This window comes from Rousettus aegyptiacus, unplaced genomic scaffold, assembly GCF_014176215.1.
Source record: "Rousettus aegyptiacus isolate mRouAeg1 unplaced genomic scaffold, mRouAeg1.p scaffold_m13_p_5, whole genome shotgun sequence".
NCBI lineage: Eukaryota > Metazoa > Chordata > Mammalia > Chiroptera > Pteropodidae > Rousettus > Rousettus aegyptiacus.
The window spans coordinates 11,823,039-11,953,931 of NW_023416308.1; the positions used below are offsets into that span (position 1 = coordinate 11,823,039).

General features: G+C 38.6%; 1 protein-coding gene and 2 pseudogenes across 3 annotated transcripts; 1 reads left to right on the forward strand and 2 right to left on the reverse strand.

The window, feature by feature from the left end:
- Positions 1–582: 582 nt before the first annotated feature.
- On the forward strand, positions 583–697 carry LOC118603112 (annotated as a pseudogene).
- Positions 698–8,105: 7,408 nt separating this feature from the next.
- SPPL3 (signal peptide peptidase like 3) lies at positions 8,106–104,293 on the reverse strand. Of its 3 annotated transcripts, XM_016127154.2 has the most exons (11): positions 103,776–104,293; positions 41,654–41,731; positions 32,407–32,495; positions 25,273–25,392; positions 24,457–24,535; positions 23,452–23,564; positions 16,565–16,671; positions 16,006–16,169; positions 15,087–15,286; positions 14,017–14,126; positions 8,106–9,825 (listed from the first exon to the last, which is right to left on the reverse strand). In XM_016127154.2, the coding sequence occupies exons 1-11, from the start codon at positions 103,796–103,798 to the stop codon at positions 9,754–9,756; spliced, it is 1,155 nt and encodes a 384-aa protein (XP_015982640.1). In that variant the 5' UTR covers positions 103,799–104,293; the 3' UTR covers positions 8,106–9,753. The 3 variants fall into 3 exon arrangements, with proteins under 3 accessions (XP_015982640.1, XP_036076098.1, XP_015982639.1); XM_036220205.1 differs by lacking the exon at positions 32,407–32,495; XM_016127153.2 differs by lacking the exon at positions 103,776–104,293 and having other exon boundaries at positions 41,654–41,784.
- On the reverse strand, positions 83,318–83,436 carry LOC118603084 (annotated as a pseudogene).
- Positions 104,294–130,893: the final 26,600 nt, after the last annotated feature.

The following is a 130,893-nucleotide window of genomic DNA, read 5'->3' on the forward strand; positions in this document are numbered from 1 at the left end:
AGGACTTATGTCAAGAACCTGACCCACTGTGTTTTATGGTTTCAGGTCTTATATTAAGTTTTTAATCCATTTTGAATTAATTTTTGTGTATGGTATAATATAATGGTCTATTTTTCCTCATACCATTTATTGAAGAGATTGTCCTTATTGTATATTCTTGGCTCCTTTGTTGTAAATTGATTAACTGTATATATGTGGATTTATTTCTGGACTCTCTATTCTGTTCCATTGATCTACGTGTTTGTTTTTATGCAAATACCATACTGTTCTATTATAGCTTTGTAATATAGTGTGGAATCAGGGAATGTGACGCCTCTAGCTTTATCCTTTCTCAAAACTGCTTTGGCTATTTGAGGTCTTTTATGGTTCCGTATAAATTTTAGAATTGTTTGTTCTACTTTTGTGGAAAATGACATCGGAATTTTGATAGGGATTGCATTGAATCTGTATGTTGCTTCGGGTAGTATAAACATAAACAATATTCTTTCAGTAAAGGACATGGTTCCATAGTGTAGTGGTTAGCAGGTCTGCTTTACACGCAGAAGGTCCTGGGTTCACACCCCAGTGGAGCCACAGTCTATGGTCTATGGCCATGCCACCCTGAACAAGCCTGATGTCTGATCTCAGAAGCTAAGCAGAGTTGGGCCTGGTTAGTACTTAGATGGGAGACCACCTAGGAAGATAGGTGCTGTAGGCGTAAATAATAATAATAAAATATATGTATATATTCTTTCAATCAATTAGCACAGAATATTTTTTCATTTATTTGTGTTGTCTTTAATTTCTTTCATTAATATATTGTAGGTTTCACCTCCTTGGTTAAATTTATTCCTAGGTATTTTATTCTTTTTGATGCAATTGTAAATAGGATTTTTTAAAATTTCTCTTTCTGATAGTTTTTTATTGGTATATAGAAACATCAGATTTTTGTGTATCGATTTTGTATCTTGCAATTTTATTTGCTGCTTTCAAGATTTTCTATTTTTAGTTTCCAGCAGTTAGACTGAAATTTCTAGACGTGGTTTTGTATTTATTCTGCTTGGGGTTTGCTGTGACTCTTGAACTTTTCCAGAATTTGGAAAAATTACAATTTTTCTGCTTGATTCTTTCTCTCCCCTCATTCTGGGACTACAGTTATGTGTGTGTTAGACTCATCAGTAAGGCTCTGATCATTTTCTTCAGATTAGATGTCTGTTGCTCTGTTTCAGAGCTTGAGAAACTGGACAACACCGGGTCCAATCTGTTTATCCCCATGCATTTACTGTGGCTGCTTTTACATTGCACATAATGGAGACCTTTGACCCATGAAATCAAAAGTATTTACCATCTGATCCTTTACAGAAAAGGCTTATAACCCCCACTTTTTCAAGCTTAATCATTCTTTAACCTCTCATCTTCAATGTGCTATTAATCCCATCTATTGAATTTACTTCAGGCATTCTATTTTTCAGTTCTAGAATTTTTATTTTCATTTATTTATTTTTCGTTACCATTTCTTTGCCGCCAATCTTTATTTGTTCATTGTAAGCATTTCTCCTTTACATTCTTGGGTATGATTATAATAGTTGCTTTAAAAAATCTTGAATGTTATTTCTAACATCTGGGTCATTTCAAAGTCAGTTTCCATTAAATACCTTTTTTTTTTTTTTGAGTATGGATCACTTTTTTTTATATGTATAGTAATTTGAATTATATCTTGGATATTGTGAATAATACATCGTAAAAATTCTGAGGAATTTTTTTAAGCAAGCAGTTCATTTGGCTGAACTCAGACTTAAAGCATCAATTCCCCTGTGGTGGGCAGTGCTGAAATTCTCTTCAGTTCCTCCAGCTGGCTGAAGTCTGCCCTGTAGTGTGTAGTTAAGGGTCACAGATTTGGGCAGAGCTTATACACAGAAGGTGGAGCTCCCTACCTGTTTCTGGGGTTTATTCCCTCACTTTTGAGGTGCTGGGTTCCTTCTGAACTCTTTCCTTTGGTTATCGAAGCCAGTAAAATTGCAGGTTTCTGTCGGTTTTATATACTTTACATGGTGCCAAAAAGCCATAAAATTGGTAATTCACTCAGTGCTCTTCCCTTCCAACTGTCAACTCCCTTTCAGTTTTCTCCTGTTTGGTCGCTCTTCACTGCCTTAACATTGTTGTTTTTTTGTGTGTGTTTTGTTGAGAATTTATAGTTGTCATTTGTGGGAGGATTGGTGAATAGAAGTGCCTCTACCATTAGCAGAACCCTCTCCACTGCTTTTCAAAAGATATCTATATTTTTAAGTTATTTATAGCAGGAAGGTTGGTTTGATTTACAGCCCACCGTTACTGGAGATCAGAACGGCAGTTGACAGTTGTTTTCATGGTTTACTGTTTTAATGACAGCAGTGGGGGATTCATAATTTTAGCACTGAAATCTGGTTGTTTCGAATACCTTGAAGAGTTTCCATTTGTTTGGTCCTGGCTTGCTGGGAGGCATGCATCCTGGTCCCTCTCTCCTAGGGACTCCTGATTTGTGTGAGGCAGTCCTCTTTTAGTGAGTGGTAGGCCTCATTGCTATAGCCTTACTGGGACAAAGGTTTCTGCCTGGCTCTCTGGGGAGCTGAGTCAGCACAAGGCTCAGGCAGCCAAACTCCAGCCCTTCCCTGTCTCCTCACAGGGTTGGCGACCCCCACTTCCAACAACATCGTTCACAGAGTCCTTCCCTGTTTGCAGAAACTCCCTAACTTTCGTGTAAGCCAAACAAGACCTATCTACAAAACCTGAGTGTGATTACCTTCTGATAACCTGGGCAATGACCTCAGGCTCTGGAGGCAGGAAGGCCTGGGCCAAATTGGCTGACCTTGAAACACTGGATAATAAATCTGCCTTACCTAGATCATATCATGAGGTTTTTCTAAAAATCTGGGATGACCGACCATCATTTTGACCCACGATGTAGACTATACACCCGATTTGAGAGGACCAGGGCAGAGGCTATTGCAACAAATCTTTATTTGCTACGAGCAGCAGCTAGATTTTAAATGTTTTGGAGTTCGTTGGCCAGCGAGTTATCCTGGAGTGTCTAACGACTTATCTGTGTTTCCGAGGGTGACATCTGCCTGTAATTCTGGGATGGGGAGGAGGTGTATAACGCTTAAGCTCATAGGCTGGTGTTTCGAGCTTATTCTGCCACTTTTACCAGTCGGTGGTCCAGGGGCTTGGTGAGGTCTGTGAACCCGGTGATGGTAGAAGCACCTCCCTTGAAGGACTGTTGCGAGGGGTTCCTGATGTCCGGCCGTCGCTCGCTGGGGCTCTCTCCATCACCTTTCCGTGTGTTGGATTTGACCCCATCTCAGCCCTCTGAGCTCTCTTTGGATCATGGTCATGTTCCTTCTCCTTTCTTCATGTCCTCCTCAAATTTGCTAGGCCTTGGGGTTGTGTCCTCAGCCACATTATCGAGAGTAAGGTTGGATAGGGCCAGGCCGAGGACAACCGTCAGGGCTATCCACACCGTTACCATCAGGCTGTTCCTCTGCTCATTCGGGATAGTGTCTTTCAAGCAGCTGTTAATCTACTTCATCAGTGGTACCGTGGCGCAAGGGATAGAGGATCCTCAGAATGCTGTCAGAATGCTGTGCTCAAGTCCACTCTTGCCCTTGGCCTGGCTCCTGTCCCTCTCCTGTCTTGTGAACCGACCTGAGCCAAGTAGCTTAGAATGACACTACTGTTTTTAAATAGGCTGGGAGTTCAGTCCATTCAGTCTTTGGATCCAACTGTGTTCAAGAACAACCTAAAGACTGAGGACTAACACAGGCCCTCAGATAGACTGATAAGGTAGCTTCTCAGTGTAGCAGTTACCTTTTCACTCAAAACACACAGCAGAGCTCTCAAGTATACCAAAGTAAAAGAGGGGAGAGGGAGCACTTATTGTGGGAAAAGATCAGAAGTATAGAAAAAAATATCATTTGTTTGCAGAATTGTGTTTGAAGTCATACTCTTGGCATTAAGCAATCAAAATGCTAAGGATCCAATTTGTAGAACCTACTCCAGTTGAGTAACTGCAAGAGCAAGCTCAGGACCTTCTGCAGGCTCAGGCTTCTGTTGTGAGCATTCGGCTCAGTCTCATTGGCCTAAAGTGACCTGTTAAGAAAGGCTGAGAGAAGGCGCTAAGGACTCTGGGAGGCTGCGCCTTAAACCCAACCAGGGTGTGCGCACTGGCCGGGGCCTTCTCGGCGGAACTGAGGTGGTAGAGGGACCGCTCAGACGTCCCAGGACACACTGACATGGGAAATACCTACATGCGCTTGACCATCATCCCCGCTTTGTACCAAGTTCTTCAGCGTGTTACAGCAAGATGTCAAGACCCCGGGCTGGGTTCAGCTTCTGGCGAAGAGCCAGTTGTCTCTGCAGAATCCACTTGTTTGGAAAGCCTAGACTGAGATTCAGTGCCGGCCCTCCCTTCACCCCTCCAACAGGGAGTGATAACCAGTTTCCTTAGCGATGACTGGAAGCGTTGGAGAAGGTATGGTCGTTCGAATGATACAGATGTGTTTGTTTAAATCTGATTATTTTCACGGTATTCTAACTCCATGAAGACTGGTAGATAGTGCGTGGAATAGAATTTTAGTAGTACTTAATATTTATTTGATACTTTAAAGTAAGGTACCTTTATCCCTATTTCAGATTAAGGCACTAAGGCTCAGAGAGGCTCTGTCGCTACCCCGAGGTCACACGTGGCTGTGCGAGGGACAAGTGCTAACAGATGCTTTCACACACACACACACAGCGTGATGGGAGCAATTTTCCTACCTCTCACTGTCGAGACCGTCTTGTACATTCCCCAAGGCTTTAAATACCATTTCTGTGCTTAAGACTCCCGTTTTTTGTTTGTTTGTTTGTTTTAGCTGCTCTACTGGCTAAAAAAGAACTCTTCTCCTCTGTTATCTCAGTTTTGGCAATTAACTGTCCCACCCTCCACGTCCAGCGTGGCCGCACGTTCCGTCGGTTCTTCTCATTTCCTAGCCCAAGCCATCTCCCTCCTCCAGGGCCACAGCAGCAAAAGGGTGGGGGTGGGACTGCTGGATAAACAGCTCAGAGTGGACCATGGTGAGAGCCGGGTGGCAGTAGGGAGACCTACTAGGTGACGATCAGTGGCGGGCCCCACGTGCACATCGAGAGGGCCCGGGCAGTGGAAGGTGACAGTGAGGGGTAAGGAAGGTGGGGTGAGTGGGGTCCGGGTGTTTCTCCATCCACAGAGCCGCTGGGTGGGCTGGGGCTCCTGGCCCAGCCCGCTGACAGCCTTGGGGAAGGCAGCACTGTCTACTACCGTCAAGCTGGCCAGGCCCTGGCGCATTCCGAGAATGCTTTGTCACCTTAGAGGCCAGGACTGTGCTTTCCCGTACTAGCAAGTCTTTAACCTCCGTTTCGAAATGAGGTTTCTGCTTCAACTATGAAGGTTATAACTTAGGTACACGTGCTGCACCCCAGAAAATCCAGGGGGCTGAGTAACTTGCCTGAAGCAAGTCTGTAGGCAAGGCAGAGGAACTGGCACCGAGACCCGAGGCTGGAATGCTGGCCAGTGGCCGCCTTGCTGCCCTCTCTCCATCTCTTTGTCTTCTGGACACCCACTTCCTGTCTTGCATTCTTCACAAGGCAGAAGCCCGGGGCCCACAGCCTGGCAGATCTCCCGTCTCTGTTTCAAGTCTTGTTTCCTCCCCCGAAACGACGCCTATTCCTTTGTCTTGTGGATCTAGTGAGAATCCCAGACCCCATGGGGTCTGGAGCCAGCTCTCAGAGGCCTCTATTTCAGGACCCCTCAGGCCTCCGTTCACCTGAGAACCAGTGGCAGGTTTTACAGATGCTACCGAATAGGGGACAGACTTATTGGAACTTAAGAAACTGCCTAGGAAGAGCTCAAACAAAGGGAACCGTGAACCAGAGCTGAGTCTGCCATATGAATTTTTCATAGCTGGCGTGTCAGAGAGCTCTGAGGCAATCGCTGCTCTAAAGCGCCCGCAAATTGCTGGCGCCAGGTCGCAAGACTTCCTTCCGAACCGTGTTCCGTAGAGGTCAGTGTGCTTGGTGCTTCGTTCAGTTGTCAGTCACACATTTGGTCAAGTGCTGGCCTTTGTCTTTCAGGAGCAGGGGCCACCAATGGTCCAGCCCCTGCCCTCAACCTTCTGTGTTAGGTGCACCCAGGCCTGAGAAACAGCATTCCCAGCTTTGCTATTTACAGCAAGCGCCAGAGTCGTGCGTGAACAGAAAGCCCCGATGGCACTCGAGGTCGGTGCTTGCATCGCTGAGTAACCCGGCGTGTGGGGGACCCGTGTCGCGTGTGCTAAAGCAACCCTTTCATTCGGTCGCCAGGGCAGGGTCAGGACGGTTGGTTTTGTTCACTGGAGCACCCAGGGCCTGACACAGCTTAAGCTGAAACCTGACCAACCTCAAGTGGACGGGAAAAGAGGAAACGCGTTGTGATGACGTAGTCACAAGAAGTGGGAAGTGTCCCGTTCTGGGAGAGGCTCCATTTACAAGTGTCTTGCAAATAGAAAGCAGTCTATACATTGCAGAGACACGGAAATACTTTCTAGATCTAAAATACTCTCCCCTGGCTCGTCCCTCCCAGAAGAGGGAAGAGGCCCGAGTCCCCAGTCCCATTCCCAGCTTTGTGGCAGAGCCTTTGTTCTCGGTGATTTCGCCGTTGGAAACTGCCAAAGAAACGCGACTTAGTGAAGGGCGGCGGTCGTCCGGGCCAGTGCGCGCTGGCAGACCAGAAGCAGAAGGGGCTGGTTTCCCTCAGAGCCTGCACCGCCCACCCTGCCTCTGTGCAGAAGTGCGCAGCTGACATTCCTGCTGGGCGCACTTCGTGTACATACAGAAGCGCTGCATTCTGAGGCTCTGACGTAAATGTTAGGCTTCACAAAACCCCAGTGTCTGCACACAGCACCAGATCTGGTTGGCACTGAGCGCTGCCATGCAGACACGGCAGATTCTGTTTTCAGCACTTTATTGGCAAAACAGAACTGCCTTCCCTCCGCCTTTACAGAGAACTGGTCCTTTTGTTTTTCTTGAGGCTAACGTCACTTACCTGCTGAACTAGCCAAGGCCTCTGCCGGCGGGTTACAAAGGCGTTTCAGATAGTGGCCTGCCCCTGCCCCAATCCTCCCAGTCTGAACTGTTCCTACGCAGGAAGCTATATAGCTCTCTTAGGCAGTAAAAGCTAGAATAACACCAACATGCGAGGCATTGGATAAACTTTGGTGTCAATATCCTTATTAGCTCAGGTTAGAAAGAAGTTACTGTGAGTTCCGACAGGCAGTCTCTTTGGGGAAGAGCCTCAGACCAGTAAGGAAGGGGGTCCCTGCCAGAACTCTGTACACGCCTTGCCTAATGCAAGACTTTCTAGAAAAACCAAACTCAGAGTATCCGAGAAACCAGGAAAAGAGGAGGAGGGCACAGTGTATCATATCAGGCAGGGGGAGGGGGAGACTGGGGGAAGAAAATGAGAGCATGCGCTTTAGCTGCGGTCCCGCCAGCCCCAATCCAAAGGGCACTGCTTCCAGAACAGGATAGTCTAGTGTTCATTTAAAATATTTGCAGTTCCTTTGCAAAAGTTTAAGGGCTTTGAAGACTAACAACTGGAATGCAAATTACATTCAGGGGTCTCTGTGTGGGTATCCACCCTCCCTGAACTGGCATGGAAGTGAGCTTAACAAAAAATTACATTCCTTCTGTCTGGAACTTAGTTTATGAAAAGTAAAATGAGAAAACTTGGAATGACCAACTGCCAGGATAGTATTCTAACAGTTGTTGGCACTTGCCCTTAATCAGAGTCGTTTTGGAGGACTCCCCTGCCCCCAACACGGTGAGCCGCTGGCATCCCCAGAGCCAAGAAGGGAGGAGGGCGGAGGAGCGGGGAGTGCACAACCCCCTTGGGTCACCACATCTGGAGGTCATTTGAGTGCTGTGGACGACAGAGGCTTCAGTTCTTTTCCATCTGTACGACTGACCCAGAGCTGCAGGCGACCCTGCCTGAGGACAGACAGTCTTGCCATCCGTCTTCTGGAATACAGAACAGGTAGGAGGTGATGGGAGCTCTGTTTGGTACCAACAACCGAAAGTGAAGATGAGGTGACAAAGGCTAGAAAGGAGTCATTTATTAAAAAAAAAACAACAAAATAGCCCCCAGCAGGATTTGAAGACACAACAGAGGAACGTACCATCCTGTTTCACCATGAGAGCTCTATACACTGTGCCTTCAAGTGTGGCAACCACATTACACGTGACCACAGAGGTCAAGACAGGTGGGTCACCTGATCATGGGCGAAGCCAGGGCACGGACCCTCCGCCAACCTTTGCTGTCGAGTGTGCAGGTCAGTTCCAGGCTTCCGTGCCTCCCAGCGGTGGGTGAGTTCTTAGCGGGCAGGGGCCGCTTGGACAGGGCCAGCGATCACTCATACTCATAACTGCGAGAGGCTGGCTCTCCAGCACGGCCCACGGCAGGCTCTAATGGCCCAGAGCAGCTCGCTCCTTCTGCAATTCCTGGAATGTAGGGTGTATCTCAGAGGGGCACCTGACATTTGTTCCCAATACCCAGTTGTCACCACAGGTAAACCAAGACTATAATCACAACAGCAAGGACAATTGTTTTTTCCTTTTTTTTCTTAAAGGAGTGAGGGCATGGAAAATACAGCACATCAATGAAACAAAATGCCAAAAAAAAAAAAAAAATACAAAAAAATAGAAAATAGAAAAATGTATTTACAAGTAGTACATTACTATGATCAGAAAGCACAAAGACACCTGCTGCTATAATACATGCATCGGTTCAGAAGAAAGTACTAAAATCCTGCAAGGGAGAAGCCTGTAAAAACAAAAATAGGGCCAAATGTTTTACCTTTTCATCCCTAATTTGCTACACTGATCAAAACCAAATGAGAGTCCCCTAAAGTCCATGAGTATATCAGTACAAATACTATACTGGTTTTTAACTGCACGTTCGGTTGTGGAGGGAAAGACAGCAGCTTATCCATATACAAGAAAGCCAGAGTAAACGGCTCTACATGCTAACAATTACAGCAAGCCCCTGTCTGCTACACAGCATGATCTTAGCAGATTTTAATTTTTGTTTATTCATATATATGTGCGCGCGCGTGTATGTATAAAAACCGTGCCCTCGTTCACTGCCAACACATCTGGGTGGACATGAACTCTTACGGTTCTTATGTGTATGCTGTAAGAAGTCACTCAATGTCTGTGGATTTAATAAGTCACTTCACACCACAGAAAATATTTAATAAATCCAAAAAAAGGAAAGAATATAACGACAGAAAAGCTTCTGTCTCAGTTCTCTGAAGCTGAGTCCTCCATAGGAAACTGGTCCCAAAGTTCTGGTGGGTTCACTGAAGAACCTTCAGTTTGCTCATGTTTTCATCCTTTTAGTGTTGAAAGGTGCAGAACGACTCCTTGCTGTTGTCAGTTTTAAACAGTCACATCTCCATCCCCCACAGTAATAGTCCGGTGCAGATCCATAAAAATGGGGGAGGAAGGAGTGCTGGGAGGGCCTGTCAGGTCAGGAAGGGCTCCACCTCTACGTCAGGAAGAGAAGGAACCAGGCAGGGCTCCAGCACCTCGCTCCTGCAAACAAGCCCCCTGCAAACGCAAAATCCAGTCCCACATCAGTTCCTTAAACAGGTACATCTCTGAGTACCAGGCCAACTCTAAGAGGAAACAAAACCACGCGTTGACAGAAAAGGACTAAGATGGCCATGCTGGTCACTCTGTGATCCATCATACTTCCAGGAACCGGGAGCTGCTGGACTTGGAGTGGAACGGCTCAGACCACATCCGCCGTAAGTCACCCTGGGAAGAAAGAACTTTACTAAGTTACAGGTTTAAACACGAGGCATACGTACCCACAAGTCTGTTCTGATTCCTGATCTCAGATGGCTTCGGTGGAGAATCAACATTCAAATGTTTCACTGAAAAGTAACCTGCCATTCTTTGAAGTCACTAGAAGAACTCTTAAAGGCCCCTTTGGCATGGAAGGGCTTTTTACCAACTCTATCCTAGTATAAGTTCTAGTATACAGTTAAGTGTGAGTCAGATGATCTAGACAAATTAACTTCTCTGTCTGTTCATCTGTAAAATAGGGATGTCAGAAATCTTGTAAGATAATGCTCTAAATCTAGTTTTTAATAATATCCTAATTCTAAAATGTGTGTATTCACTTGAGATTCCACATATAAGTGAAATTGTATGGTATTTGTCTTTCTGACTTATTTCACTTAACATAATACCCTCTAGGTCCACTCATGTTGTTGCAAATGGCAAGACTTGTTTTTTACTGAAAAATCATCACGTGTGTGTATACCACTTCTTTATTCATCTATCGATGGACACCTAGGTTGCTTTCATATCTTGGTTATTACTAGAAATGCTGCAATGAACACAGAGGTACATGTATCTTTTCAAATTAATGTTTTGGTTTTCTTCTGATAAATACGCAGAAGTGAAATTGCTAGATGTATGGCAGCTCTATTTTTAATTTTTTGAGGAATCTCTATACTGTTTTCCGTAGTGGCTACACTTAATTACATTCCCACCAACAGTGTAGGAGGGTTCCCATTTTTCCACATTCTTGCTAGCACTTGGTATTTATTGATGATAGCCATTCTGATAGCTTTGAGGTGATATTGTGGTTTAATATGTATTTCCTTGATTAGTGATGTTGAAGATCTTTTCATATGTCTGTTGGCCATCTGTATGACCTCTTGGGAGAAATGTCTATTTAGGTCTGCCCATTTTTTAAGGACTGTTTTTTTGGTGTTAAGTTGTATGAGTTTTTTATATATTTTGGATATTAACCCCTTATCAAATGTTATCACTGGTGAATATCTTCTCCCATTCAGTAGGTTGTCTCTTCATTTTATTGGTTTCCTTCATTGTGCAAAAACTGTAGTTCGTAGTCCCATCTGGTTTGTTTGTTTGCTTGAGGAGATACATCAAAAAAGATATTGCTAAGAGCGATGTCAAAGAATTTACTGTCTATGTTTCTTCTAGGAGTTCTGTGGTTTCATGTCTAACATTCAAATCTTAAATATATTTATTTTTGTTTATGGTTTAAGAAAGCGATCCAATTTCTTCTTTTGCATTTATTTGTCCAGTTTTGCCAACACCACTTATTGAAGAGACTGTCTTTGTCCCACTGTATATTCCTGGCTCCTTCGTTGTAGACTAACAAACCATATCAGTGGGGATTTATTTCTGAGCTCCGTATTCCACTGATACATACATACATACATACATATATGTGTAATTTTTTATTTTAATGTTAGTACCATCCTGTTTTGATTACTGTACCTTTGTAGTATATAGTTCAATACCACGGAGCATGATATCGCCCACTCTGTTCTTTCTCAAGATTTCTTTAGCTATTTAAGGTTTTTTGTGATACTGTATAATTCTTTGATAGGGACTGCACTGAATCTGCATATTTAGGTAGTAAGAACATTTTAACAATATGAATCCTTCCAATTTGTGAGCATGGTATATCCTTGCATTTATTTGTATCTTTTTCAATTTTTTCTTCAATGTTTTATGGTTTTCAGAGTATATAAGTCTTTCACCTCTTTGGTTAAATTGATTCCTAGGTATTTTATACTTTTTGATGCAAATGTAAATGGGACTGTTTTCTTAATTTCTTCTGATCATGTTATTGGTGTATAGAAATGCAACGGATTTCTTATCCTGCAAACCTTACTAAAGTCATTTATTCTTATATATTTAGGTTCTCCTATGTTGAATGCATAGATAGTTATGATTGTTATATCCTCTTCTTGGATTGACTCCTTTATAATCATTTAATGTCCTTTGTATTTTTTCACATTTTTTGTTTTAAAGTTGATTTTGTCTAATGTAAATATTGCTCTTCCAGCTTTTTATTTCTACTTCCATGGAATATCTTTTTTCATCCCTTCACTTTCAGTCTGTGTCTTTTGATTTGAAGTCTCTTGTAAGCAGTATGTTTTTAAATCCATTCAGTAACCCTGTGTCTTTTTATTGGACCATTTAATCCATTTAAAGTTATTATTGATAGGTATGTAGTTATTGCCATGTTGCTGTTTTTATAGCTGTCCTCTGTTCCTTCCTTCATCTCTTCCCTTGCTGTTTTTAGTGTTTTATTTAGGTTCCTTTCTCTGTGTTCTATGTATCTTTTGTAGGTTTTTGGTTTGTGGTTACCATGAGGTTTATGTATATCACTCTTTTTATCTTTGGCAGTCTATTTTAAGCTGACAGGTGTTTAAGTTTGAATAAAGACTACATGCTTTATGTTCCTGATATCATGTTTTAGATGTTTGTGTTGTGTATCTTCTATTTATTATAGTTTGAGTTCGATACTTTGCTGTATTTATTGAATATTTGGCTTTACCTGTGAGGTTTTCCCAACTTATATTTTGTTATTTTGGGTTGTGGCCTTTCCTTTTCTAATTCAAGGCCCTTTAACATCCCTTGTAAAACTTGTTTAATGGTGATGAAGTCCCTTAGTTACTGCCTGTCCAGGAAACTTTTCTATCTCCTTCAATTCTGAGTGATAACCCTGCTGAGTAAATCATTCTAGGTTGTAGGTTCCTTTTCTCCAGCACTTTAAAGAAGCCCTGTCACTTGCTGGCAAGTAATCAGCTGACAGCCTTACAGGGTTTCCTTTCTAACTCGTTTTTCTCTTGCTTCGAGATCTCAACTTTTGCCATTTTACGTAGACTACACCTTGGTGTGGGTCTCTTTGGGTTCATCTTGTTTGGAAGTCTCTGTGCTCCCTGGATCTGGATGTCTGTTTTTTTCCCCAGGTGAGGAAAATTTTTAGCTATTATTTCTTTAAAGTTTCTGTTCTTTTCTCCTCCTTCTGGGGTCCCTATAATGCAAATATTTAAGCACTTGATGTTATCCCAGAGGTTCCTTAAATTATCCAATAATTAAAAAAAAATTTCTGCTGTGTTGATTACCACTAGTCTGTCTTTCTAGGTCACTGATCCATTCTTCTGCGTTAATCTCAGGACGACTTCCTCTAACATGTTTTTTTCAGGTCTGCTTGGTTCTTTCTCTTCATTAAAGTTCTCCCAAAGTTCTCTATTCTACTCTCAAGTTTGGTGAGGATCTTATGATTGTTTCTTTGAATTCTTTATCAGGCAAATTATTTCCATTTCTACAGGTATTTTTTTCTTATTCGCTTGAGAGACAGCATTGTCTTTTCACTTTGTTTGGCTTTCTGTTTGTATGAATCCTTCTAGTCTTGGAAAAGTGGCTTTATGTAGAAGCAGGCCCTGTGTGCACTGTGTTCAGGGTGGTTTTGACAGGACAACAGGACAGTAGGATCCGAGGGGAGGCCAGGTGTGTGTAACAATGCCCTGCTGTTCCCTTTGTTCAGGCAGAAATGGGCTCGAGCAGTGTGTCTGGGAACACACTTTGGAGACTGTGCAGACAGGCCTAACACTGCCCCCCAACCCTATAAAGGTAGAGGGGATGTAAACAGTGGCGTTCACTGGCTCCTCAGACTCCAGAGAACTCCCACTGCTCTCCAGTCTTCCCTAGCATCTCTCTTGGTTTGTACCGTTAGCGGTCCCATGTAGGAAAGACCTCTATGGAGGCTTTATGTGCCGGGCAGCCACTTGGAGCCCAGGTGGGTATAGTGACACCATGTTGTTTGTCCTTGCTCCTGTTTCCAAGCTTTAATGCAGAGCATTAAAAGAGCTGTTAGGTAGCAACAGGGTGCTGCTTTTAAGAGCCAGAAGCCTTTGCAGCTGGGCTCTCGGGATTTCAGTTAACTCTCCAAGAGCAGGTGGTGTGGTGGTCTGACTCAATATAGCATTTTCTGCCAGTGGCTGCAAAAATCTGGTAAAGGTTGCTAATATCAGGTTAGTAAAACAAAAGAATAAAACCCTATTGTTAAGAGCTTAGGAGCTTAAGCAGAAACACCTCCAGCAAGTAGAATATATAGCCAAGTCCAGGATCAAAGCCAAGTTATTGCTTTCACAAGTTTGTAACTGCTTCTCTCACCTTTAAATAGGCCATCGTGAGGAGTGGCAATAAGGTAAATGGCACCAAATAGAGAAGGGCAGGCTGGGCTGCTCGGTGAATGCGAGATGCCACAGTAGCAGTGAGGAGACCTATAAGGAGAGAGAACCTCTATTACCTGGATGCATATTGGCAGTCTTGAAATTGTATAGATCTAACATGACATATTTCATCCAACGTTTAGGTATGAAATGCTCTGATTGAGAAGTTAAAGAAACATGGAACAACACAGCTTTAAAAAACCTAGAATTGCAAGGACCGGTGACTGGCCCAAGACCCACCTCGTGCTCAGGCTCAAGTCCTCACTTCAGCGCTCAGTGTGCCTAGTCTCCTTGTCTCCTGTGATGTTGGACTTCGAGGCAAAAGACCTGGGTTTAAGTTCCAACTCTGCTACTTCTAAGACCTATGTAACCTTGGTTTAGGCATTTCACCTCTTCGAGCCTGCGGCTAACAGCATTTGTCCTGTCCCTCAGTTTCTGGACTGAAAGGAACCCATGAATATCAAAGTACGGTGAAACTAGCGAAGTGCTGATATTGAGGAGGTGGCACAGAGGTGTTCCTTTTGGCTCACTGTGCTGTAGCCATCGTAGGTACAGGCACGTTACCACTATTCTGAGCCCAATGACAACTTTCTCTTCCTGTCTGCTTATAAGTGAGCTCACCAGAGAAAAACTAACTTAGGGAGAGTCAGAACAAATGAAGAGGAATATGTTTTAAAAGTGGGAAATAAACATGAATTCATTAAGCTCAAGCTGAAGATTTAATTAAGCCCACAGACTGACCCATGATCCTTATGTGGTAAGTGTTCTTGGCTCTGAGGCCGAACCCCACTCTTACTCAGTGTTCTTCAGACACAGTGGTGGACAGGGAAGTGGGCTGCCAGCAGACAGAGCATCTATCGTCTCATGGCCTTGTTTTTTCTTTGTGGCTGTTTATAACAGCAACCAGTTACTGCTCTCCTTCCATCCAGCATCTGCAGCTAGAAGGTCTAATTCCAGGGGGCGGAGGACAGCCAACGAGGGGATCACATGCAGCTTCTGGGTCTCACTTACCTACAAAATATCCGATGAGGGTGCAGTGAAAGTAGGAGACCTTCTGCATGCGTCCAGAGATGTTGGCGGGTCCAGAGGCACCACAGGAGTCACCATTGGCTTGTTTTTTGTAGTTGTCATAACGAAGGACAAAGCACAACAGGAGTCCGGGCATCACAATGTCTCCGATGCCCAACATAGAGAAGTGACTGCCAGTGGAGCTGAAACGTAGTGTCATATGTCAGAAATGCCACACTCTACAATCCCATTTCTCCTCCTCTTGTGCAAAGTCTGTCAGCCTTTCAAGAAGCCAAGGACCTTATCTGAGTGGTAGATGGAAATTTCTACTGGTTGAACAATACTATATTTTTTAATGAGTTTGGAGATTAAAAGCCACAAACATATTGGTAATAGAGGTCCTCAACCCAGCCCCTCGGTGCGCCTATTAGGTGACTGCAAGTGATCTGCTTAAGCACGGTTATCTCCAGAAGTGTCAAGCCGTTCACTATTTGTCACACAATCACCACTGAGACTTCAAATAAGCACCCATTATCAGACATGGGAGATTAAAGCAGCACATTAATTTTTCTAAGATTGCATTACCAGGGACTGTATAATTTTAGCATTAGGACATCTTTTTACAAGTATCTTAAAAGTAAAAAGATCCAGAATCTCCTAATTCCTTCCAGCCAATTATAAAATATGGTAATAGTAACACATGATTGTTTGATAACATTAATCAATAATAAAAAGCACCTGGATCACTTAGTGATAAATCTTTGCAAGTCAATATTCTCTTCCTCATTCGTAAGATGGAGATGCTGACTCACAGCCTTTTCCAGTCTGGGATCAGAATGTTGATGACAAAGACAGACTAATCAAAGAACAGAGGCCCAGTGTGTTCACTGTCATGCGATGAGGCGTAACACACCAGGCCTACCTTGGGAACACCAGTTTTCCAGGCAGAGACAGGCGAGGAACATCGCGCCCAACATTGGGCCCCAGGTGGAGCTTCCGGGAAAGAACATCAAGGGGATTGTCAGCTGGCTGCGTGGCCACCTTCACCATGACGTTGCTATTGAAGATGTAGGCGGAGAAAAACACCTGCCGAGCGGAGAGTCACCTTTAACAGATGGAGCTGGAAGCAACCTGATTTCACTGTCAGCCCTCTCTGTCCTTAAGAGCAGAGCCTCAGAATACACATCATGCTTTTTTGACTGCATGCTTTGAGTGGAAAGAAAAGCTTTGCTTCTGGGCAAAGAACCTTGTCTGCCTGCTCCCTCTTCCACCTTAACAGCCACATACAGACTATCTACTGTGACACATTTATAAGAAACAAAGGCTTGGACAGTTAGCTGCATGCTCACCTTTTAACACATACAGCTCAGGGCTGGAGGGAGTGTTCTCAGAGGGGAGGCGCTCTGGCCAGCCAGACTTTGGATACTCAGATTCCAATTAAACACAGAGGACCCAGCAGCATTAGGGAAACCCAAACTTACCCAGAAGACATCATAGATTAGAAGCCCTGAGAGAAGCAGGCAGGAGACCTTGAGGCTGGGCAGGCGGACGAAGGCGATCATGGCAACACAGAGACCCATGGCCAGCGCTGGGGAGGAGACAGCAGTCAGTATGAAGTATAGGCTCATCTGCTCTTTCCACAAGCTATTCAGTTCATAAACCTAACAAAGTTGTGAGTCCCCTCAAACATCGAGAAGCTCAAATCCCCAGTCTAAGCCATTTACACTCTATTGTGCCAAGTACCCACTTTACTCATTTTGACCCGCTGATAGTTGGGGAAATCCCTTTTCTCACACTATAGTTGTGCTCAACTGTGTAAGACCCAGGAGATTATTTTGATAGAGCTCCAAGCCAGGCTCAGTTCGGGACCTCCTGGCTGTTTCCTGCCTCCCCTCATTACTGTGGATGCATCATTCTTGCTCCCTTAAAGTTAACTCACACCCTAGATCACATCCCCTTTCATTTATTCAGGGACACTTCTGGCAATTCATTTTTCTCTATCCTTGCCTTTAAAAAACAAACAAAAAACCAACTTTCAAAATGTGACCTACGCTGCATTTTTTTCTCTCAACTAAAATGTAAGGTCCTTGCAGGCATGGTCCCCTGGAATTTAGAACAGGCCTGGCAGATGAATGGTCTCTCCCTGTCTTCAGCTCTTTCTCCATTCTTCTGAAAATACAGGACTGATCAGGCCATGTAGCTGCTTACAAACTTCCTGTGGGTTCTTGCTGAAGTGGGATGAAAGTGGAACAACTTGGCCAGGCACTGGCAGGAAGGGACAGGAGGCCATTCTCCACTGTGCAGCCCCTGCCCTCAGCGTGTGCTTCCTGCGGCTCTGTTTTGTAGCCACTGAAATATGATCACACTTCTCAACACCTACTGTTCTTTTACGCTCTGCACAGCAGGCCCTGCCCTGGGTTTCTTCCCCTGGAAAATGCATCCTCTCTCTTAAAGAGACAGGTCAAAAAGCTCTTTCTCAAGGAGTCTTTCCTGACCTAGTCAGATTAAGTTGTTCTTTTTCCTTTGTGATACAACAGAACTTTAAATCTCTCTTTTTATCCATTCTTTAACAGTGTGATTACTTATGTACAAGTATTTTATTTCCTAAACGAGGTGCTCCTAGTAGATAGAAACCATGGCTTACTCTTTCTGTGGATCCCCCAACACCTAACATAGCAGGCATTCAATAAATATTTGCTGAATGAATGAAAAACTGTTCTATCAACATCACATTTCAAATTATTCTAAAGTAAAGCCACATTACAGACATATACCATTTTAACAAAATTACTTAATTGTCAATATATGTAACAAAGTGGCCAAATACAGGCATAGCTCAGAGATATTATGGGTGTGTTTCCACCACAATAAAGTGAGTATCACAACAAAGTAAATCACATTCTTTTTGCTGGTGTGGGGGTCTTGCCCTCAATTAGTAAAAAAATGCAACATCTGTGAAGCTCAATAAAGCAAGCATAATAAAACAAAGTCTGTCTGCACAGCAGTTTGGCACGCGCTGGACACACCAACCAATATTTCATGAGTTCCTACTGTGGGCATGGTATTGCATAAATGAAAGAGGAGAAAAATAATTCCCATCCCTACAACAGAGAGGAGTTGGAAGGACAGCAGTAAAACTAGGAAGAACAAATTCTTTATTCCCCTTGTCATTTTAGTTATCGAGCATCCACTGAGCTCAACAGTATTTTGATAAGATGTGGTAAAGACATAATTCCTGCTCGTTTTGCTAGGGTCTTAATTTTTTAAATAAAATTATAAAAACAGAACCAAACTGGTAAAGTATATGCAAATTCACGTCATTTCAAATGAACTGCATTAACTAGTTAGGGTCAATTAGGCTTTGCAAAGATTGAAACACTTCAAGGTACAAAGGGATGACTGAAATATGACGGTTAAGGCATTAAGAGTTATAGTTAAGGCCCATGATATAATCAGACCACACACAGTTTTATATAATGGAACTGCCCATTATAATGATCTTAGGAAACAAATATTTGGCTCTACTGTGAATAAGGAAACAGGACAATGGCAGGTATAAGCTAAGCTGGCTCCAAGAACAAATGTGCTCAGTGGAGGGTGGGAAGTCCCTGGTAACTGATGACCACAGAACAGGTCAAATCCATGTTTGGGCAGAAGTGCTGGCTGGGTGACAGTAGGGTGGCAAGAGGTAATCTGTTCAGAAACGTCCAAATGAATACACGGAGTGCAAAGCACCACAGGAACAAAGGAAGAAATGAAGGCCTAAGGTGGACGGAGACAGGAGTGTGTAGGCAGTGAGGGTCAGAGGACCAACTGATGACAATGAAGAGGCAAAAGGGCAGGCGTCTGAGGTCAAATGTATGTGCACAACTCACACGTGCAGACGACGGGTCCATTCCAGGACTTTTCTATTTACCATACATTCACTGATCCTAAAATAGCTGGAGCCTTTACAGGTCACATGGTCTAAACATCCACTCGCTGCTTTGTCACTTACCCTAATCCTATCCCACCTGGGGTGAAACCAAACATGGATAAGACAGAACTGCTCACTGACAGAATTTTCCATCATTCTAGACAGTGTCACTCTATCCTGAATCTTCCCGACATGAAAGATGAACCCAGAAATGAAACCCTGGGTTCACTTTCAGTTTACCACGGTCTTTTGTCGTGTACACTCGGCGTGCAGCAGCCATTCCGGGTGCCGCTCTATTGTTACCGTACACCTGGGTCACAGCTTCCCTATATTTCCCAGTTTGCTGTGTGTCTTTTCCCACTTTCTCCCACTTACCCTTTCCTGCCATTATAAAAAAGATCAGTTCACATCATTTCCTGCCTTAAGGTCACTAGGTTCCCTACTCTGTGACGGATCAAATCTATCATAAAGTCACACACCCTTGGGCACAACTCACAGAACAGTGCTGTGCTTCATGGACTCGGCCTCAGAGTCTCTGTTTGTTCCATGCCATCCAAGTCTCCCCACTGTACGTGAAGTCCTATGTATGAAGAGGCAGAACGCACCCCTTTTAACTATCTCAGAAGGTTTTTAATATAAGTCTACTGAGTGAATATCGCTCCTACCCACAAATGAATATTGCCACACCTGTCTTATTCCCGAAACACACTCAATACTCATCTAGTCTGCCTCTCTTTTTCTTCATTCTTTCATTCAAGTAACTATGAAAAATCTTACCCTCTCCGAAGGGCTTTTTCCAAGCCAAAACAAAGACAGAAGATTACCTTCCCTCATTCCATGCTGCTTGAGAAACTCCCAAGACTCTCCTGAATAGTTTTACCAACAAACTTAGCCTCTGGTTAAATGTGAATTAAGCAACAGTGTTAGGGAAGTAAATTATTAATCTTAGCCATTTAGGTATAATTACTTTCAATATATTATTGATACAATTTCTGTATCACCTTGTCTTCCATAACCAGTAAGGCCAGGTACAAAGACAATGACAGCAACCTGAGCTAAAATGTTCTTGAAAAGGATTACGTAACCTGTAAGGTCTTAAGCAGCGCTGGCTTCTAAGATAAAGGATCTCTGGATAGCTAAGCCCTATGCGGACTAAGTGCCAGAGTCTAGCATGTTAAACCAAGAAAAATCAATTGCTAAATTTCTGGCATTGAACATTTTCTAATCATAGCTTAGTAGCAAGTGCTATATAATGAGGGGCTGAACTAGACTATCTGTCAAGACTCTTTTAGTCCTTGAACAGGTCGGGGGATGCAGACTGTGAAACTGCTTCAATGATCCTTGAACACCAGGTGTGTGTGCACAGATTTATTGGCTTCTAGCTAGCATACCACACCACCTATTGGTCAAATTCATTCAAGCTTTCTCAAATTTAAAAGATTAATTTGCCAGATCCAACAGCAGATTAAAAAAAACGCTCTACATTTAGTTCAAGAAAACTCTGAGGTTCCTTCTTAATATTAATGCTTCTTAGTATAATCCTGAAAATATAAAATATACTTCATGCCTAGCTCTAAAACGACCACATTTATCATTCTGTTTTCACTCCAATTTCAAAGAACAGGCTTTAATTAAAAAACACTAATTTAAATACTACCAAATTATCACTGCCTGCAAGATGACTTCTGATTCTGTAGAGAAATCTGGAAAGACAATTCCCATGTCAGAAAAGAACACCATTTCAGAACTTTTTAAAGATCATGGCTAGAAATATACATTTTCTGTAATAGCACGAAACAAGTTAAACACATAAACCACTAATCTAAGAAAAAATTTAAAAGCTCAAAGTCTCTTTTTTGAGAGAAAACTATTCTTGCTCACAAACTAGTATGAAGAAGAGATCCCTGGGTAAGTAAATATTGGGAAATAGCAATGATGAAAGAAATGATGAAAAAGTCTACTAGTTAGTGCCAGGTAGGGTTTATGGGAGCCTCGGCTGAACACTAAAAAAAAATTTCAACTATTAAGTGAATTTCACAATGGAAATGCATTTCTAACAGTGGTCCCTGGGGAAACAGTTTATCTTTTATGGCCAATTTTCTATCGACTCTAGAGGAAAAGAATTCCATGGTGGAATGCCCCTTTTAGCACATCTCACAAAAAGCTGCTCACCCTGTTCTTCCTTTGGTGAGTCTAACAAGCATATTCCCACCCCCTGGCTGCAGAAGTACAACAGAGAAAGTTCTGCCGACTTGCTCTAAAATATGTTTCAGATGACTGTGTAAATCAGTTTATCTTGAAAAGGATGTCATCTTCCTTTGTGCCAACCATTTCTTTCTTAGTGGCTTATTACTAGTAAATGGGTATTTTTCTGTTTTATGCTGTGCTCAGGTGGGGTAGAGATGATAGTATAAACAAAGAACAGATTGCCTGCCGTTTTGAGAGAGATCTGATCTTTTGTGGGTCGGCAGTTGGGTAAGCTTAAAACCCTTAGCAAAGCCTATAAATGGTATGTGTGTCTGGACACATGAACAGAGTTCCATGAAAGCAGAGCCACTAAAAGTTACTAGTAGGATAACAGAACCTCAGACCACCCGGGGGCTAAGAGACTTCACGGTACTTTAAACATCACTTGTCATCATACTGGAGGACTCTGAGGCTGCTAGCATCAAGACCTATCAGTCCACGTTAGGTGACCACTGCTTTATATTTAGTTAAAGCAGTGACACCTGGAGCTTTCATTGTCTCACTTCATGTAACATTTGTGTAGGTGGGGTTAAAAGCACTCAACTTATACATGTACTACTTTTAGTTAAATCGTTCTTCTGCAGAAATCAAGAGTTAATCTCAGGAACAGTCAAATGCACACACCTCCCACTTTATCACTCTTAATACCAAATATATATAGAACAGGCGTAACCCTTCTACTATGAGCCAGGCAAGCTACATGTGTGACTTTGGAAGTAATGTCTTTTTCTTAACTTACTCTTTATCCACCTCCAGAAGCACTGAAATATCAAACACCAATCCATAAGAATACTGAAAGCACTAATACTAGATTTGCAAAATTTACCAGTTCTGACAACCACGTAAAAATTCTAATAGTGTACTTCAGAATGCTTATATGCACAGTGGGCACTCAAGTGCTGAAACAAATGATCACAGTAAACGTTTTCTGAAGGCAGTGTATATTCTTAAAAAGAGACCAAGGCTGTCAGAAATCAGCAAAGGTGAACTACTACATGGACCAGGCACTGCTGATTTTGACTCTGCCTTCCCATTCAAGTACGTATGTAAGTCTAGAAGGAAACACTCTGTAATCTCGAGAAAACGATTTTGAGTTTCAATACTTGGTATATTACAGGCACTCAAGAAGAAAAAAGCACTGAACAACTATGACAAAAAATGTATGACATACACAAATAAATGACATTTATACAATTATAAATATGTTTAACACTTTCAAGATCATCAAACAGATGTGTAGAGCCACCATCACACTCAGCATACGGCACTATGAAGGTGCTTTCTTCATAGTCACACCTTCCCCACATAACTGCTGGCAACCACTGATCTTTTCATTATAATTTTATCTTAAGTCAAAAATATATTTAAAAATAACCAGCATGTGTTTTCTATGTTTTTTAAAGTGCTTTTTCTGTAATTATCACCTTTGATTAGAACAACATTTGCCATATATAATTTCACAGAGCTCGCAATTCACTCTATAGTTGGTTCCCTGATAATATTCAGCTTCTTAAGAGTTTTTCCACTAGTTAATTTGGTACACAGAAATTTCAAATCCTTATACTGGTTAAACTAACTCATGAGAAAAAAAACCCTTGAAACAGAAGACTAAGTTTTTAGTTTTCGTTAGGGTTTAAAATTTCCTCTTTCTTAAGACTGTATTAACTTATTCTGGAACATGGAAAAAAATAGTTAAAAAATTTTTTTTGTTAAATTCTTTATGATTTGACCATGAGCAGGACATCCTTGGTTTTGCGTTGTCCAGAAGAGGCAAATTCACAGAGACAGAAACTAGATTAATGAATGACTGGGACCTGGTTGGTTGGGGGGAATGGGGAAGTGATGGCTAATGGTATGAGTTTTGGATGGTGGGTGATGAAAATGCTCTAAAATTTATTGTTACTGATAAGTGCACAATTCTATTTAGTGAATGTACTGAAAACTAATGAATTATATACTTTAAATAGGTAAATTGTACAATATGTGAATTACAGCTCAAAATGACTTATTAAAAATATCTTATGAATGCGGATAAAAATTAACTCAATGGTCATACCATGTATCAAAAATAAACCCAATGATACATATTGGATACCTAAAATTCGAGGATAATCAGAGGTAGTATTACTAACAGTAAAGGAAGGAAGGACAATCTTAACTATCTATAAACTATATTAGAATTTCAGCTTGTCACATGTTACTCACCATCCATGAGAAGCCAGTGGCCAGTGAGAACCCAGATGAGGACAAGCATGACAGACAAGGAGAATGATAGTAGCTCGGCAGCAGTGAAACGCCCACAGCAACCAAAAGAAATCCTGGAAAACACATAACATTAATGGGCTAATGGGCAATAAATTTTATTCAATTACCAAACTCGCCTAAGTTCTTCATGATTAGTGATCATTAGGGCCAGATTAGAACAACGAGTAAATACCCAGATACCTGGAAATCCAAAATACTCTAACCTTTTTGGAGTAAACTATAAAGAGCTCAGAGAATAATACTTCTATACCCACTGATAATGCTTTTTTCCCCAAATTACCAACATGGGTGTTCAGAAGTTTAAAGAGATAATATGAATCTTTGAAGATTCTAAGTGTAGGGTAAATTCTATTCTTATGAAAAAAAAGAAGATGAAGAAATTAATCATTCAGCAAAGGTGAATATTTATAAAATAGTATATCTATCTGGTTATCGCTAATTCCTGGGAAAATCAGCTGCCCCAAGTGAATGGTTTCCTAAGTTCATACAGCATCTCCATTAGTATTTTGTTTCCATGGAGCAACAGTTTGAGGAGTTAAGATGTGAATATTGGGATTAAACCTAAGTGACTAGTCTATACTGTATGTCACCAAAGATGAAAGGCAAAGAATGTCTGAGTCAATCATAGTTTTCATATTCCATTATCTCAACAGTAAACGAATGAAAGCATTGCTTCAAAAGAAAACTTCTCCTGTTTCAATAATCTGAGCAGGAAGCATATTATAATGATTCCACCCTCCTAAGATGTCTGTTTCCTCTGGTATGAAAAGGTGCAAAGGAAGTACTACTATCTTCCAGGTTTGAAGAGTGAACATCTCACTTTCCACTTTTCTGGCATTGTGTGATCCAGTCAATACCAGAAACGTAGACTTCTAATACTGCCATCAAATATGAGAGAAAAAAATATACAGGTTCATAATTTAGAGGCAAATCCCATGTCCTTACTTGTTTTGAGGTGAACAGGGTCTTGTTAAATACTGGCACATCGGGAGAAGAAGAAAAGCAAAAGCTATCGTTGCGAGAACTATAGAAAGAAAATGCATGGTTAAATTTTGTTGTGTGTGTTTTTTTACATTATAAGAAAAATGGCATGACTTATAGCTTAATCATTCCCAGAATACTTCTGTCAATAGGTGGATACAATAAAATTAACTAGAAAAGAAAAATATCTTCCTTTAGCTTTGCACAGATAACTCCAAAAAAAAAAAAAAAAAAGAAAGAAAGAAAAAAGTGCTTTATTTGAAGTAGGTAGGTTTTCTCATTCTCCTCCGTCTTAATCAGAAAAGACAAATAGCACCCAGGAGATAATCTCCTAATGAGTCTAGCATTTTGTTCATGTTATACATTTCCATCATTGCTTAGCTTAAGAACTGATCAGAGAGCTGACAGTTAAATTACCTTGACTATTTACCAGTGTTTCTATTTACAGAAACACTGGCAGAGGCTGCCAATGACCACTCTGCTAAACCAGACCTGCAGGTAACCTATCAGACAAGGAGCCACAGCCAAAGTGATCCTGCTCTGCTGTTACAAAGCTCACACATTTTCAACCCCCTGGCCTTATGTTCAGACCATGTTGGCAGGTTTGAAGTGAGGACATGTCAAATAGTTCAAAGAAGGGATGAGGGGAAGTAAAACCAGACTCACGAAGAAAAACTTGCATGTCATGGTGTATAAATCTTAATTTTTGAATGATGATTTAAAAGAGGTGAAAAAAATTACTTTTATGTTAATGTTAAGAATAGGCAGAAATTCAATTACCTGCTGTACATATTGTAAAAACTACTTGAACTGAGTCAAAGAAGAAGAACATTACTAGGAGAGAGACAGACGCTCCAATTGGAAGGAACAGGGCCTGGGTAGAGTCAATAGTTTGGATACCTGAAAGAGAGAAAAGAGGACATATTAACAACTGAGGTAACAGGCACTGTGCCATGCACTTTAGAGGCCATTAACTCATTAAAATGCAGACAGTTCTAGGGATTAGTATTGAGATATAGATTATCTAGGCCCTCTGATTCTTTCCTTCCCAAAGAGATTATGAGCTCCTTGCTCCTCACTGTGCCTTCACTGTAGTAGTTGCTCAAAAAATATTTGTTGACTTGAACTACTATTTCCTGGTGCTAACCATCTGGATGACAGAGTGCTAAAAACAAATGACATCAAGAACATTTGAAGGTAGTAAAATTCAGTCAATTTGAGTACACTGGTGGTCTTGTGTATAGCCTTGGTAAAAGAAGTAGTTTAAACCCACTAACTAAAATAATTACTCCTCATTTGTAGATTTAATGTATTCATGTTCACTCTTTCCCCACTGTCAATAATTGCTGAGGGCTGACTTTGGGGATGGGAAGAAGAGAGAGAGAACAAAACATGTGAAAACAGCAAATCAGAAAAATTATTTTATGGGAACATTTTAAGGAACAAACAGGATTTAGCACAGCAGTTCTCAGTTCTTGGCTTCTCATCAGAATCACCTAGGGACCTTAAAAAAAATTACGGTGCCCAGGCCCAACCCCAGATCAATGAAACTGAAATCTCTGGGGGTTAGCAGACCTAGATGAAAACTCCCCACAAAGTTTTGTTTTGCATCCAGTGTTGGAAACATTAATAGAATACTTGGTGGAAAAGGTAAATACGACAAAATCTGAATACCACTGAATGAAAAGAAAAACTTAATTTTGTCTTGTATGCTACTACTTCCAAATTAACCCTGCTGAGAGATCATTAAGTGCATGAGAGGAACTAAAGAAGAAATTTTCATTGGTCTGTGTGTCTACTTTTTTTTTTTTTTTTTTTTGCCAATACCATACTGTATTGATTACTGTAGCTTTGTAGTATAATTTGAAGTCAGGGAGTGTGATACCTCTGGCTTTGTTCTTTTTTCTAAGGATTACTTTGGCCATTTGGGACTTTTTGACACACAAACCAATGGAACAGAATTGAGAGTTATGTGTACAGGTAACTAATTTTCGACGAAGGAGCCAAAAATATGCAGTGGAGAAAGGAAAGCCTCTTTGACCAATATTGTTGGGATAACTGGAAAGCCACATGCAAAAGAATGACACTAGACAGCAAAAGAAACCAACAAAAGGGCAACCAACGGAATAGGAGGAGATATTTGTAAACAATACCTACGATAAGGGGCTAATATCCACAATATATAAAAAACTCACATGACTCAATAACAAAAACAAATAATCCAATTAAAAAATTGGCGGACCTAAACTTTTCCCAAGAAGACATATGGCCAATAGACATATGAAAAGATACTCATCTTCACGAGCTATAAGGGAAATGCAAATCAAAACCACAATGAAATCCCACCTCACACCTGTCAGAATGGCTATTATCAATAAAACAAGAAATAAGTGTTGGAGAGGATGGGGAGAAAAGGGAACCCTCACAAATTGCTGGCGGAGCTGTACAGCCAGTATGGAAAACAGTATGGAGTTTCCTCAAAAAATTAAGAATAGAGCTACCGAGGACCTAGCAATCTCTGTTCTAGGTGTCTGCCTGAAAATTTTGAATAACATTTATTCATAAAGATATATGTACCCCTATGTTCACTGCAGCATTATTCACAGTAGCCAAGGCATGGAAACATCCGAAGTGTCTTTCGATGGACGATTAGATAAAGAAGATGTGATACATATGTATAATGGAGTACTACTCAACCATGAGAAAAGATGAAATATCACCATTTGTAACAATATGGATAGATCTTGAGATCATCATGCTACGAAAATAAATGAGACAGAAAAAGACAAGACTATATGATTTCACTCATGGGATATAAAACAGGAAGCAACAAATGAACAAACAAAACCAACAAACTCGGACATAAACAACAGTATGGTGGTTACCAGAGGGGAAGGTGGATGGAGAGAAGGAGAGAATAAAGTGGGTAAAATACATGGTGATGGAAAGAGACTAGACTTTGGGTGGTGAGCACACAATGCAACATACGGGTGATGTATTATAGAATTGTACTCTTCAAACTTAATTATTAACCAATGTTACCCTAATAAATTTAATTTAAAAAGGAAGTGTGCATATGACCTATGAGAAAGAAACAGTAGTAAAAAGTCTCTTCATTAACTTAAGGCTATGAATATTATGCAACTAGAATGAACATAACTAGACACGAAGTGTTGCAGTCATCAACCAACATTTAAAAATTGCTCTTTGGTATTTAAATTTACCTGCCCTCAAGAAAGCTAGAGATTTTGGTGAAATAAAATATTAACTATTTCTACAAAACAAAATTGCTTCTTATTGGCTAGGTAGATGAGTCAAATAATTCACTTAGGCATAGGGCAATTCAATTTAGGAACAGTGATCTATGTGTCAAGATATGTGGATCTGGAGAAGAGGTCTATCCTGAGTTGCAATCAAATCCATTCGGCTTGGTGGCATGGATCATTTTAGGGGAGTGTATCTTAAAAGTGTCTTACAGACATTTATAAAACAAAATGCTCTGAAATCTCTAAATTTCACCTAAAGAGTTTTTATTTATTTTATTTTATTTTTTTAAATTGAGGGATCTGTAACAATAGTTCAAGGAAGAACTAGAGAAAACTATAGAATTTCAGGTACCCTTCACAACAGAAAATAATGGTTTCTCAAATGATTGTTATGTTGTAAGAAAAAATCTTTTAAGAAGTCTATAAATCTTAAAACAATCCCACTCTTCTGTAAAAGAAAGCATCATATAGTCTACAGAGTATATTGGTTTAAAATATAAACAGAAAAATTAAATGGCTGGCTAGAACAAAGACTGTTTAGTAAGTTAGGCATGAGAAGTATTTGTTTATAATAAATTAAATTTTAAAAATTCATTCTGCAATTAAAATGCAAAATTGAATACAAAGAACAGTTCTAGAATTATGAATGCACAAAACTTGGTTTTTGAAAGCACAGGCTTTAAGAAGGATTAGACACTCCTCCCATTAGTTTTTTATAGTAACATTGATTAACAAATCCACTAAGTTCTGAGTGTACAACTGAACAGTAAGTCATATTATATATATTGCATGTGTATTCACCGCCCATAGTTCCTTCCATTAGTTTTATAGAAGGATGCCCAAGAGAGTGTATCAAATGGCAATGTCACAGGGCAAGTCAGGTTCCCTTAGCTGCTGACAGTGTGCTACCTAGAATAGTATGTACTTCAATACTGCACTTCCTGAAGGTCTGCAGAAAGTGGTCTTGAAGGGAAGGAGCTAATTAAAAATTTTAGCCAAAATCCAGTGACTTCAAAACAGAACAGATCTAACTGTGAAGACTTAAGCGCAGTTGCACTATCTTTAAAGCCAAATCAGCATAAGAAATAGGCATGATGACGGAATTAAAAATTATGTAGAGATATTATTTTAAGCATTTAATGAACATGGCTAGAGGCTAAGTGTCTGGTCATGAAAGAGACACTGAGCCATACACCAATATATTCTTGATAACTGTTATGCAAATTACTGATTTTGTAACTCCATGAGAGAAGCTTGCTTTTAAACAAATATTTACTGAACATCTATTATACAGTAGGCAATGTGAGGGATTTAAAAAAGGTCACTGCCAGATCTCACAGTTTAGAGACAAGGTGGGGAGATTAAGATGCATATCTCTATTAATTAAGAGAATTCCAACTGTTCATTTCCATCGATCTTTGTTCAAATAAATTACATAGGAAACCTCAGATAAGAACTTCAAAAAGTCAGACAATGAGAGGAGTAAGGGCTTTTTTTAAAACCCACTTAATACTTATAAATAAAAACTGATGTGCTGGGCAGGGAATCTCTATATAGGCTTCTTGAGGCAGATGAAATGATGAGACAGGAGTTAGAACAAGATTAGAGAAAAGAGAGAAAAGACCTTGAGGGAACTCCCCCCTCTTTCTAACCCTTTTTATTGTAAAACTTAACACACATTCAGGAAAGTACATGAAAAAAAAACGTAGAGCTCCAGTGAATCATATAGATAATACCACCCAGTCAAGAAACAGAACCTGCTGACGCCCGAAGTCTTTCTTGTGCCCCTCCTAGTCACTACTCTCTTTCTCCCAAAGGGATGACTGTCCACCTTTTAGGATACTTTCTTCTTTGCTTTACTTTATACGTTTTCTACCCAAGCATGCACCTTAAAATACCAGTAAGTATTTACTTTGTTTTTTAAACTTATGATATAAATTGAGCTACGTAGCATGCATTTTGTGTCTGGCTTTTTTTGTTCAATGTTGTGAGAAACACCCATACTGTCGGTTATGCATAGCTGTAGTTCACTCATTTTCATGTCTTTTCCACAAATTCTTTGATTCTTATTTATTCTGGGAGTAGACAATTGGAACCTTTAAGAAATCTACTACTCACTTTCTCCTTCAATCAGTCCAGAACACTCTTGTCAAAACCTTAACGCTAAATTCGTAACTTCCTTTTCTTAGGACTTTCCCCCAATTCTTCTACATTGTTGATCGTTTAGGACTTCAATCTCTCTAGCATCTACATACTTTCTTGCATTTCTCTGTTCACCTTTCAGGCTATTATTTCTTTGATTTTTGATAAATGCATCTCATTTGCCATGCCATCCCTTCAATCTGGAATGGCTCATACTCCATAATCAATTACTGGCCATCTCTGCAATGGCCATTTCTTTCACTATGTTCCTGATTATGTAGGTGTGGATGTATTCCATCCTCATCTGTGCTTACTTCTTTGTTATCTACAGCCCAGATTGGGCACTGAAGAAATTATTTGTTGGGGATAATTTAGTACAATACAGGAGGTAGATTTAAGAAAATGACCATTTAAACAACCATCTACTATTCTCTAGATGCTGATTAATAATGAGCAATTAAAAAACTGATGTTACTAGGTAACTTCCTTCTACTATATGGACTGACTTAACTATTTATTTATTTGAGGATAAAACTGTACTTAAGATACACACTATCAATTTCTCTTAGGTTTCTGTAATGCAATGTATGACAGATTTATAATCTGGTTTAAGTACATCATTTGTCTACATGTTATATAACACAGGATTTTTAAAGGAGTTTCAAAAGTATAAAGTGATTTGGCTTAAAATGTTGATAGATGGTAAGCTGCTATGTAATAATTTAACCTGAAAATCAGATACTGACACTGGGTTTTACCTGGTACCTAGTAAGTTACTTGTATGGTATTTTACCTCATAAAAGGATCTATGTCATAAGTTTAATAAAAGACTCATTATATTTAAGTGATTTTACTTACTGTATGTATCATACCCACTTTATACTGCTGGGGACAACAAAACATTTAACTGGGTGAAAACTGGGAATGTATAATTTGGTTGGTGAGTAATTATAGTACCTAGAGAAATTGAAATAGATATTAAGTGATCTCCAATGTAACTTCCAAGATTCTCCATTAATATGCTATGTAATTTTATATGAGAGCCCTAAAATTTCATCCCTCTTAGGTGGTGACTTTAACCTGTCCTACAAGTCATGCTCACCCTTTCCTCTGTGCCTGTTATTATATGTTCTTCCCACCTAGAATGATGATTTCTCCACCAATTCAAGTTCACTGTCAAGTTTCAAGTCAAATGCACCTTTTTAAAGAAAGAGTCCCTTTCTAACTTGACCCACTGTTGCTCATCCTGACTTGCCTTTCTCTTTACTCTTTGTACATTGATGTCAAAATGACTTCATTTCTAGTGCTTACTCTGATCCACTGACAGCAGATGCTTGTTCAAAATTCTGAGGCTATGTAAGGGTCCATGAGAAAAAGTATCTGCTCTAGGTATAGGATGGGAAGGAGTATCTGCTATCTGTCATAGCACTTTATGAGCACCTTGGAAAGTATTTTGGCCACAGAACTCACATGACGGCTTGGGAACCAGCTCTTATACTTTTGCATCTTTCAAAATAGCTAATAGAATACCGAGTGCATGATAGGTAACAATGATCAATCTCTTAATAGTATCAAATCAACTTTCTTCATTTCGAATTCAATTCTCTTTTTAAAATAAGCATCACCAATTTTCTATACTACTGAGATACAATTGATAAAATTTACCCATTTTAAGTCTATAATTCAGTAACTTTTATCTTTTCTTTTTTTGGGGGGTGGGGTGGAGAAAGAGGTAAATTTAGCAAGTGTGAAACCATCACCACAATCTAGTTTTAGAACATTTTCATCACCTCAAGAAGATTCCCTGATGCTAGTTTATAGTTAATTCTTCTTCCCATCCCTAGGCCCAGGCAACCATTAGTTTACTTTCTATCTCTATGTATTTGCTTTCTTGAAAATTTCATATGAATGAACTCATGCAGTATGTAGTCTTTTCTGTCTGACTTAACACAATGTTTTCAGGTTCATCCATGTAGCAGCATGTACTTCATTCTTTTTAATGCTGAATAACATTCCATTGTATGGACAGACCAGACTTTGTTTATCCATTCACAAGCTTATGGATCTTTGCTGAACATTTGTCTTAGAGTACACTTCTTCTATTTTTTAAAACAAGTATTCTTATACAATCTTAAATATCAGAAGAGATATTCACAATGCTTAGTTTTACAAGTACTTCAAGAAGATTAAATCTTTAAGAGTTGCCAAATAAATTTATAATCAACACCTACAAAATTATCAGCCAAAGTTTTTAATGAAGTCAAAAACAGAGTGATACTAATCTGCTTATCTTTAAGATAAAGAAACTCAGCAGCAAGCTTTTAGGCATGAGTTAAAAGCAAGAAATCAGTTCAGATTCAAAACTTAAGAATCTTAACAAATTATACCAAACAGAGTAGATTTTATTATACCAAACATAAATCTTGAACCCAGAGACTTAACTGGGGCTATAGAAAGAATCGAAACAACTACACGTATGAAAGTTAACTGACATAAAGTGCCTTACTATTATTGGTGCTGTTGCCATTGAAAGACCCAGAAGAATTGTTATTGTCTTTCTCCTTATCTTGATTTTCAAAGTCCATATTAAGGGACCTGTGGGGAAAAATTGCACAGATAAGCTTTAGTTTTGCTTAAGAAAGAAAAGCCAGTAACAAAAGAATATTTTAAGTCCTAAGGCACCAGGGAAGATCTCTTTTGAACAACTCTACAAAAATAGTTCTTTCACATTTTAAAAAACAGTCTACATTCCTTCCAATATGTCAGAGTTCAAGAGTTTTCCTGACTGCAAATAAAAGCATTCCACTGTGGCTGAATTTTCTAGCACATCCTTAACTACTTCCTTATGTGATAAATACCTAGGAGGAAAAATGCTGGGTCAAAGAGCAAGTGCAATTTTGAGACTTTTACATACGACAGAAGTGCTTCCAAAATGGTTAGACCAGTTCACTCTGCTAGCAGTGCATGAGGGCACTTGTTTTTCTATACCTTGTCAGCTCTCATTCGACAACAAACATATGAGTTTCCACTATATTTGGGGCTGTCCTAGGTACTGGGGGGACACAGTGAGTGTAGCAGGCTAGGCCCTCATGGATTTTACACTGAAAGAGTGAAGAGACTGACGATAAACAAGAAAAGTTAAATATATGGTATATCAATGGTAAGAACTAAGGGGAAAAGGCAGGGAATGGAGAGGTTAGGGTTGAAATTTTCAATGAGGTGGGCAGGGAAGGCCTAACTGCTATGACTTCTGAGTCAAGACCTAAGGAGGAAGTCATTGTTAATTTGGAAGACTAAAAATGCTATCTCTGTTCCAATGTAGAATTCTTTAACTTTGAACAATTTTGTGTACATGAATTTCCCACTTAATTGTTTCTTTGTTCAAGTCCACAGCCCTTTCTCTATGTCCCTTTAAAGAAGGGGTTTGTGTGTGTGTGTGTGTATCTGAAAGAACTTCCTGCGATGATGGAAAAGTTCTGTATCTGCACTGGCCAATGTGACAGACGTTGGCCACGTGAACACTTGAATTCTACGTGTTACTTAATTTTAATTAATTTAAATGTAAATAATTTGACAGCTAAAACTATAAAACTTTTAGATGAAAACTCAGGGGTGAATCTTTGTGACCTTGGACTGGGCAGTTGGTTCTTATGGGAGAAAATAATATTACTCATATACCTGATAAGGACCTTGTATCTAGAATATATAAAGATATCTTATAATTCAATGATAAAAAGACAACCTGATTAAAAAACAGGCAAAGGATCTGAATATTTCTCCAAAGCAGATATGCAAATGATCAATAAGAAAGTGAAAAAATTCCTAATATCAGAGAAATACAAATCAAAACCACCATGAGATACCACTTCATACCCAATAGGGTGGCTATAATCAAAAAAGCCAGATAGCCAAGTGATAGCAAGGATGGAAAATTGTAACCTCCACACACTGCTGAGGGGAATGTAAATTGGTACAGCCACTTTGGAAAAGAGTCTGGCAATTTTCAATTTTCTAGCTATTCGGGTTTATCTATTTCTGTGGGTGTGAGCTTTGGGTTGACTGTGTCTCTCAAAGAATTTGTCCATTTCATCCAAGTCATCAAATTTACTGGCATAAAGTTGTTTACAGCAGTCCCTTATTATCCTTTTCGTATCTGTAGACCCCAGTAATATCACCTCACTGATGATGTGCCTTGGTGTAGTTTTCTTCATGTTTCTTGTACCTAGAGATTATAGAGCCTCTTAGATCTGTGTGGGTTATAGATTTCTTCACATACGGAAAAATTTTGGCCATTCTTTCTTCAAGTATTTTTCTCTCTTCCCTTCTCGTTCAGAGACTCCAGTTACACATAAATTAGGCCAGTGGACATTACTGTTTGATGTCCAATGATAGCTCAATGGTACTCTTTCATTAAAAATTTTCTTATCTCTATTTCATTTTGGATCGTTTCAATTGTGCCTTCAAGTTCATAAATCTCTTTTCTACAATGTCTAATTGCTGTTAATCCCATCCAGTGTATTTTTGATCTCAGACATTATTGTTTTTATCTCCAGAAGTTTGATTTGGTAGTTTAAAATATCTACCTTTTTGTACATTTGCAATACAATTATACTATCTGTTTTGATGTACTGCTCTGCTAATTTTAACATCTGTGTCAGCTCTGGGTTGGTTTTGATTGATTATTCTCATCATTGGTTAAGTTTTTTTTCCTCTTGGCTACCTGGTAATCTTTGCTGGTATGCCAGACATTATGAGTTTTACCGTGTCTCAATATTTTTATATTCTTATTAGCTGCTTGATATTTTTGTAGTCCTATAAATCTTCTTGAGCTTTGTTCTGGGATGCTGTTATCTGGAAATAGTTTAATTTGTTCAGGTCCTGCTTTTATGATTTAGTAGGCAGATCTGAAGCAGTGTTCAGTGCAGGGTAATTATTCTCTACCACTGAGGCAGGGCCTTTCTAAGTACCCTACCCAATGCCACATGAATCAAAGTTTTTCCAATCTGGCTAGTGGGAACAGGTACTTTTCCCTCTATTCTTTTCACATTCTATCCTCAGCCTTAGGTTAATCTCCTCACATGCGTGCACTGATCAACACTGGTGAACGCTCAAACGGCCCATCTGCAAATCACTGGGGGTTCTCTCTTTGTAAGCTCTCTTCTCTTTCATATTCTGACTTATTAACTCTAGTTGCCTCAATCTCTCTGGACCCTCAGCTCCATCTCCTCGACTCAGGGAATCTATCTCCCTATACCACAACTTGAAAATTATTAAGTTTATTTTTGACAAAAGTTGTATACAAATGGTTCCCGACTTTATGATGGTTTGACTTATAAGTTTTCGATTTTATAATGGTGCAAAAGTGAGACATATTCGGTAGAAGCCAGCTACTCTCAAGACTCATCAGAAGAGAGAAATTGATGACCCTGTTGCTGTCACATCCCCATCATCTAGCAATTCATTTTTGTTCAATGCTTCAAACATTCGTAAGGCCCAGTGTACTTTCAGCTGTGTATGTTAACGGCACATACAACCACTCCCTCTCTCCTGAACGCAAGTGTTTTGCCAGTAACAAGCTGCGTAAGAAATTCTAAAGCAGCCTCACATTGTAATTCCTGGGTCTGTCTGCTCATCAGGACAGCCCCTTTTTATGGCTTTCATTTTTTCCCTCCAATTAGTGTTCTCCCCCTCTCTCAATGCTTCCTGTAGGTCTGTCAAACTCTTTGGGGGACATACTGTTTAGATGAGTAATTATGCTATTTTTTCTGAGCAGCTGGGAAGATTAAAGAGAGACAGGTGTTGGCTTTAAGTAAAACAGGAAGTCCAGCAATGCTCAGCTAAGGGATGGCAAACGTAAGGGCTCCTAAATCAAGGATTTATTTTGGCTTTTAGTTTTATTTGGTATAGTTTTCCCCTCTGTACTTAGAAATGCAAAAGCCTGGTTAGAAATAGCCAGTTCACTTCACAAATCTTCTATCCTGTATTTTATGATCGGCTTCTCTTACAGAGTTTTCCATTTCAAAAATAGCACCAGCATTGGATCCAGTTATTTAGGCCATTAAGCTTGACTCCTCTCCCACACATACTATATCCATTCCATCAGCAATCTTGTCCTAAATCCATTGATACTTCACTCCACCACTATTAGCCTATCTAGTTAATGCCATCATCATTTCTTGGCTGTATTAGGGTAATAGTATCCCAGGTTTCCCTATTCCACTTTTCCCTCATACCCAACAATCTATTTCCCATAAGATCCCAGAACAATTTCTAAAACACGAACCAAATCATATCACTCCCTGTTCTCAACTCTCTATTATAGGTTGATTTTTCCAACTGCACATGAACATTCTCCAGGATTGATCATATGCTAGGCCATCACTACTCGACAAATTTAAAAGGACTGGAATCATAAAAAGTTACATCTCTGACCACAATGTAATTGAATTAGGTTGCTGAAATTCCTTTCAACAAGAGAGAATTCTGAAATATCCCCAAATATTAGGAAAGTAAGCAACACACTTAGAACCCAGGGGTTGGAGCATCTGAGATCTTGCTCCCTGGTATATGTTGTCAGTTTGGCTCAAATAAACTCTTATAAAAATTAAAACAAACAAAAAACCCAAGAGTCAAAGAAAAAATCACCAGGGAATTCAGAAAATATCTTGAGTGAAATAAAAATATTGAGCTTCTACCTTAAGGAACTAGAAAAAAGCAGTGCAAACTAAACCCAAAGCAAGCAGAAGGAAATAATAAAGATTAGAGTGGAGATCAATGAAAACAGAAAAAAATAAATTAAACCAAAAGTTAGTTCTTTGAAAAGGTCAACAAAATTGATAAACCTTTAGCTAGACTGACCCAGGAGGGGTGGCGCAGAAGACACAAAGACTAAAATAAAAAAATGACCATCACTACTGACCAATAGAAATTAAATGGATTATAAGGGAACAGTATGAATAAACTGATGCCGACAAATGAGACAACTGAGGAGAAATGGACAAATCCCAGAAAGACACAAATTACTGAAACTGATTCAAGAAGAAATAGAATTAGTAATTAAAAACTGTCCCACATGCAACCATAAGAGTTAGAATGGCTACATCAGACAAAGCAAGACTTTTAAGACTAAAATTGTTACCAAAGATATTTTATCTCAGTCAATCCATCAAGAAAATATAAGTTATAAACATACATAAAGTGAAAAGACAAATCCACAGGCTGGGAGCAGCTCTTTGCGAGCATTTATCTAATAAAGAACTTGTATCCACAATATATAGAGAACTCTCAAAAGTCAACAATAAAAAGACAACCTAATTTTAAAATGGGCAAAAGATGTGAAAAAATACTTCACTGAAGAAGTCACGCAGGTGGTAAATAAGCACAAGAAAAGATGCTCACCATCATTAGTCACTGAGGAAATGCAAATCAAAACCACAAGATATTACTCATCAGAATAGTAGAACAGCTATAATCAAAAAGACAGATAATAACAACAGAAACTGAAATTCTCATACATTGCTGGTAGGAATGTAAAATGCTAAAGCTGCTTTGAAAAACAGTGGCAGTTCCTCAAAATGTTAAACATAGAGTTAGCTGCCACATGAGCCAGCAATTCCATTCCTATGTATCTACTCAAGGGATATGAAAACGTATGTCCACATAAAAACTTGTACATGGAGGTTCATAGCAGCCAAAATGTGGAAACCATCTAAATGTCTATCAAATGATGCATGGATAAACAAAAGAGTATTATTTGGTGATGAAAAGAAATAAAATAAATAGACTAGTGATTATCAGAGACTGGGGGGTAGGGGTGAAGTAGACGAGGTCAAATATGTGGTGACAGAAAGAAATCAAACTATGAGAAGTAAATACACAGTGTAAATAAATAAATATATATACATATACATATATATATATATATGCGCCTTACTGTTAAGTGTACAGCTCAAACTTACTGGATTTCATTAACCAATGTCACCATAATAAAAATTTAAAAAATAAAAATTAAAATAAAGAAAAATATGGACACGTACTATAATATAAACTTAAAAAAAATGCTAAGTGGTAGATGCCAGTCACAAAAGGTCACATGTTGTATGATTCCACTTATATGAAATGTCCAGTATAGGTGAATCTATACAGACAGAAAGTTAAAAAGTAGTGTTGACCTAGGATGGGAGAGAGGGAAGGGGAATGACTGCTAATGGGTATAAGGTTTCTTTTGGGATGATGAAAATGTTCTAAACCTGGGTTATGGTGATGGTTACACAACTTAGTAAGTTTACTAAAACCACTGAATTGTACACTTTGCATAGGAGAACTTGACGGTATATATGTCCATAAAGCTGTTTTTTTTTTTTTTTTTTTAAAAACCCCTATCAATACTTGAAAAGTATGTGGAGGTGGAGAGTAAAAGTGGTCAAGCAAGCAGGAGAGAAAACATCCAAACAATATTTACAAATCACATGACTGAGAGAACTTGTATCTAGAATATCTGAAGAATTATTACAATTTTGTGTAAGACAAACATCCCAATTTGAAATTGGGCAAAGATTTGAGTGCATATTTTACTAAAGAAGAAGATTCACATGGCCAATAAGCACATAAAAAGATGTTCAATTATCTTTTCAACATCCTAATCCCAGTTATAAGGAAAATGCAATACAAGCCATGAGATATTTCACATCTTGATCCTAGAATGGCTATAATAAAAAGACAGAAAATAACGTGATTAGAAAAGTTCTTACTTGCTACTAAACTGATGCTTAAAAATGATTAAAAGAACTCATACGACTCAATAACAAATAAAACAAATGATCCAATCAAACAATGGGCAGAGGATCTGAACAGACACTTCTCCCTAGAGGCCAACAAACATATGAAAAGATGCTGAACATCGCTAGCTAGTAGGGAAATGCAAATCAAAACCACAATGAGATACCATCTCACACCTGTTAGAATAGCTATAATCAACAAGATAAGTAACAACAAATGTTGGAGAGGATGCGGAGAAAAAGGAACCCTCATACACTGCTGGTGGGACTGCAAATTGGTGTAGTCACTATGGAAAACAGGATGGAGGTTCCTCAAAAAACTAAGAATTGATCTACCATATGATCCAGCAATCCCTCTACTGGGTATTTACCCCAAAGACTGGAAAACTTATATCTGTAAAGATATTTGCACACCAATGTTCATAGCAGCATTATTCACAGTGGCCAGGACATGGAAGCAACCGAAGAGTCCTATGATAGATGATTGGCTAAAGAAGCTGTGGTACATATATATACAATAGAATATTACTCAGCTATAAGAAGAGATGAAATACTGTCATTTGTGACAACAGGAATGGACCTTGAGATAAACATGCTAACCGAAATAAGCCAGACAGAAAAAGCTGAAACTCACATGATATCACTTACATGTGGGGTATAAACCTAAAAGCAACAAAGGAACAGGACAAACAGAGACTCATGGACATGGACTACAGACTAGTGGTTACCAGAGGGTAGGGAGTGGGGAAGGGGGTAGGTAGACAGGGTAAAGGGGCTCAAATATATGGTAGCTGAAGGAAACCGGACTTTGGGTGGTAAACACACAAAAGAATATACAGATATCAACTTATAATGTACATCTGGAAATTATATAATTGTATTAACCACAGTTATCCCGATAAACTTAATTAAAAAATTGGTTAAAATGGTAAATATTATGTCATGCATACTTTACCACACATAAAAAAACCCCTCACCAGTACTTAAAAAAAAAAGTAATGAAGAAAAAAACAACAAAAAAAACCATCCCACAGAGAAAAGCCTGATTTTAGATGGCTTCGCTGGTGAGTTCTATCATATAGTTAAAGAAATAACCACAATTTTACATACTCTTTTCCAAAAAACAGAGAGGAGGAAACACTTCCAAACGTGTTTAACAAGGGCAATTTAAGTGTGTAATTAAAGGCATCATGATTTACTTTTTATTAAAGTATAAAAGACATAATGCTCTGGACAAGAAGTCTGAAAACTGGGTTCCAATCCAGACTTTGTTACCAATGAGTCATGTGATCTTTGTCAAGTTATCTCATCTTAGGCTTTAGTTTCCTCATTTGTAAAATAAGGAAATTCACCAGAGTAATCTTTTCCATTGATATAATTCTGTGGTACATTTATAACATAATATTTTGTTTAATACCTGCCTGACGCTAAACTGGTATAACCCTTCTGTAAAACAATATGGCAACATGTTGTGAAAAGCCAGTTCATACTCTCTGGTGAAGCATTTCAAGTTCTGAATATTTAACCTAAGGATATAATTCAATTAAAACAAAAGAACACATAAAAAGATGGTCACTTTAACAACCCACATGTCCAACAAGAGTGGAATAAGATAGTAACACAAAGGAATATCAAATTACTAAAAATTAGTACAAACATGATGTGGAAAATATTTTTGTTAGGTGAAAATAATCAAAATATAAATGATTTAAACTATGAAAATGTACATGATATGTAAGTATACGCCAAAACAAAAAGTCATAGGTACTAATGAAAGTACAGCAGGTCCTCAAATAACATTTAGTTATAATTTTGATGAGATGCTGTAGGAACTTAATTCTTGTTCATCAATTAGCCTATGGTAAAACTGGTTTTGCAGAATTTATTGATGATGTTAAATGAGGACTGTATAGTATCAGGGCTGTGAATCTAAAGTTCTTAAAAAATTACCAGGTCTTTTGAAATGCTGACACGTTATATACATGAACAGAAAAAATTAGAAACTTGTCCAAAGGATACAGATACAAAATATCAAGATTATATTGATAAGGTTCTAAGTTGCTCTGGCTTGATTAATGTATCCTAAGAATCATTATGAACTTAGAGCTCTCAATAAGTCTTAATGATTAAAATTTTATCAGTTGATATTGGAATTACCAACAGTATTTTACTTGTTCTTCTAAGTTAGTATTGAGATAAAGCCTGAAAGTCAGTAATTTTACCAAGTACTCATTAAAATCCAGACATAATATACTGAATGGTTCAAAATCTGTATGCCTAACTTCCGTTTATGATCATTTCAAATTCTCAATTTAAAATTTCTCATGTGGCTTTCATTTTTAAGTGTATCAGCCATAAAACTACAGTTCCTTTCAAGAACGGATAGCAAAAAGGGAATGAGCAATCTGTTTCCTAATTTTCGTTCCTATTCCTATGGCTGCCTGCTAGGATGGAAATTCAAGAGGATCCATTCTCAGTATTTCTAAGGTCAGTAGAGAAAATACCTGGTAAATGCTAATGTCCACAATTCTAATGATAGTAGGTTGAACCATAAAAAATTATTTCTATAGGTCAAAAACATCAACTATAGGCAGTTACATACGACTCAACCTATGTTAATGCCCCTGTAGTAAGAAAAACTTTTTGTTCCCTGAGAGATTGCAGAATCACTATCAAGGACTCTCTCCCTAATGTTCCCCATCAGTGTGCTTATGTGAGACATTATTTTTAGGACCAGAATTTAAGCAATTTTGTGTTTGCATGTTTGTAATAAAATGCCAAAGTCATAAGTAAAACCAAGAAGTATTTGAACAGCAGCCAAATTGAAGAATAAATATTAGAATTATCCCATTTGAACTCAATTCCTGTCAAAGTCAGGTTTCTCTTCACAGAGCAATAAGTTTTGGTGCTAACACTTCCCGTGTGGTGTTTCTTCCACCTCCAACTGAAATGAATCCCACTTTGAGAGCATCTTACCTGAAACTACCATAGACTATAAGTAGAATGGAAATCAGAAATGTAGACACTTGACTGGAATCCACCAGGGAATAGGCCCTAGAGAAATAAGAGGGGGGAAAAAAATTAAACCACATGGCAACAATTCCTCATGGAGTTTACAATTCAATGAAGATCTACAGACCCCACAGCTCTGATTTTATCTTAATAAGAAAAAAGGTATAAATTAACAAAATAACATAATTAAAATGAGCTTTGCTAGTTTAAGATAAAGAATATGTTCACAGCTATTATTAGTAACATTCACGGGATGTTGAATGATATCAAGGTAAAAACTCCATCTGTGTATGATATACAATATTTGCTTATGACATATTACCAATTTAAAAAGAAAATATCTACCAACTCTATCAACCAATGATAAAAAGTCCGTGATCAAACTTTTATCAGTTTACACTTGAATTACCAATACTATTTTACTGGTTTAAGTCAGTGATGAGATAAAGCCTGTATCTATCTCCTGAATTCCATTTCCATTTTTATAACTTCCTATTGGTTCTTTCCATCTGGATGTCTTACAGGACATTCTTCAAAGTCAACAGGTCTAAAACTAAAGTTATTATTCTTCCCTTCATACCAGATCTTCTCAAGGAACGGTACATGATCCTCTCAGTTGTCAAATCTAGAAATGTCTTGCATTCCTGACATCCCCTTCTCTTACTTCCCACATAAGGACAGCGAGTCCTATAATTTCCACATCCCCAACTCCCTTACTTCTCTTAATCCTACTCTAATTCCTTAGCTCTCTTCTGTGGCTGAACTACCAGAAATCTTGTTGGCAAGTGTCTCTCCAGGAGTTCACCTTCCATGCTACCCATTCTTATTTGTTAGGGGTTTTCCTAAATTTCCTTTTTTCATTTCAGCAAATATTTAATGATGCCTCGGTACCAGACACTGCTAGCCACTGGGGACATAATAACAAATAAGACTGTCTTGGTCTCTCCCTGAATGTCTTTTCTAAATAAATAACAAAATTAATTTCATTCTAAAGGAATTAAAAAGCAAAAAATCAACATAAGCAAGTGAATATAATCATGGAAAATGTTATGAAGGGGAGAAAGACAAGTATGAGAATATATAATAGGTGATCTTATCCAAGAATTGGGAGTGGGGGTGCTTTTCTTAAGGAGGCAGATGAATGAGACACACAATCACTTGGACTTGGTGATTGTTTATGGGAGCTAGGGGAGGATTCCCAGGTTTCTGCTGAGCAGCTAGTGGATGGCTAAACCATTTAGCAAAAAAGGCAGCACAGGAGGAGCAGATTCAAAGTCAGGTTTTGGATGTGTTGAGGAGACTGTTGGATATCTGGGTCTAGAGACCAGAAGCAACTCTAAGTTGTTACATATATTGGGAGCTCATCACCTTCTATGTGGTACTTCCTAGCAGCAGTAAGAAGAGGACTCAGGATAAAAGCCTAAGAAACCTCCAAAATTTAAAGATCAGGTAGAAGGAGAAGCTCCAAGGAAAACCAAAATGAAACAGAAAGAGGAAGAAAACCGAGGGTAGCAAGGTGAGTGATGAGTGTTTCAAAGAAGCAGCAAGTGTCTGAATTTAAACTCCTGATCTACCCGTTACTAGTAGCTGGAACTAGTTACTTAACCTAAGCATCAACTCTTCGTAGGTAAAATAAGGGTAAATGACAACACCTACTTCAAAGAGCTGTTAAAGAATAAAATGAGAATTCATATGAAGAGTCAAACACTGTTAAGTACTCAGTGTTCACTGTATTAGGAAGGAGAGGTCACCTGTGTTGAAGGCTGCTGAGGTCAAGTAAGATGAAAACTGTAGTACCCATTTGTTGGATTTATATAATGTGTAGTCACTGGTGACCTTACCAAAAACAGTTTGAGTGGAGTGATAAGGATGAGAGTTATTTTGGAACTGGCTGAGAAGTTAAAGTTAAGGAAATAGATATAGCCAATTTTTTTGAAAAGGATAGGGAAGAGAAAAGTAGTTTGAGGGGAATGTAATTAAGGATAAAGGAGGTCTTACATGTTTTTAAAGATAGAAGATAGTCAACCTTTTTTGTGTGCTGACTAGAAATTAACCCAGTGAAGCAGGAAAGGCTGAGAATATAGAAGTTTCTATTAATCTTTAAAAAAACAGGATACATAATGAAATGTCAAGATAAGGTGTTGTGATCTATAATGTCATTTTTAATCTTAATAGAGATATATAATAAGTATTTACAGGTGAAATAATATGATTTAAAGTCTGCTTTAAAATATTCAGAGTGGGAGAAGGTACGAGGGATAGTTGTAAAAAAGGCAATATTATTTTTAATTATTGAAGCTGGAATGATAGGTCCATGGCAGTTTATTATACTCTTCTGCTTTTGTTATTTTGAAAACTTACACGATAAAAGTTTTTTTAAAAAGCAAGACCTTTTACGCTGCAAAATCTTTGAGATGGTAAGACAATTAAAAGCACGAGAGGCAGATGAATACTGGAATGTATGTTCTGGGTCATGAATTCTGTCTCACAGCACCCCACAGCCATCCTGTCCTGAAGCTTCAGACAGTGCAGGGAATAGGAAGGCAGGAGACAGGGCAGCCATGCTAGCCTCTCCACTAGCCTCTGTCCAGCAATGCGGCTGTGGTGGGCTGGTGTGTCCTTTTGAACAACGAGATGACATAGACAGGGCTTACTCACAAAGAGATATCTGAGACACCACATTTCATATATTAGAAAAATTAATCCAATCAATTTATCTTTGTTTCTTGCTTTGATATATTTTTTGCACATATCTTTCAAAAAATCTGAAAACAAATGACCTCTATTTAGAAGAAATATTTTCTAAAAATTAAAAATTTTTGGAATGGGTCATATATTCAAAAATTTAAAAAAAATTGGAATGGGTCATATATTCAAAAATCAACAGTATGTAAAAAAGGTACACATCGAGAAGTCTCACTCCCATCTAGTACCACACTCCACCCCATCCTCTTTAAATAACCAACTCTTATTAGTTTCTTTATAGCCTTCTGGAATATATAAGCATATGTAATTTCTCACCATATCTTATTTAAAAGGCAGAGTATTAAATGCACAGCTCCGTACTCCCATCCCCCTTTTACGATACAGCCTAGAGATTTTCCTCTATCAATATGTGGGGAGCTTTCTCTTCTAATTTTTCTTTAAATATCTGCATAGTATTCCACTGTGCAGATACACCAGGGTTTTGTTTTGTTTTTTAACAAATCATTTTTAGGTGGCTCCTGGTTGTTTCCGAAATTCTGTTACAAACAATTCTGTAATAAAGAGGCTTGCAAATTTACCTGCATTGCATACACATGAAATGACACATCTGTGTGGAATAAAGTACTTAAAATTGAGATTGCTAAATTGGAAAGAAAATGCACTTGCAATCTGACAGATGTTGTCAAACTGCCCTCCGGAGAGGTTAAATCATTTTGGACTCTCACCAGTAATGGATTAGAATTCCTGTTTTCTAAAGTCTTGTCAACAGTGAGCACTGTCCACTTTTAAATTTTTACCAATCTGACAGATGAAAATTGGTATCTCAATATGGTTTCCATTTGCATTAATTTTCTGATGTAATTAAAAATTTTTAATTAAAAGTGAGATTGAGCAGCTTTTCGTATGATTAAGGGCTAGTAGGCATTTTAAAAAGCAATTAAGTTTTTTTTTCCAGACTCCAGAGCTATAAAAAAGCATAAGCAGCCTTTTTTTTCCCCTGAGGAACTTCTGCCGGTTTTACTTGAATGACCTGGCTTTTCTGTACCCTTTGTATTCTGAAACATACTGTCATTACCTAAAAGGCAGATTAAAATTCCCAAACTCAGTGTGTCTTAAGGTCTGATACTAGCGTTTATTCCTTTTGCAACATCGCTCAAACCAATGGAGTCTCTCTGGAGATTCATGGCTTAAGACTTCTAGAAGTCTGAGTTGAATTTTTGTGAAACCAGCTCCTCCTCCTCCATGGATCTTCTAGCCTGAGTGGCCGACCATATTGTAGCACTGACTTTCCTCAATCTGTTTTTCAAGGTGAGGCCTAACTATGTGCAAAATACCTTATGAACAGGCTGATCGGGCTACCAGGTTTCATCTCCTGGCAATAAGCATGTTACTGACTGCAGAACTAAATGCATGGCTTCAGGAAAAATGATGTTTAATGGTTTTTTAACTAAATAGGTTTTTTGGGGGGGTTTTTTCAAATATATGCAAAATTTGACTAAAGCTGACAAATATACTCCATGGTATTTTATAATTCATAATAATATTTTAAAGTTTTTAAATATTCCAAACTGTACTGAATATCACATAATTAGAAACCAGAACTTATTTCATGGTATTACTTGAAATTTCATATATTTTTAATTCTAACATTACAGAATGTTTACCCCCCCCAAAAAAGCGCTTTTTAACAAAAAGAACTTACAAAATACAGAACATGGATTAAAATTAATTTTAGTTGATTTGCATTTTTAAAAATCTATCAATTTTTCTTTTTAAAAATTTTAAAAAGTAATATTAATTGTAAAAATTCAAATAGTAACTACATGAAACAGAAGTGCAAGTGCCTCCTCCCTCTGCATTCCTGGTACCTAGGAGCAAACACTTTACAATGTAGTGCATGCATCCTTCCATATAAATTGTGTGTACAGGACACATCTAAAAATGGAAATGTGCCTGTTCTTTTATAACTCGCTCTTCTCTTAAACTCAACTATGCATCAGGTGATATTCTTTTCTATTGCCTTACCTTATTGGGAAACTTGACAACATATAGAATACACTCTTTTTTTTATAAAGAGAAATCTTCTAGGTTCAATGAACACAACTTTTAACCACATGAACATTGTCTAGTAATTCTCATTTCTGTATTAACAATAGCAGTATCTACCAATGTTTTACAATTTTTTCATCTAACTTAACTTTCTGAATTAGGAGGGCAGATTGTGTTTTTTAACCTCAGTAGAAACAAATGGATGCCCTTTGCCTATGCCTCTCTTTTTAGTCAATTTAAGGTTTAGTGAAAATAGGAACATTTCTATTGCCTTTTTAGCAAAGGGAAACCATAGAATCCCACAGATAAAGATAACAACCACAACATGATACTGAACATTCAAACCTATGAAAATAAGATGAGGAAGAATCCCTTTTAATACTTTGGCATATGTACCCTAACAATTCCTACCTAGCCTAGAGGAATTATAAAACCATTGATATTGTATATATTACATTTTAAATATGTACAGAAGTCATTTTTGGAAAATAACATCTACTTAACAAATGTGAACATATTAGCACCTTTTGTTACTAACACTGAACATAATAGACTATTTTGCTATCCTAAAACAAGTTTATGATGAAGTTTTCCTTTGGGAAAAATTTACCAGGAAACTTTCTGCCAGGGAACTTAAATTCTCTAAGCTTAGGGATTCCTTGGCATAGATGTATTTTATGAATCAGTTATGTTGATTTCATTAGAGGCTGTCTGTGTCAAGTTCAAGTAGAAATATGTATGCTTTACTATTAAGTCTTTTAAAAGCTCTGGAGACAGAAGGAACTATTATAAGCTGGTGATAAGCCTAGGATCTATTTAGAAACATAAGTTTTCCTCTCACACTAGCTATCTTAACTAGCCAATAAACCATCTGCTGGCTCATGCTGTATCTTAACTTAAAAAAAATACAATTATAAAAACAGCAAAAGTAAAGTCTGAATTGAATATGAACTCAAACGAATTATATAGAGCTCTGCTATCCACTATGGTAGCCACTAGCCTCATGTGCCTATTTAAATTAAATTAAAAATTCAGTTCCTCACAGTTGCACTAGTTAAATTTCAAGTGCCCAATAGCTGGTGGCTACTGTAGTGGATGGCCAGATAAAAGAACTTTTCCATCACTGCATAGAGTTCTAGTGTCTGCACTGATATACTTCCGTAGATAGTAGTAGACCTTTGAACAACATGGATTTGAACTGGGTACCCATGTATATGCAATTTTTTTTCTGTAAATATCTAGCCAGCCCTTTGTAGCTGTGGGTTGCAAATCTGCAGGTCAAAAACAGTACATATTTTCATTCCATGGTTGGGAACCCACCACATATTATAGTTTTATGTATGCACTGTTCTACTGTGTGCATACAGGACTTGCGCATTTGTGGATTTTGGTATCTCTGGGGGTACCAGAACCAATTCCCCACAGATGCTGAGGAACAACTGAAGTTTTGGGGGAATCTAAAGTTATATGTGGATTTTTGACTGCACAGGGGAGTGGCCCACTTAATATTTCAAAACTAGAGTTCTGAGATTTTATTGGTGGTAACAGCAACAACATTTAAGATTTTACTGAACTTTTAATTCTTACAACCATTCTATGAAGTAGTAAGTCCTACATGTCCACAACCCCTTATCCAAAAAAATACCTTGAGAACTGATATTCCTGAATTCAGAATTTTTTGGATTTTATAAAACAAAACACTCCCAATTGGAGTCAGGAGCAGTACTCTATAACCAAATATTAATATTCCTATAGTGAAACACAGAAATAGTCACAGTAAGGTAAAGATTATGTCAGGTTTTATCAGGTTTTGCTTCCAAATGAATAACAGAAATAACTCTGGGTTTCTCAGAATTTTGTGTTTGGGGACTGTGGACCTCTGTGATTATCACCATTTCTGAGATGAGGAGCCAGGTACAGTTTTGAACATGGTCAACCCAACTCCAGAGTCTTCCAAATGACTTCATCATCTGCCCCAAACTGGCTGACAAACTTGGCAGTCAGGAGGCTCCAGTTCCTATCTTTAATTATACCATCACCAGCTGTTTGATCTTCCCTGGGCAAGCCTTTCCATCTTTCTTGTCTCTAGAAAATCCTCTTTTGGCCTGCCTGGATGAACTTGACGGCCCAACTTTTATTTTCAAGATTCTAGGTTTTTACATTGTCTTTTTCCTCCAAAAAAAAAAAAAAACAACCAGAAATATTACTATAAATATCCTTTCACAGATAAATGCCTTTCATTTGGCTGATCAGTGGCATGTTATAGGTAAATTCTCACTGACAAAGATGACACTTTCCAGGCTACTGAAAATTTATCACTTTTCTTCTTTTAATCATCCAATATTTACAGGTTTAACAGTAGTTTATATAAAGTCTACATTATACCAGCAGAGAGAGATGAAGGTAATCTCTGATTGGTTTAATCAACCCAGGGGAAATTCTTCTCTTGGGTCACTTATTAAAAAATTTGTCCAGCCGCAGGGTCTAACCCATGAGCTTTTTTTTTTTTTCCCCTTTGTCAAACAGGTCGCTTTGTCCAATATTTGTGTATGTCCTTGGTCTCCTGAAGTAGGCTCACTTTTCAACTACTCTAGAAGTACATAAAAATAAGCATATAGCTATTTCAAAAATGTCTGAAGGTTTTCACTGCTAATAATGATGGTAAGAAGGCCTTGCCCATATTTCTCTCTAATCTGCTCTTTGCCCACGCAAAGAACTGAAGGAAGATTCATCAGCACTTTAGAAGTACAAAGAGATACTAGAATTTTACTATAGAAACTAAGGTTTGTGTTCTGGGGTAACAACAGAATAAAGCAGGCAGGGAGGGAAAAGTATCTCAAGGATAAAAGGGTGGACAGTCTAGCCAATTTTAGGAAATCAAAGCCTAGTGTTTATTTCACAGCCTCTCCCTATCCTACACTTCAGACTCTACTAAAGCCATCAACAGAAACAGATCCTCTCTCAGGCTCTCCTACTGAGGTGTTTGTTTCCAGTTACTCTGGGCGCACTTAAAAAACGGAACTAGTCTCCACTCTAAAATAAAGGAATTCTTACTAAAGTGCAAAAAGAAGCTAAATACACGCATTTGAGATATGCCAAAATCAGGTTAGCCAAATGTACTAAAAACAGACTTGAAGACTTTGCTAAGTGATATATTTGTATAGGTCAGCTGTTGAGTTGAAATATTTTATATGGTCATTACGAAAACCTAATTCTTTAACTACATTCCCCCAGGCTTTAATAGAATGAGGACAAAGAGCTACCAGAAATTTCTCTCATATACAAGATTATATTCTGCATCCTAAGATTTTTAGAACCATGCTGGATTTTAGTAACTGCTTTAAAATCAAACATCTATTTCTAGCTGCTTAACCAGCAAGTGCTTATAACACATATCCTGCCTAAAATCATGCCAAACTGAGACACAGAGAGTACTGTTCTATAACGTGTTCTATGTGTCAGCCTTCCAGCTATACAATGAAAGCATTCTTGTCCACCCAACAAACCAAGTAACTACTGTCCAGCCCTGCACAGACATTGCCCTAGACCAGCATTTGGCAAAACTTTCTGGTCTTTAAACAGAGGACCGACCCCTAAGAGTTTTTGTTCCTTTGGGTTATAACTATGATATTTATATTAGAAATCAAAATATTTATTCACTATTTAAATACAATAAAACCATTACATGGGAACATAATAACATTTTAAGGAAAAGATAACTATTTTACAAAACAGAAGAATTTAGTGAGACAAGGGGCATTCTTTTACATTTTAGCAAACCTCTTTAACGTCTGGCTTAAATAGAAGATAGCCAGATTCTGATATCTGCTACTTCAATTCATTCAATCTCTTCCTCTGTGTGCTTTGGTTGAACTCTACCAGGGGAAAAAAAATCTAGGCTTATGCAGATGGGCAGTTAGAGAAAGGAAGGGTATTTTAGTAACCTTTTCAGATAACTGAGGATGTTCTTCTTTGATACTACACTAAAATTCAACATGTAATTTCTTAAAGGCAAGTTGCAATGTAGAATCTGAAACCGTATCAGTGATTTTTAAAAACTATATTACATTAAAATCCAATTGACTATGCTATACTTTGAATGGCTCTTTTGCCTATGATTTTGTGACGGTACACACTGATTATTTGGAAGATACTGACTGGTTCACTAAATTATGTAGCTATTCCAGATGTCACATTTCATTATACAATATTTGAAAAAACCACATTTGTTAATATCATTCCTGAGGCTAATGACAACAAATTCAAATTTTCCAAAATTCTAATTTTCAATTTACTCAACTTTTATCATTGGCAAAACATTTTTTTCTTGACTAACTTTACTCTTTTTACTCAATTTTGAGAAACTATCTGCCAAACATCCAAGTGTTAATAACTCTAGTTTGTCCACTAGCCATTCTTCAAGTAAAAATGGTATTCCAAGAAAAAAAAGTAGCTAATCCAGCTAGCATCTCAAACGACTGCACAAGCGATTTTCTCAAGAAAATCAATGGTACCTTAGCAGGTGCTTAAAGAGAACCTTCCATTTTATCATTAAAAAGTGTGCTCGAGGATTGAGATTTAATAAAAGTAATTTTCACTGCTTTTCTAAGTGCAACGGCCCCCCACCCCTTTGAATGGTGGTGAAGAATACAATGATTACTAGAACAGTTTGGTACCAGCACACCCCTGCTTTTCACCATAAGAAGAAAATGTCAAAATGAAAAAGGCAAATAACTTCAGTAGCATTATGAAAACAGTTTGATGAGGAACCCCGAGGGATTCCCTGGCCACACTTTGAGAACTGCTGCCTTATACATTTACCCATAAGCCCTGGCTATACAAACGGCTAGCATTTTCTTGCATGCAATTCTAACATATCACAAACACTAAGAGGTAATTACAATTTTTTTTTGCTACGCGAGATTTTGAGATTCAAATATAATATGAAGAAAATGATTTTTATTCCAGGCCTAAGAAACGCTGCATTCTTTCCCTTCATGATAGAATACGGTGAAACAGAAATTTTAATTTTTATCTAAAATATCTGTCTAGTAAAATGTCCACAATAAGGATCCTAGTGACTATGCTAAGAAAAAGACAAAGAACTATTTGTGATTTCTGACTTGGCTATATTTTTTATTTTTAATCAAAAGCTAAAAGCTTATGTTATACAGTTAAATTTAATATTCCATATAATAGATTTTCAAGGAGTCGAATTTAAAGATAAAGGTTTTCTTAAACTTTTAAAAGCACTCATATTACAATTGTGTTTGTACTTATGGGAGACTACCCAGAAAGACTAGGTGCTGTAGGCATAAAAAAAGGATTTATTTAGTCACATAATCACATCAAATGAGATCTTGATTCAGTGCTGAACACTACTTGCGGGTAAATGTTATTTTTCTGGTTACTGACACTGCTTTACACATAGGAAACAGCAGCAAACTCCCATACCCTAATTCACTTGAAAAAGCAGCTATAAAAAGTTTAAGTGGCTACTATAACACATTTTTAGAAAGTATATTTGCAGATAGGGCCGAACAAACTCTGAAGGGTAAACAGAGCCTTCAGTCCCTTTCCCATAGTATGTCCTTCCCTGTACGACACTACCTTAAATCAGCCACATTTAGTAACACAGGTGGAACATCTTATTTACTAGAGTCTTAAACTCATTTTTTAAAAAAATAGACCCAAGGAAAGGGCAGTTTGATCCAGAAAATTTTTCACTAAATTTTAACTTGTTAAATCCAAAATAATAAAGTTTTATTAAAGTAACAATTAAAAAATTATACCATAATCAAGCCAATTAGTTATTTAGGTTGAAAAAAAAGATCATAATACATTGAAAAGGGAGGTGCCAGAAGTCCCCAATTCAGTGAACTGAATTTGCAATAAAACAGACCTGAAATATTCAGGAGAAATACTTTCTGTGTTACAAAATTTTTGGAAAATCAACCAGCTAGAAATAGTTAGTGTAGATGGAAGGGGCAGAAGAAACGAATCAGAGACCAAACATTTCTCTTATAGGCATGAGATGATAAAGCCTGGACTAGTTAAGTGGAAAGAGGAGGTAATAGAGGTACAGACTACATTTTGAAAGAACCAATTAGACCTAGTGATATACTTTGCAATGGGAATAACAGAGGGACAAGGGTCAGAATTTCCACAAGTATGACAAACACTGACCTGACCATTTAGCCTGATGACAGTGGTGATGGGCACCTGACTGAGCACCATAATCCTGACTCAGGCACCTCAATATATGTAGCAGAGGCAGCTGGAAGTCACAACCCAAGGCAGAACCCTCTGGATACAGACCACCTTCACATGGCCCAATGCTTACCTAATCAACAAGCCCCAAGAGCACCAGCAAGCGGCAAGACCGACATTCTACTCCCCTGATATGAAACTGAGATGTTCTGCTGTCTTTTGATTTTAAAAGCCCTTTTCACTTTTCCTTCCTTTAAATGTTATCTCCGAGAACCTAGACTCTATGCTGGACTGCCTTCACTCTTAAGACAGTAAATTGTTTCCACGCTCAGCATTTAATCTTTGGTTTCATTTTTCCCAAATAGCTGGCACACCGGAAATTAGGAGTTACTACAGGGAGAGTTTACAGCTGAGAAAAAAAGATCATCTGAGGATGCCACAAAGAAGAGTGAAATGCTGAGAACATATGCTGAGCCAACTGGGGCAGTGAGATGTTAAGAAATTTGCCCAAAGTTATACAGATAGAAAGTATCGAAACCAGAATGTGAACATAGTATGACTCCAAAGGTCCACACTTCTAAGCATTATACTATTTTACCTCTCAACACAAGCAGAAGAGCATGAGGGTTGAGAATGGGCCATTTGGTTTAACCAAGAGAGATAACAGGTGATTTTCTACAGCAGTTTCAATAAAATGATGAGTGGATAGAGAGAAAATGCAAGTAGTGAGTTCCTATCATTGCTCGATAAATTCTAGCACTAGAAAATTGGAATGAAATTGAACGGTAATGTGAAAGATTAACAGGGTGAATTTGTTTATATAAAGATAGGGGAGAATTACACCACTCAAAATACAGGAAAAATACAAGTTCTCAGAGAAGGAAAGATTAAGGATAAACAGAGAAGATTTAACATATTTTAATGATTATGTGGGTAAAATTTTAGCAAACATAAGTTAGCTTTAAAGAAATAACACCTTCTCTACTGAGACCAGAAAGGTCAGATAAGAAATAAGGGCTGAAGTAGAGATGAGGTTTTATGAAAGTACTCATGCCAGAAAGTCTCAATCTTTTCCATAAAATAAGATGCAGGGTTGGTTACTCAGTATGAAGTGAAGAAGGAATGACAGATTCAAAGAAAAGAGCAGGTTTAGAAGTATCTTAAGTTGAAATTTCCTTAAAGCTTGGTTTCAAGAAAAATTAAACACCTACTTTTATAAAATTCATGTTACAAAATAATTTATATGAATGCACAAAAGGGCACACTTGAATTCCTTTTAAAGAATAATGAGTAAGTGCTATGGAAATCAGCCAGGTAAAAATGCCGAAGAAAGATATCAAGAGTTGGATGAAGTAAACTGTGGAAGGTTTCTCAGAAGACTGAAAAATGGGACATATTTCAAGCAGAAGAGATGACATATATAATGGTAAGAAGATTGAAATGCACCAAAGTAGCTTGACCTGAGGAGGATAAACACCTTAAAATGAGAACTGGGTTAATGAAACATGTGGAGTAGACAGAGAAGTGCCTCGTGAGGTGGCATAGTAAGACCGGTTCTGCAGTCAGACATCCTGGGTTCAAATCCTGACTGTCTTTTGCCAACTGTGTGGTCGTGGGAGAAATTACTTAAAACTTTCTAGTTGTCGGTGTCATCATTTGTAAAATGAGGATGATAATAACATATATCTCAAAAAGTAAGCTCTTAATGAAGTTACCTGGTAGACGGAGTGTTCATAACAAGTTTACTGTTCATGGGAACCACTACGAATTCTTCAGCTAGGGGATGGTGAAATGAGAAGAGTAAGGAAAATTATCATAATGATTCTATAGGGGTTAATACCTAATATTTACTAAAGATTTGGCTTATTCTGAATAATTTTGTTATTTCTAATTATCACCCTAGGAAATAATTAACTTTTATTATCTCTAATTTACATATGTAAGGAACAAAAAACTGAAGAGGTGACATATCTTGGCTCAACTTTACAAAGTTAGTATGTGACAGACCCTGGATTCAAATCCAGTTTGAGTCAAGAAGCTCTCAAGTTCTCTGTTTACTATGAATAACTACCATTTGGATTTCCCAAGTAAATGATGCCCTCTATAAGTGAAAATAATCAAGGACTGACTGCAGATACAATTACTTGTCATTTTCCAGCAGATAAATCAAGGTCAGCCCTAGGTCCCTATTTTTTCCAGAGACCCAAAACTGTGCAAAGTGACTGTAGTGGTTTGGGATTGCTTTCAGAAGGGAAGTGGGGGAAGAAATGTTAAGGTTGAGGTTCAACGCTTCTGTATATTCCACTGGAGTATGTGTTCCCATTGGGCTAGTTTGTCTTGGCATCCTTCACTTCTACTTGTACTACTACTTTGTAGAGCTAATGTTTTGTTTTAATTTTATTCCCGCCATTTATTCGGCTGGGTTTTATCTGAATTAGATATTAAGGAAAAGGCATACCTACACTATATAAACATTTGGCATCTATGTTCCCAATCAGGGAGCCCCAAAATATGTAAAGCAATTACTAACAGAACTATGGGAGAAACAGACCAAAACACTATCACTGTCAGATATGGATAGATCATCCAAACAAAACATCAATGAGGAAATAATATCCTTAAGTGATACAACAGACCAACTGGACATAATTGACATTTACAGAGCCTTCCATCCCAAAACGGCTGCTTATACATTCTTCTCTAGTACACATGGAACATCCTCAAGGATTGACCACATAGTGGGACACAGAGATAGCCTCAACAAAAAAAGGTATAGGAAGGAAAAAGGGAAGATAAATAGGGTGAACGGTGGGAGAGAAATGAGAAATGGATAGAAAACACCAGATGACTCATCTGCTTTTTAAAAAATTTATTGGGGTAACATTGGTTAATAAAATTATGTATGTCTCGAGTTAAAAAAAAAAAATTTGGCAAACTTCGGTATCACTCAACAACAAAAAGAAAAGAAAACCCTCTTAAATAGCGTTTCCCAAAGCAGGAAAAAAAAAAAAAAAGTTTAAAATCAATGATCTAAACTTCCACCTTAAGAAACTAGAAAAAGAGCAAATTAAACTCAAAGCAAGAAGGAAGGAAATAATACAGAGTAGAAATTGATGAAACCGAAAACTACAAAATATCTTTCTGTAGAAATCAACAAGTTAATCCTAAAAATTTTATGGAAGAAAGGAACTAGAATAGCCAAACGATTCTGGGGGAAACAAAGTAGTAGGATTCGCATGAACTGATTTCAGACTTACTATAACACTACAGTATTCACAGTGTGGTACTGGTGAAGAATATGCATGCTGTTCTATGAAACAGAATAGATTCCAGAAATCCAAAGTTATAATTGGTTGATTTTTGCCACAGATGCCATGTGGCAAGGAATACTTTTTTTCAACCAATAGTGTCTGAACAACTGGATATCCATATGCAAAACAAACAAAAATTTCATACCATATACAAAAATTAAGTCAAAATGGATTACAAATGAAATTCATGGACGTGGTTCCTTAGTGTAGTGGTTAGCATGTCTGCCTTACACACAGCAGGTCCTGGGTTCACTCCTCAGTGGAGCCACAGTCCATAGTCTATGGCCATGCCACTCTGAACAAGCCCAATGTCTGATCTTGGAAGCTAAGCAGGGTCAGGCCTGGTTAGTACTTGGATGGGAGACCAACTAGAAAGCCCAGGTGCTGCAGGTATAAATAATAATCAATAATAATAAAAAAATAAACTGACATTCATAAAGCTTCTAGAAGAAAAGAGAGGAGAAAAATCTTTGTGACATTAAGTTAGGTAAAGATTTCTTAAGATATAAAACACAAATCATAAAAGAATGGTAAATTGGACTTCATCGAAATAAAAACTTCTGCTCTTTGAAAGACATTATCAAAATAATGAAAAGACAAGCCTCATGGATGCAAGAAAATTCTGCAGATATGTACCAGATAAAGGACTGCTAATCAGAATATGTAAATGACTCTCCCAACTCAGTTAAGAAAACTGACAACCCAATATAAAAAAAAAAAAAATGAGTGAAAGATCTGAACAGACACTTCACTAAAAAGAAAACATAGGCAAATAAATACATAAAGAGATGCTCAACCATTATTAGTCATTAAGAAAATTAAAACTAGAATCGATACAACTATATATCTATTAGGATGGTTCAAATTAAGAATCAAACAGTGACTGTAACAGTGCTGATGAGGAAGATGAGCTACTAGGAATTTCAAATATTGCCAGTGGGAATGCAAAATGGTATAGGCACTTTAACAACAGTTTGACAGTTTCATATAAAGTTAAACAAATTACCATAATAAGACCTAAGAAAAATGAAAATATATATTCACACAAAATCCTGAATGTGAATGGTTGCAGCACCTTTATCCAGAATTGCAAAAACTGGAACTAATTCCAAAGTTCATCAACAAGTGAATGGATAAACAAATTGTGGTGCCTTTATACTGTGGAGTACTACTCGGCAATAAAAAGATACAAACTGCTGACCGATGGCAATGTGAGTGAATCTCAGATGCATTATGCTAAATGAAAGATCTTATTTATATGACATTCTAGAAAAGGTATAACTAAAGGAAGAAAAAAGACTCATTGTGGGGGCTGGCACTGGAAGGAAGAGACTGATTACAAAAGAGCATGAGGGAAGTTTTTAGGACAATAAAAATCTATTTCTTCATTATGGTGGTCAGTACAAGACTGTTGTCAAAATTCATAGAACTCTACACCTCAAAAGAGTGAATTTTACTATTTGTAAATTATACCTTAAGAAATATGATGTTTTACAAAAAGTGGGGGGAAAAAGGGATGCCTGGCTGATGTATTGAGAACAGATTGTAGTGAGGGTAAGGCAGGAGAGAAAACAAGATACTGTAGTAATCCAGGCAAACGACGACAGATGGTGACCGGCACTAGGGTGAAAGTCACGTTAGTGGCGAGAAATGATCTGATTCTTGTTATATTCTGAAGGTAAAGTCTACAGAATTTCCGTTCCTGATCGACTGAACGTGGAGCATGAAAGAGGAGCCAAAGATGATTACCATGAGTTTGGCCTAAGCAACTGGAAAGATGGAGCCACCATCAAGTGGGATAAGAAGGCTACAAGGGGGGAGTGAGAGGGAGAGAGAAAAAGTGGGGGCGGGAGGAGAGAAGGAAGAGGAGAGGGATGTGTAGGTAGGCACGCAGGTGGTGTGTGTGTATAGCCTATAAAACAGAGATAATGCCAACATTTATCCAGTTTTTGTTTTGTAAACATCACTGCATCCCTCCATTTCAACTAGAAGTCCTACCACCTAGACTTTGTTGTGAGCCTAGAAAGAAGCTCCGCCATCATATAGTTCTGCTCATTGGAGCTTGATGAGTCTACCAGCTCTCACCCCCAAATTAAGCTTGCTCCTCTTTCACAAAAGGGAAAAATGTATCCACTGTCTATGGCTCCTTTAATCCAGTCCCACTTACACCCATCTAGAAGAAATTCTTCCATGTTATTACATCTATATTTCACTCATTATGTCCACTGTTCACCCCACTGTTATGTGAGGGAGATGTTAGATGTCTGGGAATTCACGTCTCCGCCACCTATGTCTGATCCAGCTTTCACTTCCTATTAGAGAGTTTATCATTTCCACTGAGTGTGTGCTTAACACAAAAAACAAAAACTGCTTCATTTCTCCCATCTCTTCAGAGCAATCGGTTCCTCTGAAGTTCTGTAGCTCCTGATCCTTTTGCAAAGGTTCTCTGTTCTCTCCTTCACACTGACTATCGTTTTAATCTGAGAGGTAGGAGGAAAGAATATAATAACAACAAAACAAAAAAGCCACTATGGATTCCCATTGGAAGCTTTTTTCTCTGAAGGGAGAGCCAGTCCTGCTTCCTCCTGCAGTATTGTCACCTAGAAACCAAAATTCTCAGCTGACATAACATTTCAGGGCTAAACTAATTCCTAGGAAACTACTCAGCACAGTTCAAAACATAAAAACCGGCAACAACACCTGCCTGTATACCACCAACAATGTGAAATCTCAAATTGTAAACTCCTAAAAGTAATTATAGCTGCTTAGTTTTATTGACCATTTATATGAGGGGTGCTGTGTAGGTGTTTTAAGTAAATTAGCCTATTGAATACTTAAAATAACCCTGTACCAAAACTGTCATTATTCTTATTCCTATTTTATACCTGCAAAGTTAGCATTAAGATAACATTCATAAAAACAGGTGATATATCAACCTTAGAAATAAGCAAGCACCAAGTATCTAAAATTTGGTTCCCATGATAAATATTTAGGCAGTACACTAAGGAGTATGACATTAATCCCCCTAAAATTATGATTGGTTTTTGCCTTATACTAATATTTTCTAGCTCTAATATTTAAAAAAAGAAAAAAGAAAAATAGAGGTGAGCCCCTCTCTAAAAAATGGGTTATTTGAAAATGTCACAGTTATAGAAATAAAATTTCTTTTTATTTGGAAATCTTCATAATAAAGGAGAGAATTCAAAGTTGCCTTCATAGCAATTCCAAGCTCACTATACTATGTAGGCTTCTTTACATACTACAATTTAATATTAGGGATCTGAACTGCACAGAAAGACTCTTTAAAAATACTGCATTGAACAGATGTTTTCCTGAGCCTTTCTGAAGTATAAGGGACTGCTTTAGGCACTACATCAGCACTATGGGGACAGGGTGAAAACCCGCAGCTCCTGAGTTCAAAATTACAATCTAAATGGGGAGATAAAATGCATGTAAACAATTCTAACTGAACCAAAAAGAGATCTTTCGATAAAAGGAACAGACAGATACGAGGGAGGAAGAGACTACTTCCAATTGCAGAGGTCAAATTAGCCTCTTCTGAAGAGGTAGTATCTCAACTGTTCTTGAAGGATGCGGAGGATCTGGATATGTGGAATCCAGCAGAGAGAACATTTAAAAGCAAAGGGCACAACAGGAACAATGGCATAATGACAAGAAAGTGTGGGCTGTGTTAAGTAATTGAAGTATGGGGGTCAGAAAAGAAATAGAAGAAAACAAGGTTGGCCAGACAGGTTAGGCGGTGAAAAGCCTTAATAAAAAGAGACCAGGGAGAGAGCCTAGATAGGGAACTATTATAATACTCCAGGAAGAATGCCTGAATAAATCAAGGCTGATACCAGAAACATTTTAAAGGTAGAAAAGTGTTTGGCAGATAACTTGGTATAGCGGAAGAGGAGAGAAATATGAATGAAGCTTGATAAATGATAGAATAGCAGTACAATAAAAATACTGAGCAAATGAGGAGAAACGCATGCAAGGAAGGACAGAGAAAAAAGAGTTGTTTTTCATATACTGAGTTTCAAGTGACAGAGGGATATTTAATTCCTGAGATATACTAGTATTTTCTGTAACTAAGGTGGGACTAAGGTGGGGCAAAGGTGGGGCTAGAGCTCAGAATTGAGACTTCACCTTACCATATACATATGGAAGGTGACTGTACATTTGCATAGATTAAAATATGTAAAATTGCATAGATTAAGAATATGTAAATTTACACAGATTAGGAATAAATCTGCATCACAGATTAAACATACACTTTCACATACACTCTCCTTTAAACCCAATGAGGAAAGTAGTATTTATATCACAAGATTACTTATCACCATGTCCTGAAATGATATTTGGCCTGTAAATTCTTCCTAGCTGATGAGTTCAAAGAACTAGGTTTATGTTAATCACAATCTGGAATGCAGAAACAAAAGAAATCTCACCCCAGAGTTTAAGTCTTCAGTTCATAACAAGCTACCAAGCTAATATGAGAAACCTTCAGTTCATTTTTACTCCTTGTAGCTTCAATCTCTTCAGCACAATCACAGTGCTAACCAGTTTCAAGCCATCTGTGCCATGGTTAACAAGAGGGCAATGGAGTGTTGACAGGAGCTCAATGGTCCATGAAGTCTGCTTAGTTGTCTCCAACAGGGGTCGAGGTAGGCTGCAGGGGGAGCTGGCGGGGATTTTGCTTTCTGAAGTACCTTTTGAGAGACTGCTGAGCAGACAGACAGATGGGACATGAACGGCTTCCATGTGAACACTAACATTCAGGAGATGGAAAGCAAAAGAGAACCATGGATGCTGCCAAAGAAGTAGAGATGACTGCTAAAAGAAAAGAAGACATTTCCTCCCCACTGTCCAGATGATACCTCCTTCTGCAATTTTAAGTTCATTCTCTTTTTCTATTACAGTAAACAGAGATCAGCAGTGCTAGTCTCACCATTAGTATGAAAAGCACTAAATGAAGGTCTTGAGCTACTCTGGTTTAACCAAAGATCAAAACAATCTTTTGTTTCCCTTTGGTTACTGTGTTCCATTAACGAATAATAGAACAAGTGTTCATAACTGTGTACAAACAGTGGGTAAAACATGCCAAAAATATGCAGTACTAAATCTTTCAGATCATCACATGGAACCCGATATATCTTATTAAAAAAGTATAAGCCTCTAATAATTGAAATATACATTTCAGAATTACAGCACTTTAGAGATGGAAGAAAATCAGTCCACATTTATTTTATAGGGGTGAAAAATGAGGTTTGGGCAGCGTAGCTTATTGTTTTTAACATTCTCTCCTTATTTTTAACTTCTGTGTCACCACCTTGTTATTATATATCAACTATCTGTGTACATCTTATTTGCCCTGTTACACACAATCTCCTGGAAAATAAAGGCCTTGTTCTAACTTTTCTTTTAATGATGGTTCCTCTAATCCAGTCCCCCACACAGAGAGCACAGAAAATGTCTGTGAAATCAATTATTCAGAAAGAAAGGCAGGAAGGAAACTTTCAGCCAAATAAGCCAAATAAGATATTGTTCTAAAACTCAGAGTGAAGAATTCATTTCTATATTTGAAACCACAACTATACTCAATCATCCTCATGATTTACTAAAGGCTGTGTAGTAAGCACATAGCCTTCACTGAGCAATAGCTCTCTAGTTATCTCTCATTCCAGAAATTCTATGAAAGCTTATTCCTTACAGTGTAACAGATGACCAAGAATTCTTCCAATGAAGTCCAATGATCCACTCTACGGCCACTCTCATAAGACAATGAAGAAAGTATCATTTCATAGTTGAAAAAAATCTTAAGAGAAAATACTCTCCTGCTTTAGAATTCTTAGCTGTGAGTATATCTTTCCTTCTACAATCTTATTCTCTCTTAAAAGATTTTTTCTATGAAGTTGAAGATGTCTTAAAAAACAATATCTTTATGCCCCACCTAAAAAACTTAATGAAAAGAGAATAATCTGTACAGTCTCTCAAAAGTTTGTATTATAGAAATCTAGAACTACATATACAGGCTCCTGCTATTTTAAGATCACAAGAAAACAGTGAGTTGGGGAAAATTTTAAGAGAAGTGAATAGTTTCTAACATCTTAACAGCCACTTCAAGCAACTACTTGTTCTGCAAATACCACAGGCACCATGGGACGCCTTAGGTTTGGTTTGGTTGATAACCTGAACTCTGGAAACTGCCTTGCAAAAAACTGTTTTATTTGAAATAGACATTAACAGCAGAAAACTATGTAATCTTGTCATATTCACTGTACTTTTTATGGAATTCACACTGATTCACATTTCTAAATGAAGTAACACTTATAACGGATCCAGGCAGAAACATGCACCATCATTCCTATGATCTTGTCTAGAACATAGAAAATTGTTGACAAAGCTGGCCACCAACAATGTCGCCCATTCCTGCACACACCTACTGCTCTTCTCACCAAGAGGCAGAGACTATTTTCCCTCCCCTATTTATATTTATGACTGTTCTAACCAATCGATAGATTGCTACGCAAGTGAGACAGTGTCAGTTTTCCGCCTAAGTCAAGAGAGACCTAGCAGCTTCAATTTTTACTTCTTTAAAGCCATGAGATAGCATGTAAGAAAGTCCAAGCTCTACTGACACGTAGAGTGAGGCCCTGTACAAAAAGAGGCTGTATGAGAGAGGTTGTGGGAAGGAGCAAGTAACTGAAAGCCAGCACCAAGGCTCCAGGTATGGGACTGACATCATCCTGGATTCTCCAATCCCGGAAGAGTCCAGCAGATACTACGTGAAAAGACAAAAACACCCAAACTGAGCTCTGCCTCAACTTCAGATCCACAGAATCGTGAGAAAATATAATTTTTCTGAAAGGACAAAATTTAGAAATGGCAGACAGTGGCTGCCAGGGGCTAGGGATGGGAGAGAGGATAGCAGGTCAGCACTGAGAGGGAGCTGGGTGTGGCCTATGTTTATGAAATTGCAACGTGAGGGGTACCTTTAGTGTTAGTACTGTTCACTGCTTTGACAGCAGCGGTGAATGAATACACAAAGATACACAGGTGACAAAATTGTATGCACACACACCAACACATACACACAGAATGGAAGTAAACTGGTGAAATCTGAATAAGATCAGTAGATTGTATCAATGCCAACACCTTGGCTGTGATATTATACCAATTTTGCAAAATTTACCATTGGGAGAAACTGTGCAAAGGGTAAATGGGATCTCTCTATATTAGTTTTTTTTACAACTCCATTATGAATCTACAATTACTGAATTAAAATGTCAACTAAAAATGGTTACTTTAAGTTACTAGGTTTTGAAATAGGCTGTTATACAGCTATAGGTAATTAATGCAGAGTAGTAATACTTTGACTTGTTAGCTTAGCTTCTTAAGAAAAGACTAACTGGGTATATAACTGATGTTAACAAGTGCTACTATTAATAGTATCGTGCATTATTTTTGCCTAGTTTATTTGCATTTGACCCAAGTTTTAGGTGACATGAAATAATTATTCCTTCAACTGGTTAGAAAGAAATGGGAGGAGACAAAACCAGACACGAAGAAAGTTAATAATGTCAATGACACACTTTTCCCACATTTTAACATCTCTAAAATTGGAGTGTATTTTACAATTGGCAGCAATTTTTTTTTCCCTAGTGGTACAAAAATAATGGTCCATTTTAAATAGTTTTAGATCAGCTGAAATATATTAAAATCTGGGCTTCTTTTAAACACAAATATATGTTTAGCTGCATTTCAAAACAAAAAATATTTTTGTTTTCTATAATTCTTTCCTGTATAAGACACTATTATTGAAGGTTATTATCATTATTTTTATTATTTCATATAGTTAAAGCCTAATCCTAACTAATAACTATGGCACACAACACTGTTATCCAAAATATACTCTATAGAATGTTGTTTTTCAAAATATCCCTTTCTTGTGGTAAAAGATACTTAAATCAGTAGGAAAAACACTATTCTAGTCATTAAAATCTAGATTCCTCAAAATCTACAAAGTCACTTCTCCACCAGAATTGGAAGTTCTAAAAAGTAAAAGACAAAAACAACCATAATTCCTTCTATGGGAACTGCATACAATGTTCCTGAAATGTTACTTAGATGATCTAGATGTTTCAAAATGTTAACTTTAAGTGCCCCATCTTTTCACTAATTCTATTCTAGCTGATATAAAATGATTGTTAACAGCTGATATGTACCTTGACTAGTAGTTAAATTTTAGAGAAAGAATAAGAGTTGGTTAATAATTTAAGACTGACCACGACCAAGGACTTCAGTTCTTTTTACAATTTACACGAGAGGCTAGTATTAGTAAGTACTTAGTAAGAATCACTAAGTAACTCAGCAAATGTCTTTAGACATTGAGGAGTTGAACAAAGTATCACCAAAATTGCTTTCTCAGAAGTAGCAGTAAATAAAATATCATTTATTATTGAGTTGGAACATTATTAGTGGCTTTAATCAGATCATTTAAATTTACTCAATTAGACTCTTACATAATCCTAACTTAGTCACTCTAAGGAGAAATCATTCCTAATTCTTCACTCCATCCCTTACTAGAATCACACACCATGTTCACTGCTGTGTAACTTTGCAATGCTTCCCATTTGTGGGAGTAATGTATGCCCTGGCCCCATTGATACTGGGTTTGGCCATATAATTTACTTTGGCTAATAAAACTATAGGAAGTATCAGTGCAGCCAAAAAAATAAAAAATAATAAAAAATAGACTAACAACGATACAAGTTATTAAACCAAATAAAGCTCATATGATACATAGAAACTCATTTAATACTTATTTGTATTTTATCACTGATGTTAAAACCACCCTATTTACTCCTTTGCTCTGTTATTTATTAGAATTAGCTGGAAGTCACACAGAGATGCTGCTTTAGAAAAAACTCAAGCTGCACTGGTCACTGAAAACCCCACCCTTGTATCAAGAAAGACTATCACTGGGCTTAACCCAAAACACTCCGACAGGGTGACTACGAATGCAGCTCACACATTTCTTAAAACGAAAGAACCATTTTTGTTTAACAACACTAGAGCATACTTTACCAAAACAAATACTTAAGAATAAGAAGGCAGAAACATATAAAGGATCCTCAGGAAAGGTAAGAAAATGAAAAGGGTTGGTCTCTTGAGAAAAGATAAGCTTTCTGAATTTAGTAGGTTATCACATACAGATTCAAGTGCAGTGAAATATGTATTTTTTTCTATCAGTACACACACTTGCTCCCTTTCCTAGGAGAACCCTAACTTGGATTGTCTGCATTTCCAGCTCTATCTTATACCAAATCCTGACCAAAGATGAGCATACAACCCCAGGCAGATTAATCAGAGCCAATAAAATTTGATTGGGACTTTTGTTTAAGCCATCAGGGAATACTGCCCTAGTCAGAGAGGAGGATCACGTCTTGCCTGAAAACAGCACTATTTGGACTTTTCAGTACTAAAATAGCCTCATTCTTGCTTAGAAGCTATTAGACTTTCTTTTCTTAATTTGCATCCAAACATTCAACTGATAAAATTTTTAGAGTAATCAAGTTGGAGCGAAAGTGAAATCAGAATTAGAAGTATTACCAAAACAGGCTACAGCCCTCTCTGGTGTAGTCTGTTTCTCTCTTGAAATGTATTTCAATAAATCTTTTCTTAAAAAAAAGAAAGTATTATCAAAATACATAGCCATCGTTCCAAGAAAATGGGCAGACTCAAAAAAGCCGATGAGATTTCCTCAATTCACATTAAATATAAAAGTCTCTTTAAATAACCAAAGATGAAAAATGGCATAATATCCCTAGCTCTTAATTTTTCAGTATGGAGATACATCTGACATGATTCGTTCACTGGACTAGTCAACACTGTATTATTTATGAAACAATAAGATAAACTGTAAAACAGGGCACTTCTATTCCTAGGTATGTACTCAAGAGAATTAAAAACACACGTTCACACACACACATAAAACATGTACATACATGTTCACAGCAGCATTATTCATAACACAAAAGTAGAAACAATCCAATGTCCACCAATGAGGCATAAATAAATTGTGGTCTATCTACGTAACGGACTATTTGTGGCCATCAAAAGGAAGGAAGTACTGATACATGCTACAACATGGATAAACCTCGAAAATATGCTAAGAAGTGAGACACATAAAGCCTCATATTGTATAACTGATTACATTTATATGACATGTCAGAAGAGGCAAATCAGTAGAAACAGAAAGTAGATTAGTGGTTGCTTAGGGCTAGGGTGGAGGCCAGGGGGTAGGGGAATAAAGAGTGACTGCTAGTGCTTATGAGCTTGGGGTAGGGGTTAGATAGTGAAGATGGCTGCACGACCAGAAACCACAAAACTGTATATACTGTGAAAGAATGAATTTTACGGTACATTCATTATATCTCAAAGCTGTTACTTAAAAAGTTTTGAACCGTTCAAATCTTTATATTCACTGGTTTTCTTTGCTATGCACTTTCAATGAAAAGAATAGATTACATATAGGCAAAACATGAGGGTTGTTTCCTCCCCCGACTTCATTATATAGATTCCTTACACCTTCGTGTTGTAGGAGGATGAGGAACAAAAGGCCAAGTTACATCCTTTCCTTAAAAGAAAAAAAAAAAAAGCTGCCTCAGTTTGTCCATTCACATGAATTAGGTGAAATTACTTGACTGTAAATCAGAAGTTCCAGAATATGAAACAAAATGTGTTAACTGGGCAAGTCCTAGTCTACGCTTTATACAATTAGTCCAATGTTACAAAAACAAGTATCCGTTGTTATCCAAATCTATTCAGTTTCTGAGTTTGGAAAGTGAAAGGTCAGACATGAGTGATAACTAAATTTGCCTTTAGTCAGAGTCTAAGTATATGACTACCTAACAATTAAAACTTCTTTCTTCAAAGCATCAACATAATACCTTCTGCTTTTATTACTAATCAATAGCTTGAATCACAGAACTACTGGCTTGCACATTTAAACATGCACCAATATTATTAGACATTTAAGGCAAACTATGACAACAACTAACACACCTTAAGCCTCTATCATGTCCTAGTACTAGCTTACTATCTGGAATTGTAAATCTAAGCATCTTCAGGCTGAATTAATTTGAGCACCAACATAGACTATCTGCATCTCCTCCGCTAGACTATCGCAGTTTAGATAGAAAATAAAGCACGGCTACTGTGATGGCAAAAAGAAAAGTGCTCAATGTTTGAAATCAGGGGTCAGAAGCACACATAGGAAATTGAAACTTTTAGGTAGAGTAAGAGAGAAAATAGCCATAAAAGTCCACTGATGATCTACTTGATTGATAAAAGTAACAATGTCAACAAGATATCATAAAGTTAAAGACATATTCCTTAACCTCAGATAGTGGCAGAACATTATACTATACACCAAGAAGCTATTGAAAAAGCAGGTTTTGGGAAAATACAGAAGACAAAGCTTTAGCAAACATTCGGTTAACAGAAAAACATCAAGAAGGCATTTTTTTAATATGGGAGAAAAAAACCTGATCGGTGATTTGGAAGCTGTAGGAAGCAGTAAACACACACACATACGTACAACTTCAACTACGCCTTTTGCACTATTTCTAGCTTGAAATATATTAAATTATTGCCCCCAATAGAGTGAGTTACTTAGCACATCCCTAGGAGTGCAGCTACATGAAGGATCACTGTACCTATGCTCCATTCAATACTTTCACATAGCGACAGATCACAGTTCTAGTGATATATACTTGGGTCTACAGTTAGGAAATACACATACATAAATTATATAGTGACATTTTTGTAAACCCGCATTAGGAACATAGTACATGTTTGCTGTCCCTGTTCTCTCTTAGAGAACATAATATCTGTTCTATCTATTCTTGATACAATCCTTTGTGATTTAAGAGCTGTCTAGAATCACTGCCTCCTTCCTCACTTCTATTCTCTCTTCATAGCTACTCCACTGAGAATGCTCTTGTCTAGATCATGAGTGACTCTCAAAGCTAATGTCCCTGTTCTTATTTAACTTTACTTCTCAGTAGCATTTGTCAATTTGCAATCTCCTTCTTGAAATATTCAACTTTTGCTTTCTCTGATGCCACAATCCACTGTTCTCCCCCCACTTCACTGGCTGTTCCTCTTCAGTCTCCTTTGCTGCCTCTTTTCCTGGAGTCCTCAGGGTACTGTCTCCTCCTCTTCTGACGCTACACTATTTCTAATGATTGTATCAAGTAAATCAACCCAAGTAAATATCCCAATCAAGTAAATATGGGAGAAATATCCCAATCAAGTAAATATCCCAAATCCTTCCACTTCTATCTCTATTATAAGTCACCACCATCTCTATCCTGACGTACTGTAACAGTTAGCCTTCTAACTGGTCTTACTTCCATTCTCCTTCCTCTTCCTCTTCCTCCTCTTCTTCCTCTCTCTCTCTCTCTCTCTCTCTCTGCCTAAAAATCATTGTCATGCCTTTGTTTAAAGTCCTCTAATGGCTTCCCAATATACTGCTAAAACCCAAGTCCCTGTCTATCTAATTTGAATTTTACCCTTATTCCCTGAATCACTCCCACCCCAGCATCTCTCATCCCCTGCCATACCAACAAAAACACTATAATTCGGCCTCATTGGCCACCTTTCTGTTTTGAATACCCAACTCATTTCCAGTTTAGGACTACTCCCCATTTAGAATACACTTCCTCTAATCTTTGCATGGCTGGACTTGTTATTCAGACATTAGCTTAAATGCCACCTGTCTACCCAATTTCAGAGTCATCTCAATTACCATACCATTCTATATTAATTCTCTGCTTAGAATTCATTATTGGTATTTTCCTTATTTTATTGTTCCCCCCTAGAAAGTAAGTTCCACAAGAGCAGGGGCTTTGATGCCTTGTTCACTGCTGTATCCCTAGTTCCTAGAAGAGTGCCTGGCACATAACCAGAGCTCAGTATATGTTTTAAATAACTAAATAAGTGAAAAGTAGGGACACTCTAAGGAGATTGATAATTTTCTAACTTTTAAAATTCATTTCGAACACAGGCACAATATGGCACATTTGAGTGCGTCACTTAATTTTATCAAAGATCTATGTCAAGCTCTTCAAATGAAATTTTAATTTTATTAAAAGCAATGGAATTTTACCATGTTAATTGATAATATAACCTACAGTCTCTGGTTTATTTACACAGCTGCTATTTCAATTTAAAATAGTTGTCTAAAGCCTGAACAAGTTTTATGCTATAAAGGTTTTGGAGAGTAGAACAGTGAGCCAGGGATGTTTTGCTTACTTAGCATATGTTACTTAAGACTAGGAACAAATCTCAAAATTGGAGTTTTAAAAACTTGCAACAAATCAGGTTAAATGTCTTAAGAATACAATGAAGTTTGTTTTAAAAAATGACTTGGAGAAAGTCAGCGAAGTGAAATCGAATAGAGTTTTGAGCATTTAGTTTAGCTATTTATAAAGTTTCTGAACCAGTTTCGCTGAAGTTCTTGGAAAAGATTCCAATTTTTGTCTGCCAGATAGAGGGCAGGAAAAGAAAACCCAAGAGAGTTCATGGGGTGGAAGTGTGGAGGCTTCTTCTTTCAGGCCTTCTCTTGGGTATTTACATTGTGACAGTAAACTCCATGGCTAAGTTTGTACAGTAATTAAGTAGTGTGTTTATAACTTAAATCTCACTGGACTCTTCTAAGATTTCCCTCAGGCTCAGGAAAAAGCAAAATAGGACTGACTTATAAAAAACAAATAAATTAAGTTTTCTGTTACTGAATAGCTGCACCAATAGCCTCAAGCTTCACTATGCACAGAACCAAATATAAGGAAAAAAGAAAAAAGGAGATTCAAGTAAACAAAATAAAACAAAAGAAGATGTAACACTGATTTTAGTGTTGAATACTAAAACTAGAGAGAAAAGTAAAAGAAAAGAGGAGAAAGAAAAAGGCATTTAGTTAGTCTCTCTGGGTAGGGTAGAAATGCAGATTAGGTTTATTTTTGAGGTGGCCATTTAATTTAATTAAAAAAATAATGCCAATATTCATAATGTTCCATAGCAGAGCTGATCTTCCTGAACTTATACACATACCATAACCACATTGGGTAGGCACCCTTGCTTTTAAAGTGCCAAAGTGAATATGAACTGTGTTTATCTTAACTACTGAGATGAACGGGGATAATCCCTGGCTTGAGTAGAGAGTAATTTTATAAGTGTCTGGTGACAGAAAATGAAAAGTAAGGCATATGCAAACAAAACCACCCTTGGTCTTGTTCATCAGCAATGAGGTGCGATGAGAAGGTGGTCCATGCGTACAAGTCAAAGTGAATTCTGACCTAGACTATTTTCTACCTCCTGATGAACTCATCAGCCAGAATCTATTAAAGGGAAAGAAGATTCACTAGCACTGCCTTAACAGGGAATCTCAAGACTGCTCTAGTTGGCACTGTAAGCTAAACTGTACTTACAGTATCTAATTTCATTTTCTTCAATAGTCATTTTCTAATATACCAGGATCAGGATATAAATCTCAAGGCAAGTTTGAGAAAACAGGCCAAACCACAACCATTGGATTCTAAAGCCCTAGAATAAACTGAGAACTACAGGAATGCTTATAGGTCTAGAATTACTCTCATATTTACAGAACTAAGACCTCAAATTACATTCCTTCAACATAGGAAAAGGGGCCAGGGGATGGGTCGGTGGGATATGAGCACTGCTATTTCTTGTCTAGTCTGAATGACTGAGAAGTTCACCCCAAAGTGAGCTAGCTTACCAATTATTTGAGAACTGCTATACTACTTTAATCATCTGCATTTTTTACAAGGACTTGTGAAATTAATGTATACATTTAAGATAAAAAGAAGCCAAAATTGTACTTTTCGTAACTGCTTTCTGACTGTTTCATTTTTAAAAAGTCACAGTAAAACCCAGAGGATTACAGAGGGAAAGGCTAGGTTTCTCACAGGTGCTTTAAATTACTGCTCTTTTAGTGTATAAGGAAATAGCAAAGAAAGTAAGCAAACAGTAAAGGAAAAATTTATTTAAAAAACTGCATAAACTACTCTAGTCCCTCTATGTGTAATAACACTGATGATCAAAAAATGAGCAAGCCAGAGATTATGTGTATGACATTCAGTTTTTCTCTTTTTAAAAACCACCTTTCGGGGCCCAGGATGTAATACAAACTTATTATGTAAATACTTTTAAATTAATAAAAGTTAAACTAAAGCCAAAATTACATATATCCAATATTCTTTCTTCCCTTTAACGACGTTATTAGAGATAGGATCATCAACTCTAAAAAGCTGCATTGTATTTTAAACTAAGTCAATCTTCTAAAGGTAAAAAAATAAATAAATAAATAACTTTATGTAATTGGTACCAACCTCTACAAAACTGTAGCCAACTGGCAGGACAGTTTCCCAAGCTACTATCTGAGTAGCTACTAATGGATTACTGAGCCTTCACAGAGGCAGCTGAAATGGGTGATCTGTTTACCACAGCAACTGCTTAATTTGGGACAGTTAGGTTACTAATATATAGCCAAATACAGGTAAGATCATAAATCTTACTCAGAAAATCCAAATTTCTCTGGTTTTATTTAAAACAGAGACTCACATATTGTCTTTGCATGTGGCATCTGAGAATATGCCCAAGAAAATGTCTGCTCTGTACTAGACATTATAGTTACCTGGGAATTAGTTTGACTAGTAAATAATACATATGGCCTATACACCTTTTGAGACTAGGAAAATTCTGTGTTGCTGAAACTCTTGAAAACTCTGGATTACAGGCTCTAAATCTTCTCACACGTACTCTCCCCCTAAAGTTTTCACATCCTCAAGCCTTACTACTTCTTTGTGACAGAAGCTGCTTTATAAAACCATGCTTCTAGTATGAAATATTTTCATCTGCGAATCTAGGATTGAAAGGAAGTTGACAAGGACTCAGTAAATATAACCATTCCTAACACTATAACAGACACATACAGGCAAACACTGGTCAGATGCTTCCCTCAGCTGAATCACTGGGTCACGGAAAACCACAAGTTTGCACTTCCGAGTGGTTCTGAAATACTACTCCCTGGTGTGCAAACTTAAAATACATTAGGCTTGGAGAAACTGTTCTTAAGTAATTGCTGAACCAAGCTAGGTTTAGAAATATGATGAATGATCAGTAAAGAGTACCTCCAGGAGCTGCCAAGGGAACTCAGTTCCTTATGAGACCACCCCACCCCTCCTTTCAAACCTAATTACTTAGTCTCTAGAACCATCTTGAGTGTTAAGGTGAAAGGAAATTTCTTCTACATATCCACACCATGGAAGTTTATGACACGGTGTAGAAAGTCAAATTAGCCAACTGCTGCTATTCCAGATCACACTACAAAAAAGAACTTTGAATCTTTGATAATAGACTAATGGTTTCTTAAAGAAACTTGCCCCTTTTCAACTTGAGTTAACATCCTAAATTTGTTTCTTATCGCTACTGTAACAAATTACTACAAACTTAGTGACTTAAAGCAACACAAATCTACCCTTATCATTCTGGAGGTCATAAATCTGCCACGAGTCTTTTGGGACAACAAATCAAAGTGCTGGCAAGGGCTGGTTCCTTCTGGAGGCTCTGAGGGGAAAATTAGTTTCCAGGCATTTTTCTGCTTCTAGAGGCACGCCTGTACTCTGGCTCACGTTCCCCTTATCACATCACTCCAACCTCTTGCATCCATCATCAAATCTCCTACTACTCACTCTGATCTCCTACCTCCCTCTTGTAAGGATCTTTGTGATTATACTGGACCCATCTTGATAATCCAGGATAATTTCCTCACCTCATGATCTTTAACGTAGTCACATCTGCAGTCTCTTTTACCACATTCACGGTAATAAGAATTAGGATGTGGACAGCTCTCCTCATAACTGTGTAGAGATTTTGAATTCCATAAAGCACACTCATCTACAATATCTCATTTAATCCTTATGAGGTGTTATCATTCCTAGCTTATGAATAATGAAGCAGATCGAGAAAAGTAAATTTCTTGGCCAGTCATATAGTTAGCCAAAACATCAGGACATGAAACCAAAGCATATGGCCCTTCAGACCACATACCATCACCACATACTGCCTTCCCCTCCACCATGCTGCTTTTAACTCCCTGGCCTTTCTCCTCTCATTTTCTTGAACAACCTTTTACGATTCTTAAAGTACAAAGTGCAATTAAATATATATATATATATATATATATAGAGAGAGAGAGAGAGAGAGAGCGCGAGAGAGAGAGACAGAGAGCGAGAGAGACAGAGAGAGACAGAGACAGAGAGAGAGAGACAGAGAGAGAGACAGAGAGCGCACCCACACAAGCCCCACAAACCAGAGGTTCCTAAACTTTCTCCATTCATGACTCCCTTAGAATCTTGGTCATTTTTGCAGGGCATGAGCTAGGCCAACAGAAATTCTTAACAGTTCTATTAGATCTAAATTAGTATTTATGCCCTAACAACTTAATTTAGCAACTTCTGGGTATTCCACAACTTCTGAACTTCTGACTCTTTGGATCACACTGCCGCCCTTCCTGTTTCACATTGATTTACATTTAGTGCTTGCTTTATTTATGACAATGGCCAAAATCCCAGCTTTGCAAAAATAAGGTATTATCTCAAGAGGAATGTAGTGATTTAATGCTGAATTGTTAATTATCTTAACCTAGCAGTTTGTGTGATGTCAGACAGATGTCACTGTGTTTCCCTGGAAAATTAAAATCATATCCTATGATGCCCTTGTGAGTTTGCTGGGCACCCCACAGTGCCTGGTAGGCAGGCCTATGCTCTTCAGCATGCAAAGTGCATAGATATATCTGCAGACAATGGGCTAAGACAAACAATATAGAGAACTCTGTTATCACATATTTGCCTGCCAACTTGACATTTTCTATTAAAGACATAGTCTTTATCACTACGGTATCTGCTCACCCAGTTTTCTCCTGAGAAAGGTGAGCAGATGAAGGGGAATTTCTACATAATAAGGATTTTTATTTCTAAGTCTCCAGAAGTATATTATATCTCAAGGCAGAAAACTCCTGTTAGACAAAAATATAGTGATTTTATTTGCTCAAAGGAATTAATTACTCATTAAAATGTCACAAGAACACACACTTGACATGAACATCAAAAACACATTAACTTTTTCACTAACTTTAAAAAATGTATACAGTAGTAACAAAGTAAAACACTAACACAAACTGCCATATTTCCTAATTCTTCTGATATCATTTTAAGATTAATTTAGGATATGATGCAAATTGAAGCACATGGAAAGTTTCAGAGTTTGTCCCAGAAGTAAATTCATGGATCTTCCAGATCAGTCCTTCTCAAAGTTGAGGTGCATCATTATCATCTGGAGGATTTGCTAAAACACAGATGGCTGGACCTCACCCCAGAGTTTCTGGTTCAGCAGATCTGAAGCACAGCCACGAATCTACACTTCTAAAAAGTTCCCAAGTGATGCTGACATTGACAGTACAGGAATAACACTTTAAAAACCAGTATTTCAGATAAAATTCATTTTTCGATGGCAATTTAGAAAACCTACTGAATATATTATGAAAGCTGGTAAGAGGATGAATTTGTATTTGAAACAGCAAAACAACAAAAAACACCCAGAAAAAAATAAAACTATGACAGTTCAATTCTTCCTTAAACAGAAGAAAGCTGAGCTACTCAAATTGAACTCCTTGTGGTTTGTGCAAGTTACCACTGTGCCCTTGGCTGACAGCTATGTGAGGAATGAATAATACTTGTAAGTGGGGGAAAGGAGAGGGCAGAGGAAACTAAAGCTTGGAAACGCCAAGAGTTCACCATCCAGGGCCAGAATAATTCTCAACATTCAGTGGGAGGGTATTAAATTTGTAAACATGGCCCATCTACCCCTAAACTGCTTTAGATTGTTGAAGAAACTAATAAATTTTGGTGGTTCTTGTCAAATTATATTAACAGCCAGATGTAAGTAAATCCAGTTCTGCTGAAATTAAGTGGAAAAGTATGCATGAAGACGGCGCAGATTTTTTTTAAAAAAAAGTCAGGAGTGATGTGCTATGTGGTCACCTCTCTCTTATTGCTTCTACATCTACAAATCGGTAAAATGGTAACTGATGGGCAACTGTCTGATGTGCTAACAGTCAAATAAATGCTTTAATTACATTCAGTATGTTTTAGCAAAGCACAGAAGCATCCTATTATTATGAAAAAGATTTTCCAAAAGACTCCAACAAAAATGGCTGCCGAGTCAACCTAAAATTCAGTCAGCCCAAAATTCGGAATGGCCCAAAGTCTAAACTTTGTTACACTACAGAATTTTGCAAAGGTATAAACAATAGAAAGCTTAACTTCCTGTTTTTCCTAGTCCCTTTAAATAATAGCCACTGTCAAGTGTTTCCAAAGCAGAGCATTCTGGTTTTGGCATAATTAAAACCTACTCAGTAAGACTATTCTTATACTGATGGTATTCATCAGTATATATCAAATAAGGATTCTCAGTATATGTGTGTAACTAGTGAGGACTCTCTGTAACGGGAAGGAAGAGAGAGAAGGAAGAAGCATGCAGAGCTTGTCTGACACTACCTCTAGTATGAAAGAAAGAGAAGAGGAAAATCAGTATTCTTTCAGCCATGGTTTCTGCTTTGTATGGAATGATCACAAGATCCCCAAAAGTGTAATACTGACTAGGAAGTAAAGGAGACTTACCAATGATTATATCTTTTTTTCTGCCACCGTGATGATCAACAGCTGAGTAAAAATGATACAGAGATGATGGAAAGCACTAAAACAGTTCAACCCACATCCACTTTCATAGTTCTAATAACCTATGAAGTAGATCCCCATTATAAGAGCTCCTGGACAGCAAAATAAACAGAAATATCAGTTTGCTGGCATTTTTCAACTACCCAATTAGAAACAGACAAATGTATGTAAACCAATTTTTTCAAGTAAATCACAGGTCCCTGCTATTTAGCATTATGACTTCAAAGCTTAATTTTCAAATAAAATTACTGGTCTCAGGTAAAACAATATTTGCTTCAATAATGTGTTCATTCCTCTTTCAGGCAGTAAAACAGCCTTATTCTTTTTCACACGGGCAGGAAACATGTCACTTAGGCAAAGCAATGGTGTACCTGAAGACCAGGAGCCACACTAGGGTGGAATCACTGTCAGATACTGTGCCTATTCACCCTGTAGATGTCCCTGGAATGCTAGAAGGCAGCCTAGAGAATGTCTTAGAATAAATGTAATTCTGAAAGGTCCAGAGGGTGAATTGTGGCCAGCATTGTCCGACAGAACTTTCTGTACTAATGAAAATTTTCTGTATCAGCACTAGCCAATAAAGTAGCACTTGAAATGTGGTGAGTGCAACTGAGGAAGTGAATCTGTAATTTTGTTTAATATTAATAAATGTAATTTTAAATAGCCGGTCTACATTACTGGACAGCACAGACTGAAGCAAATCCTGGAGACTCCAGCCCCACTGGGAGTGATCTGCCTTAGGCTTATGATATGATTCTGGCCAATGAAGCAGGAGGAAAAGGTTTTCCTTGATCCAAAAAATAAAAAATAAAATAAAATAAAGTAAGAAGAAGAAGAAAAAAAAGAAAAAAGATACAGGAAGGGAAAGTTCTTTTTTCTTTCTCTGGATGTGGTCTTGAGGATGTGATGTCTAGGAAATGTTGCAGCCATCTTGAAAATAGTAGGGCGGCAAGCCTACAGCCGAGGCAGATACGGTGAAGAGAGCACAGCAGAATGGAAAGACCATGGGCCCTTGATACTACTGCTGAGCTGCCTGACAACTATAGCGGAGATAACATTTTTATCTATTTATTCAGATATTTTAGGTACTGATGACATTTTCATTTATTCAGATATTTTCTAAGCACTGACTAGAGATACAGCAATGAACACAACAGATAATCCTTGTCCATTTTAAACAAGCTTACTGTTTAAGGCAGTCATGTCAGGATTTTTTTTTGTTAATTGTAGCTGAAGATATACTAATTCATAAGAGAAACAAAGTAAAGTGGATGAAGTAAACTCTTTTCCTTGAAACTGTAGTGAAATAAACCTAGGTTTTTAAAGATTAGATATTGATATCACTTCCAAAAGAAGTACTTCAAAAACAAGGATATCTTAAATAATAGGTCATAGTTACTTCGCTCAAAATCATTTTGTTAGATGTATTAAGGTCAGACTACCAAGAAACATAAATATGGTTAATAGTAAATTAACCATCTGTACACTACTATCCAAGGCCTCATTTACAGTTACCTAATTAAGGTATAGGTAAAAACAGAAAATTTTTCTAACTTAATTTCTCCTCCATTTACCTCCCTCTCTGACATTTTAAACAATTACAAGATATACACTATTTAAATTATCTAATTGTTTTCAGAACCAAAGAATAATCCATTATGAATTTTGCTAATCATATTAAACACAGACTAGATCATGTTTCCAAAGTTAAATAATTCAGACCTGTTTGGTACTGCTAATAGATTAAAATAGTAATTCAAACCCAAGCTTTTTCCCACTATATCGTGTAAAACAGACTACATGCACACATGAAATTAAAAAACAAAATTCTATCATTCTCAATTTCTGCCACTTTCCCTCTCAAAAGGAAATATTCTTAAGAATATTTATTTATAGGATAAGATTTAGCATGATGGCAGCACCCAGGGCACAATTGTTTTTGAATCCTCCTGAATTCTCCCATAAAATTAGACTGCGCAATCTGAATAGCAAAACTGAAAATTTGCATCTACAACAAAACTAAGTGATATAATATCCTCATGAAACCCAAAACACAAGCAGGTGGGGACAAACTACAGGACTGGAAAAAGACTCATGTGGAATTGTCATTTGTGTGAAAAGAAGCAGAGGAAAGCAACAGGGTATCTGATGAACCTGAAATCAGGAAAATCCCCAGGGACAACAGGTACTCACTGGAAAGTGCACTGGGCCAAAGTGAGATTAATGGTTGAAACAGAAAGGAATTTTGCACATTCCAACTTGTGGATGAGTGCAGGGAGGCTGTGCTGTGGCAGTCTAAAGGGGCTAGAGTACTCTGAGTCCTATAAATTAAAACCTAACCATCGGAAGCTCCCTTTCAGGACCAAGTCTTGTACTGATGAGAAACTATTGGGAACAGAACCCAAATTAAGCAGAACAAAGACAAGAGACAGAGGTGGAAGACAGACCAGATAAAGAACTGGAAGGAGTAAGGGACAGATGTCTGCAAATACAAGGCTTCCCTCTGTTCCTCCCCACCAGAAAATTCACGAGAGGGAACTCTAGAATCATGAAGCTAAAAAAGCTATCATAACTCACCTCTAAAAGTTCAGGAAAATTAATTTCACTTAAAATGAGCAAAAGAAAGCAATGTTTATATTTCAAGTCATTATGAGAAAAAAAGGGGGAAGGGAGGACAGATAGCATCCCTAAAGACAATGAAAGCATACCAGAAAAACATGGCTTTAAAACAGATAAATATTATAAAGCAGTATTTCAAAAACCAGCTTAAAATTTTTTTAAAAAAACATAACAGGCAACATAAATCTGAGATAGAAAAATAAAGCAGTGATAGAAGAAAAAATTAGAAATAAAAGATTATTTCAGAAATGAAGTCTGAACTAAAAGAAACACAAGAATGAACAAACAACACATAACAAAGAATGCCTTAAGGAAACCAGAAAGTGCAAAGGAGGAAAAACTTAAATATCAAAAAGAAATAATTTTTTTTAAGTTTAAAATTAAAGTAGCCATCTATCGAAGACAAAGAAGATCTAACATGTGTATAATAGGAGTCTCCGAGGAAGAAAATCAAAGCAATGGAATATAAGAACTATTAAAAACCATTATTTAAGAAAAACTTGATAGAATAAAAAATTTGAAACTATATACTGAATCAACTATTGACAAAAGAAAGTCCAACCTATAGAAAAGTCTGATAAGGGTTTAACTGAGCTAAAATTTTGAGGATATGCCCAGAAGCAAAATCTCAACAGACTGAGAAAACGCGCCAGAGAATGACAGTTTTGCAGTTCCCTTTATGCATTTAGAATCAAAGGAAAAAACATGAAATCCACTAGTGGTAGATTAAGGAAGTGGGAGAAAACAAAATGAGGAAATCTTGAAGATTAAATAAAAAGCAACATGGAAAAACACATACTTCCTTTACACTGGTGGGCACAGGATCGTTGTTAATTAACATTTACAGTACATGGAGATGGGATGCAGAGAACAAGATACAATAAAGGATTCTGTGGTCTTGTGCTCTGGTGGTCTGTATGTTCTGGTGCCTGCACTGAGTCTCCTAGAAAAGAAAATTACTCTCATATGTGCAAGGAATGTTTCCTAGATGCATAAGAACAATGGACAGGGCTCAATTAAGGTAAAGACTGACCTTTGCTAAAGAAGCTATAGGCCTGGGACGTGACTTACCCACCATGGCCTGCCCAGTTACAAATTTGTGATTAGACCATTTTGTGTGGTTACTTTTGGTCATGAGTCTGTAAGGCCTGCCAAGCCCCTTGCCAGCTCACCCCCTTAGCCTGTCAGGTTTAGTATTATGGCCCCTTTTTTGTTCATACAATCAATCCCTATTGACCATGTTCTAGTAAAATTACTGAATTATTTAAAAGGTAAAAGTTCTGGCATTCAGGCAAAAGACTAAATCACCTGTAATGGAAAGGCTATCGAAGTATCATTTGTCTTTGACAACAACACTATACAGCAGAAGACAGCAGAGGAAATCAAATGTGAGCCAAGAACTTACAGGCAGCCAGACTAGTAGGAGTGAAATGGCACGGTCATATGGTAAATTTGCTTAGCTTTTTAAGAACCAATTTCTTTTTATAATCTATTAGTGTTTTCTTATTTAGTCAGTGTATTTAGTGTCCTTATGATAAATAGTTATTTTCTCATTTTTTATTGTCTCATGTTTCTTGGAGGCATGTAAAGAAATTTTTCCAACAGAGAGATTTTACTTATAAAGAAAACTTAAAAGCAAAATATAAAAATAAGTGCTAACATATCTTCCTAAATAAGATGACTAAATCTAAATGTTTTTCAAGCAATAACAGGTTAAAATTGTGATAGTATATAGCATATGTACGAAATGTATATAGTAGTATGTACAGTTTAACAACAACAACAAAAAGAAAAACTGAAAAAGAAAAACCAAGTACCTGAAACAGAAATCCTATAGGAACCAGTGATTTAAAAGAGTTCTTTATGAACACTTCTATCTACAGCCATATTATCCCTATTATTAAAGAAGCGATGTTAAGTCTAAAAACTAGAGAAAACATCTACTTAGTCACTGGGAAGGGACTTAAGGTAATAAAGAACACATCAAATTATCCAGGAAGGACTGGCTTACCACTGGAAGATTTACTCTCAGGCTATATCTTCAGCATATTTTGGCATATTCATCCGGAAATACATAAATGTATAATACTTGGTCTACAAAAATTCTTTCAGGAAAGGGGTGAATAAATTGTATAAATTCCAAAGTTTTCTAGTAAGTGGCTGACTACTAGAATAGGGGTATTCAAATGTGGTTCAGCACTCACATTGGGTAACAAAACTATTGGTAACTGACTCACATCAAGGTAAGTAGAAACTCAAAATAAGTTTTGAGAAACTCTTAACAGCAATTTGGTAGTTTTATGTCTGTTGTCTCTAATAATGAAAATTTGGGGCATGCATATTGAAGGTTTATATTTTTTTCCCCTTGGTAATTTATTTTTAGTGTATTTTACAAAAAAAATAATAATAATAAATCTTTTGTGACTAATTGGGAAGCGGGAGGAAGGAGGAATTGGTACTTCACCAAAAATAGTTTGAGAAGCAGAAGCCAGCAAACTTCTTCTTTAAAGGGCCAGAGAGTAAATATATCAGGCTTTGCAAGCCACATACTCTGTGTTCCAACTACTCAACTCTGCCATTATAGCATGAAAGCAGCCATAGATAATATGTAAAACAAATGGGCATAGTTGTGTTATAAAAAAACTATTTATGAAAACAGGTTGCTGGTTCCTGTACTATAACATTAAAAGGGAAAAAAAAAGAACTAGGAAGGCAACAAAGCACAAAATTCAAAATTCTCCAAAAGGACAGTGCCTTGGAAAGACTTTTGGCAATAAAAGGGAAAAGTAGATTTTTTAGAATCCCATAGCCTAATTTCCTTATCTATGACAGCAGCCACATTTCTAGTCATGTTAACCAGGCTGTGGTGAATCTTTGCTTTATTATAGTAAACTATAGTGCCCAATGGTGATACCACATGGGTAAGATGCCTTCATTTTACATGCATCATAGCATAGGACCAAGTCCTGGTTTATCTGGTAGGGGAGGATACCATCTGATATTATACTTAGTATACAATCAAATCTGTGGTTTTTTGTTTTTTAAATCACAACCTTGAAATTATAACACACACAAAAAATCCAATCTCCAAACATGTTAATCCTGTCCCTCATTATTTGGGTTATGAAATCGTTCCTATGCCTAATAGGTGCAAAGCTCTGTGGTGGTATACATTATTAAGGGTATAAAAATAAGATTTTACCTTCAATAAAGTTATAGTCAAATAATTAAAATAAGATACATCCATCGAATAACCAAAATGCAAGGCAAAAATGACATAACTTCTCCTCCTAGACCCCAAGTTCACTGAAAGCATTGAGAGCAGGATTCATGCTTGATTCCTCTTTGCATCTCCTCTACCAAGCACATACTTTAAATAAACAAGCAAACAAAAAAACAACTATTTGCTGAATGAGTAAAGTGTAAGTAAGGGTGAGTAATTACCATCTGTCCTTCACAGATGAAGAAACCAAGGGAACAAAATATTTCATAGCTGATTAAAAGCATATTCATGACTACAATGCAGATTTCCTAACTCCTACTGTATAAGCTTTCCCACCAGACCATGACTGCCTCAATATACATAATAATGTACAAAGTCCCACCAGTAGACTTCCAACCATCTGAAATAAAACTATGAAACTTAAAAGATACCTGAAATATCTCTGAAGAACAAGCTCTTAATTTAAAATTGAGGGCAATTAACTATACTACAGGAGCAACGAGGGTAACAGACATAAGGAGAAGAGAAGAGCAGAAAATACCCTTCGAATATGCTCTGGATCCCTCATACCTAAGAGTTCTGAGATACCAAAAAGAACAACAGGAGGGCCATAAGAGTCAGGGGTAAGAGAAAATTCTCAAAGGACTGGCAACACGGCTTTGGGCAGTGGTAGTTCTCAAAATTTTTGTGTTCTCCACATGATTTCAATTCTAGAATTTTGGACAATATAATTGAAAGGACTAAGACTCAAAAACAAGAGTAAATAAGTCAACAATAATTACAATGCAAAATAATATCCATAGTGTCTAGAGAAACTGTTCTCAAACTTTTTGGTTTCAGGACTCCTATTAAGGGCCCCCAAAAGTTTTTGTTTATGTATATTACATCTATTGATATTTATCGCATTAGAAGTAAAACCAAAAACATTAAAAATAAACCCATTATAAATTCACATTAATCATGTTTTAACGAAACATAACTTTTCCAAAACAACAACAAAAATTAGTGAGAAGAGTGGTTGGTACTATTTTACAAATATCTTTAATGTCTGGTTTAACAAGTCAGTTGTATTCTATTTACTTCTGCATTTAATCTATTGTTATTTATGGTTTTGTTTGAAGTATATGAAGAAAATCCAGCCTCACACAAATACGTAGTTTAAAAGGGAGAATTTTAATAGCCTTTCAGATAATTGTGGATAATTCTTCAATAATGGGACAAAATTCAACAGATGGTAGTTTCTTTTGGGTGGGGGACTGGATAAAAAGGTGAAAGGATTAAGAACTGGCAATTACAAAATAGGGAGATGTCAAGTACAGTATAGAAAATATAGTCAATATTATTGTAATAACTGTGTATGGTGTCAAGGGGATACTAGACTTAAACAGGGGATCACTTTGAAACTTATTAAAATGTCTAACCATTATGCTATACACCTAAAACTAATATTGAATGTCAATTGTACTATGAAAAAAAAAAAAGGTAGTTACATACAATGTAGAATCATATCATCAACTTTTTTTTTTTAGGCAAGGCAACCCTTGGTTGACCTCACAGACTGCAAGGATCTTGTCAGCCTACGATGCCTTATTTTTTATCTTTTTACGCCTAATAAATGATAATACTAGAAGTTAAAATATAATGTGAATAATATAAATTAAAAACTAGCACTTTTTTTAAAAATTCATGCCTACAGCACCTGATCTTCCTAAGTGGTCTCCCATCCAAGTACTAACCAGGCCTGAACCTGTTTAGCTTCCGCAATCAGACAGGATCAGGCTTCTTCAGGGAGGCATGGCCGTAGACTCATCAACTATTTTTTACTCTGTTAAAAATCCACTTGTCTATCTTTCACTTTGAATGGATCTTTACTCAGCAAACATTAGTTCACTGAATTACCGTGGCTCTTCAAAGTGTTGATATATTTCATTATTCACTACTGTAAATTCACATTTATTAACATTACCACTGATTTCATCAGAGAAGTCTAAATACTGGGAAGCTGTCAAGCTCAAATTTTATCACTGGCAACAAATAGTATCAGTTCTTTCATTTTTGAGAAAATATCTGCCAAATACCCAAATCTGAAAAATCATAGTATTCCATGAAAAAAGCTGCTAGGTTATTTAGCATTCAATTCAGAATCCTCTGAGCGCTTTTCCTTGAAACAACCATGGTACTTCAATATGCAGAGTGCCTTACAGGTACTTCCCATTACGTCACAGAGTATTAAAAACATGTGTGCTCTAGCATCAATGCTTTTTATTATTTCAACAATGACATTCTTAAGTGACACTGGCTTTTTAACTGTGTAGTGTGTGGCAGTGAAGAAAACAATTGGCTACCAGAACATTCTGGTGCTGCTGCCTTGTTTCACGCTTAGGCACTAGCACTTTACCCACCAATGCAGTTGTACCAAAAGTACAAATGTTAACACAGAGAAAAAGGCGTAACTTCTTGGTATGTTATGAAAATAGTATGACACTGAAGATCCTATGAAAGGGTTTCAGGATTCCCAGGAGTATAGATTCTATACTTTTTGAGAAAAGCTAATCTATAGAAGCATCAACAGTTACCTAATTGATCACTTTGGCCCTTAGGATTGGTTACTGTTGAACGGACCTGTTTTCCGCTTTGACTTAACTCTTGTACTTATGAGACAGCACTCTCAGTTAGGTATTCACTTTTACTGTGGCTATTTCAGGTTTTACCATGTGCTCTTACCTCATACACACAGAGAATCGTATACTACTCTACAACGTACTGCACAAACAGCTTAGTTCAGCATTTGACCTGCAACAGCCACATAGTGTGGTTAAGAGCACTGGCTCTAAAGTCAGTCTGCTTGGGTTCCAATTCTGGGTCCACCATTTACTAATGATAAGACCTATGCAAAATGAGGACAGTAGTACCTATACTTTCAAGAGTTGTAAAAATTCAACCCATTTAGTGTTTGGCATGTAGCCTAACACACAAGAAGTGCTTATAAAGTGCTAGCAATATTTTAAATATTACTATAACTAGGACAGTGGATATATCCTAAATTGTAGCAAAGAAATTCTGTACAGTAGTCAAGATGAGGCAGCACCTCCAGGAATAGACAGACCCAGGTCTACAGCAGTATTTCCCACGCTAGCCTGAAAAATCACCCAGGAGGCCTACAAATCTAGATTTCTGGGCTCCACCGTAGACATAGTAGATCAAAAAAATTCAGAGAAGGGCCCAGGACTGAGAGGAGAGAATTAACTATAAAGACGCACAGATTATTTGGAGTAATGGAAAGAAATGTTCTATATCTTGGCTACAATGGTGATTTCACAACGGCATATGTATTTGTCAAAAACTCACTGAATTACACACCTAAAGTGGGTGACTTTTTTTTTAGGTGATTATTATACCTCAGAAAACTGATTAAAAATTAAACGGGAAATGAAAAATCTCAAAGTTTGAAATGAGAAAAGAATCATAAAGGCCAAAATAAAAGAGATTAGAATTATTAGCAAATACCATGCATATTTACATGCTAATAAATTTTTAAAAATGAATATGCTATTAAAATATTAAACATCAAAACCGAAACACAAGAAAACATGAGTAAACAGAACTATAACAGAAGAGACTGACCAAGATAATAAAAAAATTACCCAACCATCTTTTCTTTACCCCAACAAGAGCAATAAAACCCAACAGCTTTACACAGGAACTTAAAGATTTCTAACAAAAAATGTGGCATAGTGACCTCAAAGTGCTGTGGAGTAAACATTATTCAAGTCTTAAAACTGAAAGATAAAAATTAAAATGAAAACTAAAGGACAATCTTAAGATCAGAATCTTAAACAAAATTCAAGCAATTAAAGCAATCCCTCAAGAGATTTATTAAAAACTACTAAATAGGTTTTGTTCCAAGAATACAAGTTTTTTTCAATAAGTAAAACTACTGATATTGTACAACAAGCAAGATTCATGCAAAATGTCATGACAGCAAGACTCCACATTTTATAAAATTAAACCAATCTCCTTTTTACAAAATGCAATAAAGAACTTTTTTCTTTCTCAACATGACTAAAACAATGCACATCACAAATTTGATAATTAAACGTGAGTCGTCTTCCACTTAGACCAATGGGCACCTGCTTCAGTTATTTAAAACAGTATATTACATTTTCTTCACTCTAGAGTATTTTTTTTTTGAAGAGACAAATAAAAGAATTACAAAAATTATTCAAAGATATATATCACTACATGATTCTACATAAAATTCAAGGAAAGAATCAGAATAATTTGTCCACTACAGGTGGTGGATATAAAGCAAATCTGCCAAAATCAATATTATTTCTATACATCAGTAATAACTGGCTGGGAAAAATTAGGGAAACATCTCCATTAAAACAGCAACGAAAAGTAATTGGTGTAGTGAATTTACTTAAAAAAACAAAAAAACAAAAAAAACCCTTAAAGTTTAATGGGGAAAAATTTGGTTGGTTGCAGAAAAGGAATATACCATAAAGACAATTCTGTCCAGTTAAAAAAATAAATGTAATGTACCTCCAATTAAAACATTAACCAGATACTTTATAGAACTTGAAAACATGGGAAAGTTAATGGGCAAATAAATGAATAAAAAATAAAAGAACATTCCATAAAAACAAAGATAGGATTAGCCCTATGGAATACTAAAAGCAATAATCAAAGGATTGGGTCTCAAACTGATAAATAACTTTCTCTCGCAAAATAAATGCAAATAAGCTGCAGATTCCTTCATTTGCTGCCCATCTCTGACACCAGTTTCTGTTCAGTGTTTAAATGGCACACTCATAGTAGAAACAATCTTTCATTTCCTAAATCACAGCTTATGTTATCTGTGGTACAGCTAAAATGAACAATTCATGACTAAGAATCCATAACTGAAAGTTCATATGTAAGAAGTTTTGCAGGTCAAGTATTTTTTCTTAAATATCTCTAAGTGAATGTCTTAAATTCCTCTGTTGTGTGTAGTTCTACTATATCATACACACTGAAATAAGTTAGAGCTTATATTTGCTTGTCCTGTGGACAAGGTAAGTTGTAGTGACATGCAATTCACTTCTGAAAAAGCACCTGTCCTTTTGAATTACCTCCTAGTATGCTTTGGGGTATAAGCTGACTCTCAGTCTCCAAAAACTGACACACCTGGTCTGTTAAGTAATTCCATGCTTTTCTTCCCCAAGTTAGGATTTAATTTCCTGTCCTTAGCATTTCTTAAAATTTGATACAAGAAATGACATAACTGTTGATGGCACTTCCCAAACCAGTGTTAAGGGAGAACTGTTCCAGGTATTGTTAAGATGCCAAGCAAGCTCTTCTTTTGGGCAAGTGAGTCTCTTTTAACACTAAACAGGTTTATTTTTTACTGCCTGACTTCTCAGAGCTCATAACATGCAAATTCAGAATATGAATTTCCAAGAGAGGGATTTGAAGCCTTTCTCAAGCTTACTTGAGTAAAGGTTCCTTTTATGCTCAGGGAAGCATTAATAGCAAAGAACCCTGGCTTTGCAATCAAAAATACCTGTGTGTGAATTGTAGCTTTGCCACTCTCATTAACTATATAACATTAGGTGAATAATCAGTTTTTCAACTGTAATCTGGGGGAAATCAGAGGACTGATTTAAGGATAAATTATATACACTCTACCTTTCTTCTTTTCCCTTCCCTTTTTTTTTTTCCTTTCAGTTTTCTTTTAATTCAACTGTTAGGGTAGCCATACTCGAGAGTTCTTCTACATGTTGATTCACATCTTTCAACTTAACACTGAAGGATAGAATGCAAAGGAAATAAGTCAGTGGGGTCAAGATACAGTTTTGAGAGAGAGAGAAAAAAAAAAAAGATATAGCATCATAGCGTACATAAGTACACTATCGTTCTGGCTACTAAAAAAAAATGACACAAAATACGGTTGAACATTTACCATATAGAAAAATGGACTCAAAATGAAAATCCTAAACATAGGAACTAAAACTACAAAACTCTTAGGAGAAAACTTAGGGGAAAAGCTTTGAAACTAGATTTGGTAATGATTTCTTGGATATCACTGCACATTGCACCAAAAGCAAAGACAAGCGAAAAAATAAATTGGGACTTCAAAAAAGCATTTTCAAGTTACATAACTGATAAGGAATTTATATCCAGAATACATAAAGAACTTTCTACAACTCAACAATAAAACCAAACCAGAATAAAAGATGGACGAAGGACTTGAATAAACACTTCTCAAATATACATAAATGGTCAATAAACACACAAAACGATGCCTGACATCATTTATCATTAGGAAAACGCAAATCAAAACCATAATGAGATATCACTTCAGACTCATTAGGATGGCTATTATTAAAAAAAAAAATAACAAGTGTTGGCGAGGATGTGGAGAAACTGGAACCCTTGTGCACTGCTGGAAATACAAAATAATGCAGCTATTATGGAAAACGGGATGACAGTTCCTCAAAAAAATTAAACATGGAATTACCATATGCTCTAGCAATCCCGCTTCTGGGTATATATCCAGAAGATTTGAGAGCAAGGACTCGAACAGGTATTTGTACACCCATATTGATAGCTGCATTTTTCACAATAGCCAAAAGTGGAAGCAATCCATGTCTACTGATGGATGAATAAACACAAAATGTTATATAGCCATATAATCAAATATTATTCAGCCTTTTTTAAAGGGGAAGGAAATTCTAATACATGCTACAATATTGATGAACCGTGATGATATGCTAAGTAAAATAAGCCAGTCGCAAAATATTGTATGATTCCATTTATATGAGTTAGAGTAGTCAAATCCACTGAAACAGAGTAGAATGGTGGTTGCAAGAGATGGAAGGAGGGTAGAAAGGAGAATTAGTGTTTAATAGGTAGAGCTTCAGTTTTGTAAGATGAAAAAGTTCTGGAGATGGATGGTGGCGATGGTTATACAAGGTGAATGTACTTAATGCTACTGAACTGCACGTTTAAAAATGGTTAAAAGGAAAATGTTATTTTTAAGTTTGACCACAATAAAAAAAAGAGGATTATATAGCATTATACATACATGTGTGCATAAGATTATACATCTTATAACCTAATTTATTCTAAATTTAATCTAGATTCTAGATTTAAAAACGTATATGTGAAAGACAAAGTTATTAACCCTAACCTTAACCCATTCCTATGTAGAGGAAAATATAGAATACCTTAAGACCTCAAGCTAGAATAAAATTTCTTATGACACAAAACCACACACCATAAAAGAGACAAACAGATTCAGCCCTTGGTAGAAACCCTAAGAAAACTCAAACATGAACACCAAGAATATGTACAAAAAGGTTTACAGCAGAACTCTTTGAAATAGCCCCAAGCTGGAAACCTAAATATCCATCAACTGAAGAATAAATTATGGTAAAGTCACAGGATGGAATATTATACAGCAGTGGAATAAATGCAACAGGTGGGACAAATCTTGGAAACGATAGTGACTGAAAAAAAATGCACTATAAAAGACAATACATATCTATTAATACTCAACTGCTGTACAGTAAAACAAAAACGTAGTAAAGTAAATCTATATTTTTTTTAAAAAGCAAGGAAATAATGACAGTGGTTCCCTGGGGTGGGAGGAAAGGGCAGAAGGAGAGGTCAAGGAGTACACGGGGCTCTTCAAGAGTACTGACAATCCTGTAGTTCTTTAGGTGGTTGGTGAGGTTCATAAGTTTGTTTATTATGCTTCATAATTTCTATACACAGAACATATTTTTCTGTAGATATTAAATATTTTTTGAGTGTAAAAAATGATCTGTAGTTCCTATACATAACTCCCAAAAGGATAACATAAAATGTTACCATGAATTTTCTAGATGAGTTAAATTTTCAGTAATCACAATTTTTTTATTAGTCCTTACATGAGATTTCTGATTTTCAACAATGATTCGTTTTGTCTAATTAAAAAAAAAAAAATCAACGGTCACAGTATATGCATTTTTTAAAAGAAATGAAAGATATACAACAAACTTGATGAAAGATCTCTGTGGGTTAGTGGGATTATAAGTAGTTTTCTTTTGTTTTTATCTGTATTTTCCAAAATTGCACCAATAAAATATGTATTACACCTCCATAATCTCTTATTTGATACTCTTGCAACTGGAGATGTTTCAGAATTCTGACTTTTTTTTTAGAAAGGCAACACAGTACTTTTACGATTATCTAACATTCTCAGCAGGGTCTCAGGCAGTATCTCAAAATCAAATATAAATATTTCTGCAGCAAAGTGATGAGTCACACAAGGGATAAGTTAAGTACTATAAATAACTTCACATTATTTAAGGTCTTCTGTTTTTGCGACCAGAAGAGATCTGAATTAGCTTTTACCACCAAAGGAGTGAAATTATTTAATCCACAGGACCAGAAAAGAGTTAAAGCTTACAATTGTGACCCCACAGGTCCAACTAACTTGGAGCGTAGTCACTGCAAGACTGTGCACTCAGTTGAGAACAGGTCAAATATTCCTTAAATATTTTATAATACCAAAAATATCGAACCATTTCAAACTCATTAAGGCAGTATTTCTCCTTTAGTAAGGTTAAGGCTTTCAAAACACATTTCAAAAATGAAGAAGTTAATGAACAAGTGTCAAAATACAAAATTTTGGAAATTACCAAAATCATAATATATATCAAAAACTTAATATAGCCAGCAAATAAGCCATTGAGTAAAAAGAGCATTACTCACTATATTCTTTTAGTCCATAATTGTGCACTGAGGACCTACAACACATGAGGATTTCACATGGCCTTCAAATTCAAATCCATGAACTTGCAAACAGGCCTTGGGTCCACACTATCACAAATGCCAAGAGTTCAAAGATGAATGCAGCAGTACATACATGCCAAGTAAATAAAGTAGTGACCCTTGTTCTCCTGGTCAGAATACCATTTATAGACACCAGTTCGAAGGCACTGAATTTCATTTAGAATAACTGCATGTCATTACTCAGAAAACCAAAACAATAGCTGATGGAACCCTTGTTAGAAAATTAAGGCATCCAACGGTCAGTGATTCTTAATGCAAAAGTCAAATCTGGTGAAAGTATTTATATCTAAATATGCAGGTATCCAGTGTCACTGGGGCACCAATCAGATTTCTCCTTAACTCTAACCTATCCTTGAAGCAATGACCTAGAACTGATCAGAGACACCAGGGGGTCATAATTCAATTGCCTTCAGGGACTAGGTAAATAATATAAACCAGTGATGTAGAAATTCACCATACAGCAATAGAAAGTGGTGAGGACTAAGGCAAATTAGAAAGGGTAAGCTGTGAGTAAAGGTACTCAAATGTTAAGACACTTTTGACCAAATTCAGTCCCTCTAGTAATCAAATTATTGACTGGGACACACAGTCTACATACAATGGCCCACTGACATCTTTTTTCTCTTGAAAAGTAAAATAATACTTTACTCTTGAAGAGTAAAATAATAATGTTAAAATACCATTAACAATTTTTGTATGGATTACATGCAATCAACAATATATTGTTTATATACTGGGCTAAATAACTATATTATTAAAATTAATCTCACCTGTTTCTTTTTACTTCAATGTGGCCATGAGAAAACTTCAGATTACATATGTGCCTTATGTTATATATCCATTGGACAGTGCTGCCCCAGAAAAGGTCATAGTTTACAACTAATTCCTCTACTGATTGTCTTCTTGGCAAAGAAGAGATATGGAGGACTTCCTCCCCTGCTCCTAATCCCCGAAAAAACAACAAAAAAACTTCAGTCGTTAATCCAGTAATGGTTCTGAGACTCATGATAATGTAGCAGGTTGCCAGAGTAATTTGGTCTTTCACTTACTCAAATGGAAGGAACTATTTTAACAATCATATGAGGCTAATGATTCTAGCATGTAAAAGAAACAAAACGTAGCCTGAAGAAAAATGTATGAGCTAAAAGATTATATTTTTTCCTCAATATTAGATTTTTAACTAACTAAACCTGAGGTTCAACTTTGGTACTACACCAATAAGAACAAACAAATTTACTATTTTAAACCACTGCTTTTTTTCTCAATAAGCCCTTAAATATAAGCATTACACAAATAAAAACACTTTACACACTAGGATGGCTTTAATAAGAAAGATGGACAATGACAAGTGTTGGTGAAGATGTGGGGAAATTAGAACCCTCATATATTGCTTGTGGGAATGTAAAATGGTACCGCTGTTTTGGAAAACAGTGTGGCAGTTCCTCAAACTGTTAAGCATAGAGAAACCCTATGAGCCAGCAATTCCACTCCTAGGTATTTACCCGAAAAATGAAAATACACATCGGCACGAAAACCTGTACATGTATGTTCACAGCAGCATTAGTCTTAATAGCCAAAAAGTAAAACACAAACATCCAACAACGTTCGGTGAATGGAAAAACAGAATGTGTTCTATCCAGACAATGGAATGTTATTCAGCGATGAAAAGGAATGAGGCACTAATACATGCTACAACATGGATGAAACTTGAAGACATTGAGCTAAGCAAAAAAAGTCAAAAGACAACATTTCATTTATATGAAATAGGCAAATCTATAGAAACCAAAAGTATATTAGTGGCTGCCAGAGGCTGGGGAAATGGCGGAAAGGGAGTAATTGCTAATGAATATAGATTTCAGAAGGAAAAAAAATGTTCTTAAATTGATCGTGGTGATGGTTGCACAACTCTGTGTATGTTCTAAAAACCACACTGGATTGTACACTTTAAATAAATGAATTGTATGGTATATAAATTATATCTCAAAAAAGCTATTTAAAAAATATAAACATTAGAATGAAAAACAGAATGCTATGGAGAGGGGCCTATATAAAATATGATTAAATAAAATACTTAATTTTAGAACAGAAGAAGTGATAACTAGCCCTATGAAAGGGAAGAGGGAACTTCTGGCCAAGATGGCATAGTAGGTAGATGCTGTGCTCACTTCCTCTTACAACCACATCAAAATTATAACTAAACTACAGAACCACCATCATTGAGAGTTGCCTGAGGTCTGGCTGAACAGAAGTCCTACAACTGGGGCCGTACAGAAGAGGGCACCTTGAAACTGTCAAAAGAATCCATCCCATTAAATGACTTAAAAGAAGTTTCACCCCAGATTTCAGCAGAGGACCTCAATGACTTGTCTTAGCTTACAATGACAGGCCACCTCAAAACATGCACAAAGAGGACAATGTCCAGTAAACCAAAACTCCTGGTAGTTGACATCTGGAATACTGAAGATTTTATTCAGGGTCATGTTTCAAGCAGCATCAACATTCCATCAGCACTGCAACTCACTGATGAAGGGGAGCTTACTCAGGGCCTTTATACTGCTATGCCCCGGAGCGTCAAAGGGAAGGTCACTGTCATTGTGGGACATGCGAAAAAAGTATACAGGAGAGTTTGCAGCTCATCTTGTGAAGATAAAATAGCCCAGAATCTGTATTCTAGATAGTGGCATTAGTAAGATCAAGCCAACAGGCCTCCTCACTGTCCCATCTCCTCAAATCTGAAGAATCACGAGTATTATTGTCAAAAGGACAGAAGAGCATCAGTTCTCAACAGCACAGCTCTTCAAAGCCTTGCCACTCTAAGACAGAACTAGACTTCCAGATTTTTGCATTTTCATAAAGTTTTGCCGTGAGACTTGTTTTTAATCTCATGACCCAAATGTTCAGCTATTCAAGCAACAAACTTGACTGTACATGTCCTGCTGAAAGAATTTTCTTAACAGTGGGAAAAAAAGGGGGGAGGTGAGGGAACTTCAACTGTGGTGGACTGCATTATTGGCCCATACTCCTCGCCCTGCCCTGAATCTATCTTTGCTTTCCAACACAGGACTTGCTTCATCTGAAAGAATGAAGTGTGCCAGTTCTGGCCTGAGTCCCAAGAAGTCTTGCATGTTTCCACCTGCCCTCCTGTGTCTCTGCCACTGCCATGAGAAGAGCTTACCCTGGGGGGCTGATGCCCATTCAGTCTGGGCCCCACCACCCAGATGACTTACAGATATGAAGAAAGAAGCAATGTTGCTCCAGCTAACCTGCAGATCTGCGCAAATATCTGATTGCTATTTTAAACCACCCAGTTCTGGGGTAATCTCTTGTGCAGTATTATTGTGACAATAGCTATCTGGCACAGTAAATAATTATCCTACCGTATTTTTTGAAGAGGTTCCCGAAATTAAACAATGATTATCAAGGTAGGTCCAGGCTAACATAGTAAATGTTTCATTTGCTTAGCTTAAGAGAGTGATCTATATAACCCCAAATGATATTTGATACTTGTCCCTTTGAGCTCTTAAATTGAGGGTTCAGAGCCATTTAAGATATCACATATTCTTCCATCTTACTAATTTTACTTTTTTAAAAGGTTAGACAAATCTCATTTTAATAAACTATGTGCCAAAGCACTGAGGATAAAGACATGAACAAAATACAATCCATGTCCTCAAAATGTTAAAAAAGATGAACCAGGAAACAATTGAAACAGGCAAGTGTGATGTACTAGGGAACACAAAGAAGGGTCATCCAAGAATAAAGATGGAAATGAAGCTATATAGAGACAGAGATATATATTCAACAAGACTTACTGACTTGTTTGATGAGAATCAAGAATGTCTCCAAGGTTTCCAACTTGACACCAAACCAGAAACACTCACTATGGTTAGGCTAAGACTGCCCTATCACCAAATGTTGACTCATTATCAACTAACTGAAGCACAAAGCTGGATTTCCAGAGCTGTATAGGGCAATTTGTACCTCTACTGTATGAGGATTTGGATTAGTTTCCTATTCTGTAGTAGCTGGCTCTATTTTCCATTTGGTCTCACTGCCTGAAGCTTACTGATGCTGGAGTCTCAACTTTCATCTTTGCTTCTACTGCCTAATCACCTGCAATTCACAGTTCTCTCCTACTTGTTATTCCATTTTTTTCTAAGTTGGTTAATAACCTTCAGTTCTGGCTTTTAGAGTTGTTGCTATGCATGAATACCACCAGTCTAACAAGTCATCCTTAGGACTGTAGGTTATCTTCACCATTGTGCAGCAAGCAGAGGTTCGAAAACAGGAACAAACTCTAATCTCTCATCTTCTGGTTTATGCCTATTCTAGATAACGGGTTATTTAATTCTGGCCTAAGACTGAGGCACTGCTGTAACTACAAAATTTTAAACATGTACATAACAGGCCAAGAAATTTTTTAAATTGCCCTTTCTGAATAATTACTAAAAAAGAGACAAGAAAACAGTCTTTTAGAAATAGGAAAGGATACGAAAGCAAAATAAGTTTGTTTAAAAAAACCTTTTTCGCTTTTTAAAAAACTTAAATACAAAAAATAAAATTTCTGAAATAGCAAAAGAGAGAAATGTTAAAACTGCTCAGACGCTAGTTTTCATATAGCTTAAAGTTCCTCCTGCCTCAAAGAAAATTTCCCACAAAATATTGTCATTTGAGAATAATACAGAAATTCCCCCCAAAACTATTTGCTAATAGGAAGAGGAGGAGGAGGAGGAGGCAGCAGCCCTTCTTAACTTTAAAAAAATAATATATGTCATATATTTAACAAATGCCTGTTTGGGAGATAAAGTATGAATAAATTGGTAGCAGTCAGCCTGTGATCAAGTTGAGAAGACTGACGATAAATGAAGATGACTAAAGTGCCTATGGTCCTTTGGAATTCTCTTCCTTAGGTGTTCAGTTCCAGGCTAGGTCACTTTCTTTCTCTAAATGCTGTATAAACATTAGGAAGTTAGGCAAATTTGGCCAAGATAGCTGACCCAACTTAACAGTAACAATTTTACTTTGTATTTTCTTCAAAGAGCAAAGAGATGTGAGGTCAGTATTCTCTCCTCTCTTCTATGTGCCCTGGCATATTTTTAGGGAGATATTCTATTCTAAAATTCGGCATCTGGCAAATTTCACCTCTAAAACATTCACTCTTTAAAAAGAAATCTGAGCACCTACTATATGTAGGTCCTTGCACCATGAAATTAATAACATTGATCCTATCATTATAGACTTCATGGTCATAAATACATTCAATAAAAGGTCAGAAAATCGTTAAATACTGCCATATGACAGGATCAGATAAAGAACTGCCAGCATCAGAAGAGTATTTCTCCTGGGCCAATCAGAATGCTGTTACAAAAGGTCCGAATTTCAGCTGAATTTTAAAGATGGGTAGGACTTAACATATTTAGAGACTTGGGAGAAAGGCTAACCAGGTATACGCCTCAGCTTAAACAAAAAGGTAAACAGTAAGTAATCAAGTTTGACTGAATAATTATTATAAGAAAATACAGGGAAGTAGAGTTACAAGGCCAGATTGTTTTGAAAGTCAGACTGAAGATTTTATACTGTAGGAAATTTAAAAAAACAACCCTAGAACATCTAAATTAAAGACAATCCAAACAAGTGACAATGTAAAGACCAAAAGAATTAGACTAAATGTACACAACCAAGCATTCAGTCCCTACTAAATTCTCTTCATATCTCCTGACAAATCTGATTTAAAAAAAAAGAACTCTCTAAACTTAAACCATAGTTAAAAAAAAAAAAAAAAAAATCTCTTTCCAAGATCAATTTCTCCTCCTTGGCTTCAAATACACAATTATCTCCCTCATTAGGAAAGAAGAAAGAAGAAAAAAAGAGCCCTATGATCATGTTATCTATATCAGCTATCTTCTTATGTCTTTCACATCTTACCTCTCAAACAAATGGCTAGTAACCAAAAAACAAAAACAAACAAACAAACAAACAAACAAACAAAAACAAAAAGCCTTTATTTTATTACCCATCCCTAATTTGGCTTTCACTCACTACTCTGATCTTTATTAGTCCACTTTAAACTTCCTTTGCAAATTCAACAGCCTGTTTTTTCTTCTGTTTGAACCGGGTAGCTGTTTACCTTACTGCCCCTAAAAAATTCTCTGTGCCTTTTATCACCATTGTATTTTCTTAATTATCCTACTTCTGATGGAGCTTCCTTTGATTCCTCTTCTTCCTTCCATATCTCAATTGTGAGTTCCCCAAACCTCACCTTATGGTCTTCCATTCCATTCCCTCTACACTCTCCCTCCTCTTGGTTAGTTGACCTTACCTCAAATATTTAACTACCTCAGCTTAGCCTAGCTGTGGCCCCAGGTAACATTTCTGTAATAAGCCTGGCTTCAACCCCTATGAAAAAATTATGTTTGAAATATTTTTAAGCTATCACTGCTTACAATAACCAATAGCATAGATAAGAGAATTTGTTCTCTAAAACTTACTTTTACTTCTGACCGTAGTCTTTTGCAAGCATTTTTGATAAATGAATGTCAATTTCTAGACATTTATAAAGTCAGAGCATATAGCCAAAAGTTTTAAAGTTAAGGCTGTTAGGCAAGTCCAGAAGATTTAGTCAAATCTGGAAGGTAAAACTAGACAACTCTGGGCAAAAAAATAAGACAAGGAAACAAAACAAAGTCAAGTACTGTACTTGTCAAAATATTTGTATAACTAGGTTGAAGAAACAATTAACAACTCTGCTATACACATGTCCTAGTTAGGACAAAAAAGCCCAAGCCTGAGGCCCTCAAATGAAGGGAAGTGGGTGTGCCTGGCAGACTTGTTGTGGAGTAAGAAAACAGATAAGAAACTGCTAACAGACCCTCCTTAGGCTTCTTAAGGTAGAAAAATTTCCTGTGCATTCCAAAGAAAACCAGGAAAAGACCAAGATTATCCACACCACAGCTCTTCCCTCATTTGGGTAGATTTTGAGGGAAACTGCCTTTAAAAGATCAAAACTATCTGATGAAAAAATTTAGCCTTTGTTCAATTCACAATTTTTCTTTTGTTTTATGGAATGTACCAATGGGCAGTGAAACTTGGGACTAAAAGGAGATGACTTTAACACATTTTGCAGGCAACATAACTCAATGAAAATTTGCAAACATTGCTATTTCTTTTTATTTGGCATTATCTGGACATGTCACTAGAATTCTCACTAGAATGGACGTCTCTAAGTTTAAATGCTGGTTAAATTGTGAAACAAGAAAAACCACTGCTTTGGTGAGGAACTCTACCTAGAACCTACCTGGATCTAAGAAAGTAGAAAACTAATAACTTGCTTTTACATAGCATTTTCTATGTTATCTATGAATCCTTACAATGACCCTGTGGAGTTAAGAGTAAGACAGCCCCAACCACTGTACAAAATACAACACTGGGACTAAGACTAGACTAGGTCACAGTTAATCAGAGATGACAATCACCCTCAAACTAAAGATTTCTCAATTCAAAGAAACCAGAACAGAATTAGAGCCTCATACATTAGGATTTCAAATAAAAATTAAATGAGCGACAGTGACAGAATTAAATACTTTTTGAGTGATCGCATATTCCATGGAATTTGCAAACACGTAAAAAAACAACTAGGGCGCACCTCTACTATAGTGAACTTTTTTTTTTAATCCTTTAGTAGTCCTTCATTAGCAATACTGGAACTCCAAAATAAAGAATATCAGGTTTTCCTACCAGGTTAAGGTGAACCTCACAAACTAAGAAATGAGATTTTCTACTAGGTCACTGTTAGGATAATGCATATTCATTGGTCTAATGCCTTAAAAATATCTTCAAACCTAACTTTTTCATAGGAATTCAATCTAGTCTTATCTCAGCAAATGAATGAGTTTTGTTTTAAGCTGTGATTAATGAAATCTATTAACAAAAACCTGAAAGGTTTGTTGCCAAGGATCATAGGGATTAACTGTAGAATTTTCCTATAAAACAATCTGGTCACCTGGAGCTCCTCTAGACACCTAACAGGTTAAAATTCCAGAAAAAAAGCACTTTGCCTCTAACTCTTTAAGTGAGGATTAGAAAATATGCTACAGGAGGAACTCAAGGTTGTAAATGTTTCTTGATTTATTCACACAACAAATAAAACCGGTATTTTCCTTTAACTCCTAAGGGACCATTAAACTCCAGAAAACATATTAGAGAATTTAAAAAATCAAATTATCCTTATGGCTCTATTGCCAGGGATAGCAATCGCATAAAGTTTCAGATGCCAAATAGAGCTAACTAAAACGGCACTTGGTTAGATACTCTTCTTAGGGTTTTTCATGAGGTAGTATGATGAAACAGATAAGAATGATGAAAACTAAGTTATTAATGTTGAAATAAAATGCAATTACTTGAACTACATAACCTCACAATTCAGTGCCATTTGTTATCTCTAAAATAAATGATCACATAGAAATGTTCTGAGAAATGTATGAACATTAGGCATTTTAATTCATAGTACTACTTGATAAATTACAAACTGATAACGTTACAAACACGCCAGCTTTTTTCCCCCAAAAGCTTCATAAGAAGCACTGAGGAAAATGATTTCAATACAAATGCATGGTCTTACTTTTGGTTAATTTTAGTTTGAATTATGCATCGCCAAAACATTATCACAGCACTTTAACCAAAGGCAAAACATGTTTTAAAAATAATGAGCAAATCTAAAGCCTATGGTGCTAAACACACGTTTCCCACCAGCGTCTCTCTGAAAAACTTACATTAGATGCAATGATCACAAGATATAATCAGATGCAATCATGACATAGTACAATGACATAGAACAATAATTTGAAAGAAGTGACTTCCATTAGTTCTAGAGATCTGTATTATTTTTATTCTCAGGTTTAGCACTATTTGCAAACACCTGACAGAATAATGTCCATATCACAACAATATATCACCTTCATATGATGCAGTCCTTACATTAGCTCTTAAGAAAGGTGGCCCAGGAAGAAGCAGTCTCATTCATTTTAGTAAATATTTACCAACCACCTATTACATGCCAGGCACTAGAAAGGGTATTAAAATATAAAAAAATCTTATTCTTGTGTAACTTTTAGTTTCTTTACTATCATCCCCTAAGAGACACACAAGATCAGATCATGGTCATACTAAGGAATATGGATTTTATTCTAAGTGTAACCAAAGGCCACTGAAGAGTTTTAAGCAGAGGACTGACATAACCTGACTTAGTTTGTGAGAACAGTCACTGTGTGGAGAATGCAGGGAACCCAGTGAGGAGGCTAACAGGGAACTCAAGCAAAAGAAGGTTGACTTATAGCAGTGATTGTGGAAATGGAAGAAGACAGATTCAACGTCAGAGTCTTGGTGTCAAAAAGTAGTGACTTTGCGGCCTTTTACCATTTACATCCTTGGGCAAGTTAAGCTCTCTGCGCCTCAGTTTCCTTACTTAACAATGATTGTAAAGCCCTAGCACATAGAAAACACAGAACAAGTTATGCCACTTTGATAACAAAATTTATTTGCATGAGGTTTACACACTGACCAACTTCTTTTTCCCCCTAAACCAACATTAACCCTAACATAGTAGCAAGGTTCATGTGCAGTTATCTGCAAGTATGGCACTGACTTTATCAAGAGACAAATTCCTATTTCTAACAGAACTTACACTAAACCAACTGCTCATAAATATACATTGAGCAAAGTGTTTTTCTCAAATTAATACAAGTCTAGTTTGCACCTTCAATTTGTGTTTTCACATGCCTCCTTTTCACTTCCTCAGTGTTTAAGAGTAAAAAGAAAACAAGGAGAATCTTGTGGTTAAATCATGAAAAAGATTGTGGTGTTACTACCAATTATTTCAATATCTTTTCAATAGTTTTCACTTAAAACTTTATTAAGAGACGGCATTCCTCCTTATAGCACTCAGACACAACAAAAAACTAAGTTACCAAAAGCTCTCTTTTATAAACATTTGGGTTATAAACTCATCTTATCTGTATCTTCCCTTATGCTTAATGTTCCTTCAACAAAGAATGAAGGACCATGAAATCTACTATCATATTCAACCACTCAATCTATGGGCAAGACAATATGCTAGGCACTATGGGAAGACAAAGATTAGTGCAGTAACATCCCTACCCTCAAGAAATTTACAATCTAGTGAGAAAACTAGGTATTCACATATAAAAAGGAGTGAGTGATGCTACAAGTATTAAAAATAAAGAGATCAGTTTCTGTTGAGGTGGTCAGAAAATGCTTCACTACTGGTTGAATTTGAGCTGGACCACTTGCTAACAGGATTTTAATAGAATCTGGTAGGAAGAAAACAGAGAAAAACATGAATTTATGTGTAGGGACTTTTTTTTTTCATTAAAAATTTAAACATGTAAGAGTATACAAAATATAATAAACTTCCATGAACTCATCACTGAGCTTCCACAATTATCAATTCATATCAATCTTGTTTTATAATTTACACGTCTTATACAAAAATCCTATAGGAACTTATTTTCATATGCGTCTTCATTCTTCTACATTCTTCCTAACCTCAGACAAAGCTATACTGCCACAACTACTCTCCACAGGTTGATTTTCCTAAAGGCCACATACAAACAGTTAAAGAGTGAGTCTATTTAAACAATCAACTTTTGATTAGTTGCAGAAACTAAGACAACAGTGACAAAGATACTCCAAAATGATAAACCAAAACTCAGTTTACATTTAACCTCCACATTTATATTTCCATAAGAAGGAATAAAATGATGAGAGAATTGTCAAACAAAATAAAGTGTCACAAGTGAAGTATCTTGGACAAATCACCTGGCTTCTGGAGCCTAAGATTTCTACTCTATAAAACAGGGAAAAATCACCTACCTCTAAGACTTATAAGAATGAAATGAGCATACAGTAAATCCTTAACACTGTCCACAGGTTCTGCAACTTTAAACGAAGCAACGTATAATGAAACCAATTTTACTACAGGCTAATTGATATAAACAAGAGCTAGGCTCCTACCGCATCTTATTATTAAAATAAGACAACGCGGAGTGATAGGGCATTATTCGAGGACCTGCTGTATATTAAATGCCACACAGTAGTTCTCTATGCTATTATCCAGTTGACTCAGAAAGAACTGCAAAACTGCCTGGATTCCTAATCCTCTCCCCTCATACACCACCCTCTCTCTGAGATGATGTAAGAACTTTCTCCATCTCAAAACATGCTAACAGTGAGGGGCTAAGCATTCTAATTTCACGGAGCTTTATCTGTGATATAAATAAAGGAAGCTGAGGCTGAAGGAAGTATATGAGTAGGATAGTACTTGTAAATTATCAAACTTCACAAAATAATCCCCCCTTGATTAGTAGAGCCATCCAATATCACACAGAGGCAGTGTGTGGCCAACCTACCTAGTAAAATATGCTTCTTCCCCAAGTCTTATGTGCTGTGTTTGCTATTTCAAACATCTATACAGCACAGCTGAAACATGAGGGCAGCCATTAGGACTCTCAGCTGGGCCAGAGTTAGGAAGCTTAGGATGAATTCATTACAAGACATGCAGGAGCACCTTTTATCTTCATTTCTTACATTGTCCATTAAGAAAGCTCGAATTATACACTTGCTATTGAGAGGCAGCTCACTGGTGCTCAAAACTACCAAATTAGTTTACAAATTCATTTAAAAATACACATGCAGTCCCAACTAACTGTTCACCAAGATTTTAATTCTTCCTTTAGCATTTTTCTTTCAATCTGTGTTCTTTTTCTTGAGATTCTATATACATCATTGAAGTTCCCTTTTTATCACCTTCAATCACCAATCCTCTTACTCTATGTGAAAACGAGTCCCTAACTTATCATAATCTCAACCACCACAAATCAAACACACTCAAAGCCTTCTACCTCAAACCATTCTTTATTTTCAGATATGACCCATTTCTTTGCTCTTTCCCTAAGATAATTACAATATATTAAATATAGCACTTTTACAGTTTGTAATGTGTTTTGTAGTTACTCACTTAATCCTTACAGTCTATGTAATTTTTTATAAAATATGTAACGAAAAAGAAGTAGAGAACTTACTATCCTGTGTAGTTCTAAGGCAAGTTAGTGGCAAACCGGACCAGCAAACCAAGCCTTCCAAATCCATACGCCATGTTCCTCTCTATTATGCCCTTCTCAGAAGGGAAAGCCTTCCATTCCAAACCACATTTGCTTCAAAGAGTAAACCACCTTCGGACAATCTCTCTAGACTGCAACCGGATCTCTCATCTCCACACCTACACTCATCCCATTCCTTGCTTCCTCATCCTCCAACGATTACTTTCTCCCCACTATTGAATTTCCACTCTTCACGGGTACTATCATTATTCCTCCAACCCCTCCTGCAAATACCCCACCACTGCATGCTAAAGAGAAGCCTCTCCCTTCTCAGAATAGGTATGTTCTCATTCCATAAACTATCGAGTATGCTTCTCAGTCCTTACAATCTATTTGATAATTTTTAAAAATACTCATAAAATTAGACATAACTTGTAGATCCTCCATCTCCATACCTGACCCACGGCGCTAAGCCACTTCAAATTCTGAAGAACAGAGGACTTCCCTTACAAAGATTCTGCCCATGCCCCAGTCACCAAAGATTTCCTTTCCAGAAGTTGGTTAACCAAACTGGCTCCCCTTCCGACCACTCCACCAAGGACTCCCCTCTACGGGTCCCAAGACGCTCTCCTTCTCTCACACCTGGCCTCTGCCCACCTTACCAACTCTCCCTTCCCTCCCCATCCCAGGGCTAAGCAGCAGCCCCAAGTGAGGCGGCTACTTCTTGCTCATAACTTCCAAGTTCAGCCTCCTATCACCTGTTCTCACCAGCTTCTTCGCAGCCCAGGGGCCCACCTTCGCCCCAGCTCGCCTCTCTCCTCCCTTTCCTTTCCTCCTGCTCAGGAGCCATCCCCTCAAGCCAGTTCCGGGATGCCGGTGGGATTCAACTTCCCATCCGTGGGCTTCCCACCTCCGGGGTCATGATCCCCTTCTCCATCACCTGCTCCGCCCATGACCAGATGACATCCGCTGCCGCGGCTGCCGCCTCTTCCTCCATCCCCCTTCTCGGACGCCGGGTCCCTGGCCGCTCGCCGCCTTCCCCGAGCACCAGCCACCCCTCTGATGGGGCTGAGGGGGGCGTGCACCCCCCAACACGCAGCCCCCCCCAACACGCACCTGTTCCTCCACCTCGCCCCACCCCGGCCGGCCCCGCCGGTGCCCCGACCCCCACCCACGCCGCGTCCCGGCCTCCCAAAGCCCCGCACTGACCACGAGTAGGTCTGCTCCGCCATGGCGATGACTCTCGAGGGCTCCGCTGCAGGTTCTGCCCGGGCCCGGCGGCGCCGGCGGCGGCAGCAGCGGCGAGGCAACGAACCGGCGGCGCGCTCGCTCCGGCCAGGAGCGTAAGGCGCGGCCGCGGCCTGACGCTCGTGCTCTCGCTCACACGGCGGGCGAGCCGGGAAGGCGACTGGCAAGGAGGGGCCGGGCTCCGAGGCGGCCCCGCTCCCTGGGCCCCGGGGCGGGGCGGGCTCCGTTCACGGCCTCCCTCACCCGCGGCGACGGCGGCGGCTCCGCTGCGGCTCTAAACCCAACATGGCGGCGGCGGCGCTAAGAACAAGGGGGCCCCGGGGCGGGCGAACGGCAAGCGGGCCCCGCGCTCACTGCGTGCTGGGCCGCAGGAGCGCCGCACTCGGGCGGCGGCGGCGGCGGCGGCCAGGGGACATGGCCGGCGGGCGGAGGCAGCGGCGGCGGTTAAGGGGGGGCGCTAGGCGGTGAGGCGAGGCCGCTCGGCTCACACCCGCGAAGGGGAGGAGAAGAGGGGGCGGGAACAAGCTTAGCCCCGCGTGAGTCACGTGCCCAAAACACGCTCACGTGACGCGTGAGCCCCGCCCCTCGTACCGGGCCCTAGCGCGGAGACATTCGTTCGTCGGTTCGAGGCCACTGTTGCTCGAACAGCTGCTGGCAGTTGGGCTGCATCCCGCCGCCTAATGCCGCCCCATCTCCACACGGAACCGTCGCCTCGGGCCGCCTCCCCTTCCCCTTTCCAAGGGGCTGCTGCAGCCAGCCAAGCAAGAGATCCGAAGCGCGTCCGTTGGCTGCCACTCCGCAGCCAGCCGTCAATCAACAGTCTGTTGGCCGCGAGTCCCCACCTGTCGGTCAACCTGTTAGTACGCAGGCAGAGCGCTGCATCCCTTCGTACGTCCCTTAGTTCTATTCATTCGTTTAGAAAATATTCTAGGCGACCAACCTTATTGAGCCGAGGTTCTGTGCCAAGTCCTGGGGGAGGCCAAGTCGAATAACCGATACTTGCCTTCATTTAATAAATCAACAGATATATATTGGCTGCCAACTATTTATCAACTCATTCTACTAGGTCTCTGCCTTCTGAGAGCTTACATTCTAGAGGAAGAGACATAGACGGTCTAAGCTGACAAATAAGTGAAGATACTTTCAGAAGCTGCTAAGTTTTATGAAGTTGATAAGGTAATGGGACTGTGTAGGGCGGGGCCTATTTTTGATCTAGTGGTCAAGGAAGGCCTCTCTGAGGAGGTGACATCTGAGCTGACATCTGAAGGATGAGAAGGAGCTGAGGAAAGTGCTCAGGGAGCCGTCCAGCTGGAGTACTGGAGGAAGGCACAGAAATAAACGTAATAGGGCTAGACCAGAGATCAACAGAGTGAATCTGGGGCTTAGGAGGAGAGAGAAGGGAGGGGTGAGTCGCACCCCAGGGCATTGGGGAACACCTCTCCAGAAATGGATGAGGCCATCAGAAACCGTGAGAGGTTTACTAGGATAAAAGGCATTCTAGGAAGAGAGAATGGCATGAAGCAAGGCCTAGAAATGTCAAGATTCAAAGTGAGCTTGGATGCAGGAGTGGAATGGATGATTTGTGCTGGGCAGTGTTGAGAGAAGAGACTGAGGTGCACTGAGGTCAGACTTTGAAGCACCTAGCCAGTTACTATGTTTATGAATGAAAATGGTCAGTGCAGCTGCTTAGGCAACAGTCACAGACACCCATAGACCCCTAGTAATCACAGGGAACAGAGCCTGCACACCTGAAACCATCACTCAAGCTTCTCTGCAGTTTGTGCAATTTGGAGCCAGGATCTAGCTCTGCTCCAGTTTCCCAAGGCCTGCCCAGGCTTCTGGAGAACACCACACCCTGAATCTATCTCCAAATGGATCAGCTGGCCATTGCCCATACATCTGCTGCTTGCCGGTTTTCCTAGAGGAACTCTTTAATGAGAAAGCCAAGTACGCTTTTCCTTCAGAAGCAATCTCTCCTTCCTTCTTTCCCCACTGCCAGATGCCAGGACCAGTCAGGTTCAACATATTTCCTGAAGTCCACCAGAGAGCCCTAGGGAAGGTCCAGATGATAAGATCAATGTCCCAGAGAGGGTTGAGGCAGAGCCTCAAGAAATTACTAAAGCACCAGAGACCCACCCCTGACCATTTGCAGAAAGATACCAGCCTGCAAGTATACGCCCAGCCATAAATGACATTGGATGTCAGGATAGCACCAGAAGATGGGAAGGCAAGGAGCCTAAATTCTTAACATTCACTTAGTTCTTAAAGCTTTGCCAGGAGGTTTTACAGAATTCCAGCTGTACTGTTGAATGACACACTGTCATTCTGAGTCTCAAAGGGGCGTAAGTGAGGCTTCAGACTCCACAGAAGAGGCCAGAAGTCATTGGCACGAGTGGCTTTGGGAGGTGCAGTTGCTCCTTCTTTGGAGAGCTAAGAACAAAACAGACCAGATAGGTCATAAATGAAACAAAAAGGCACACTGAGCCCCCAGATGATTCACTTGGGCTTTAGCTCCCAGTGAGTCATAGAAGGCAAAGCCAATTGAAAAGGAGGTATTGGGTGGATGGGACAAGAGGTGCTGAGAAAAAGTCAAGGCCTTCCCAGGAGAAAGGGACCATTCTCTGCATTGAGAAAAATCTGGTGGAAGAAACAAGAGAGTAAAGGTTGGGGTGAAGATACGAGGTCAGAAATGAGAAAAAATTTTCTTCTCTGCATCTAAACCAGAGGGGTTCCAAGCATCTCTAGGGAAAATGTGTGAATACAAACCATATAAGAAATCAAACAGCATTTGGTGGGACTGGGAGAGTGTCCAGGCCATGAAATCCTGTGTACACGGTCGTAGGAAGATGGACTGTGAGCCCCGAAACTGGTGGCTTGAGCATCAGGCTAAGGTTGCCCAAATGTAGAAGGCACCTCCAGGTCCTGGTCAGGATCTGTGTAGGTTTTTGAAGTTCCCCCCAGAAGGCCAGGCTGAAACAAATTGGAAGGCTGCCTGTTGGCTGGAAGCTGTTCAGCCTGGGGCACTTAGAGAGTGACTTTCAATCCCAATGCCAGCAGCACTCAGCTCCAAGCTGGAGCAGTCCCAGGTATATCTATGGCACCTTTGGGCCTCAGCCGGAGAGTCAGGTGTGTTTGGCAGGAGACAAAGCATTGGCTCCCCCCGCCCCCTGCACAGATGAGAGGGCCACAGCTTGTGCAATGTTTATTGAAAGAAGCAATGGAAGTTCTTCTAATTATCACCACAGTAATTATAGGATCACTCCTTCTACTAAGTGTGTTCAAGAGACTAAGTGCATCTCCCTGGACACGTCATGGGCCTTAGGCACAGACTCCAGGGAGCAGGCATTGCCGAGTCTGGCTGGGCTGCCTAGGCACTGCTTCCAAGAAAGTCAAAGGCTCAGGTCTGACTGGTCCTCACCTGTCCCTCCAGTCCCTTCCTCACCTCTATCCTCCACCCTCTACCCTCTATACACACAGCTTCCCGATGGACTATGTTCTTTCTTGCTTCCAGCCCAGGAAGCATTCCCAATACCTCTTAACTGCTTGCTCATTATTTTGAGGCATGGCTTCTCTGTCACCTTCTCCAGGAAGTCTTACTTGACCAAACCTAAGCTTGGTTAGATACTCCTCCCCTGTACTCCAACGGACCCCTGAATTTACCCCTGTTGTAACACTTAGCACAATGAACTGTCACTGCCTGTTTACTCATCATTCTCTCCCACTGGATTGTGAATGCCTTGTGGGAAGGGACTGTGGTTTGTTGCCAATTACATCTTTAGTGCTCGGTGCAGAATTTAGTTCAGAGTAGAAGCTCAAAGATTGTGAAATGCATGCTTGAGTGAGTGAGAAGACAAACCTGTTTCAGAACAAGTGGTTTGGCCTGATACTCCCATGATTCTCTCCATTATCTTGTATTCAGCATCCCCTCTGGTCCCCCACAACCTCCTCCCAGACTGAGCAAGAGAATCCTTAAGAGCAGAGAATCCCTGTTAAAGACATTATGGGAAGTCAGAAGATTGGAAGTAAGATGTATGGCGAGCTTATTAGGCATCAGGTCATTTATAGTCTTGGATCATGGTTTTTTTTTTATATTTAATTTTTTAGAGCAATTTTAGGTTTACAGAAAAATTAATGGAGAAGTACAGAGAGTTCCTACATATTCCCTCTCCCCCAACAATTTACCTTACTATTTACTTCTTGTACTAGTTCAATACATTTGTTACAATTGATGAGCCAAGGATGACACATTATTAACTAAAATCCATAGTTTACATTAGATTTTACTCTTTGTATTATACAGTTATGTGAGTTTTGACAAATGTATAATGATATTTATCTACTACTACAGTGTCATACAGAATAGTTTCACTGCCCTAAAAATCCCCTGTGCTATACCTATTCCTCCAGCCCTCCCCCCAAATCCCTGGTAACCACTGGTCTTTTTACCTTCTCCATAGTTTTACCTTTTCCAGAATGTCATTAGTTGAAACCATAAGGTATATAGCCTTTCAGATTGGCTTTTTTTCACTCAGCAATATGCTTTTAAGATTTCTCAATGTCTCTTCATGGCTTGATAGCTCATTTCTTTTTATCACTGATTAATATTCTGTTGTGTGAATGTACCAGGATTTGTTTATCCATTCACCTACTGAAAGACATCTTGGAGGCTTTCAGGTTTTGGCAAGTATGAAACAAAGCAGCTCTAAATATTTGTGTGCAGGTTTTTATGTGGGCATAACTTTTCAACTTATTTAAATATATCATGGGTTTTTTAGAAGTATGTTGTTTAATTTCCGAATATCTGGGGCTTTCCCAAGTACCTTAGTGTTATCGATTTCTAATTTAATTCTGCTGTGGTTAGAGAATATATTCTGTACTTTTGAAATTTGTTAAGGCTGGTTTATGGCCCAGTATATGGTTTATTTTTGATGAATATTCCATGGGCACTTGAAAACAGTTTGTATTATTTTAGAGTGCAATGTTCTAAAACATCAATTAAGTCATGACCATAATGTGCAAATCTTCTGTCCTTACTGATTTTTTTGTCTTGATTTTTTTTTTGTAATTGATTTTTTGTATCAATTTTTGAGAGAGGGGTATTAAAATCTCTAATTGTGATTGTGAGTTTGTCTATTTATCCCTTTAGTTCTATACATTTTTTCTTCATGTATGTGAAGCTCTGTGATTAGGTTAATAAACACTTAAAATTGTTATATCCTCCTGATGAATTGCCTTGTTTATCATTGTGAGATATCTGTTACAGTCATTGTTTTGAAGTCTACTTTATCTGATGTTAATGTAATCATTCCAGCTATCCTATAATTTGTATTTTTATTTTCTATCTTTTCCCATCCTTTTGCTTTCAAGCCACTATGTGTGGCTTTGTATCTAATGTATGTGCCTTGTAGACATCATGTACGTGGATCTTGCCTTTCTGCCCTATCTGACAATTTCTGTGTTTTGATTAGAATGTTTAGTCCTTTAGCATTTGATATACTTATTGATGTGTTTAGGATTTGTTCTACCATTTTGCTGTTTACTTTCTACTTGTTTAATATTTTTTATTGTTCTTTTTCTGCCTCTCCTTTCCTGCCTTCTTTTAGGTTAATTAAGTAATTTTTTCATATTACATCTTAGTTCTTCTATTGGCTTTTAAAGATATACCCTCTTTAAATTGTATTTGTGCAGTCGCTCTAGTGATTACAATATGAATGTTTAACTTATCACAATGTACTTAAAATTAACATTTTACTTCATATAAAATATAGGAACTTCACAACACTATAACTTTACTTATCTCCACTCTCACCCAGTATGCTATTGTTATCATATGAATTACATCCATCTATGTTGTAAAATCCACAGTACAGTCATAATTGTAGCTTTTAAACAGTCGCACATCTCTTAAAAAATCAAGAGAAAAAATATATTATTGAATATTGAAGTTTTTTATATTTATTCACATTATTTACCATTTCAAGTGCTTTTCATTCACTCCTATAGATCCGAGTGGTCATTTGGTGTCATTTCCCTTCAGCCAAATTAACTTTCTTTGACGTTTCTCATACTGCAGGTTTCCTGGTGACAAATTTGGTTTTTGTTTATCTGTAAATGAGTCTGTTTTGCAACACATCTTCACTGGATGTAGCTTGAGAGGGTTTTATTCCTTTTAGCATTTTAAAGATGTTGATTAGGTTCAAGCCATCATTGTTTGCTGGGAGAAGTCAGCAATTATTTGTATCATAGTTCCTCTGTTTATAATGTGTCATTTTTCTCTGGCCGTTTTCAAGATTCTTTTCTTTATCTTCGGATTTCAGCAGTTTGACTATGCTATGCTACACACAGTTTTCTTTGTATTTATTTTGCTTGGGCTTCACTAATCTTTTTGAATCCGTAAATTTGTCTTTGATTAAATTTGAGAAATTAGCAGCAAATATTTCTTCAATTACTTTTGTGCTTCATTCTTCCTCTTTTCTTTTCCTGAACTTTTAATTACATACAGTATGTAGATCTTTTACTGTTGTCCCACAAGCCCATGAGGCTCAGTCTAATTTTTTCAGTTATTTTTTTCCCCCCTCTGGTCTTCAAAGTGCGTAATTTCTATTGCTCTATCTTCAAATTCATTAACTTTTTCCTTTGTCGTCTTCATTCTATTAAACTTATCAAGTTAACTTTTCATTTCACTTATTGTACTTTTTAATTCTTGAATTTTCATTTGGTTCTTTTTTGTGGTCTCAATTTCTCTGCTTAAGTTCCTCGTATGTTCCTTCATTATGGCAATATTTTCCTTTAAGGCTTTGAAAATATTTATGAGTTACTTTAAATCACTTGATGCTAATTCTAACATCTGGGTCACCATTTTTTTCTCTCTGAGAATGAGTTTTAAGTATGAGTCAGTTTTCTGTTTCTTCACATGTCTAGCACTTGCTGGACATTGTCAGTGATACATTCTAGAAACCTTGGATTCCATTACGTTTTTCTCTAGAGTGTTAATCTTGTTCTAGCAGGCAGTTAACTTGGCTGCACTCAAACTTTGTCTGCCTTATAAAAGGCAGCAGCTGAAATTTTCACTAAGGCTTTCAACTTCCATCTGCTGATTTCACTGGGAATCCCTGGAGCCTCCTGTGCAGATATGCAATTCAGAAGATAACCAAGGATATGGACAGAGATTTTTATACAGATTTTGAAACATCTTCTCTACACTTAATTTCTTTCTGGGATCTCCTCCTTAAAATTACAGAAATTTATGTCCAACCACTTTTCTGTACATCTGAAACTAATATAAAATAACATTGAATGTCAACTGTAACTGAAAAATTAAAATTAAAAAGAAAATACCAATAAAAAAATTACAGAAATTTGCTTATAATTCTGAACTCTTGACACTTCAAACTAGTAAGGCCAGAACTTTCTACACATCCCCACCTCCCACACAGATTAGAGAGTGCCAGAGGCAAAAAGGCCACAAAAAACATAAATCTCATCCAAGGTGGCTCGTCTTTCAAGTATTGACTTCTCTCACAGTCCTGTCTGCTGTCGAATGTTCTCCCAGTGTCCTCAAGTAATCATGGGTATTTTTTTGGTATATGTTTTGTTAAGATTTTATAATTTTAATCTGAGAGAGCGTTATTCTGACCAACTACTCTACTATTACTTCCCCTTATATCCTTTAACCGTTTTATTCTTCAGAGCACCTCCTAAAGGTCACTATAATTAGCCCCCATTTTTAAGTTGAGGAAACTGAGGCTTTGCAGCTTGAAGCCATTTGTCCGAGTTCTCACAGTTAGTTCATGGCCAAGCCAGGATATGAAACCAGCCAGATACCATAACCCTATCCTTGCTCTACTTCACAACCATTCCTAAACATCTTTAAGGTGGTTTGGGTTCCAGCCTAGAGCCCACTTGAAAATAGTAAAGGATGGGAAGAGGTGAGATTCCTCAAAACCCTGAGTCAGGCTAGGGTAGAAATTTTCAACCTATAACATCAGAGTCATTTGAGAAATTACAAAAAAATAGAGATGCTAGGCCCCATCTACTGGATTAGTATTTCTAGTGTTAGAGACTAGGAATCTACATTGCATACTGTTTCCAAATGATTCTAATGCTCATTCGTGGTTGAAAACCACGAGCATTATTCTGCCTACCGTAGCTCAGGAATCTTTTCCGTCATGCTTCACGTAGGTAGTGACGTCGGTGCCAAGGTTAAGACTGTGGGCTCTGGAGTCGCTCCATTTAGGTTCGCTTCTCGGCTCTGCTACTTGTTAGCTGTGTGGCCTTGGGCAGATGACCCCATCTTTCTGAGCCTCCTGCTTTCTCCTGTCTTAAACTGAGATAACAATAGCATCAGACTCACAGGGTTGTTGTCAAGATTACAAAAAATGACACATGTGAAGTGTTTAGCATAGTGCCTGATGCCTAGTAATTCCTCAGTAGGTAGTAGCTATTGTTACAAACACACCCTCCCTCAGCATTTCCGCTGCCAAGAACTCCGTTATATCTTCTATCTAAATCTAGCTTCTTAACTATACCTGTGTCTTCCAAGATATTTCAACCCTTCCCCTTCTACAAATTAACACAACCTCTATCCTTGCAACTGAGCCCTCCACCTGAGTCCCTCTGCCCTAGAGCAAGAAGCATTCCAGAGCCTGGAAGAACATCTTAGAAGTGACTAAGATAGCCTCAGCGTCAGGCCGTGTCCCTTCTTGCCTGTGAGTTGCACCTTACAGGCCACACCTTCAGTGAAGCCCTGAGTGGCAACTTTGAATCCCAGAATGGGGTAAAACCAGACTCGAATTGTTAAAACTAACCACCTCTGTTTCTGAGAGTCAGGCCTCAGTCAGAGTGTCCCTAAGGGCAACCCAGTCCTGAGCTAGAAGATCCAAGAAAGGCAAGCACATCACAGGCTGGTGAGCAGCTTGGGGAACGCTCAAGCCATGTCTGACAGACTTCTCTTCAGGACTCCTTTCCTTGGGACATATGGCACACCCCAAGGTGACTAGACACTTCTGGAGCTCTTCTGCCAGCCAAAGTGTTCACTCAGCCTCCATCCTATGTCAGATCTAAAGGTTTCAGTTTCACTGAGGACCAGAGGGGCTCTCAGAGCCAGGACATGCTCCTGGAAAAGGAGGAGGACCCCCATGTTTTTTTGGGGGGGAGGGGCTTCTATGTGCCAAGTGCTGCACATCCTTATTTATCTCATCCACTGTAATGTTGTCTGTTTTCCTCACCATTAAATCCCCAGTGCCTAGTACAATAGACACTCAGTAAATGTTTACATGATAATAGTAAAATAACTACTATTTATCGAGTGCTTATTACATGCCAGGCATTGTTCAAAGTGCTTTCTGTTTAGTAACTCATACAATATTTGCTGGATGAAAAATCCGATAACAGCCCTAGAAGGCTAGACTATTACCATTTTACAGAAAAGAAAACCAAAACACAGAGAAGGGGCAAGGGTGGTTCAAGGGAAAACAGGTAATAAATGGGCAGTAGGGCCAGGTTTCAAAATCAGGGGAATGACACTCCAGGAAGTGGAAGGGAGGGTCTGAGTCTAAGCGAATGAGGTAGTGGACTTTGAAGGAGGCGCTTCTGAGGAAGCAGGAGCAAAGGCTAGTGATTGTTCGGTGGGAGCCACTGCCAGCTAGCCACCACCTCTTAGAACAAGTGGTTCAGATGCTGCAAGATCGTCTAGGCCACTCTCCTGAGAAGTGCTGACATCCTGTCCTCAGGGGCCACACCCCTTCCAACAGGATGAAGCACAATGAAACTTAAATTTCATCACGGTCATTGTGGGGTATGCTTTGGCGGGCGATATGGCTGCCGCCTCAGTGATCATAAGCCCCAATTCCCGTGAGTGTCTCTGGTCAGATTCTTTCCTAAAGGCCTAGAGTGGATGCAATGTGTGTGTGTAGGGGGGTGTGGCAGGCGGCTTCCCAGTACAGCCTGCAATGAGTCATAGGTAACACTCCTGCCCTGGAGCCTGGGCAGGTAGGAGCATATCACAAACCCACACACTCAGCCTCATTTCTTAGGTGAGACCACTGTAGTTGGCTTGCTGAGGGGGCTACGAAGCTGACCTCCCCTCCTGGGCAAGCCATTCAGTGGACCTGACTTCTCAGGTGGGACAGGGGCCCCGACAAAGGCAAGACCTGGAAGCGATGGCCAAGAAAAGGGAACAGCTGTGACCCTTCTGTCCCTAGATGAGCTCATCCTCTGGTGACACAAATGACCGAGTCCGTCGTGGCCACTCAGCCTTATCCACCCTCAGCCACTCTTGTCACATTGCCCTGTTTTCTTCACAACATATAGCACTAAATAATTTACCTTGCTTACCTAATCACTTCCCTGTTGTTATCTCCCCTGCTGCTCTGAAGCTCTTGCCTGTTCCTTCTCGCTGTACACCTGGAACAGAGCTTGGCACAGAGCAGGTGCTGAATAGGTGTGGATGAACCATGAGTATAATGAGGCCACAGGTACGGCCATACCTGCAGTCTTGATGCTCTAAGACCCACCAGCTGGGCCAGCAGGAAGTTCTGTCTTGGACATGGGTCCTCTTCACTAAGTTTTCAGTGATGTTCTGGGTTCTGACAGGAGCTGTGGCTCTCTCTGAGGTCCTGCTGCTTACAGGATAGAGGCCCCCTGCCCATTGTCTGTAGGTCTCAGGCACTCCCTCCAGGGCCTGACTGCCTAGGAAGCTTTTTGCTGACCCCTCCCTCCAGCCTGCCCCCTGCATTGTTTCCTGCTGAGCTCCTTCAGTGAGGGGGATTCCTTGGCAGAGCCGTGTGAGCCCCACGTGAGCCTTCGCACCAGCCTTCTCCATCTCAGAGCAAAAGAGGACTACGTGGAGACGAAGGGCAAACCATGCCAGACTGTTCCTTGAGCACCTGTTCCCTGCAACCTCCAGGCCCAGCAATCTGTCAGGCCCCCTCTGTCAGGTGCCTTCCTTCTCTGATTTCTCTGAGGTCCCTTTATTCCCTCCATCTAGCTTCTGTTGCCTCTGCTCAGCCTGTTGGGCTGGTTTAAACCTGTCTGAATCCCAAGTTAAGACACTTGGACAGGGTGTCAATTCTTTCCCAAGAAGCTCGTGGGTCCCATACAAATCAGGGGGTGTGGCTGGTTACATTTCATGAGGTATCATGTCCACTCCCTCATACCTGATGCTCCATAGCTATTCAGGGACCAGTCTATTTCTAGCCCACAGGGCCCCTCTGGAGGGAACCGTGACCTGATTGCTCAGCCTTAGGTCAGCCAAAACTCCTTATGCACACAGGAAATCTGCCCAGCAATCAAGAAGCAGAGGGAAGAGAATGTACATTTTCTAAGCACTCACTATGAGCCAAGCACCCTGCTGGGCCCATCCAAATTTAAGATCTCAGAATCCTATAACTCTTTAATAAACTTTAGGTGAACACCTACTCTGTGTCATGCTTAATCACTCTCATCTTTTTTACGTTTTTATCTTTTTTATAACACTTTTGTGAACTATTATTTCCATTTCAGAGTGGAGGAGACTGAGGATCATAGAGAGTCCAAGGGATTTTCCCAGGGTTATACAACTGGTAAATAAATTCAAATTCTGTGCTCATGTCACCCTGCCACATTTGATCCCCAGCTCTAGCCTTAAGACACATACTCGAGGAAAACAAGGCACGAACTGCAACATTCTACTCACCTAAATAAGGGGTGCAAACTCGGTTGCCCCCCTGGGCCCAAATAGACCACTTAAATGAGTGAAGCAGTTCGGGTAAGTAGCAAATATTACATAATAAAATGGCTTTTAAAATTGAAACACACACACATACACACACACACACACGCCCCTAACAATTACTTGCTATGTGCCAAGCCCTAGGTTGAACACTTTATGTGCCATAAGATCTTGTTGAATCCTAACAAATCCTCATTATACAGATGAGGATGCTGAGGCTTAGAGAACATGTCATGTACCCAGGGTCCTAGCTAGGACATGGCAGAAGTGGAATTTGAACTCAGCAAAGGCAAGAGGCTAGAGTGATCCTGGAGACGGACTGGGGACAAAGTGGGGCTCAGGAAGCAGTGGAACTCAGGTGAGGTCACGGAGGGAAAAAACGCTCTCGTAATGCAGGGCCATGTTGTTTTAAGAGCTGGGGTTGGCTGGGTGGGGTCAGAGTTTTACCTGGGGACTCTGAAACCACGCGAAGAAGGCTACAAGCTACAGCATGTGGACTTGTTATGATGACTCAGATTATAATGGACTGAGAAATACTGAGAAGGCAGTTCAGAGCCTCACAGACTCACCTCCCCCAGTTCTTCTAGGGGCCCAGAGAGAGAAAACTACTTACTTAAGGACACACAGCCAATAAGCCATTGAATGGAGGCTTTAAAACCTGAGAGTCTCTGATTCCCAGTGCTGCATGGTTTCTCCATTCTCTGAGAAGTTCAGACTGGGGAGCCAGCACCTCATTGATACGGGCTCCATAGTTACTGCTGCTTCTTCTTTTCTCCTAATAATATGTTTAAGGAAAGCAGGGACTCATACAGGACCATTCCCTGCCCCTCTCTGACCCCCTAAGTAACCCATCTTCAAAATACATCTTAAATCCTGCCATTTCCCTTCATTGGGTCCAAGTCACCCTTCTCCCCTTCTTCTTCCTTCTCCCTTTCCTTTTGATTAGATACAATTCACAAATATGTTAGTTAAGGTTCTCCAGAGAAACAGAAACAATAGGTTATAAATATAAATGAGAGGAGATTTATTACAGGAATTGACTCACATGAGTATGGAGGCCAAAGAGTGCCACCATCTGCTGTCTGCAAGATGGAGGCCCAGGAAAGCTGATGATGAATGTCTCAGTCTGAATCCAAAAGCCTGAGAACAAGGTGCACTGATGTGCAAAGGCAGGAGAAGAGAAATGTCCCGGCTCTGCCACTTTGTTCTATTCGGACCCTCAACAGATCGGATGACGCTCACCTGCACTGGGGGGATCATCTGCTTAATTCGGTCCACCGATGCAAATACAAATCTCTTTCAGAAACACCCTCACAGACATACCTAGAAATAATACTTTACCAGCTAACTGGGCATCCCTTAGCCCAGGCAAGTTAACACAGAATTATCACAACATTACAAAAAAGTCATCCTTTTAAAGTGTATAATTCAGTGGTTTTTTGTATAGTCAGTAACTTGTGTAACCATCATCATGATATAATTCCAAATCATTTTTGTCTCCTCCAAATGAAACCTCATACCCATTAGCAGTCATTCCTCGTTCTGCCTCCCCAGCCATTGCCAATCTTTAATCTACTTTCTGTATCTATAGAGTTGCCTATTCCAGATATTTTATGTAAGTCATGCAATACCTGGTCTTTTGTGTCTGGCTTCTTTCACTTAGCATAGTGTTTTCAAAGTACATCCACACTGTAACATGGGTCAGTACTTCATTGGTCTTTATGGCTGAATATTCCATTGTATGGATATATCACATTTTGTTTATACATTCATTAGTAGATGGACATTTGGGTTGCTTCCATTTTTCAGCCATTATGAACAATGATGCTTCAAACATTCATATAGTTTTTGTGTGAACATCATTTCTTCTTCCCTGAACCAGACCACTAACCTCCTTGCTGGAGTCCAAGTTTTTGCCCTTGGCCCCCAAGGGTCCATTCTTCTCACAGCAGCCAGAGGGAAAACGGAAGTCAGGTCATGTCATTTCTCTGTTCTAAACTTCCTGTGGTTCTCTGTTATCCTGAGGATAAAGTTGAAGACCCAGTATAATCTCTACCCAGCCTCTAGGCCACACAGTCACCCACAGTTGTCTTTACTTCCGCCAGCCAGCCATATCTCAGTTCGCCAAATGAGCTATGCTTCTTCCTACTTCCACGTTAGGGGATTTGTCCTGAAGCTGCATTTTGACAGCTGTAGAAGATGCTATTGGTGCCCTGCCCGGGTGTGTCCATTTTCCAGCTGCTAGAATCGTTGGCTGCTCCCTTCTCCAGAGAATTGCCCTCATCCAAGGGGACTGGGAGGTTATGACACCTCCTGCCACTCACCACCTAGCAACCTGCAGTAGATGACTGATATAGGGACACAAAAGGCTGGCCCACTTGCCTCGAAGTGGGACAATTCTATGGTACAATTTAGACTCCAGAGCACCACGTTCCCTGCCCCCGCCTCAGAGGATCAGGCCACGGGTAGATTTTACCAGACCATCCTCCGCCCTATTCTGCTTCCTTCATTCTGTCAGTGAAGTTTGTGCACATGTGTCAGACTCCACCTAAATAACATTTCACATGAGATAGAAAAGTTGCTTGTGTCAGTATCAAACACTTCCCCTCCCTATGTCTACTGATGGAAATGATGCAGGCCAGGTGGGGAAGGTTAGATCCTCCCCCTAGTCCTCTTTGGCACTGTCCCTGTGGCAGGGCACCCCATCAGTGCTCCCAAGTCTTAACGCACATCCCTTTGTGCCTCTGCTCGCTTCACTTATTTGTGCGACTGCTTGTTAACTGTCTCCTCCCAACTTGATCTCAAGTTCTCTAAGGATATGAATCACACTTGTCTCATTTTCTACCTCATTCTTTCTTCATTCCCTGGCACCTTGGGTGAGTCTAATAAATACTTGGTGAAAGATGTTCCTTGCCACACTGGCTCCAAAGCCCAGAGATTGGAAACAACCTAAACATTTATGAAAGGAAAATGATTAAATAAGCCATGGAACATTTCTATAGTGTGGAACACTCTACAGTCATTTAAAAGGAGCAAAGCAGATTTACATTGATTAATACAGAACATCTCTAAAGTGTATAGTTAAGTGGAGAAAAGCCACATGCTAAATAGTACATATAGTATGCTATTTTCTGTCAAAAAAAATATATGTACTAGTTGTAGGCAGATTTTTGACTGTATGAGAGGTCGATGCCCCAACTCTAACATTGTTCAAGGGTCAACCGTATTTTCAAAGAACAAAGCTCAAGAATGTTGAGAGAAATACAAAAACAACAGCACCCAACGAGTTAAAGATTCACAATTCCCCCACCCAATCATAAAATTGTATACATACCTTTTGGCTTACTTGTCTGTAGAACAGTGGTTATCTTCACAGAGGGAAGCTAGATGCCTTCGAGATGAGGTGGGAGAGAAATTTTGCACTCTATACCCTTTGTCTTTCGAATTTTGTACCATGTTTAGTCCTTATCTATCCAAAGAATACATAATATTTAGTCAATTTTCAAATGAATGAAGGGTGGGCCTCTAAAAAGAAGCTCTCAGATAGAAAAAGTTGAAAATCACATATCACTTATATGTGGGATATAAACCTAAAAGCAACAAAGGAACAGGACAAACAAACAGAGACTCATGGACATAGACTATAGACTAGTGGTTACCAGAGAGTAGGGGTTGGGGGAAGAGAGGGGAGGTAGACAGGGTAAAGGGAGTCAAATAACGGGGTTAGGGGGAGGGTGAAGTGGATAAAGGGGATCAAATATATGGCAGCTGAAGTAAACTGGACTTTGGGTGGTTAACACACAATAGAATATACAGATGTCAAATTATAACGTAACCTGAAAATTACATAATTGTATTAACCAATGTTACCCCAATAAACTTAATTTAAAATACAAAATTAAAAAAATAAAAAATAAATATAATAAAAATAAAAAGAAGCCGTGTTCATGATGCCTGTATAAGAACCACTGGTCGGCTGAGCCTGCTTGCCCAGAAGGCTTCATCCTTGCTTGATTTCATAGATTCACGTGCAGCCAGCTGCTCTGGGCCCTGCTTTCCTGATGCCTTCCAGTGAGGCCAGAGAAGTCAGAGAAACCTCGAGGCAGCTAGCTCCCAGTCATCAGCCAGCCGCTTGGGAGTCATCACAGTGCATGGGATTTATTTGACGATATGTATTTCCAAAGCCTAAAAAAAAACACCCATGCAAACATTTGACCTAGAAATTCCATCACTGCAAATTCATCCTGAAGAAACAATTAAGGATTATACATAAAGCTTCAGCTGTAAGAATATTCACTGAAGGATTGCTTATGACATTTGGGGGTTGGGGAGTGGAAACGACCCTCTGAAATGAGGGACTGACTAAATGAATTAGGCTGCATCCGCACGAAACACTGCGTGCATTCTTTATGCAGTTTTTAAAAAGCTGTTTCAAGAAAGAAAGAAAATAGTGAAAGAAAGAGATGTGTAGTGTCAAGCAGAGCTTAGTTCAAACTCCTGCTGTATTCCTTATGAGCGGTGTGACCTCCATCTACTTAAAAGCTTTCTGGGCCTCTGTTTCCTTATCTGTAAAATGGCTCTACTATCAGATACCTTGTGTTAATCAGAACTGCTGTAACAAATAACCACAAAATCTCACTGGCTTAATGTAACAAGTTTTTACGTCTCTCTCATGCAATCTGATGCAGACATTCCTGATCAGGCAGATTTTCTGGTAGCTTTCCTCTAAATGACAGACTCAAGGATTGGGTTTCTTTCCGTCATAAGGCTCCACCATCTTGATCTCTTTTGTTCCCTTCCATGTGGACATGACAGAGAGCATGAAAGATTGTATGGGATGTTTTATGGCCAGACCCGATCTCTTCTGCCCACTCTCTGTTGGCAGCACAAGGTACATGGTCCTCTCTTGATGCAAGGGAGCTGGGAGATGTAGTCCTGCTGGTAGTCTCCAGCCTGTACCTCACAGGGTTCCTCTGAATGAGGGAACTTAAATGAAGAGGCCCATAGTAGGTGCTCAAATGCACCAGCTGCCTTTTCCTTCCCTCCTTCCCTCTATTATTGTTTCTCGGTGCAACTCCCTAGACTCTTCAAAAACCGATGTTTTGCTGAAAAGTTTTGGGTAAATTGAGCCAAGATATTTATGCTTAGTAGGGGGAGAGGGTGGGATAGACCAGAGGGCAGGGTATCCATTTAAATGAGCCCTCGAGAAGAGATTATCCCTTCCCCATCTTACCCTCATCTCACCCACATAACCCTCCAAAAGATGTAAGTCTGACCGTGTTTCTATTCTACTTAAAGCCTCCAGGGACTCCCCCATTGCCTTAGGGGCCAAGTGAAAACTTGAGGGTCCGGTCACAGTTCGAAACTTGAGGGTCTGGTCACAGTTTGTCCCTCCAGCATCCTCTCTCATCACCCCATGGTGGCTTTCTGCCCATGTCCACATCTCTCCCGTTTCTAGAATGTGCCTTGCTCCCGTCTGCCTCTGGGTTTCACACACTGCCTTCCACTCTACACCCCTCTTTGCTCACCCAGCACATCCTTAGCAAAGTCCCTCTCTGACTCCCCAATCTAGGCTGTTCCACTGCTCTAGGCTTCCATAACTCCTCCTGCTCTTCCTCCAAGGTGATGATTGAATTTTGTAATCTAATATTGGTCTCTCCCAACAGACTGTGAGCTCAGGAGCCTCAGGTAGCATCTATTTTGTTTAGCACTGTCTGTGCCCAGTGCATTGTTTTCCTCATCTGTAAAATGAGGATGAGAACAGCTATGGGCTGAATGTTTATATCCCTGTCCTGCCAATTCACATATTTAAGCTCTAACCCCCAATGTATGGTGTTTGGCCAGGGGGCCTTTACGAAAGTAATTAACGTTAAGTGAGGTTAAGAAGGTGGGACTTTAATCCAGTAAGGCTACACAGGATTTCTCTTTCTCTTTCCCTCTCTCTCCCTCCTCCTCCCCCTCTCTCTTTTCCTTCTCTCCCTCCCTTTCTCTCTCCTCTTCTCATAGCGCACAAAAAGGTTATGTGAGAACACAGTGAGAAGGCAGCTGTCTACAAGTCAAGAGTGGAGCCCTCAGGATAAAACCTACCTTACCAGCACATTGATCTTAAACTTCCAGCCTCCAGAACTGTGAGAAATAAAAATTTCTCTTGTTTAAGCCACTCAGTCTGTGGTATTCACTATGGCAGCCCAAATGGATTAAGACATAACAGAACTCACCTGAATTGTTTTTTCAGGACTAATTGTTAATACTCATAAAGCACTTTAAGCTGTGCCTGGCACGTCCTATTAACTGTTCAGATTGTCACATACCAGACATAAGTATTTGTGGCATGAATAAACGAACCCATTTTGCAAGTTTAAGTTCTTACATAATGGTTTTCTTAAAGTGAATTTACCTGTATTATCATCTCAGGATTTTCAGATACAGATGAACTTCTTAAAAAGGCAATGTATAAAAACAAAAATAAGGGAGTTCTAACGGGTAAGTTGACTGACTCTCCACCCCCGCCCTCCAGAATATCCACCAGAGGTCTCCTTGAGCTCTTTCTCCATCCAAAACACTGCTGGCCCCTGGAAGTCACCACTGTGGGAAGGAAGAGAAAGTTGAGTTTTATCCATGGGTTTACTCCATGTGAGTAAACAGTGCTAATAAAGTCATAGATGTAGCTGGGTGGGGGAAAATATTCAGGCCAGGATGAGAAGAAGCAAGTTGGCATCTTAGTGTCACTGGCCTGGGCTGAAGTCTTGGTGACATCTCTGTACTTCAGTTGCCTCATCTAGAAAATGGAGATCATCTTATCAGATGTACACAATTGTTGGGAGGACCAAACAAGAGCATCTCATAAAATGTTAGCTGTTGCTATTGAATCGCTAAGTTGTACTAAGATAGCACAGCGACTGCCTCCACCGCACAGCAACCCTCCCCGCCAGACACGGCCCACCAGTGCCTGCCGTTAGTACTCAGGATTTGTATGCATTTAGACCGGACACAAATTCCTTTTGCCATAGTCTCTGCCATTACTTCTCGTACATGCTGCTCTCACTTCGCTCACTATATTTTACCTGCCTGGCCCCTAAAGACCTCCGAGTTTGCAACTTCTGGTGTAAATAGAGAGTTCTGTGCCAGCCAGATGGTATCTGGAATGCTTCATTAATAATCACAATCACTGCTATTTATTGAGCCAAGCACCAAGTTTATGCATAATATATGTAAGCCAAATATAACCAAGGCTTCTGATTGCCTGGTCTCTGCATGGTGACTTATTGACAGAAAAAAAAAAATGTGATTGGAAGTAATTAAAATTTTGTCCCAATCTCTCAAAAAATGCAAAGGGGTGAGTCTATTTTTAAAAAGAGCTTTGTTAAGGTATAATCGATGTATGATAAACAATAAATAAATTACACTTATATTTAAAGTGTGTAACTTGGTAAGTTTTGACATAAGTATACACCTGTGAAACCATCTCCATAGTCAAAATCACGAACACATCAATGGCCCTTAAAAATGTCCTTGTGCTCTCTGTAATCCTTTTCCTTCTCTCTTAACCCACGCTCTACACCCCACACCCAAGTAACCAGTTCCATCATGATAGATTAGTTTGCATTTTCTAGACTGTTATGTAAGTGAAATCATTCAGTATGCTCTCATTTTTGCCTGGCTCCTTTCACTTAGCATAACTGAAATTCATTCATATAGCTGTGTATATGAATAATTCATTCTGTTTTGATGCCGAGTCATATCCAACTGTATGGATTGACCACACTTTGTTTATCCATTCACTGGCTGACAGTCATTTGGGTGGCTTCCAATTTTGGGCTACTACAAATAAAGCTGCTCTGAGCATTTGTGGTCCAGGATTACTTCTGGATGTTAAGTTTTCATTTCTCAAGGGTAAATACCTAGAAGTAGAATGGCTAGATATATGATAGTTATATATTTAACTTTTTAAGAAACTGACAACTAATTTCCAAAGTAGTTGTATCACTTTGCATTTCTAACAGCAATTTATAGGCATTCCGGTTGCTCCACATCTTTGCCAGCCCTTTTTATGGTCACTCTTTTTAACTTTAGACATTCTAATAGTGTGGTCTTAGAGTAAGCACACTTTCAGTGAGGAGGAAGACTTCTTTAAAACATTCCTTCTTCCCTCACAGAGGTCTCCCTGGAGGAGGCAGTCCCTCATGTGTATACTCAGGTCTCAAACTCTCCGACTACTTCTCTCCCACAAAGTAACCCATTGCTGGGATCCTGCATAATAAAAGAGATGTATGGACCTCAGTCCACAAGAATCCTTAGAAAGTGGGAGGGAAAGAGAATAAACAATCATACCTATATAATAATAAATTAGCTCATCTAATCCTCATAATAATCCCAAGAGATTAGAAAGAGCCTTAACCAAATTGTCATGATGAAGAAACAGGCTTAGAGGTGAAAATGATTTGCCCTATGTCACATGCCCAGATTCAGGATTCGAATCCAAGCCCACAAGTTCTAAAACTTGTGCTTGCTCTTCTCTCCTGCAGAATCTCACCATTCTGGATGCCACAATCTTAGAAGATCATCACCAGAATCTAGGGGTAACAGAGCTAGGCAAGAGGACTATCTGATCTGTGTCACGTGAGAAGTAGACAAAGGCATCAAGGAAGAGAACCCTCAGAGTTGGTGTGAAATTAATCTTCGGACATTTGAAGGACTGTATTTAACCCAAAAGATATCATTTTTTAAAACTCGTCCTCTAGATGATAAAAATATTTTCAGTATTAATCATGTAATAATCAATAATCACTGTAATTTCCTTGATTACGTCTTTCATTTGAAGACAACTAACAACTAAGAAGTAGGACTACATTTTAATTTTAAAGATATTATTGAAGTTCCATAAAATATGAACTAAAATGAGCACAGATCAAACAAAAGTGTTACACCTTGCTGTTCACAGTTTCATCAAGTTTGAAACATGAAAACTCCAAGCGGCCACATAGGATGAAAGGATTGAAATAGGTTAAGTTCTGTTTCTTTGTCTTTATAATCATTGTACTATATTTCCTCCTCCTCCTCCTCCTCCTCCTCCTCCTCCTCCTCCTCCTCCTCCTCCTCCTTCTTTTTAATCTACTGTTTAAATGAGGAATATGTAGTATCATAGGGGCTGGAGTTATAAACTATGCCCAGTGAGTTCATTTTATTATAGACTTACTCTGGAAACCAATGTAGCTGAGATCACTTGTGGCAGGGATCAGATATACAACTAGGTGCTCTCTGAATCAACTTCCTACATGATGAGTTACCAAGAAGTGCTAGTTTTGGATATGGTTCCATAGTGTAGTGATTAGCATGTCTGCTTTACATGCAGAAGGTCCTGGGTTCACACCCCAGTGGAGCCAAAGTCCATGGTCTTGTGCTATGCCACCCTGAATAAGCCTGATTGTCTGATCTTGGAAACTAAGCAGGGTTGGGTCTCATTAGTACTTGGATGGGAGACCACCTAGGAATACCAGGTGCTATAGGCATAAATTTTTTTAAAAAGTGCTAGCCTTTAATTTACATTATTTGTGTTATATTTTAACTTTAGTATTATCATTTATATTACTGAAACTTAACAGTAAAGGCAATTTTTTAGAACCTAAACTAACTTGGAGAAGAGTTTTTTATGACTGACACTGTTAACAATTGCTATTGCATTTTAATAATAAAAATTTAATAATAAAAATTGTCATTGATAATAAATGACTTTTAGCCTGTCTTATTATTGTTCCCCTTTGTCGCTGGCCGCTCATACTGGCTGGCCATTGGTGCATCACTACTAACACGGACCAAAGACTGGCCATCTCTCGTGGCACAGGGGATAGGACCCAGACAGGTGACTGTGTATAGCTGGGTAGCAGCGATTTCTCTGAACTTCAGTTTCCTCATCATTAAAATAGAAGCTCGATAACATCTCTTCTAAAAGATAGCTGTGAGATCAAATGACATGATGTATGTGTAGACAATTTCTCGTTCTGTCCATTGGGTTTATCCCTTTCCTCTGGGGGTTATAAGAGTGGAGACTTCAGTTTTACTGTCTCCTTACTGCAGACGGGGACTCCTGGGTCCACATTGTCCTTGTTAACTGAAGTATTTAATAATGAGGGCATTCTTCCCCACCCCCCAACACCCATGCCACCTCACCTACCTTCCTCCAAAGTCACCCTCACACCTGGACCTTGAGAGTGATTTAAGAAGACCTTCACCCAAGGCGGTGCTTTTCCAATTTGAGTGTGTGAAAAATCCAGAGCTTGCGAAAAATCCAGCCCACTGGGCCCCACCTGGAGTTTGTGATTGGGTATATATGAGGTGAGGCTGGAAGATTTGTATTTCTAACAAGTTCCCAGGTGAGGCTATGGCTGCTGGTCCTAGGCTGATGAGAGCCACTGGCCTAAATCAATCATGGTAATTCCATCCCCCTTTGCCACTGGTTAATTCAGAATTGGGCCTGAGTCAGTGGACCAATAAGATGCAAGGAAGGGCTTGCTCTGGGTTAGTGGATATGAGCAGCTCCTTCCTATTCTCTCCCACAGGAGACCAAGATGCTTCAGTGAGTGGAGGCAGCCACTTTGTGACCATGAGGGGAACTGGCTTTTGATGAAACTGACGCTGTGGACTGCTGAGAGAGAAGATGGAGAGAACCTAAGATTTTAATGATAGCATCAAGCCCACTGTATAGCTATGGCTGTGAACAAAAAAGCAACTCCATCTTTATCCCAGACTTCTTTGTCCCAGACTTCATTCATGCTGTGATTTGACTAACCTCGCTGTCCTTAGCAAACATAAGAAAGTCCTCTAGTTGGTGATTATCTGTGTTCCATAAAATGTAGCCATAAATATTTTTGTTAGTAATGGAGGAATGGCATGACAACCGAGGTAAATATCAAACTGGGGATAGTGTTGATTTTAAACAATCATCCATCACAAGACCGCCAGGAGGTAAATCCACTGGTTTGTACTGCATTTTTTCCCCCTTTGTCTTGTCAATCATCAGTACCTGAGTTATACTGTTAAACGAAGAAAAGTAACAGGGATCTGGTAGCAAAGAATAATAAGCACAGAATTGCTGGGTCATCTGTCTGCTCCGACCCTACATTACCCTCTGATATGATAAATTCTGTCATATTCTATGGAGTTGCCTGAGTAGTTCTTCAGTTTGAAGATACCTTCTTGTTAGGGTGGCCATTTACACCTTTGCCCCTCAGTCAGACACTCACCCAACTCTGGGATTTTTTTTTTTTTTTTTTTAAATTCTGGAGAAACTTTGATTTCCAGACTATGGTATCCAAGAGAAAGCAAGGAGTCAAGAATAAAGCCCAGGTGTTTGGCCCTATCAACTTGGAAGATGAAGTTGTCCTCCTCTGCCCCAGGAAGGCTATGGGTGGAGGGGTATATAGGGGAGAAGATAGAGAATTCTCATTAAGGCTAAAAATCCTCGGTTCTTTAAAATTTTAACTTTGTTAAAGAGTGACACTTTTGATCTCTGTCTTAGCTCTTTCGTTTGTCCATTTCCACTTATTTCTTTATTATAAAATGGGCCAAAGTGAGGGTGGCTTGAGGACCCTCAAACTTGTGGCCGATGTGAGGGCAGTCTCGTGGAAGATCGTGCCCTTTGCCTTGAGTTCAGCAAACTCATTGCAGAAAGGTCTGGTCATCTGCCTCTAATATAACACTCCCATTCCCTTGCAGTTTGAGACAGGTATAAATTTCCACCACAGGTGCTAGGAACATCACTTAATTTTTCTGAGTTTTTCAAATTGTTCCTGACCCAAGAGTTCCATGAGTTCAGGTTGGGTAGTATTCAAGCTCAGAAATGACTCAAGGATTCCTACTTCTAGTCTTAAACAAAGGTTATGGAACTCCTTCAGACAAAAATGTTTGAGGGGGGCCATCTGTCTTCTGACCCACACTGATTACCCTGATATGCCCTCTGTTTAAGCCTATGGGACCCCCAAAGGCTGGCGAGACCACTGTTTTCATGCCAAACTTTGGTGCAATGGTTTTTGTTCAGGCTGGCTACTCCATACCCTGGATCCAGTCTCCTCAGGTTTTGCCTCAGTCACTGACCCTTAGGAACCCCAAATCACATCTCCAGTCTTGGGGCATCTCCCATTTCCCAGAGGAGGGATCTTGGTTCAGCCTCTACCCCCCAAACTTCTTCTGCCGACACCCTGGGAGGGTCCAGTGTGATTCCCCTCTCAATAGGCCCTTAGAAATAGCGCTGACTTCTCCTCTCTGTTTATGGGCGGGACCCCGGAGTGGTGCAAATGGTATCTGTGTGATGCTCCCTTCCTCTCTGCACAGCCTACTTCTCTCTCTGACCCTTTCACAACCCACGTCCTCCCTTCCTCCCGCCACTCCTTGCTCATCTCTGTAAAAATGTCAAAGTCCCAACTGAAGCCCCTTTTTGCGAATTGCTGAGTACACAGTTCCCAGAGTCTGCTGACTGTCAAAAGTCCCTCTTCTCCGAGTTTATGCTGACTCACAGAAAGAAACAGGGAGACTTTGGTCTCACATGTGTTGACTCCTCTGGGGTCAAGATAGGGTTGGCTGGACCAGTGGGGATTTCCATGATAGGTGATAGCTACTTTTCTCTCGATGTATATCTAAAATCATATCTCAAGCCACAGGATTAATTTCCTTCTGAAAACACCGCCTCATCTTCTCCATGGGAAATTCATATTCTTCCTAGTTACAGCATTTTGATTTAATTTCATGAGACCCAGTCACCCTGCCCTTATTATGTGAATATTGCCCCCTCCTTGCTTGGGGTCACATTACAAAGGCTTCTCACATCCACAGCTCACAGTGAAAAGGCCATGTCCAGACAGCGTGTGTGTGTGTGTGTGTGTGTGTGTGTGTGTGTGCGCGCGCGCGCGTGTTTCCCTGGCTACAGAAGAGCCAGAGGGCAATCTTCTTTAACCGGGCCACACCTATTAAGTGCTTAGCACTGTGTCTGGCACATAGTAAGTACTCAACAAATGGGGATGCTATCATTATCATTTGTAGCTAGTTACATACCTAATGCACATTCTCATTTTTCCTTAATAACAGAAACCTGATCTTGTTGCCTAGAAAAGACATTTACCAGACTTTCTCAAATTTAGATGTGCCTATGTGACTGCATTTTGTTAAATAAACGTATTAACCTAAAATAAAAAAGCAAAGTGAGAGGCAACAAGCATTTATTTGAGATCTGAAAGAATAGCTATTCTAGAAGCAGTGACTTGGGCAGAAACCCAAATAGTGTTCCTAATAGGAGGTGAAGGCAAGGGTTATTTATGAGAAAGGGGAGGGGAATAATTACATGAGTAGAAGGAAACAACTTCCATGGATGCTAATAAGCTAAAGAAGGCATTTCTATAGGTGTCTGATAAGCTACCTAGTGATGCTAATTCTAAAGACCATCTTTAATTTTCAGTTCTGTAGTCATAACAAATAGCTATTGGGATACAACACTGTTTTAGGTCCAGTCCAGATGTTATTTTGTCCAGTTTAAATATTCCAAAGGTTTGAGGAGTAAGATATGCAAGGCAGTTCTCTGGGATGACAGGAATTGTAACTACGCCAATCTTCACTTCTTTAAAATGACCTTTTCTCCTTGATTCAAACAGGTCTGGAGCTCACTTGCTTCTTTTCTTTCTTGACCTTCCGCAACTGCATGATCACTCCCTTAATCATTAAACCCTTACTTAAGTCAACATCAAATAAAGCCTCAAGCCTGTTGAGCACAGAAACAGATTTTCTCAAACTAAAGATAACATCTTGCGGCTCCACATCCATGAATGCGGAAGACCCTACCAGCATCCTCTTGAAACCAGACAGAACTGACGTAACGATCAACTACCTCCTACCCTAGTCCCAACTAATCAGTAGAGCCCACGACCCCAACTCCCTTAGCTATGATGGCTAATGAGTTTTCTCCTATATTACCTATCCCCAAAGGCCATTGGGAAGCCAGGTCTTTGAACTCTAGCTCACTTTTTCTCTAGGCTTGGTGCCATGTCCTTAGATAAACTATACATGTCTCTTTTGGTTTTGATGCATGCAGACAAAATGAACCCCATGAGTCTGGGAACACTATGCCTCCGTTTTAAAGGGGCTCCATTTATGTTATTTTTTTTTTTACAAACTGAGTAGAAGTATCGTATGAGACTTCCAGGAGTCTCAGCCTTTAATTCAATTCTGACACTAACTATCCAGGGTTAACACATACCCCACAGATGTGGATGGAAAGAAAAGGGGTCCTGTGGAAAGTAACCTCACAGGGTGATCTGATCGATCATGAATTCCTAACTGAGCGGGTTGAGGGGAGGGGGAGTCATACCCCAAGCATATAACATTTTAGTAAAAAGTTATTCTTTTGCCCTGTTCACTGTTCTTGTGCATCGAGGTTAACTCAACGTTTGAAATACCAGACATAATACCCCTAAAGGGGATATTAACTATAAGAAAGCACATAATCTTATTAACTATTCTGTAATCCAATCCCTGCCTTGCTTTCCTTAAGTCCCCTCCTTAATCTCAAATGCAGAAGAGAAGCTGCGAAACTCCCCCTCCCACCCATCCCCCCGCCCCCACCCTTGGGAACATTTGAGATCTTGCTGTCTGGCATATGTCATCAGTTTGGCTCAAACTCTTGTAAAAATTCTCTACGGGTTTGGACGTTCCTGACGTCAACATTCACCAAACCGCAAGCTCTCCGGACCCCTCTATTTAGGGTTTTTATGGAGGTTTCATTACATAGGCAATTAAATCACTGGCCATTGATGATTGGCTCCATCTCTGGTCCCTCCCCCGTCCCCAGAAGACAGGGGTGGGTGTGGCTGTGTGGGGCTGAATTTCTAACCCTCCAATCTTTCTGGTGACGGCCCCCATAGCCCCTAGTCACCAGTCATCTCATTAACACACAAAATATACTCTTATCTCTCTGGAGGTTAGGTTGTAAGAGGTCTCAGGAACTCTTATGTCAGGAAACAGGACTAAAATCAAATAGCGTACCAAAGATGCTCCTATCACTCCATTTTACAAAGGTATAGGAGCTCTGCGCCAGGAACCAGGGATAAAGACCCAATATATATTTATTATTTCCCCAGATCCTGGTAATCACGTCTATAGTGCAGTCATCTGCTCTGGTCTGCAAAGGGGCTCCCCCACCTCCACGCAGTGAGGTGACCTGTTTGGGTTTGGCAAGTGGAGAGGCCAGCAGGAGACTGGAGGGCAGGACTGGAAGGAAGTAGAGGGATTTACTGTCCTCCCTACTCCCAGCTTTGGGTCATCTGGCTCTGTCCTCTCAGGGAAGCCCTTTCCAAGGCCCTGGGGGGCCTTTCCCACCCTTCATTCATG

Coding starts and splice junctions, on each gene's coding strand:
- SPPL3 (XM_016127153.2), bottom strand. CDS start 41,769: ATGTGGTTTAATTTTTTTCCCCCCTCTTATTTCTCTAGGGCCTATTCC. Junction 15,287..16,005: donor GGAAAACTGGTGTTCCCAAG/GTAGGCCTGGTG, acceptor ACTACGTTTCAG/CTCCACTGGCAGTCACTTCT. Junction 14,127..15,086: donor CCTCATCGGATATTTTGTAG/GTAAGTGAGACC, acceptor CTCTCCTTATAG/GTCTCCTCACTGCTACTGTG.